The sequence below is a fragment of the Lissotriton helveticus genome, chromosome 8 (genome assembly GCF_964261635.1).
Source record: "Lissotriton helveticus chromosome 8, aLisHel1.1, whole genome shotgun sequence".
In the NCBI taxonomy this organism is placed as follows: Eukaryota; Metazoa; Chordata; class Amphibia; order Caudata; family Salamandridae; genus Lissotriton; species Lissotriton helveticus.
Genome location: NC_136069.1, coordinates 470,227,315 through 470,371,493, shown reverse-complemented (window position 1 = coordinate 470,371,493; position 144,179 = coordinate 470,227,315). Strand labels below are relative to the sequence as shown.

The 144,179-nt window shown below is 44.2% G+C and overlaps 1 protein-coding gene across 1 annotated transcript; it reads right to left on the bottom strand.

Moving 5' to 3' along the window:
* Nucleotides 1-29,625: 29,625 nt before the first annotated feature.
* Nucleotides 29,626-100,885, bottom strand: KCNRG (potassium channel regulator). The gene is made up of 2 exons (XM_078657373.1): nucleotides 100,064-100,885; nucleotides 29,626-33,186 (listed from the first exon to the last, which is right to left on the bottom strand). The coding sequence occupies exons 1-2, from the start codon at nucleotides 100,666-100,668 to the stop codon at nucleotides 32,934-32,936; spliced, it is 858 nt and encodes a 285-aa protein (XP_078513499.1). The 5' UTR covers nucleotides 100,669-100,885; the 3' UTR covers nucleotides 29,626-32,933.
* Between the last annotated feature and the right edge of the window lie 43,294 nt (nucleotides 100,886-144,179).

The window sequence follows — 144,179 nt, the reverse complement described above, 5'->3', positions numbered from 1 at the left end:
TAAACATTCCAAACAGTCCGTAGCGGCCGCCATCTTGTCTCTCGGTAGGATCGAGAGACAAGAGGAGGCCAAAGCGAAGGGGCAAATGACCATAAGGGGGCATAGTAGATCCTCCCTGACCCCCTAGGTTTGATGTGGAGGCTTTGAAAGGGTCTCGCAGGGCAAAAAAAAAAAATACCGTTTTTTTAGTTTTTTTGCGTGGAGTGCGCTCGGTTCGCGAACCGGGAAGCGGTCTGGGGAGCGTACTTTCTTGAAAATTAGTGAAAAAAGTTAGAGTAAAATAATAATTGTGAGTGATCAGATGTAGGGTAGCTCTGAGAAGAGCTTTTGGGTTTATGGTACATTTAGGTACTTATAAGTAGGTACCAATGCACAGTCTTAAATTCAGAGTGAAAACTCTGTTGCCCTCATCTGAGAAGTGAACTCCATCTGCTCTGTAGATATCTTGCATGTAGTAACGCAAGTTATTGTTGTACAGGGAGCCCATTCCATGGTCTCTCATGTAAGCTGAAACAGATTTGTTTACATGCTTCCTCGATTTCTCAATTTGTGGACAAAATTGGTTCGACCACCTCCATTTCTGTCTTTGGCATATATTTGAATATACCAAGGCAGTCTGAGGAAAAAGTGCCATCAATTGCTCAAAGGTGTCCTTTAAAAGCATTTCCAGACCTACCCCAGTCAAAGTGCCCAAATCATTACCTCCACAGTGCACAATTAACAGGTCAGGTTTTGGCAAATGCATAAAGGTTTTCACCAATGGTATCAATTGGTGACATTTTAATCCTCTGTGGCCAAACCACTTAATTTCCACATCTTGTAAATTGAGGTTAGGTAAATTCCTGTTTTCAGCGTACCTTTGAGCCCAATAGATGTAGCTATGTCCAACAATCCAGACAGAAAACATGGCGAGAGAAGGTTCTCCTGCAGTCAGATGAAGTGTGGCAATGAAATGGCAGTTGAAAAAATGAGAGTGTAAAATGAAAAAAACTGAGGAGTTTCTGTGTTAATGAAGCAGTAAGAGTGATTGGTGGATTTTGATTGCTGAAAACAGAAAGTTAGTGTGCATGGATGAGTTCGTTGAAAGATGTATTTTGAGTGGCGAAGAAAAAATCATTAAATGAAAGAATGCTTTTGTGGGGCGGGGTGCTTCAACCATTATTGATTTTAGCTTATGCACACTTAGCTCTGCAAACAGATTGATTAGAGCAAACATCATGGATTTACCATTGAGTGATCATCTGCCACAGGTATTAAAAATGGAAAATTTATTTACCGTAGCTGACATTAGAGAATGTCAGAACCAAATGGTCCAGGATGTAAGGGTGGGTGCTCAAAATGGTTACAACCTTAAATGGAGCAGACTGGTCCCAGATGATTTTCTGCAAAAAATACTGACTAACTGCATGAGTAGCTTTTCCATCTGTCTAGATGAACACGCAGAGAAATGTGAAATAATAACCCATTTTAGCATTATTTCTAGTAAAATTAAGGAAGCACTGTGGGTTAATAGGAAAAACTCCCTAAAGTCCAATAGGAAATGGTTTGATAGGAAGTGCACTAGAGCCTTAACAAAGCTTAGATATGCAATTCATAATAGACCAAAGGACGTAAACCAAATTAGAATTGCAAGAAAGGACTATAACCTAGCATTAAGGGAGAGGAAGACCGCGATAAAAAGGGAGGCATGGGATAACCTATGCGACGCATCAAAATCGAAGGATCCGGCTGCTTTTTGGAGGGCTATTAACACCCCCCTCCTATATGAACAAAAAGCACGCATGGAAATTGCCATCTCAGAAGATGAGTGGGTGGCCCATTTTTCCTCCCTTTATATGGCTGTGGAACTAACCTCGGAAGTAGGCCAGGAGATGGGGCTGCTAAATCTAGACATGTCTAGAACCCTGACTGTAACGCTTCCTGAAGTTACAGCAAGCTTAAAGGCGACCAAGGGGGGCAAAGCAGCAGGACCAGACGGTATACCAGCTGACCTCTATAAGGCTAACATCGAATTATGGGGGCCACTGTTAGTTCAGCTCTTTAATGCCGTCCTGGCAAACAGCCCAATACCCACCTGGTTTACATCAACAATAGTCCCAATATTTAAGAAAGGGGACAGGCTAAGTTGTACATGCTATAGGCCAATCTCCCTATTGGACTCTTCTATAAAAATTCTGGGAAGAGTGATTTTAGTTAAACTACAAAGCTGGGCCAATGAAACTGGGGTGTTAAGTGACTTTCAATTTGGGTTCCAAAAGGGCCTAGGGACTATAGAGCAAGGCTTGAATCTCTTCACCTTGCAGCAGAAGTATATAAAGGTCAAAAAACAACGTCTATACCTCACATTTGTTGACCTATCATCAGCTTTTGACTGTGTGTCACACATTAAGTTATGGTCAATTATGGCTGACTTGGGAGTAGACAATGCCATTATATGTTTTCTGAGAGAGCTGTATTCTGGGGCCACTGCCAGTGTCAGATTTGGGAAAAATGGTGAGTGCAGTAGACAATTTGGGATCGGTCGGGGTGTGCGCCAAGGGTGCGTCTTAGCCCCCTTCTTATTTCTGCTGTACATAAATGGAATGGAAAAGCATCTCGTGCATGAGGGCAGGGACATGCCTATGGTGAGAGGTAGGCCTGTCCCTGCACTGATGTACGCGGATGATGCTGTCCTAATGGCGCGCACCCCAATGGCTTTACAAAGTTTGGTTACAGCCTTTAACACCTTTATGCTTGACTTAGATTTGAGAATTAATTGTTCTAAAACTTTATCTATGTACTGCGGGTCCAGAACAAACAAGCATGTGAAGCAAATCTTTGTAAATTCCAATCCCTTAGAAAGGACCCCCACCTTCCCTTATCTAGGGATACTGTTTCATGAAAGCGGCTCATGGACCACAGCAATTCATGCTAGATCTCTGTTATTCTCTAAGACCATTATGGCCCTAAAATGTTTTATGAAAAAATTAGGTAAAAAACCCATAAAAGAGATTTTAACCGTTTATAATGCGACTTGTATATCTGTAGCCATCTACGGGGCAGGATTATGGGGTTATTCAAACATCACCCCAATTCAAATCCTGGAAAATAAGTTTTTATGTCACATATTGTCTGTACCCCAAAGTACTGCAACAATGATATGCCATGTTGAATTGGGAATATCTTACGTCACTGACATTATTAGAACTCAGCCAGTTCTTCTTTGGCATAGGGTCTGGACAAATGAAGAATGTGTTGTTAATCGGGCCATTTTTAAGGACATCATGGTATTGGACAACATCAGGGACTACAAATGGATAGGCTATGTCAGAGATTTTCTCGAAAAAATAAGTTGCCCCCAATACTTTGAGGATCCACAATCAATGGAATGTATATCCAGAAGAGATTTGAAAGATTTGTGTATGACCTACCTCAAGGAAAAGAGAAATATAATGGAGGCAAGAAAAAAGACTGTCTCTGCCCACCAGGATATTATATGTGGAGAGAATTTGCAGCCATATCTTTCACTGTATATGTCTAATCATGAACGGTACCTTTTGACCCGATTTAGATTGAATATAGTTTTCAGGACACTATCATTCCCCGTGATGAATTGTTGGCTGAAGGACTTATGTTTCTGTCCATGCGATGATGTTTCCCAACAATCGGATATACATATTTTATTTTTTTGTAAATTTTATACCTTTCCCCGAAAGAAACTTATCATCCCCATTCTTAAAGATCTAAATGTTTACAGGTGCCGCTTAGCGTTCACAGAGTGCCAGAAAATGGATACTGTTTTTATGGTCGCCTCTATTGCAGAATTTTTAAAATTGGCTTTTAAATGTCGTAAATCAATGCAAATGGATTGATCTCTTTTACTGTGTATATGAATTTAATATTGCTGATATGGATTTAATTTTGTTGTTTTGCTTATTTTGTGATTTTAAAGGAAAAATACTTACTCTACCTCTTGTAAATTGCACCTTACATGCTACTTTTATGGTTATCTTCCCTTTTTAACCGAATAAAGTACTTTTGAATCTTGAATCTTGAATCTTGAAAGAATGCTTTGGATATGCAGGTGCACTGAGAGTTCAGAGTTCAATTGCAACATTGTTGTGTGAGAGGTCTTGCAAGAGGTGGTTGCTATGCAGAAAAAGCAGAGAGGGGGCAGAGGGGGGAAGGGTTTTGCTTTGAAAAAAAGTGAGGGAAGAGTTTTGATTGGGTGACATGAGAGATCTGTGTGAGGAATTACAGCATTTCTGTGCTTTTGATAGCTGCAGACTCTGGAGTGCATACCTTTTGCTCTGCTGAAGACAAATTGGTGTGTTTCTGAGACTGTTTTGAAACTCAAAGTATTTGCTAAGGTGAGAAAAAATTTCTTTAATTTAGATAGAAAATAGTGTGCTTTAAGGAGAAAATTATGAAGAAAGTTGTGTTTTTCAAATGTTGCTTTGTCTCAAGTGTTTCACAAATAGATTTTGTTTCTTTGAGAAATTGTAATTGGAGAAAATGTGAAGTATTAGTACTGACAGGGCTTTTATGTGCATAGGAGCTGTGGAGTGTTTTCAAATTATGACTTGTAAATCGTTTTTGAGAAAAAGCAATGGTTTTAATATTGATGAGAAGGACATAATGGTGTCTGCTTCTTTATAAGGTAATTGAGAGTCTCTGATGTTATTTTTCCCATTTCAATGTAAGAAGTTTGTGTGTGGAGCAAATTGCTTGTAAATATGCTCCCACCTGTGCATGGCAAATTTAGATTTTGAATGTTTCCGTTACATAGGCATGTTAAAGGTGACTGAAACATGCTGCAAAGGCAATCAAAAAATGCTTTTATGTGTCTTAAGGACATTTTAAGTCATTTCCCCATGTGCAGTGTTTTCAAATTATGAGTTGAAAATCGTTTTTGAGGTAAAGGAATGTTTTCAAAATTTATGTGCGCCATATGACCCCAAATTTTTTTTTCAGGGGTGCAGCAGGGTGTTCTTGAGACACCCCTGCACCGTCGGAAAAATTCGTAATTTGCGATGAGGTAATTGCTAATCGCAAATTGCACCTTCATTCCTATGGGCCTCCTGCTGCATGGAAATGAATGGGTAATCTTGCTGAAATGCAAAGTCGAATCTGTATTTAAAAGGGTCTGCACCTCTGTACGGGTGTTCGCTATGTGAAGCACGAAAGTTTCACGGGCCGAACTCAAGGCCACCTCTCTCTGAGACAAAAGAGCTCTTATTCTTGCCATGCTGTTGAAATGTGCTCCCAAGGTTGGTATTTGTGGCCAGATTGAAAACTCCCTATGTTCATGTGTGGGAGGAAATAGAACATTTCTGCAGCAAATAACCCGTTCATTTACTGTTACGATAAAATGAATACTTTTAATTAACCCAGAACAATCTTCATTATTGAGCATCAAATAACTACCATTTTCCAAGAACTTGAACGTGGGGATGATAGCAGGAACTGGCGTGCCTTGCAACACGCAAGCCATATTTGGTCGGTGTTTGTTGCATGAACCGTGTAACTGTATGTGCCTACACATTAGTGAATGATCTGGCGTCTCAGTGCATTCCTCTCCATTCAGATAAAGGTCTTGATCATCTTTGAAAATCTGTATGTGTATGGAAGCGACCAGACCTCATGAAGAAAACCACTACCTAAAGGTTAATAACGACCTATTGGTATATATTTCATACAATTTGAAAACTTATATAAAGCAAAAGGCAGCGTTATTAAACCGTGGATAAGGCACGTTGCCAAAGCAGTGAACCTTTTGGATTTATACTGGAAATGTTAAAGGAAGAATTACGGAGTAGGGCCTGTAAATCTTTAATGGACAACGAGTAAAATTACTCCAACCATCATATTCCTCTAACTCCGGGATAGTAGGGGTGTTTAATTTTTTAGAAGTAGCCAATCCAAAGCATTTGGTCTGGGAAATTGTTTCATTCACAAACAACATATGATTTGGGATGAGACATGCACGGTGGAAAGCCTCAGTGCCTTGTACCTGCCAGGTTCGTGAACCCCAAACTGATGTAGATCCTGGATATTTTTACACTGTGTTACGTTAGCATGGGCTCATTACTGGTTTAAACGCCATTTTTCCTTTTTTGTAACTTCTGCACACGATACTTAGTTGTTGCTTTAGCTTTCAGCCTACCTGCGTCAAGATCTATGCCTGCTTCAAGCAGGCGCAGGGTTTTGATGTAGCTTTGTCCTATCTGATTGTAAATGCGGCACACCGTGGGTGGCAGAGCAGCGGTGCACGTTAACTGGTGCATCCCTGGGGATGTGCTAGTTAATATAAATCTGCCCCTTTACATTTAATTATGTGCAGGGGACACAGAGTAGGTGAGGTTTATCCAAGGTTAAGAAGAGATGAGTCCTGTTCAGTGAAAAATTGGAGATAGGCTTCAGTATATTATATACTTAAGTAGTGTGTTAAGTTTTTGATGACTGTTATTAATTTACTGTTGGGTAATAGTGGTTAATAACATTTTTTATTATATTTTACCACAGATTCAACTGCAGATTATTTCAAGATTTTAGGATGCCTAGCAAAGAAAGAGTAAGAAAGGCTGCAAAACGTGAAAGACAGCAGGACCATGGAAGAATGCAGCAGTCCTCTAACAAAAAGATTTGTCAAGTCACCAAGAAAGCACCGGGTAAGAGTCGAAAAACAGTCATAAGAAATATGTGTAGTAAAAAAAATATTACAACAGAAAATGTTTCACTCCAGAAAAGGAGACAGAATTCAAATGGTAAGGAAAGGCCAATGAGAAATGTTACTGCTAGAGTAAGAGATAACTCTATGCATGAAAGTAGAAGGAAACAAGAGTTTAGGGATATTCGTAAACGAATGATCCGCAACAGGATAATTGGGAATTTGTTAAAAAATATTAAGAAAGGTCAGCAGAAAGTGGTTTTTTATAAGAGAAAAAAAATTGTTGAGAAAGTTATTGATCAGGCATTTGAAATTAAACGTAAGTTATTTATTTTGACAATCAATAGAATTCGGAAGCTAAACAAGGTAATTTATGATTTCAAAAGAAATAGTAGATGGAAGAGAATAGTTAATCGTAGTAATTTTTGTGAAGTTTTTTCTGGAGAATGGATGCATAGTTCCAGCTCTGAGGCATTTTTTAATGAGGAGAGTTATTTCCAGGATAATGATTTGGTGCATGCAGTTGACACCAGTGGTCGAGCTTATGAAGTGAAAGATGGTTGTCCAGTTGAAAAAGAAAAACTTGTGACAACAGAGATAGAAGAGGTGTTAGGTAATGAGGTTTTAGGGAGACGTCCTAAGGGTCCTGTGTACACCTGGAAGTGTAGTAGTATTTGCAGTGTACGACAGGATTCCATCAATTTGCTTTGTGATTTTATACGGTCATTTAGTAAGAACAGTTTGAAGCAGAAAATGAAGTTGTTGCAAGAATTAGATCCTTGCAGAGTGAGAGAAGTGATAGGTTTGCATGGTCATTCACTGGCTTGTCTTTCCAGGAGAGTATGCCAGAGTGTTTTTCATCATTTCAGGATGCTAGCAGTGCATCATAATAAAGTGAGGAAATTAGTTAGAATGTTGTATTATGCTAAGAGTCCAGCAATTATGCTTAAACAATTATGCGCTGCTCTTTTGCATGGTTCTGAAATAGATGTGAAGAATATATGTGAAGAAATTGAGTTTTGTTACTTTGGAAGTAAAGAGGAGAATGTTGAAATTGACCAAGAAGAAGAGAGTAATGTGGAAGATAGTGTACAGGTTTCCAGTACAGATAATTTCCAGAGGGAAATTGCGACGTTTGAGGTGAAATCAAGTGAGAGGCCAAATTTCACTTGTGTGTGTTGTCGACGCACTTATTATAAGAATCAGACTAAGTTAGTGGATTTATATGGAAAAAGTGAAAGGGAAAATAATAGTGAATGGAAGGATTTTACAACATACTTGATGGTAGAAAATTGTTTTGATTTGGGATTGGATCAACGTGTGTGTACTTATTGTTGTAACAAATTAAATCAAAACCAGATGCCTGCTAGAGCAGTTCATAATAATCTGGAATTGGTTGAGATTCCTTCTGAATTGAAGGATTTAAATACTTATGAATCTATTTTGATTCAAAGTATCCATCCCTTTCAGGCTATTGTAGGAATGGAGCCAAAGACAGGGAAATTGCCTCCATCAGATTTACAGAGAGGATTAAAGGGAAGAGTTGTTTATTTGCCTCTAGATTTGAAGAAAAACATTAACACAATTGGAGTAGAAAAAGTGGAAGAGGAACCTCTTGTTATCTTAGTTAATGGGGTTCCGACAAAGAATAAGAAAATATGGCAAGATTTAGTAGATGTTAGGAAAGTCAAAAGGGCAACATTGTATTTGAAAAAATATAATAAGTACTATAAAAATGTATATGTTGCAGAAGAGGAAGTAAGTGAGGAAGAGGATAGCGATTTGTGTGCTGGTCAAATTGAGAAAGTAGAACCCTGTACTAGTGAAGAAATATATGAACATTATAGTGTTCATCCTTTGCATTCCAAGGAAGTCATGGGGAATGCTATTGAGTTGTTTCAAATGAAACAAGCGAAAGGGAGTCCCATTAGTGTTTGGGAGGAAAGTTTGGAAGCTCGGTGTTTCCCACAGCTTTTTCCAACAGGTCAGGGAGGAAGATATGATGAGCGACCTCATCAAATTCCTGCTTCTGAATACCGGACTTTGCGATTGTATGCAGGAGATCCTAGGTTTCGACAATGCATTCCTTATTTGTTTCATCTCCTGTTTGAAAGCGATCTGTCTGGACTGTCATATGCAGTGAACCACATCTTGAAAAGTGGTATACACATGCAAAACATCTCGGCAAGTGACTTTATGGATAAAGTCAATGTCCAAGACAGTATTTTGGATTCTCACCTGATTAATCTCATGGCGTGTCAGCGTGGTACTAATGAGTACTGGTACCGTCGTCATGGTGATTTAAAATGTATGCTAAGGAACTTAGGAACTCCCACATGGTTCCTCACTTTGAGCTGTGCTGAGTATGGCTGGGAAGACTTACTTGAATTTCTACGAGAGGCAAATGCTAACGTAGAAAACATCGAATTCAAGACACCCGGAGAACTGTGCTCTTTGGATCCAGTCAATGTATGTAGGTACTTCAATCATAGATTTGAAGGTATGATGTCTTTCATCATGAATAAGAAGAATCCACCTCTTGGAGAGGTGTTGGATTTCTTCTGGAGGAAGGAGTACCAAGCAAGAGGTGCTCCTCATATACATATGTTGCTGTGGATCAAGGATGCACCTAAATTTGGAACGGATGCAGAAGACTCAGTGATGAGTTTCATAGAACAGTATTCTACGTGTGCTGTTCCAAACGCAAAGGAGAAAAAAAGCCTACGAGAAAAAGTTCTACGTTTCCAAAGCCATCGATGTGGAAAGTACTGTCGTCGTAAATTCCGGAACAAAGACAAGTTCTACACCAAATGTCGTTTCGGCTTTCCACGACCGGTGATTTCTAAAGGAAGAGTGAACAGTTTGATGTCTTCGCTGCGACATAATGTGATGAAGAAATCACCTAAAAACACATACAATTTGAAGAGGAACGAAGAGTCTAAGTACATTAACGACTACAACCCGGTGATTTTGTCCATGTGGAATGCTAACATGGATATACAGTTTGTGGCTGATAACTGTATGGCTGTGGCTCGGTATGTGACATCTTACATCACCAAAAAAGAGAAGACAGAATTGAAGGATATGTGGGAGGACATTTCCCATGAAAAGAGCCTCAGCAAGAAGTTGTACAGTTTCAGTCTGAAGATGTTGTCGCATCGAGAAATCGGAGCTTACGAATGTTCTGACCGGTTGTCTTCAGCAAGTCTCTATGCCAAGTCCAGGAGTATCGTTTGGGCGAGTGTTGGTCTTGCTGCAACGCGTAATCGAGTTCTGAAACCTGTGCGGGAAATTGAGTATTTGGCGGAAAAGGAGCCAAACAGTACCGACATTTTGAAGAGCAACATGTTGGATACATATTATCCAAATCGAAGCAGTCACCTCGAGAATGTTTGTCTGTATGAGGTTCTGCAAAATTACATATTCAAGAGGAACATCAAAGAAGATACTGAGAAAGGAGTGTATGCTGTAATAGGAAGTGAGGGATGTCTGGTCAAGCAAAGAAAATGCCACTTGATAAACCATCGAAAATTGAGTGGCGAATCTCCTGAAAAAAAGGAGTTTTTCTATTTAGCACTTTTGCAACTTTTTAAGCCTTGGCGTGCAGAAGAGGAACTGCTTGGAGATTTCCTTTGTTACGAAGACTCATTCAATGCTGCCAAGGAGACCATAGAATGTCCTGCTTTTCCCAAATATGTAGAAATGTTGAATGTGGAAATTGAGCAGGAAGCAACGATTGCAGCCGAGATTGCCAGAGACAGTTCTCAGGACAGTCAGAGTTCTGCTTCATTGAGTCAGGATCCACTAGGAGGACCTCTTATCGAAAATGAAGCTGCCACTGCTATGAATGAAGTGGAAAGAGCCATGGCACATGCTCAGGAGGATGCGGTTAACTTAGAAGAGTTGGAAAGACAACTCAACGTTGAGCAGAGGAAAATATATGACGAACTTACCATGCAAATTGATCATGGATTAAGTCATGACAAGAAAGAGTGCTCATGTACGTCGTTGAAGCCTGTCCGACTGTACGTGAGTGGAGAAGCGGGAACTGGAAAAAGTTTCCTTATTAAAGCAATTTCATGTTATTTGCAGGAAAGGACAGAGTCATCGCTGTCTTGTGTTGTCACCGCTCCAACTGGACTGGCAGCACATAACATTAAAGGGATTACTTTACATCGTTTACTGATGCTGCCAGTGGAGCATGACAACAAATTAGAATATCACAAGCTATCTGGAGATGCTTGTTTTGAAGTTTCAAGAGTCTTGAGGAAAATGAAACTTCTTATCATTGACGAAGTAAGCATGGTTTCCAATGTCATGCTTGCCTTTGTGCATTTGAGAATGCAAGAAGTTCTCAAAACAGAGTATGATGTGTTATTTGGTGGCAAACACATCATTGTTTTCGGAGATCTTCTGCAGCTGACACCAGTGAAAGGGCAACCTGTGTTCAAAATGCTCACGCATGAAGATACCAGGAAGTGCTTAGGGAGTATTGGCAACGTCAATATATGGTTAAACTTCAATTATGCTGAACTGCATGAAAATATGCGTCAGGCAAAGGATGAAGTTTACAAGACTATTCTACAAGATGTTAGAATTGGAAAAGTGACCGAGCATGGGAAAGAAGCTTTACATGCACGATTACTGACAAATTTATATCCAGACGAAGATGTTGTGCCTGAGAATATTTTTCAGAAAGTTACTGAGAAAAAATCTGGAATATGTTTGATGCCAACTCTTGCAGAATGTGCCAAATTCAACAACAAAATGTTGCATTTAGAAAAGCAAGAGATTGTGAAATTGGAAGCTATTGACAGAGTAGAGCATATGGGATCAACAATTATTTTGTCTGAGAATCTGAAAACAAAATTGGATTCATTAGAGAAGAGTATATCTAAAACTGCGGGTTTTGAAAAGACTCTGAATGTGTGCTTGAACTGCCGTATAATTTTAAGAAGGAATTTACATGTTGAAAGAGGTCTGGTAAATGGATCAATGGGTAATGTTGTTGATTTTGTGAAATACAGAAATAGAGATGGAATTGAATTTTTAAAAATTAAATTTGATGGCATTGAGGAAGTACAGCTAATTGCTCGTTGTTCTGCTAGATTTTTGCTTGTAAAAGACTTATATGTTCGTCGTAAGCAGTTTCCTGTTTGCTTGGCATATGCGGTGACAATTCATAAATCGCAAGGTTTAAGTGTAGACTGTGCATTGGTGAATATTGGCAGTTCTGTGTTCAAGGAGGGTATGGCATATGTGGCATTGTCACGAGTTAGGACTTTATCGGGATTGTACTTGATTGAGTGTGATGTCACAAACATTTGTGCGGATCTAGATTGTGTTAAGGAATACAATAGGTTGAGAAGAGAGTATGCGCCACATTTGCCTCAGTATCCTTTGTTTGAGAAACGTGTGGTAGGCCGGAAACGAAGAAATGTGACCAATACTGGGGAGGTTGTAGCAAAAAGACGAAAAGTCGATGAACCTGAAATTACAAGCAGAAACAAAAAGGATTCTGTTGAAGATGTTGTTGGTTTTCAATTTGAAAACAGTTCTGGTGTCAACTGCTATGCTAATGTAGTAGTTAATGTTTTGTTTTCTCTAGAAAATGTAAAAGAAGAGATTGTGGTCAATTCTGATCAAAGATTTTGCAGTTTGTTAAATTCTGTGTTAGAGAAATGTAGCACTGATAGAACAAACATAGAAAGTGTGTCTGAAATTCGAAATCTGTTAGACAGATGTTCAGGCCAAACACAATTCTCTCAAAATAGTCAGCAAGATTGTCAGGAGTTTTTAATGTACATGCTTGATGTATTGCATGATGAAGGTGTAGATGTAGATCACCTGTTTGGGCTTTCTTATCAATGGCAGCATGACTGCGAGAACTGTAGGGTATCAAGTACTACTAGTGTAGACTCAGAAAGATTTATATATTTAACTTTGCCAGACAGTAAATCAGTCTCTTTTAATAAGCTAGTAAAAGCAGCTGATCACAACATGGAGTGTAGCCAATGTAAATCTGAAATGATGTCCACATTATTTATACGAACATATGACCAGTATGTCATTTTAATGTTCCAACGATGTAGGCCTGATGGAACAAAATTGACAACTTTAATTAAAAATGTTGTGGCTTCACAGTTGTCAATATCAGGAAGGACTTTTGTAACTGTAGCAATTATATATCATGATGGTCCTTCAATAACATCAGGACATTATACAGCTTATTTAAAGTGTAGAAATGGCTGGTCATTCTGCAATGATTCTGTTTTAATTTTCAAAAAAAATTGCCGTTTGACCTTAAAAACTCTTACCTGGTGTTTTTAAAACCAAAATTTTAGGGAAAGAATCTCGGGATGTGCTCTGAGGAATTTCAAGAAGTTCTCATGGCTCCTACACGATTTGGCCTTGAGGATAAGTGTAGTACAGAGACATAACTTCTTACCATAACACTGGACTTTATGGAGAAATACGTGCACTTTGAATGAGTTCAGAAAAACTGTTTCTTTTTATAAGCTAATTGAAGCAGCCAATCAAAACATGGAGTAGAGGGAATGTAAGTCTGCAATGCTGTCTACTGTTTTACATTGCTTTGTGATTAAAAGTGATGTAGAGAATTAAATAATTGTACTAGTCATAAAGGTAGTGTAAGTCTGCTTCATAGTAAGCAGTATCAGTGTGATAGGAAATGTAGAACATGATTGAGGAAGAAGGGGAAGATATTACTAGTCCAGGATTGTGTAAATGATCTTCAACATTTTAATTCTGAAAGTTGTGGAAATGCGAAAAGACGGGATTGGCTAACAAGAAATCCAAGAGTTATACATGGCTCTGACAAGATTTGGCCTTGTGGAATCTTGTGGTAGAGAGCAAGAAGTCATTTATTGTATGTAACATGTTTTTGAAAACGATGGAGGTTTTCTTTCAGAAAGTGGCGGGTTGAAAGTAATAACAGCACAACAGAGTGTAAGCTGTTCATAGGACATCCTTGGCCGTCATGGAAAGTAAGTTAACTTTAAGGAGTTCTGAATTCTGATTTTTAATGTTGTATGGGTTTTTTAAACACAATCATTTTGATTGTGTTTTTTTTTCCCCGCTGTTATATGATGAATACCTTCAAGTCACTGTTTTAGTGAAATTTGATACATTCTGAGAACAGCAAAAATAAACCATTTAACATGTATAATTAATTCTGTTCTGTTTGCATTTATGATGTACATGTAGAACTGTGTAGGAGGCATGGAGAAGGTGAGGCTTCTGTAAGTGTCAAAGTTGTTGCATACAGTCCTCATATTCTACGTAGTCTTTTATATTTCATTACTTTCACTGTTTCTGACTGATCTAAAAAAATTTTTTTAAAAAGAACAGTAAGTATAAGGGAAGGAAACAGACAGTTATGTTAAAAGAAACACAGCTATAGGGAATAAACTAGGGATACTGTTACCCGCAATCCTCTGCTGATGATGTCACTGAGCATGTCATGAATGATGTAATATGTGACATCATCAGCAGTGGATTACGGGTAATAGTATCTCTAGTTTACTCCCTTATAGCTGTCTTTCTTTTAACATAAGTGTCTGTTTCCTTCCCTTATACTTACTGTTCTTTTTTTAAAAAAAAATTTTTGGGTTCGCTTCCGGTTCGCGTACCGGGGAGCGAACTGGGAAGCGAACTAAGAGAAATAGAGGTTGGCACAGTTGCAAATATTGTACCAATTTTTTAATAACGGGGAGGTAGTTCTGAAAAGAACTTTTTTTTAAATTGTTTTTGTTGTTTTATATTTTTTTAATTATTTTTCTGAACATTTTTTTACTTTTTTTGAATTTTTCTGAACAGTTTTATAATTTTTTTGTTTTTTTTTCGGAGGGGGCAACGAAAACGATTCATTGTAAAGGGCTCAACAGGAGCAAGAAAACAAAAAAAAAGAATTTATTGTTTGGGGAGTTTCGGACAAACATGAGCATGATTGTCAATAGCTCTGTTGATCAGAGTGATGCTACTTTCTGCGTAGCAAATGAATCCACTGCAATGTAGGCAGACTTGTTTTACTTCACGAAATCTCGTTTGTATATTTGGCACCATCTCCCTGCCCTCTGGTCCCGTTACTTCCGGTACAACAGATCTTCTGGCCATAATAGGGAGATTATCTAGGTCGTCCTGTTCCTCTTCTTCGTCTTCTTGCTGAATTATAACTTTAGCAGGTGGTCCACTCTTCCTTGGATGTGGTGGAGGTGGTGGGGAAGCACCAGCTGAAGCTAGTAAAGAAGCCATTGCTCACTGGTAACAAAGGGTCTTTCTCTCACAATGATGAAAGTCAGAGTGAGGAAAGAAGGAGGGATTTTCACCATTTGGGAAAAAAAATAGTTCTCAACCAATGAAAAGTGTTCATTTTAGATCATATGACCTAGTCTTACATCATTAGGAAACCGAAAGTGAAATGAACCAATGAAAAGTGTTATTACCAAGTCACATGACCTGCTGTGTGTATGTTACGCGCTTTGCAGGGCCTCCCGGTTTGCTTCCAGAAACCTGTGCTTTGCGACTCGGTAAGCGTACGAGTTCGCTAACGTAGCACGTCATATGACGTATCACGCGACAACGCGAAACGTCATGCGGACGGGAGGCGTCACGATGTTGTTTTCTAACGCGGCAGTTGCGGTAAAGAAACGTTTACCGGCTCGTGGTCTATTTCGCGGCATCAAGGTCAGCTAACGGGAAGCTTCCCGATTCGCGAAGCGGGAACGAAGAAAAAAAAATATTTTAAAAAAAAGTTATTAATAAACATATAAAATATATTTTTGGATTTAAAGAAGAATACATTTTACAGCTACAGATATTAGCTGTTAAAAAACCAATGAAATTCACTGAAAAAACCATAGGTTATAGACCATATATAGTTAGGAATTTGCATTTACAAAACCTTGAAAATTCACTGAAAAAACCATAGGTTAGAGACCATATATAGTTAGCTGGACATTTTATTGACATAAAACCAATGAAATTCCATATATAGTTAGTTGCACTAACTATATATCGTGCACCCGCAATCCACTGCTGATGATGTCACATATTACATCATTCATGACATGGTCAGTGACATCACTGATGACATCACTGATGACATCTCAAATGACATCACTGATGACATCACTGATGACATCTCAAATGACATCAATGATGACATCATGACACACCAATACCAGTTACTACATACGCACTCACTGATTCCTACGTCTACACACACATTCACTCATTCACCCATACAATCACTCATACATACAGTCACTCATTATTACAACACTATCATATGCACTCATACACCTATGCAGACACTCACACACTGCCACTCATCCATGGAGTTACTCACACACATAGTCAGTCCTGTAAAGAATCAATCACACTTCCATTTCCTCATCTATACAGTTAAACACAGAACACCATACTTCAGTGACATCACTGATGACATCACTGATGACATCTCAAATGACATCACTGATGACATCTCAAATGACATCACTGATGACATCATGAAACACCAATACCAGTTACTACATACGCACTCACTGATTCCTACGTCTACACACACATTCACTCATTCACCCATACAATCACTCATACATACAGTCACTCATTATTACAACACTATCATATGCACTCATACACCTAGTCAGTCCTGTGAAGAATCAATCACACTTCGATTTCCTCATCTATACAGTTAAACACAGACCACCATACTTTTTCACACATATACTAACACATACTTACTCTCTTATACAATCACTGATACAAGTACACATTGATATGCACAGAGTCACACACCTCCCAGCCAGCCACACACACACTCAGTCTTCCATACATCCACTCATTCTTCAATATGTAAAACATATTTAAACTTTACAAAAACACAGACACTAGATGATGTCATCGGTGATGTCATTTGAGATGTCATCAGTGATGTCATCAGTGATGTCATTTGAGATGTCATCAGTGATGTCATCAGTGATGTCACTGACCATGTCATGAATGATGTAATATGTGACATCATCAGCAGTGGATTGCGGGTGCACGATATATAGTTAGTGCAACTAACTATATATGGAATTTCATTGGTTTTATGTCAATAAAATGTCCAGCTAACTATATATGGTCTCTAACCTATGGTTTTTTCAGTGAATTTTCAAGGTTTTGTAAATGCAAATTCCTAACTATATATGGTCTATAACCTATGGTTTTTTCAGTGAATATATATATATATATATATATATATATATATATATATATATATATATATATATTGAAATGTAAAGAAAGAAAAACAACTGGTAAGATCACGGGCCCCACAGGAGGGGAAGAATTGTGCACTACAACACCCAGCATGCTAAAGTAATTTCACTCACCTGCGAGTGATTGCGAAAAGCAGAAATACGTGTTGAGTGCTCCTGTGCCTGCCAGCTTTCCCTATCAATAAGAAGCAGAAGCTTTGAAACGTGTCAGGGTGAAGAGTTGAATTGCTTGAAATGCCAGCGCCGGTTTTGCCAAATAAAATTCAGTCTGAATTATCCTCTGTAGAGTGCCGTCTTCGCATCAGGGCATCCTGGGTTTCATATATAAACTGATTCCTCCGTTCCCAAACCCAATCCTAGTAACATTTGATTCACTTACCGCATTGTAAATACACGTTTTTTCACTCTTAAATTGGCACACACACACTTTATCCTAATACAAGGTAGTTAATTCTGCACATAACCTTCAGACCTTCACAAACACAGTAATAACAATGGAAAAAGTGTATACAAACCATATGGAACATGGAACTGACTATCTTCATACGATGAAACAAGGCACTTTAAACACCCACAGCAAGTAGGGCCCACTTGGGCAAAACACACATAAAACGGCATAAATAAACCTCATTATCCCATAACCAATCAAGTACACAGAGGTACACTCACCAAGCGTCTCCATCATCAAGTGCACTAGACACTGATACAAGGCGCAATGTACAGATGAAGGGGTTATACAATAGTCAGGAGGCAAAATTAGAGCCAATTTCCCATGAGAGATCAAAACGGACCCAGCCAAGCAGCACAATGCACATGCAACACGGCCAAACACACATGGTCAGCGACTAGCTGCCGCCTCCCCCCCAAACCGGCACCCAACACCCAGAAACGTGGACACGAGACTTCTTTACTTTTTGGAAGGCGGGCGCTAGTCGCCCGGCCGTATTTATTAAGATATGAAATTAAAAAAGGTTTTAATTGCATGATCAACAATTTATACAAAAATCAGCAGGACATTAGATACAAATTTTGTCAACAAGTTTGAGAGCCTGACCTTAACAAAAACTCTAATACATGTTGTTTCCTAACCGAGTCTAACATCCTCATCTTGATTTTTGTACATTTCTGGCCATATGGCAAGGTCACTACCGGTGTCAGGTCCTACAAGCTGCGCCTCCCCTAGAGACGTGCGCATGCGCAGTGTTACCCCGGGAATTGCCCGGTCTACGCCCTGAACTCCATTTACCCACTAAAGGAGGGCCCTTACTCTGCGCCATCCGGTGACGTCATGAGTATACGCGCGCGGGGTGGCTACCAGCCTAAGGAAAGCGTGAACTACTCCTACCCGCGCTCCTTTGCAGCATCAATTACCTTGCCCCTGGAGTTCTAGGAGTGGCCCGCAGGCCCCTCCCCATGGGCGGGAACCTCCATAGGATGATGCCCGCCCCCTCAGACCTCAAATATGTGCTCACCGATAATGACCTTACCGCATGCCCCATACCTAATAAATACGACGACCTATGGGAAAAAATTCTAAAGGACAGCTACACTGGCTAATAAATAACAGCATCACCGTACAGCTACAAAGGGAAAAAAGGCCTAAAGACACTTGGCATCAAAGAAAAAGTACTTCACACACAGTTTGCTAAAAAGGGGAAAAAATTCCTAAACAAAAAGCATCATCAAAATATACTGACAGATCCATTTCTATTACCATGTAAGACATGTGGACAGTACCTTCGCAAACTTACAATTAAACCAGACATAATGAATGCCACAAGACTTTTGTTCCAAGGGATGGTGGGTGGGAAAACAAAGAAGCCCCGAGCGCGGGGCACACCGTGCTGTGAGGGAGCGTCCAGGGACAAGGGGGTCTCCTGGGCGCTCCCCACCTCTTTATTCTCAAGGGGCCAGGCGGGGGGCACGCCCCCCCCGGCCCGCCCCTCCTGTAGCCCGCCCCCCCTGACCCGGACCTTCTACCTGGTATCCGGGTCAGGGAGGCCGCCGGCCAATCGGTGGTGGGTCGCGCCCACCAGGGCCCGCCCCCCACCGAGAGACACCAAAGGGGAAAGGGGGGGAGACGGTCGCCGCACCGCCATGCGTGCGGAGGGGCCGAGGGCCCCCCCCTTTTCACATGGTCATCGACTAGCTGCCGCCTCCCCCCCAAACCGGCACCCAACACCCAGAAACGTGGACACGAGACTTCTTTACTTTTTGGAAGGCGGGCGCTAGTCGCCCGGCCGTATTTATTAAGATATGAAATTAAAAAAGGTTTTAATTGCATGATCAACAATTTATACAAAAATCAGCAGGACATTAGATACAAATTTTGTCAACAAGTTTGAGAGCCTGACCTTAACAAAAACTCTAATACATGTTGTTTCCTAACCGAGTCTAACATCCTCATCTTGATTTTTGTACATTTCTGGCCATATGGCAAGGTCACTACCGGTGTCAGGTCCTACAAGCTGCGCCTCCCCTAGAGACGTGCGCATGCGCAGTGTTACCCCGGGAATTGCCCGGTCTACGCCCTGAACTCCATTTACCCACTAAAGGAGGGCCCTTACTCTGCGCCATCCGGTGACGTCATGAGTATACGCGCGCGGGGTGGCTACCAGCCTAAGGAAAGCGTGAACTACTCCTACCCGCGCTCCTTTGCAGCATCAATTACCTTGCCCCTGGAGTTCTAGGAGTGGCCCGCAGGCCCCTCCCCCTGGGCGGGAACCTCCATAGGATGATGCCCGCCCCCTCAGACCTCAAATATGTGCTCACCGATAATGACCTTACCGCCACAGGCCAGCATTGTTAACCGACGATCTGGCCTCCCCCTGCCTTGACCTACCCTAGAAAGTTCTCACTTTAGGAAAACCCTCCAACCAGGCCCTGACATTATCAGACCCCAGGACCTTCCCTTCCTCCGTCTAATGGACTCCCCTCACCAGGTAGAATTATGCACCCCAAATACACCCATGTTGGATCGTCTGCAACCGGTGGGGCTTGAAATAATTTGTCCCACTGTGTGTTGATCCTCTTTACCGAGTGATTCAACGCCCTGACCGAGTCCGTCCCACGCCCCTGCCACCGCGGGATAAGTTGAGACCCTACTACTGTGCCACCCGGGCAAGTCCTAGTGACCCACCCGCAGTGGAGATGAACTCATCAATGAGTATTCGCCTCCCAAGTTTGGCCAAGTCATTCCCCCCTAGGTGAAGTATCACCACTGACGGGGGGTCGGGCTGCTGAGCTAAGAGTCCCAGAAAGAAGTTCCTGAACTGACCAAGGCACAGACCCCCAAACCAAATCTTCCCTGTCCCGCGTCCAGCCCGTTGCTTGTGCTGGGACGTTGCAGCTCCTCCACTTCTAGTGATGAGTTCCTCCCCTGCGTCACAGGTTTGAGAAACTGCAAGAACCAGAAAAAGACCAGGAAACCTGGGTGACAATCCCACTTCCACCTTAGGGAATGGGTAGCACTTACACCTGCCAGCACTACTTGGGCCCTTGCCCTTGGCTGTCCTCTTTCGACGTACGCTTCCCTTTTGACGTCCACCCGCTGCTGATGTTGCGGTGTGGAGCACCCCTCAGATATCCGCCATGGACCCAGCCGTGACTGACGTAAGCATCCCGTGGGCTGTCCACCTGTTGCAGCTGTTGTGATGTGGAGCACTCCAGGTATCCACCATGGACCCGGTCATACATAAATGGAAAAGATAAACACAAAGCATTAGTGTTTCTGGCGATAACTGCTGTACACGTGCTAGTCTTACATTACCATCACTTGCTAAGTTTTAGATAACATTAGCGCCAGATGACTACTCGTTCGTGTGCAGTACAGTGACAGCTTGTGCAACTTGCGGACATTCACGTTAGGGCTACCTAAGGGTGCCTGGTAGTAAGCCCTTCATGAAAGCTTAGACCTGTGGTCCATAGTGAATGCAATAGCCCATCCATTGTTACTTCAGGACCATACACAGTGTGAAATGCCGTGGAATCGTACTGTATATTTAGGTAATGTTCCTGACTTCATACCTCACGTTGATCCACACCTGCCTGCCTTCCACGTACTCAGATGCTAGGCTTTATGACACTTGCTGACATTTACATTAGGGCTACCTAAGGGTGCCTGGTAGTATGACCTTCATGAAAGCTTAGACCTGTAGTCCACCGTGAATGCAATAGCCCATCCATTGTTACTTCAGGACAATACACATTGTGAAATGCCGTGCAATAATATTGTATATTCAGGTAATGTTTCTGGCTTCTTCACGAAAGCTGCCCCCCCCGTCCGCATTCAATGCCCTCCGATGCTAGGCTTTAGCTGAGATGAACCCCAGGTGCACTCCCCCCCTTACTCTCCGTTGGGAGCGGTCAGCAGCATCAGTTTGTGACACCCGTAGCGCATTTAACTCCATGCTACCGTGTGGTGCCTATTAATATAACCCTGGCTAAGAATAAGCCTGTAGGCTCCAGTGAATGCCATAGCTCCCCCCCCCCCATGGGTACCATCAGTTCTGCCCTGTAATTGGATGGGATACATATAAGCATTTCACAGAGGCCTATTCACACTTGCCCACCCCTAACCTTATTTACCATTTCTGTTTTCACTATCAAAGCCTTTAGGCCTATTATTCAGATCGAGAGGAGGGGGGGGGGGGCACCGTCTTTACCAGTTCCACAGCAAAGTCATAAAGCATAGGATTAGCACCTTGCTATCTGTGCTGAGCTGTAAAATTGGCCCTAAGCCCATTACCAGTCCAGTTATAGCTTTGGCTTTTGGTAAACCACTATCCAAACCAAGCTGACATGATGAAAAGCAACCCCTGACATGTGTTCCCCTCTTATTAAAGCCCTCAGAAAGGTATAGCTCTCCGTTACCCAAGGGAGCACCCAGTTCAACCCTAATCTAAACCCCTTCAAAAATCAAGTGCATGAATTATTAAATAAAGAAGCAGGAAACCCTGGGTAGTTCTCAAATTTAGGTAACAAACAGCTCCCGTATAGAGCACTGTGTGCCGCGCAACCTAGGAAACTGGCTTTCACACCATTGTCAAGCCCTACACTTAAACACACGTTACTCGCAAGGAGGAACCCAAGGAAGAGGGCATCAGCATGGAGAACTTACGTGGGCCCGCCACGCTCTGAACAGATCCACTCATTGAATAGTCTATACAATAAAGAGGTAGTTAGCTACGTCTGGTATTCCACTAATACCACACAGTGGAAACATAAAATGAGGTAACTCACAAGCCCACTAAAGGAAACCCTTCACTGTAGTTTTTGGAAGCAGCATCATTGAACATTCAGTTTTACCAAATCAGTGCTGCTCGTAATTCCCTGCAATGATTGCGAAGCCAGGCTTCTGGGAGCATCAATAGTTGATGCCACCAGTATATCCAGGATAAGGACAACGCTGACCTATTCTTACTGTTACAGGTGAAAAGACTGGCAAATTTCACCTAGCCCACATTGTTTTCATTTTGCTGAAAATATCAATGTAAATGTAAATGTGGGTACAAGACACAAATGATAGCTAGAGGAAGTTGGAGCACTACTACCTCCCCTATTTGTCCCCTAAGCGACATCTGGCGCTGCAATACATCTGGCCACATAGTACTGGCCCTTCTCCCAAGCTTGGCTGTTATCGGTGTTTAATGCTATATTTGATCGTAACCAGCAGACAAGAGAGGCGACCAATGGCCCCTTGTAGCAATATCAACTATGAGAAAATAAACAATGCTACACAACATTATTCCCATTAAGTAGCACCATTTGCTACTATGTCAGTGAATCAGGACAGACTATATTTGTCACCCAGACCCAATAGTTAAAAATGAAACGAACAGCCGAATGTGATTCCAGTATTTCCCTGCTGCGACCTTGTGGTTGAATTACCAACTGCGGGGATTAAAAGCATACACCGTTACTTGTGTTTGCAACGTTAAATACGTTGACATATCCTTTCCCCCGCACTTCTTTGGCCAGTATTCACATTACAAATTCAGGCACCGAGAGATTAAGTGAATTGCCCTAGAATCACAGGATGTATACGCGACCCCGAGTACCCTGGCCTCCAGCACCAGCGTCGGGCGTCTATGCCGACGGACCACATCCCTTCCCTCTGCATTAATGCATGCATTCGATAATTCACTTTTTAAAACTTTTGGCAGCTATGAGGACACCCTTTGAGCAAGAGAGCAACCGGCGCCTCTTGGTTGGTACCCTTATCCTTAGTTAGGGAATCTATCGCAACACTTACCCGTCATTTTCAACTTGTAACACCCTTTGCTGCCTCTTACAATTGGTTTCCTCACTGCAACTGCCAGTATTGCCTATGTAACGTTAGTTCCTGTTCTTAAAGCTGCCCTGTCTTGCCATACGCTACTTGCCCTTATCGCGGGCGTAAACCGTTGTATTACCTTACTTTTTTGACCGAATCATTCAAAATTGCTCGGTTGCAGTGGTGACTAGCGTTGCGCCGAAGGGTGCAAGTCTTCGTATGTAAAAGGAAGGGCCGTTGTTGCAGCAGTACCCTTCCGAATTTGTTTTGATTTAAATAGGGGCAATACACCGCTTCGAAATGGGTAGTTGTAGGCGAGGAAACTGGGACTGTCTGAATTATGCCGGAACTAAAACCAGTGTTGCCGCGTACTAGCATGCGTGCAGCAGTACACCTCCGAATTTGTTTTCATTTAAATAGCGTTTGTCCCGACACGTGCTGTTCGTTTTAGATTAGTGTCACTAATACCTTCTCCTACCTTTACTTAAATTACTTTTAGCGCATCATGATCACAAGCTTAAGTAAATTGAGCACTCGGTTAGTGCCCTCCATTTCTATTTGTTTGCATAAGTTTTAACATTTTCTTAAGAATTTCTTGTTGCTCAAATGGGTGTAATTTCTGATATTTATATCTTCCCTCATCTCCATAGCTTGATTTTGCGCACGTGAAAGTATCACTCCTAATCCTTGAATGTCACTCATAATTACACTGACATTATGAAAATGTCACACATAGCAATTTTGAAACCTTGGCAGCTATGAGAGACCTGTCAGTACTGCACTTGGAATCAAAAAGGGAAAGTTGGCGTGTTCCACTGCCTACCATTGCTGGACGGTGGCAGGAGGACATAGAAGTGTTCGCAAAGCAGGTATTCACGATGTTCAAGTGACCCAAAGTCACTGACTGTCTATGTTAATACCTCATATCCGCGAATGTAAACACCGTGTGAAACCCGCTCTACTGCGGTTACAATTCCGATGCAAAACGTGCCAAACCTGTGTAAGTAGAACATAACAAGGAAACATTTTTGTCTGCCTGTTTGCGTTTATAAGTACTTATATGCTGTGCTACGAAATGCAAAACCTTAAATTCAAAACTACAATGCTAGGTTGCTAAATGATGTTCTTAATAGCCAAGGAAGACTGAAAGCGTCTGTGGACATGGGTCCAACTTCTTGTGGTGCTGGCGTTTTTACAAACCGCAGTGATTGGTGTTCTTGAAAACGCTCATCGTGCAAAGATATAATATTGAATTATGTGTTTTCCAACTATGTTTCTTTTGAATAAGCACAGGTGGACGGGATTTTGATGCGTTCAAAGGACTGGGGACATTCCTTGCAGCTTTCGAATACATTTCAAAACTGTGCAAGGACTTTGAAAGTTGCTGTAATAGGCCTTTCTTTTCTGACAATATAACAGACTCTACTTCACCAGCGACATTCTGACTTCATTAAGGGCTGAGCCTATTCCAAATGCTCGGACCCTTGTGTTATCACAGACCACGTGAAAGTTGGCGGTGCTAATGGCCCCACGTGAAGCCACAGTTACAATCCGTGCATTGATCCGGTGATGCCGCTCTAATTATCTACGGCTGTGTCGGATCCTGTAGGGAGTGACCCGATCGTGAAACTGGGTGAATCGAGCAAGGGAAAGTGGAGATTGGCTTGATTCCACCGGAGGCAGGCCTGACAACACAGTTTGCAAAGTGGAGGAGGGGCGCCATGAACAAGCACGCTGACGGTGCATAGGATCGAGGGTGCCGATCACTCAGAAATATCGATCCACTCTGGGGGCCCCTGGAAACACGTCGTCAATGTGGTGCAATAGACGGTTTCCGCAGGTACGACAGCAGTACAGAAATGAGGTCTGGGGGACCAGCGACCCAGGGTACTAGCGACTGCAACAACTAACTACTGCCCCCAGATGCGTACCAGCTGAAGGACCCAGAGCGCTAAACCTTAGAGGTAGAACACTGCTTACTACATTTTAGAACGCAATTTTAACTTTAAGGCTTGGGGGCCTCGCCAACAGCAGCTATCAGCAAACCACTCTACGCATGGTACTTAACTTTTCACATGCTCCTGTATCTTCGAGCATGGCTCCCCCAAAGACGCCGCTTCTGCTCCAGGGCGCGACGCCTGTTCCATAAAGGGCAAAAAACCATCTGCCACAATGTCCACCTCGACGATCGCTGCTCCTTGTTGTCCGTTCTCCCAGGATCTAGCTTCTCCGGTATTCTCCGCACTGCAAGCACCCGTTGTTTGAAGGTACGATCCCGCAAACCTACAGGGGGAACAAAAGAGAAAATTACAAAAACAAAGAAGCCCCGAGCGCGGGGCACACCGTGCTGTGAGGGAGCGTCCAGGGACAAGGGGGTCTCCTGGGCGCTCCCCACCTCTTTATTCTCAAGGGGCCAGGCGGGGGGGCACGCCCCCCCCGGCCCGCCCCTCCTGTAGCCCGCCCCCCTGACCCGGACCTTCTACCTGGTATCCGGGTCAGGGAGGCCGCCGGCCAATCGGTGGTGGGTCGCGCCCACCAGGGCCCGCCCCCACCACCGAGAGACACCAAAGGGGAAAGGGGGGGAGACGGTCGCCGCGCCGCCATGCGTGCGGGGGGCCGAGGGCCCCCCCCTTTTCAAATGCGTCTAGTTGGGTGTTTCTTCCATTGCTGTTAATGCATGCAAGAACTGTTCCGCAATTTGTGATATTTAAAGAAATATGCTCGCCGTCATGCTCATTTATATTTAAAGATGGCATTACTATTTTGTTTTTGTAAATATATTTTTTACAGTCTGAAAGGTGTTCGCAGAAAATGTTGGATGAGTTGCACTTTATTCACCAACTCTTCTATGTCCCTCACGCCTCACACGGTTGCCATGGCAACCCACTCTGCCTGCGTGTCACGAGTGGAATATGTTAAAATGTGATCTTACCTCAGTAAATCAGATGTAGTGAGCAAGGCGGACCTGTCTGTCGAAACGCGTCTGTGGTGAATCACTTGGAATAAAGACTTTTCTTTGATCCTAACATCCCACGGAGTCGGTGCCTGTTTATCTATTTTCGTAACCAGGTTTGGAATTATATATGTATATATGTATATATATATATATATATATATATATATATATATATATATATAATAGTAATACTTTATTGCATGATTTGTTAAAAACCTTTGCAACCGTGTACAGAGACAAAAGGTCATTCATTAAATGCTGGCTTTAACAATAAAGTTATAAACGTGTCATAAAATCTAAAAATACATTAAATACTAGTTTTCAACAATTGGGAATTAAAAAGAAAAGCATTATAACATAAAAGCCTCTATTGCATGATGCTTAGTCCAAGATGCTATGTAGATTGTACGCATTTGGCATCTTCCAAAAAGAAAGTGGAGAAGTTGTGTGGAGAGAACAATTTGGACAGATAATCTCCTATTTTGCCATGCATTGACTGAAAGTCGAAAGCATATCTGTTGGTCAGTGGCCAGAAGTGATGGTCTCAGTGAGTGCTAGGGGACTAGTTGCTGGTCTGTTCATCCCGTTCACATCTCACCTCCTCTAGTTTCTTGGAGAAGCGATCCATAAATCTGACAAATGCACAATTCAGAGTAGTGTTCAAGGGGTCAAAGCAGGCCAGGACTGCTCCTCTGCAGGAGCATATGTCTTTTGCAATCCAATCCCTTTGTAGCAGAGCCCTTCTATCTTCTAAGAGGTTGGGGCACAGGCACACTACATGTGTTATGTCCTCTTTGTGTTGGCTGCCGAGCCAACACATTTCCTGAGCACAGTCTATTTTCCATATTGGAAGGCGACAGGATAGTGGGATGACCCCCCATTCTTAGCTGTAGAAACTGTAAATTAGTTTGTTCATTGAAAGTATTCATTAGGTAGCACTGAGGTTTCAGTTGAATATAAGTGCATAGGGTCATTCAACTATGAATCCGTACAGAGAGGCCCTAGCTTCTACTGAGGAAAGTCGGTTCGTACTGATTTTTACTAATCTCTTAAATTCCTGTTGGCTGACGTGTAGGTCCCAAAGGGGAGTCAGGGCGAGAGTACTGAGGGTTCGGGTCAGATAATGATGAACCGCCGACCTGCGATTTGTATTCAAACTGATCCTTAAGTTGTGGGCCAGAGTGCCTTCTTTTCAGGCCCTAAGCTTGTGGCAACTTATAAGAAAGGCCGCCATGCAGGCCTATGCCTGTCTGCAGATTCCTAATTCCAGTCTGATTAGTGCTGGAGATGTATAGGAAGGAAGCAGGAAGATCGTTCGGTAGATTTTTGTGACTAGTATGTCCAATTGCCCGTTGTCCCGCCCATTCAGAGCTTCACTCCCATATGTTAGGGTTGGGTTAACCATCACCTGAGCCACCTGGAGAATTGGGGCAAAGGAGGGGCCATTAAATTTTTTGTAAATGGATCTAAGTGCGAATGACAGCACAGTACCTCTCTTTTTTAGTTCCGCCAGCTGGCTTGCGTACTTGCCGTTGTTGTTGAAGAGGACGCCTAGATACTTGTGGAAACTGATAGCTTCTATTCTTTCCTGGTGTAGAGACCATACCGGCTTTTTGGTCCCAGTTGTTCGGACCGCAAGAATTTTGGTTTTCTTTTTGTTTATCTGTAGGTTGTTCATATTGGAGTATATGGCAGTCGCGTCCAGGAGACGTTGTAAGCCGATATTTGTGTGGCTGAGAAGAACCAGATCGTCAGCAGAGTAAGTTGGATAGACAGAGGCCGCCTAATTTGGATGGTTGCGAATTAAAGGAGTCAAGAACTGGAGCCAAGTCGGACAGGAATAGGTTAAAAAGCATAGGTGCAAGAACACAACCTTGCTTAAGGTCTTGCATGGTAGTTATAGGCCGTGACATGCGCGATCTGTCCCCGATCTTGATCCTGACCCATGTGTCACGATGCAGAAGCAGCAAGGCCCTGAGCAAGGTGTTGGGAATGTTAAACAGGGCAAGTTTCTGCCACAGCTTCCTTCTGTCTACCCTACTGAATGCAGATTTGTAGTCTATGAAGTCCATTCACATGGGACTAATTTTGATTTCGGCATGGTCGATCAAGAAAGAAAGTGTGATGAGATTCACTGATGTCCCGATGTTGCTTGTGAATCCTGTATATACATATGTGATCAAGGCCGTTGTACCGGTCGAAACGCCTTATGGCAGGCAGAAGAGTGAAATAAAAATATTCCTTTTTGCCACTAAGAGGAGTTCGCTCGTTCCTTTTTGCCGCATCAGGAGGTTCAGGAATGTTTGGAATCAATATATATATATATATATATATATATGGTGTTGTCACCATTAAACGCAAAATCAACAAGAGAGGACCCACTTACGCTAGTTCCTTGTCTTTTTTATGTCCACATTGTAAAGCAGGCCAAGGGTTTCTTAGGACTCTCACCCACTAGGGTTACTAGTGGCATGCTTCATCAAAGAGTCTACATCCAGATACCTAGAGTATCTGGATGAACTTAACCGTGAGAATTAAAGGAGCTCTTTGATATTGAGAGGGATCCTAAAGTTAAAATTGTCTAAGGTGCCCTGACCTTAGTTAAACGGAATAACACATTGACACCATTAAAAACAGGAGCTGACACTCTATGTCTAGTGTCTCTGGGTCAACATGTTTCAGCCAATACACCTATGCTTCAACAGGTTGCTTAACTTTCATTAGGAGGTAGAATTGTGATCGCTGTGTGTGGAAACCTAGATCAAGCTAATGTATTCACTGAAAATATACCTTTTAATAGTCTTTAATGTTAAGAGTTCAATCAAATGAAGGGGCACCGTTTATAATCAGACAAAAGTCCTGCACAGTGTACAGTGATCACAGAGTGACACACAACAGTACATTCCTTGAAAAATCCACTCACCCACTCGCAATGTGGAGTGAGATTTTATCAGGTCCAGCTATTTTTAGCATTATTTGGAACTTGCTGGCCAGTTAATTCAACCCGTTTACTGCGGCCGTTATTTCGGCGCAGTGCTGGGCGTTCTATAGAGTGGGCGGGGCCGCGTCGGACGTTGAACGTTCGCAGCACCAGCCAGGTAGTGCTCCGAATGTTCAGCGGCCGACGGCAGCATCATGGGGTTAAACTAGAAGGAACATGTGTTCAGTTCATTCAGAAAGTGAATGAGCAATAAAGAGGTCTTTAAATCTTGTTTTTGTCTTGACACATTTCCTGTCTGTTCAAGGACAGAGGTCAAATGTCAGTTTCTCTTTTTACTAATTGTTGCTTATCTGTTCCTGGAGCATGTATTTTACTTTTCTTTCTCTTATAATTGTTGATGCTTTTTGTCAAGTGTTATCTGAAAATAATTGTGAAGCAAAAGGCTGTAAAATGGCAGGCTTTTTCTCTAACACAATATTTAAACAGCTTGTAAATGAACAGTACAGTTACTTCAAAATATAACAGGAATTATGAAAGAACTTTATTTGTAATTCAGAAGTGTGAGGCAAATAAAGATTTACATAGGAGCAAAACAAATCACAACACTTTACTTGGTGATGTGAAAAAGATAAATATGTGTAGAAACCTGATTTCCATACATTGTACACTATATAGTTTTAAAACCCTGTCAGTGGGGAATTCTGTATGCATTTCAATGTAAAATCTGCTGATTGCAAATTACAGTGTGCTGCCACCTCATTCTTTACTTATACATTTATTAAAAGTGACAATTTTTAAACATGAGTTCAGAAACGTTCCTGACCCTGCACTGATGACAAGTCAACGGTCATGTGTATCATATATGTGGCTAGATTTGTATTATGTATGGGGCAAACGTTTAGTCTATTAAACCAAGCAAGAGTTTTCTGTACAACTGACATGCGGGACTCACATATTTGAAGGTGCTCGCATTTGTGATAAAGAAGAAAATGGATTCTCAGTGAACTAAAATACTTGCCCAGGATCACATAATTTGAAACCAGTTTATGGGTCAAGAGCATTAGAATTAGGTCCAGTAGATTTTTTAAGTCACTAGCCCTGCAGGTCTACTAACATTTTTAGGATTTTTCGAGGCCTGCAGTATGTTACCAACCGGCCAACCGAATGCAGATTATTCAGAATGCGGCGGTCCGACTTCTTTTCCATCTTCCAAGAAGAACTAGTGCATCTGTCCATCTCCGAAAACTCCACTGGCTTCCAGTGGCCCATCGTATTGTGTTCAAATCTTTGGTCCTGGCCTTTCGTGCCCTGCACCAACAGGGACCACAATATTTGCACAAAAGGTTCATTTTCTATACCCCTCGCCGTGCACTTCGATCAGCTAATCTCCTTCTGATGGACATGCTGAAATTCAGATATGTGAGATTGGGTGGTCAGTCCATTTCTGTCCAAACAGCCCGATCTTGGAACACCCTGCCGCTCTCTTTGCGAGCGTCAGTGACACTGACAGAATTTAAGAAAGGGTTAAAAACCCACCTTTTTAAACTCAGTATTTAGTTGCTCTTCTTCTCCCTCTGGTCAGCCTCTGTTCTAGCTCACATATCGCGCCAGGATACTCTGTAGTAGCAGAGCGCGTAATAAAATATTTTATACATACATACATACATACAGTTACTTGCTCCACTAATCATGTGTCTCTATCATACCAACAGATGGGCCTAGTAGAAAATAACAAAACAAGTCTATATGTATGGCAGGCTTGAATGGTTGTGTGACAAGTTCAAACTATACCCACAACAAGTGGATAATTTACTCAAATAGAGAAATCACTGTGGGATCCTCTAGGGGTCCTGATGAAAGCCAAGAGACCAGTTGAGGCATAGGTGTACTGGCTGAAACACTTTGACCCAAGGACACTAGAGATAATATTTCTATAGAGTGTCCACTTGGTTTTTAAGTTGTCCATGTGTTCCTCTAATTAACCTAGATCAGGACACCTTACACAATTTTAAATTTAGAATCCCTCTGAATATCAAAGAGCTCATTTGATGCTCAAGGTTGAGCCCATCCAGATACTCTAGCTACCTGGATATGGGCTCAATGATGAAGCATACCACTAGTAACTCTAATGTGTGAGAGGCCTAAGAAAACACATGGGCTGCTTTACCTAGTGGATGTAAAAGAGACTGGGGACTAGCATAAGATTTTGAAGTTTTTGTCTGATTTTGGGAAGGTGAGCAGTCTCCCTAAACAACGTCGCAGTCCCTCATTGTGATTAAAGTAATTGTGGTCACCCTTAAGCCAAATGAAGCCAGGGTTAGGCTAAGGATTAATTAATTAATTAATTATGTGCTTATATAGCGCTGGAATCACTCCCGAAGGGGTACCTCCGCGCTTCGATATGTATGTGCACAATACATCAAGGATGCCCATCATTATGCCAGTGGTAGCCAAGGAAGCCCAAAGATACCCACAATACGTCAAGACAATCACTACTATGGCTGGAATAGGTAGCATTGTGCCACCGGCTCAGCGTCCAAGAGCTACTTACTGACACACAACCTACAACTAGTTCACAAGCTATCCATTGAAGGCCCCTGTTGTACAGGCTCCTTTTTTGTGAAGTAAATTAAATGCAAAAGATTCATGGATATTTCTTGGAACATAAATAATAATTAACATTTTCAGGTGACTTAAACTAGTAAACTTGTCATTATTTAGAATGGAAGCCCTTTGTGAAAAGAATCATTCCCAGTGGTGAAAATGTAAACACAATCAGTGAACGGCATTCTCTTCTTATTAAAAAAAATATGAATGATACAAAAGTGGTGGGCTTGGTAAAACTAAAGAATAAATTAGTGTGGTGTATTTCTTTGAAACTGTATGATTTCCAGAGTAAATGTAGTATAGTGCCTCTAGATATGTCATGACAGAAAGCATTACATCCTTGATCTGACAGGCATTATAAAAGTATTGGACTGAACACCATTAATCCTTCAAAATAATCAAGATAAAACAGATTAGAAAAGGAGCTTGCTTTGTACAATGAAAATATATTCAATAATTAGGGATAGAGGATGGAGTATGAGGGGGCAGATGTTTTTATATGTTCAGATTTAAAGAAAACAAGTCTCTGATGTACAAGACGAGTTATTGGTCTACTGCTTTTATAAACATCTCAAATGGGACCTGTCACATTTGAATTGAATAGATGTATCTCATTCACTTAAAACATACCTTAACTGATCATAAAGTCTACACAATTTCTCAAGTAGAACATTTAATTACAAATATATTTTATAAATGAACTTTAAAATTTTTGCGACCACATTCGTCTTTCCTAACATGCACACATTCATTGTCATCAACATTTTTTGCTAGTCCAGAAGTTATTACCCTTAGGAGTAATGGCATAATTTACTGGTAGGAGTAAGTAAAAATAAGAACCATATTTTATGGTAAAATAAGAGACAGTAACAGTTAAAGGAAAACAATACTCAATTCTCCAGTTTTGCTTCAGGTGTGGAACAATCAACCACTTAGGGGCTTCTGCATTTCTAGCAGGTGGTCCTAAATCTGAAATGGTGTGAAGGAGTTGTGGTCCAGCAGTGTTCATGCAGTAACCTCTGTTGGTTGACAGTGTGGAATTTAGTTGGAAGTAGGTTAAACAAATATCCCCTTGCCCAAGAAGATAGTGGTTCATAGGCTCTGTGGTCCAAATGTTGAACAAAACTTGAACCTCAACGGGAGGCAGCACGGATCCAAGAGAATAGTCTGAGATGCTGTGGTCCTTACACAATTCTAGAAACTTTTGGATAAATCTTCTCTTATCTCCTTCTGGTGGCCCGTGTTTGTTTGAACTGTGTCACAACATTTTTCTCAATTTTGTCATTTTCTGTGACAATAAAAAAGTCAGGGCTTTTCATCCTTTCAAACATGTAGCATTCAACTTTCTCTTCCGACGATACAGTCCTGGTACTTACCAAATGGAATCCTTCTTTTAGTAGAATATCAATTATAAGTCCTAGTACATTTGTCCCATTAATCAGTTTTCTCTCATCCGGTTTTATCGAAACATACCTAGAGCAAAACAAAGTTATTATTGTAGTTTTGTAGTATGTTATATTTATTTTAACCAAAATCTCTCTCCTATTACCTCATAAAATACTGTAGCCAAACAAGTCGATAGCATAAAAACTTGAAAGATTAAGAGAGTTCCAACACACCCAGTCAGAGGGAGTAGGTTCTTCCAGTCATCACTTGTATGCAAAAAACATACACAACTTAGAAGTGCTAACCTCGGGGAGAAACTGTACTGGTGTAGAGTGTTCAAAGAGGCTGATGTCTTGAAGTTTATATGTGTTCAAATAACAATAGCTAAACTGATCCCTGTAAATGCCTAAGGGGGACATTAGGATGAGGGGCGGACTTTGTCCGTCCGCCATCCTATCGGATAACGGGACCGCCCGCCATAAGGGCGGGGGTCCCGTGGGGGGAATTAGGATGCGCTCGCCACAGTGGCGGGCGCATCCTGAATTTTTAACATTGTGGCGGGCGGTGCTGAATGCACCGCCCGCCGCAATGTCAAAAATACATGTGCATTTCAAAGCACAACATGACAGGCACCGCGCGGAGCCTGCCACTTTGTCCTTTGAAATGCAGGGGGTACCTATGTGCACCCCCCCACACCCCCGGAGTCCTTGGAGGCCCGCAACGGGCCCCCAAAGTAGACTCTGCATGCCTTTCCGTGGCGGCATTGTCCCATGGTAATAGACACCGCCACATATAAACCCTTTTGCGACTGGGGCAGAAAAGCGGTGGGCGGTATTTCCGTCCGCTGCGAACCCCCCCGCCATACTAATATGACGGGTGGTCATTCCAGCAAGAATGGCGGGCGAATCGCCCCCGCGAGGCCAGCAGTGGCTACCGCAATGTTGAAGAGTTCCTTGCTGTTGTGTGCGTTGTTGTCCAGTCGTTCCTTGAATGCGGTTCTCTTGGTGGCATGGATCAGTTGGTGGTGTTTTCGGGTTGCGAGCTTGAGGGTGGTCATGTTGTCAGGTGTAGGGTCTCTGCGCCAGGCTCGCTCGAGGGCACGGCAGTTCTTCTTGGAGCTCTTGAGTTCGACGGTGAACCAGGGTGCTTTCTTGCTGCCGGGTCTGCTGGGCGGGGTCCTCAATGGGGCGAGGTCGTCTGCGCAGTTGCTGATCCACTTCGTGAGGTTGTTGGCGGCCTGGCTGGGGTTCGCAGAGCTGGCGGGGGGATCTTGGCTCAGGGCTGCGGCAAGGTGGTCGGCTGTGATCTTGTTCCATTTTCTGCGTGCGACCTGCTGCTGGTGGTGGTGGATCGTGTTCTTTCTGAAGCTGAAGTGGACGCAGCTGTGGTCCGTCCAGTAGAGTCCGGTGGCGTGGCTGAAGGCGATGTGCTTTCTGGATGAGAAGATGGGGTCGAGTGTGTGTCCGGCGTAGTGGGTGGGGGAGGTCACCAGCTGCTTGAGACCGAGGTTGTCGAGGTTGTCCAGCAGGGTGCTGGTGTTGCGGTCGTTGTTGTTCTCCAGGTGAAAGTTAAGGTCCCCGAGGAGGATGTAGTCAGCGGAGGGGAGGGCGTGCGGGCTGATGAAGTCGGCGATGTCTTCGCTGAATTGTGTGCGTGGTCCCGGGGTCTGTAGATGAGGGTGCCTCTGAGGGTGGTCTTGGGGTCGGTGTGGATCTGGAAGTGCAGGTGTTCGGCAGTTGTGAGGGTGTCGTCGGTGTTGGTCGTGACGCGGATGGTGTTCTTGTGTACGATGGCGATGCCTCCTCCGGTCAGGTTGACTCGGTCCCTCCGGGTGATCTTGTATCCGCCCGGGATGGCGATGACGATAACTATTGTGATTGTACATTGATGAATTTGGATACAGTGCATTTTTCTTTTGTTTTGGCTGACAGATGTTTCCCTGAAGAAGGGCACATTTAAATATGCCCGAAATGCATCAGGATTTTTTTGGGTTCTCTCCCATCATGACCTATGATGAATGATTAACATTTATTTACCAATGATTGGATTACTGACAATATTCAAAACGTTTTTTTGAAAACTTTAATAATAAAATACAAACAGTTTGAAAAATTCTGTTTGGTTGAACAACTTCGTTGAACATTTTTTTCTTTTGGATAAAAAAACATTCAGCCGCTGCTCGGCATTACAGCTGTGACTTAAGGGACAGGCCCTAAGAAGGGTCTGCTACTTACCTGATTCTATATTTATACTCCACTGGCCCGGAGAGGGATACCTTAGGAGCACGCTATCAGAATTTTGTTCAACTTTTTTTTATCTCGTCACTTTAGCTGTGCGTATCTTTCCATTTTTGTGATACTAGACTGTTTTCTGGCCTCCTATAGATACAGCACGCAACTTGATTTTTTTTTGACAATTTGTGAATTCACGCTAACAAATCATGTCTTATGGGAACATTTCCAAACTCACCGAACAAAAAGCGGATACTTTCGCCTTTTCAGAATCAGACGCCACAAAAATCTATGCACTGATCCAAGAAGACATTAGACCTCTAACATCCAACAAAAACAAAGAAAGTCAAATCAAACAATTACTTTACCTCACCAAAAAAGAAACAAACCAGAGATTACATGCAAGTACCCTCATTAGGTACCACCGTGTCCAACGGATCCCACGTGGCCTACACATTCCACTCAAACCATTACTCTGTAGAAACAATTCCAAATTCGTAGAAAAATGGTATGCCATATTGAACAAGTGCTCCCTGGATCTTATTTTATTAATTATTGAAGAATTATCATCAGTACTGGATGAATTAAACTCAGAAATTAACCAAATTAAAGCTGAGCTTAACACCATGCTTGACGAGGATGAACTTACTAAAACACTAGAGGATATAAAATCACAATTAGAAAAATATTCGCAGGACATTCATGCCCGGAAAATTCGGAAATTCAAACATGATACAATTGACTATAAAATGGGGGAAGTTTACTCCTGGGCTGAGATATATGCACGCAGATGTCAGGCCAAACCCCACAACCCCAACTCTGAGACGGAAACATCATCTTCCGATGGAGACACTCGCCCACGTTCTACCACCTCACAACATCTGGTTACAAACATTCATGAAGATTCCCAAACCGCCACAACATCTGCGGTTAATTTTTTAGAGACAGGCCAAAAAGACTCCAGCGACCCCGGAGGAGCAAAAAGCCCAGAAACCGAAACTCCAACGGAAAAAACATCTCAACCGATCACAAAGAAAGGTCGCAAGAAACAATGAACAAGGATAATCTAGTGATCAATATTTCATCCTACCAACTCACGGAGTTTGAGAAACGCACTTTACAGAAAGGTCAATCGTTTGTGCCGACCACCATTTCCAATACTCTTGAACTTGAAATTAGTTTTTTTAAGTGCATGAGGAACCTGCGACTCAGAAATTATTTTGAAAATGTGGTCACTATAAACAATCCCAATGATGATTCTCTTCTTAAAGGCCTGAGACCTAAAAGCACCTTTTTTGGCTCCCATCAGTCATAAAATTCTCGACCTCTTTGAAAATCTAGTAAAAAAAGATCTTGCCAAACTGCCATTCAGACGATCGTCTAAACACACAAACATGTCTATGAAGGAGAAAGCAGTCATTCGCAGATTGGCCAACAACACTCAAATCACCTGTCAAAATGCTGATAAGGGTGGCGCACTAGTCATTATGGACAGCCAATTCTACGTAGAACAAGTCAACCTACATGTTTATGATACCAACACCTACATGTCTCTAGGTTACAATCCTACCAATCAATTTATGGATGAGCTCAAAAACATCATTTCCAAAGCTGTTACCAATGGCATCATCACCAAAAAAGTTGAGAAATTCTTGTTACCCACTAACCAAAGGTCTCCTTCTATCTATATGTTACCCAAAATACACAAAAATCTGGAACATCCGCCATTCAGACCCATTGTTTCAACTCGTGGCAGCATACATGAATCTGTTGGCAAATTCTTAGACAGACACCTCCAACAATTTGTCAAGAATATGAGAACATATGTACGTGACACAGCCGACTTCATCCTGAAAATCAACCAATTGAAATTTCTCCCACAAGAAGAAATTTGGCTATGCACAGCCGACGTCAGATCGTTATACACATCAATACCCCATGACTTGGGCATTCAAGCAGTCGAACACGTATTACTCAGATACACCATTCCACCGGATTTACAGTTGTTATTGATGGAATTACTCCACTTTACTCTCTACCAGAGTTATTTCACTTGGAACAATGATTGGTTTTTGCAACTCTCTGGTACGTCCATGGGAAATTGTGCGGCTCCGGCCTATGCCAATATTTTCATGCACTGTTTTGAAGAAAATCATATTTTACAGGATCCTATTTGGGTGACGCATTGCAGAATCTTTTTGCGATACATTGATGATCTATTCTTTGTCTGGTCAGGCAAAGAAGAAGACTTACTCAAAGCTTTGAAAGAACTCAATTGTCATGATGATCGCATACAACTGACTCATGAAATTAATCAACTCAACATTCAATTTCTTGATGTACAGATCACTCGGCAAGGTGACCATCTAGCCACGAACATCTTTCGAAAAACTACGGACAGAAATAGCATTTTACATTTCAACAGCTTTCATATATTAAACTTAAAATGTAATTTACCATACTCGCAGTTTCTCAGAGTCAAAAAAATTCTTTCAGATCCCTCAGAATACAATCTACAAATCAAGGAAATGGAAAATAGATTTGTGAAACGAGGTTACCCCAAACAAATACTTAACAAAGCCATAGACAGATGTAAACCTTTGAATCGGATGGATCTATTAACTCCCAAACATAAACCACCCCAAACCAGGATGGTGATTACGTCCAAGTATTCAACTCTCAGTGATCAGTACAAAAGGATCATTCTCAGACATTGGACTATTTTAACTGCAGAGCCTGATTTTCAAAACATCTATTCAGAGAAACCCATGTTTGCATACACCAGGGGCCCCAACCTGAAAGAGATCTTACTAATCCAGATTTGAGTCCCATAAACAGGAACTTCAAAGGCCTAAAACCCTGCTTGAACTGCAGTAATTGCAATAATGTGATAAAGAGTGCTACCATCAACCACCCCATGAAGGGGACACCTATCCAACTCAAGGTCAATGCGACCTGCAATTCAGCTAGAGTTATTTACTTGATCAAATGCCCATGTGGCTTATGCTACGTGGGAAAAACATCTCGCAAGATCCGTACCAGAATACTGGAACATAAATCTAACATCCGGTTAAAGAATATCAAATCAGCTTTGGCCTCTCATTTCACCAGCTTCAAACACAATGTGTCGCAATTGAAATATTGATTCTTGAAAACATTGAACTTGCTGAGGGAATGGATTTGAACAACACCCTACTGCGAAGAGAAAACTTTTGGATTTGTTATCTGAACACGATGCAGCCTAATGGGCCTAATGACCGTATGGAGTTTCTTTGTTACCTATAACACTGGTTTTCAGACATTGTGATTATTGACTTTCATGTTTTTTATATAATTGCGAGCTTTTTTCTTTAAATATGATTGAGATATTATTGCATGGATTAGAAGTCATATTTCATTCGTTCTATTGACCTTGAACTGTTCATTTTTCTACATGGATGTTATGATTTTTTGCCGTACATTTTGATATATCTGTTTTCATCCCCATTCTCTTCATATTCTGCTTTCTTAGGTTCACTCGTCTTTCACCTGTTTTTCACCCATTGGCTAGCACTACTTTATCCGTACACTTTTGCGCTTAAGCTTACACAACCACCATCTTTGTTGAGTTTCTGTCAGTCACCCAGTCCATCATTTTTGTTTGTTACCTTTTTGATCACGTGATCCAGTCCTACCCGGAAGTTTAAATTGAGCTTGGTTCACCATTGGACTCGCTGACTTCACTGGTTTGCTCACTTTTCGTGCCGGTATTGCCACACTCGCTCACACCGGAACCATACTGGTGATTCGACTGCGCTATCTGTGTAAGGACCGAGTTAGGATTTTTTATTAGTTCGTTTTTTCGATCGTTCACATTATTTAACCATTTACTCTATCTCGCTTGCAGTGTTGAGATAGCTATACCGCCGCCCATGGTGGGCGTTTCACCATCCTACGTTCGTTTGATTGAACCCGTCCAGTAAGAGATTTTCTCATTTTTTCTGCATGCTCGTTGGGGGCACCGGGTACACGCTACATTCCATTTCCTTACTTTTTATTTCACTTTTCACCGTGGTTTGATGCTTAATCTGATTACTCACACTTCAGAGCACCGTTTGCATTACCTATTTTGCCTTCTAAATCCGCAGTACTCTGTTGCATTTTCTTTACACTGGGGTTGTCACGATAACTATTGCGATTGTACATTGATGAATTTGGATACAGTGCATTTTTCTTTTGTTTTGGTTTACAGATGTTCCCCTGAAGAAGGGCATATTTAATGCCCGAAATGCATCGGGATTTTTTTGGGTTCTCTCCCATCATGACCTATGATGAATGATTAACATTTATTTACCAATGATTGGATTACTGACAATATTCAAAACGTTTTTTTGAAAACTTTAATAATAAAATACAAACAGTTTGAAAAATTCTGTTTGGTTGAACAACTTCGTTGAACATTTTTTTCTTTTGGATAAAAAAACATTCAGCCGCTGCTCGGCATTACAGCTGTGACTTAAGGGACAGGCCCTAAGAAGGGTCTGCTACTTACCTGATTCTATAGTTATACTCCACTGGCCCGGAGAGGGATACCTTAGGAGCACGCTATCAGAATTTTGTTCAACTTTTTTTTAATCTCTTCACTTTAGCTGTGCGTATCTTTCCATTTTTGTGATACTAGACTGTTTTCTGGCCTCCTATAGATACAGCACGCAACTTGAAATTTTTTTCGGACGATTTGTGAATTCACGCTAACAAATCATGTCTTATGAGAACATTTCCAAACTCACCGAACAAAAAGCGGATACTTTCGCCTTTTCAGAATCAGATGCCACAAAAATCTATGCACTGATCCAAGAAGACATTAGACCTCTAACATCCAACAAAAACAAAGAAAGTCAAATCAAACAATTACTTTACCTCACCAAAAAAGAAACAAACCAGAGATTACATGCAAGAACCCTCATTAGGTACCACCGTGTCCAACGGATCCCACGTGGCCTACGCATTCCACTCAAACCATTACTCTGTAGAAACAATTCCAAATTCGTAGAATAATGGTATGCCATATTGAACAAGTGCTCCCTGGATCTTATTTTATTAATTATTGAAGAATTATCATCAGTACTGGATGAATTAAACTCAGAAATTAACCAAATTAAAGCTGAGCTTAACACCATGCTTGACGAGGATGAACTTACTAAAACACTAGAGGATATAAAATCACAATTAGAAAAATATTGGCAGGACATACACGCCCGGAAAATTCGGAAATTCAAACGTGATACAATTGACTATGAAATAGGGGAAGTTTACTCGTGGGCTGAGATATATGCACGCAGATGTCAGGCCAAACCCCACAACCCCAACTCTGAGACGGAAACATCATCTTCCGATGGAGACACTCGCCCACGTTCTACCACCTCACAACATCTGGTTACAAACATTCATGAAGATTCCCAAACCGCCACAACATCTGCGGTTAATTTTTTAGAGACAGGCCAAAAAGACTCCAGCGACCCCGGAGGAGCAAAAAGCCCAGAAACCGAAACTCCAACGGAAAAAACATCTCAACCGATCACAAAGAAAGGTCGCAAGAAACAATGAACAAGGATAATCTAGTGATCAATATTTCATCCTACCAACTCACGGAGTTTGAGAAACGCACTTTACAGAAAGGTCAATCGTTTGTGCCGACCACCATTTCCAATACTCTTGAACTTGAAATTAGTTTTTTTAAGTGCATGAGGAACCTGCGACTCAGAAATTATTTTGAAAATGTGGTCACTATAAACAATCCCAATGATGATTCTCTTCTTAAAGGCCTGAGACCTAAAAGCACCTTTTTTGGCTCCCATCAGTCATAAAATTCTCGACCTCTTTGAAAATCTAGTAAAAAAAGATCTTGCCAAACTGCCATTCAGACGATCGTCTAAACACACAAACATGTCTATGAAGGAGAAAGCAGTCATTCGCAGATTGGCCAACAACACTCAAATCACCTGTCAAAATGCTGATAAGGGTGGCGCACTAGTCATTATGGACAGCCAATTCTACGTAGAACAAGTCAACCTACATGTTTATGATACCAACACCTACATGTCTCTAGGTTACAATCCTACCAATCAATTTATGGATGAGCTCAAAAACATCATTTCCAAAGCTGTTACCAATGGCATCATCACCAAAAAAGTTGAGAAATTCTTGTTACCCACTAACCAAAGGTCTCCTTCTATCTATATGTTACCCAAAATACACAAAAATCTGGAACATCCGCCATTCAGACCCATTGTTTCAACTCGTGGCAGCATACATGAATCTGTTGGCAAATTCTTAGACAGACACCTCCAACAATTTGTCAAGAATATGAGAACATATGTACGTGACACAGCCGACTTCATCCTGAAAATCAACCAATTGAAATTTCTCCCACAAGAAGAAATTTGGCTATGCACAGCCGACGTCAGATCGTTATACACATCAATACCCCATGACTTGGGCATTCAAGCAGTCGAACACGTATTACTCAGATACACCATTCCACCGGATTTACAGTTGTTATTGATGGAATTACTCCACTTTACTCTCTACCAGAGTTATTTCACTTGGAACAATGATTGGTTTTTGCAACTCTCTGGTACGTCCATGGGAAATTGTGCGGCTCCGGCCTATGCCAATATTTTCATGCACTGTTTTGAAGAAAATCATATTTTACAGGATCCTATTTGGGTGACGCATTGCAGAATCTTTTTGCGATACATTGATGATCTATTCTTTGTCTGGTCAGGCAAAGAAGAAGACTTACTCAAAGCTTTGAAAGAACTCAATTGTCATGATGATCGCATACAACTGACTCATGAAATTAATCAACTCAACATTCAATTTCTTGATGTACAGATCACTCGGCAAGGTGACCATCTAGCCACGAACATCTTTCGAAAAACTACGGACAGAAATAGCATTTTACATTTCAACAGCTTTCATATATTAAACTTAAAATGTAATTTACCATACTCGCAGTTTCTCAGAGTCAAAAAAATTCTTTCAGATCCCTCAGAATACAATCTACAAATCAAGGAAATGGAAAATAGATTTGTGAAACGAGGTTACCCCAAACAAATACTTAACAAAGCCATAGACAGATGTAAACCTTTGAATCGGATGGATCTATTAACTCCCAAACATAAACCACCCCAAACCAGGATGGTGATTACGTCCAAGTATTCAACTCTCAGTGATCAGTACAAAAGGATCATTCTCAGACATTGGACTATTTTAACTGCAGAGCCTGATTTTCAAAACATCTATTCAGAGAAACCCATGTTTGCATACACCAGGGGCCCCAACCTGAAAGAGATCTTACTAATCCAGATTTGAGTCCCATAAACAGGAACTTCAAAGGCCTAAAACCCTGCTTGAACTGCAGTAATTGCAATAATGTGATAAAGAGTGCTACCATCAACCACCCCATGAAGGGGACACCTATCCAACTCAAGGTCAATGCGACCTGCAATTCAGCTAGAGTTATTTACTTGATCAAATGCCCATGTGGCTTATGCTACGTGGGAAAAACATCTCGCAAGATCCGTACCAGAATACTGGAACATAAATCTAACATCCGGTTAAAGAATATCAAATCAGCTTTGGCCTCTCATTTCACCAGCTTCAAACACAATGTGTCGCAATTGAAATATTTGATTCTTGAAAACATTGAACTTGCTGAGGGAATGGATTTGAACAACACCCTACTGCGAAGAGAAAACTTTTGGATTTGTTATCTGAACACGATGCAGCCTAATGGGCCTAATGACCGTATGGAGTTTCTTTGTTACCTATAACACTGGTTTTCAGACATTGTGATTATTGACTTTCATGTTTTTTATATAATTGCGAGCTTTTTTCTTTAAATATGATTGAGATATTATTGCATGGATTAGAAGTCATATTTCATTCGTTCTATTGACCTTGAACTGTTCATTTTTCTACATGGATGTTATGATTTTTTGCCGTACATTTTGATATATCTGTTTTCATCCCCATTCTCTTCATATTCTGCTTTCTTAGGTTCACTCGTCTTTCACCTGTTTTTCACCCATTGGCTAGCACTACTTTATCCGTACACTTTTGCGCTTAAGCTTACACAACCACCATCTTTGTTGAGTTTCTGTCAGTCACCCAGTCCATCATTTTTGTTTGTTACCTTTTTGATCACGTGATCCAGTCCTACCCGGAAGTTTAAATTGAGCTTGGTTCACCATTGGACTCGCTGACTTCACTGGTTTGCTCACTTTTCGTGCCGGTATTGCCACACTCGCTCACACCGGAACCATACTGGTGATTCGACTGCGCTATCTGTGTAAGGACCGAGTTAGGATTTTTTATTAGTTCGTTTTTTCGATCGTTCACATTATTTAACCATTTACTCTATCTCGCTTGCAGTGTTGAGATAGCTATACCGCCGCCCATGGTGGGCGTTTCACCATCCTACGTTCGTTTGATTGAACCCGTCCAGTAAGAGATTTTCTCATTTTTTCTGCATGCTCGTTGGGGGCACCGGGTACACGCTACATTCCATTTCCTTACTTTTTATTTCACTTTTCACCGTGGTTTGATGCTTAATCTGATTACTCACACTTCAGAGCACCGTTTGCATTACCTATTTTGCCTTCTAAATCCGCAGTACTCTGTTGCATTTTCTTTACACTGGGGTTGTCACGATAACTATTGCGATTGTACATTGATGAATTTGGATACAGTGCATTTTTCTTTTGTTTTGGTTTACAGATGTTCCCCTGAAGAAGGGCATATTTAATGCCCGAAATGCATCGGGATTTTTTTGGGTTCTCTCCCATCATGACCTATGATGAATGATTAACATTTATTTACCAATGATTGGATTACTGACAATATTCAAAACGTTTTTTTGAAAACTTTAATAATAAAATACAAACAGTTTGAAAAATTCTGTTTGGTTGAACAACTTCGTTGAACATTTTTTTCTTTTGGATAAAAAAACATTCAGCCGCTGCTCGGCATTACAGCTGTGACTTAAGGGACAGGCCCTAAGAAGGGTCTGCTACTTACCTGATTCTATAGTTATACTCCACTGGCCCGGAGAGGGATACCTTAGGAGCACGCTATCAGAATTTTGTTCAACTTTTTTTTAATCTCTTCACTTTAGCTGTGCGTATCTTTCCATTTTTGTGATACTAGACTGTTTTCTGGCCTCCTATAGATACAGCACGCAACTTGAAATTTTTTTCGGACGATTTGTGAATTCACGCTAACAAATCATGTCTTATGAGAACATTTCCAAACTCACCGAACAAAAAGCGGATACTTTCGCCTTTTCAGAATCAGATGCCACAAAAATCTATGCACTGATCCAAGAAGACATTAGACCTCTAACATCCAACAAAAACAAAGAAAGTCAAATCAAACAATTACTTTACCTCACCAAAAAAGAAACAAACCAGAGATTACATGCAAGAACCCTCATTAGGTACCACCGTGTCCAACGGATCCCACGTGGCCTACGCATTCCACTCAAACCATTACTCTGTAGAAACAATTCCAAATTCGTAGAATAATGGTATGCCATATTGAACAAGTGCTCCCTGGATCTTATTTTATTAATTATTGAAGAATTATCATCAGTACTGGATGAATTAAACTCAGAAATTAACCAAATTAAAGCTGAGCTTAACACCATGCTTGACGAGGATGAACTTACTAAAACACTAGAGGATATAAAATCACAATTAGAAAAATATTGGCAGGACATACACGCCCGGAAAATTCGGAAATTCAAACGTGATACAATTGACTATGAAATAGGGGAAGTTTACTCGTGGGCTGAGATATATGCACGCAGATGTCAGGCCAAACCCCACAACCCCAACTCTGAGACGGAAACATCATCTTCCGATGGAGACACTCGCCCACGTTCTACCACCTCACAACATCTGGTTACAAACATTCATGAAGATTCCCAAACCGCCACAACATCTGCGGTTCATTTTTTAGAGACAGGCCAAAAAGACTCCAGCGACCCCGGAGGAGCAAAAAGCCCAGAAACCGAAACTCCAACGGAAAAAACATCTCAACCGATCACAAACAAAGGTCGCAAGAAACAATGAACAAGGATAATCTAGTGATCAATATTTCATCCTACCAACTCACGGAGTTTGAGAAACGCACTTTACAGAAAGGTCAATCGTTTGTGCCGACCACCATTTCCAATACTCTTGAACTTGAAATTAGTTTTTTTAAGTGCATGAGGAACCTGCGACTCAGAAATTATTTTGAAAATGTGGTCACTATAAACAATCCCAATGATGATTCTCTTCTTAAAGGCCTGAGACCTAAAGGCACCTTTTTTGGCTCCCATCAGTCATAAAATTCTCGACCTCTTTGAAAATCTAGTAAAAAAAGATCTTGCCAAACTGCCATTCAGACGATCGTCTAAACACACACACATGTCTATGAAGGAGAAAGCAGTCATTCGCAGATTGGCCAACAACACTCAAATCACCTGTCAAAATGCTGATAAGGGTGGCGCACTAGTCATTATGGACAGCCAATTCTACGTAGAACAAGTCAACCTACATGTTTATGATACCAACACCTACATGTCTCTAGGTTACAATCCTACCAATCAATTTATGGATGAGCTCAAAAACATCATTTCCAAAGCTGTTACCAATGGCATCATCACCCAAAAAGTTGAGAAATTCTTGTTACCCACTAACCAAAGGTCTCCTTCTATCTATATGTTACCCAAAATACACAAAAATCTGGAACATCCGCCATTCAGACCCATTGTTTCAACTCGTGGCAGCATACATGAATCTGTTGGCAAATTCTTAGACAGACACCTCCAACAATTTGTCAAGAATATGAGAACATATGTACGTGACACAGCCGACTTCATACTGAAAATCAACCAATTGAAATTTCTCCCACAAGAAGAAATTTGGCTATGCACAGCCGACGTCAGATCGTTATACACATCAATACCCCATGACTTGGGCATTCAAGCCGTCGAACACGTATTACTCAGATACACCATTCCACCGGATTTACAGTTGTTATTGATGGAATTACTCCACTTTACTCTCTACCAGAGTTATTTCACTTGGAACAATGATTGGTTTTTGCAACTCTCTGGTACATCCATGGGAAATTGTGCGGCTCCGGCCTATGCCAATATTTTCATGCACTGTTTTGAAGAAAATCATATTTTACAGGATCCTATTTGGGTGACGCATTGCAGAATCTTTTTGCGATACATTGATGATCTATTCTTTGTCTGGTCAGGCAAAGAAGGGGACTTACTCAAAGCTTTGAAACAACTCAATTGTCATGATGATCGCATACAACTGACTCATGAAATTAATCAACTCAACATTCAATTTCTTGATGTACAGATCACTCGGCAAGGTGACCATCTAGCCACGAACATCTTTCGAAAAACTACGGACAGAAATAGCATTTTACATTTCAACAGCTTTCACAGATTAAATTTAAAATGTAATTTACCATACTCGCAGTTTCTCAGAGTCAAAAAAATTCTTTCAGATCCCTCAGAATACAATCTTCAAATCAAGGAAATGGAAAATAGATTTGTGAAACGAGGTTACCCCAAACAAATACTTAACAAAGCCATAGACAGATGTAAACCTTTGAATCGGATGGATCTATTAACTCCCAAACATAAACCACCCCAAACCAGGATGGTGATTACGTCCAAGTATTCAACTCTCAGTGATCAGTACAAAAGGATCATTCTCAGACATTAGCCTATTTTAACTGCAGAGCCTGATTTTCAAAACATCTATTCAGAGAAACCCATGTTTGCATACACCAGGGGCCCCAACCTCAAAGAGATTCTTACTAATCCAGATTTGAGTCCCATAAACAGGAACTTCAAAGGCCTAAAACCCTGCTTGAACTGCAGTAATTGCAGTAATGTGATAAAGGGTGCTACCATCAACCACCCCATGAAGGGGACACCTATCAAACTCAAGGTCAATGCGACCTGCAATTCAGCTAGAGTTATTTACTTGATCAAATGCCCATGTGGCTTATGCTACGTGGGAAAAACATCTCGCAAGATCCGTACCAGAATACTGGAACATAAATCTAACATCCGGTTAAAGAATACCAAATCAGCTTTGGCCTCTCATTTCACCAGCTTCAAACACAATGTGTCGCAATTGAAATATTTGATTCTTGAAAACATTGAACTTGCTGAGGGAATGAATTTGAACAACACCCTACTGCGAAGAGAAAACTTTTGGATTTGTTATCTGAACACGATGCAGCCTAATGGGCTTAATGACCGTATGGAGTTTCTTTGTTACCTATAACATTGGTTTTCAGACATTGTGATTATTGACTTTCATGTTTTTGTATAATTGCGAGCTTTTTTCTTTAAATATGATTGAGATATTATTGCATGGATTAGAAGTCATATTTCATTCGTTCTATTGACCTTGAACTGTTCATTTTTCTACATGGATGTTATGATTATTTGCCGTACATTTTGATATATCTGTTTTCATCCCCATTCTCTTCCTATTCTGCTTTCTTAGGTTCACTCGTCTTTCACCTGTTTTTCACCCATTGGCTAGCACTACTTTATCCGTACACTTTTGCGCTTAAGCTCACACAACCACCATCTTTGTTGAGTTTCTGTCAGTCACCCAGTCCATCATTTTTGTTTGTTACCTTTTTGATCACGTGATCCAGTCCTACCCGGAAGTTTAAATTGAGCTTGGTTCACCATTGAACTCGCTGACTTCACTGGTTTGCTCACTTTTCGTGCCGGTATTGCCACACTCGCTCACACCGGAACCATACTGGTGATTCGACTGCGCTATCTGTGTAAGGACCGAAGTAGGATTTTTTATTAGTTCGATTTTTCGATCGTTCACATTATTTAACCATTTACTCTATCTCGCTTGCAGTGTTGAGATAGCTATACCGCCGCCCATGGTGGGCGTTTCACCATCCTACATTCGTTTGATTGAACCCGTCCAGTAAGAGATTTTCTCATTTTTTCTGCATGCTCGTTGGGGGCACCGGGTACACACTACATTCCATTTCCTTACTTTTTATTTCACTTTTCACCGTGGTTTGATGCTTAATCTGATTACTCACACTTCAGAGCACCGTTTGCATTACCTATTTTGCCTTCTAAATCCGCAGTACTCTGTTCCATTTTCTTTACACTGGGGTTGTCACGATAACTATTGTGATTGTACATTGAATTTGGATACAGTGCATTTTTCTTTTGTTTTGGTTTACAGATGTTCCCCTGAAGAAGGGCATATTTGCCCGAAATGCATCGGGATTTTTTTGGGTTCTCTCCCATCATGACCTATGATGAATGATTAACATTTATTTACCAATGATTGGATTACTGACAATATTCAATACGTTTTTTTGAAAACTTTAATAATAAAATACAAACAGTTTGAAAAATTCTGTTTGGTTGAACAACTTCGTTGAACATTTTTTTCTTTTGGATAAAAAAACATTCAGCCGCTGCTCGGCATTACAGCTGTGACCTAAGGGATTTAATATGATTTAATGTAATCTACATGAATTAAGAGTTGTGGTTAGGATTACAGTTAGGTTAGCTTTTACTTAATAATACTAAAATGGAATAAATCATTGAAAAACAGGAATAGTATTAGGGCTAGGTTAAGGATAATCAGTTAATGTAATTTAATATAAATTAATTAAGGGCTAGGATTGGTATAAGATTTATGTTAAACTTAGTAAATGCAATTCATTTTATTTTATTTAGAACTAAAGTTACAATAGGACTTAAGATATGGTTAATTAAATAATATAATGAAACTTAAATAATCGCAATAATTGTAGTTGAATTAGAAAAGACTGCTGTAGATGTAGGGTGGAAATAGGGGGTTTAAAGTGTTTGTAAATTACATTTAAAATGTATCGTAAATATTTAGTGGCTGAGGGGGTGGTGTGTTTGATGCTGAAACCTAGGGGGGCCTGTTGGACCCTTCCTCATATAGACCCCTCATTATGCTCAATACAGATGTTAAGGTGTTATGTAAAATAATGGTGACAAGGCTCAGGGGAGAGGCCTGCGACCTGGCCCTGGAGGACAAATGAGGCTCTATGCCGGCACATAGCAACCCGTACAATCTCCATAGGTTGGGCCATGTGCTGCATGACGCGTTGGAGGGGGACAAGGCCTTGGTTTCACTAGAACTCGAAAAGGCATTTGTTACAGTGGAGTGGGCCTTTTTTAATGGCGGTACTGCAGGGCATGGGGTTTGGACCCAACTTCTGTGCTTGGATATATAACTACTGTACACTGACCCGTCTACACGCATCAGAGTGGTGGTGAACTTTCTGAAGCCTGGCTGGTGGGGCGGGATACTCGCCAGGGATGCCCCCTCATAGCCCTACTGTTTGCCTTTCGCAATTGAGCCTCTTGAGCTGCTATTGCACGCCGAGCTAGGACCCAGAGGTATCAAGGTGGGGGATGTCATCCACATTGTTTAGTTATATGCGGATGATGCATTGCTGTATGTGTGCTCGCCCAGGGAGTGTGTTCCGATCCCGATGGGGGTCCTGTATGACTTTGTTGAGGTCTCGGGTCTTCAGATTAATGTCCGCAACTCATTATTGTTCCCTTTGGGAGCTTTGATTGGGAAGCAGATGAACCAGTTGCCAGCTGTGGGACTCTGGTGGGAATTGGATGGATTTCGATTCTTGGGGATTTGGGTCACACATACTGAAACCCAGCACCAGTTCCAAAATGTAGATAGGGTATTGTCAGTCCTGAAGAACTCCATTAAGTTCAGGAATAGGTTTCCACTATCAGTGATGGGTAGGGCAGCTGTGGCAAAAATGTTCTACCTCCCCCGCTGCCTCTATCTCGTGCAGAACTCTCAGTTCTTCCGCAGGCTGGATAGCCGGTAGGTGACTCTTCTTTGGGAGAGTAAGTGCAGCAGGGTAGCAATTGTGACACTTAAGAAGGACTTGGAGGATAGGGGATTGGTGGTCCCTGATGTGCAGTTATACTATTTCACTGCACACTTGCAGCATGCAGCTCAGTGGCTCACAGAGTCAGATAATTGGAAGAAACGACTTCTGGGGACCGAGTTCGGGGTTGATACTCTGCCCCAGTTGTTGATGCGAGGAGACAGGTCGGAGTTCTCAGTTCCGTACTTGGCTACACAAACAGCGGAAATATTGGAAAAAGTGGTCCAGAAAGTAATCCGTAGAGCCCATTTCTACGAGAGTTAAAAATGTGGGATCTGGAGCCTTTTAGGAACATTGAAACCACTATGTCTATGGAGCATAGGCGGGGGAATGTCTGGAAACAGGGGATATTTATCCGGTGGGCAGCTTCATATCATTTCAGGAGGCACCGGACAGATTTGGGATAGGACCAGCCCATTTTTTACATTACACTAAATTGGATAGTGTGGCGAAGGGGCTCTAGGTGGATTTCCCCAGGGCTCCTCGTTTATCCGGGGTCCTAGATGGTCTTATCAGATGGGGAGAGGGTCGCCACTTAATCACCCACTTTTACAGAGGGCTAAGGAATGATAAGCAAACGCGACAATTTACTCCGCGTGGAGTCTGGGAGAGAGAGTTAAGTACACCCATCTCGGATTCAGACTCGGAGAGTGTGTTGGGCTGTGTCCATAACATGTCCTGTAACAACAGGTTTAAACTACTGCACTTTAATTTCCTGCATCATACATATATCACTTCATATAGCCTCAATAAAATAGACCCTACTAGGTGAGCTGCTTGTGCACGGTGTGGGGAGGTTGGGGCCACCTTCTTACATTTGGTGTGGGTCTGCGCTCCCGTCCAACCCTACTGGGCGCAGGTGGTGCCACGTGTAGAGCTGGCCACCGGGATTCATGTTCCACTTTCGCCGCTCTACTGTCTCCTGGGTGTGGTGGTATGCCCCACGGGATTCAAGATCCCTTATAAACTGGCCCAGCTAGCCTTATTACTGGCAAAGAGATGGGTGGCCATTGGGTGGATGGGCGTGATGGTCCAGCTGTTGTCACACTGGTTACGAGACCTGTTGGAATGGGGGGTGGCGGAAGAACAACACGTGAGAATATCACGCACTGATGAGGGGGCGAATGAGGCTATGATGTGAGCTAAATTGCTGGGTTTGTTTCAGGAAGCCGACGATTGGTCCTCTGAGGATGAGTCTGAGTTGGAGGATTGAGTAAAAATAAAAGTTTTGCATCTGTTCTTCTCCTGATGACTAAGTGTGTAATGATGCTCCCTTGTACGATGTTTTGCTCATTGTCTTAGTTCTCAGTATAGTTGCCTCGAAGAGACCTTGGATGTAAACAATCCCACTCAAGGATATTGTGTACTCTTTGATTATAGCTGCCTCTGTTATATACTCGACTCTAGTTTGTGACTGGCACTGTCAACACGCACTGTATGTTTTGTTGTTTGATTAAAATCAATAAAATACAGTTTAAAAAATATATATATGTAAATATATTTAGTGGCTGTCAAGGCAGTGACAATGATGGAACTGTACCTCAAACTAGAGAACTTTGAGTCAGTAACATAGGTTATGTTATGTTATGGATATATATTGAGCACAGCGGTTACCCACGGGTGTCCTGACGCTAGTTACCTATCCTTTCAGTAAAAGCAGCCAAAACACAGTTACTTGTCAAAAAGCCAAGTTTTCAAAACCCTCCTGAAGGCTAAAAGATCTGTGACATTTCTAAGGTGGACAGGAAGGGCAGTCCAGGCTTTGGCTACCCCGAAGACAAAGCTTCGGCCTCCCCACGTTGCTTTTTTTGTGGCTGGGACTGTAACCAGCTTGGCTCCTAGCGAACGAAGATTTCTTTTAGGTATGTACCATTTAAACTGTTTTTGTAGGTAGTCGGGTCCTGTTCCTTGGAGTGCTTTAAATACGGTGCAAAGAGATTTAAAGCGCACTCGATTCCTCACCGGGAGCCAGTGTTGTTTTTTTATTCCTTTGGAGATTGAATCAAACTTGGGTGTGCCAGTAAGTCACCTGGCAGAAGCATTTTGCAGCCTTTGGAGTTTGTTCATAAAACGTTCCTGAATATTTAAATAGAGAATGTTGCAATAATCCTGCCTAGATAAGACTAGTGCAGTAACCACTGTTTGCCGACTGTCAGATGGTAAAAACTGTAGTATTTTTTTCACTGTTTTAAGAACATACGCTGTCGAACAGGAGACTGCATTTACCTGGTCACCAAAATTCAGTCTATCATCTACTATTACTCCTAGGTTTTTCACTTTTTTCATGGGTATAGGGAGAGAGCCCATGGAAGACGGCCACCAGTTTGGGTTCCAAAAATGGGCGTAATTCCCAAATAGTATAACTTCTGTTTTGCGTGAATTCAACTTTAGGCAATTTTCCGCTATCCAGCTGCCAACAGATTCCATACAATCCTGGAAACGTTTATCTATGCCCACCTCCTTTCCTGGAAGAAGAGACACCACAATTTGGGTGTCATCCACATAGGAGGTGAGACCAAAGCCAAACGCGCTAATGATTGGAGCCAAAGATGTGGTACATGGTGTTGACCTTAGATACTCAATTGCAGTAGTAAATACTCAATAAACCTAATGGACAGTTAGCGCTATATCTTTTCCCTATGGATGGACGCACTGAAAATTCTTGACGGAGTCCAGGATTCTTCCAGTAATGATTCTTTTACTATTACAGTGTTTGCAAGCCGAGTGACTTGGGTGAAGTGCCAGAAAGAATGCTACGATATGTAAAGTACTCCATCATGCATCTGTGCTTGACCCTAGTTCCTTGGTGCCCTTGGCTTCAAGGAATGACAGCCCTCTGTGTTTGAGTCCAAGCAGCTAATAATTGGCCAAAAATTAGGAACTTTAATATTACCTAAAATACCACCACCCGAGATTAAGAGGGGATCCCACAAAGTCAAAAAGAGGAACTTAGGGTGCCAAGAGACGTCTCCAAAAAGTGCTAGGCCGGCATGAGGGGCGTGCAAATTCAAAAACGAGCATAAGTTCCCATATGTGCCCAAATCAAGATTACAACTTGTATGCAAACTGCACAAAGAAATTTTTTCCTGAAGAACTACATCGCAAACTCTTAACAGAGTATCTTAAGGCAGATATTAGCCCCCTAGGCCTACCTAGTAGGAACAAACAAGCTAACCCTAAATTTAGAAGAAACTTGAACTTTATCGTCAACAACTGTTACAGCTACTAAAAGGTACTTCAAATTGATATAACTACCTAAAATAAGGAAGGACACAGATGCCGCTGAAGAAAAGAGCAAATATAGCAATACAATTAGCAACACTAAAGCAGCCTTGACAATTTACAACATATAATAGAGGAGTTCCATTACATTAACTTAAACTACTGCTATATATTAATTTTTAAGGGAAGACTATTGAACACATGAGAAAACACAACCATGAAACTTGAGCCCTGGAACAGAGACAAAAGCAAAAAAAACAGTGACCTTTTTGATTCTCTATAGATCAGGCGAACCAAGAACAACCAAGGACAATCTCCTCCCTACAAACCAGCCTAAACACTACTTCTATTCTGCTTAATCCTTCACCAGCTCAGCCGTTTTAGGACAGGTAAGACAGAGTGGAAGAGGCAGAAAGAGGGGTGAGATATGTAAGCGAATGGTATACAGATCAATACCAGACCTGGAAAATGACCGGTGGGGAACCAACACTACAATTGGTACCTAACACCAACAAGAGCATCAAAACTTCTATATTCAACATCTGTTCATACTCATCCATGATAGGGGATTGGACTTTGGAATTACAGAAAAGCCAGACTTCTTTCTATTAAAGCAGAATGTCATATTTATTTTCTCCATAAAATAAGACTCCAACCTCAAAGGATTGACACAGGTACTACTGAATTAAGGCTAACGTTCAACTTCAATTCCCCAGCTCATATAATGCCTGCAGAAATTCTGGCATTTTGAGAACATTGTTCTCAACCAAATTTACCTACTTCAGAATCAGAACCAATATATGCAATAATATCTCCAAAATTAGCAAGACAGATACTACAACTGCATGATTACTATAAAAGTTGCAGACGGTTGGGAACCCAATTGCCATTCAAGACACTTTGAAATATGAGCTGGAGATACTACACCAACAAGACCTTCCTGACCATTATCTGATCTGAAACCGAGTAAGAACCCACTACATGACATACAGGAGCTGATACAGGCCTGTAGTAATGTGGCACTTACGCATCACTGGATTAGTGTTAAAGAACACCAGTTCGTGAATATACCCCATTCCACAACACAAGTAATATATACTTTACCAAAGATCCACAAAGATTCTGTGAATGCATCAGGATGCCTAACAGTATTAGGCCGTGGGTTAATAGGTGAACAAATCTGTTTATACATTGATTTTTTTAATTAAAACACTGGTATCATCAATCCCCTACATTTTCCAAGATAGTTTGGACTTCATTAGCTAGTCTGAAGATCTTGAGTTTGAAATCAAACAAGGCATCTTGTTAACACTGGATGTGAATGGAAACATTTCCCTGGATTCTGCATTACAATGTGTACTTAAAGTCCTTCAGACCAACAGTGTGCCTACTGAAATCATAGTTCAAATGGCAGAAACTGCCCTCAAGAACAAATATTTCTTGTTTTAAAAAAATATTAATAATAAAGAGGGTGCCCCAAACACTTAATAAAATACAGGCTGGGTTGTAGGATTGTTTTTATTCCACAACTGTAATGTTGTAATATCAAAATGTGGTACCAGTAGACAATATATGTATTCAACTGTTTGAGATTATTTCTTCTTTCGTAATTGGAATATCAAAAAATTTTGCTGGCCTACAACAGCCAAGGCAGAAGAATGTTGGGGGATATTTGTGTTCTGGTTGACTGTCTGTTCTATAAAATGACAAAGTGAATAAATAGAAATTTAAAAATAAAAAGTCTACAAGCTGCTGCAAAAATATATATTGCTATGTGTCCATGCTTAGTCCCAGGAATACCAATCTCACTGATGTTAAGTCATACCGCCAGAGTATCCGTACATGCAACTCTCTTGCTATCAGAGAATGTTGTTGGATTTAGCATTAAAAGACTAATGAAACCACTCACGCGTAGATTTGATACTGATGCCTGCCACGGACTGCCAGTTGGTGTCAGGGGCAGAGATTCTCCCCAGGGGAATCTCTGATTATTCCCCCATCTTGATCCACATTGGGTCCCCGTCCACTGGCCCCAAGACAACCTGGCGTCTAAACGCATGGGTTCTGCAGGATCCCGAACTGGTGGATTCCTTCGGCCAGGAGCTCCGACATTACTTCTCCGCCAATGTAGGGTCGGTCCCCTCGCAGGGAACGCTCTGGGAGGCAGGCAAGGCTGTCCTCCGCGGAGTCGCCAAGGGCCTCGTACATTCCAAGCGCGCAGCCCAAACCGCCCACCTGGTGCAGCTGGAGTCGGGAGCCGTTCATTTAGAACATGCTCAACTGGCTGATGACGATGCCGACTCCTCTAGACAGCTTGCGGTGGTACGGGACGAGATTCGACGGCTCTCCATGGAATCGGCCAAAATGCTCTGGCGCTCCTCAGTGGCGCGCATTTACGGCTGGGGCGACAAGAACGGCAAACTGCTCCACAATCTGGTATCCTACCCTAGATCCCACCACATCATCCCTGAGATCCGAACGGCCCATGGGACACGCCATGTAACGTCTCTGGCCATTGCGCAAACCTTCGCGCAATATTATGAGGCCCTCTACATCGCACGACCTCCCGGAGCCTCCCTTGCTGACGGACTGCGGAAAATGCCTTCCATGTCTTCCCTGGGAAACGGCGGATACCCTAGTCGGCCCTCTTTCCCCTGAAGAAATTCACGGGGCCATTTCCCTGCTACTTTCCGACAAGACGCCAGGGCCTGACGGCTTTCCCCAGGAATACTACTCTGCGTTCCACGACGATCTGGTCTCCCATCTGACGGAGCTTTTCCGTCAAGTGGTCGAAGACGGGTCCTTCCCCTCTGAATCTGATGTGGCGACTATCGTGGTCATCCCGAAGACACACCCGCCTTCCCTGGACTGCTCCGATTATCGCCTTATTTCCCTGATAAACACCGAGATTAAAATCTTCGCCACTGCATTGGCTCAGAGACTCCGGCCACTCCTGCTGGATCTGGTCCACCCTGACCAATGCGGGTTCATGCCGGCCAGGGGTACCCGTCACTGTATCCGTCGCCTTCACCTCGCGCTGGCCCATCGGCATCGGCTCTCCCCATATCTGGCCCTTCTCCTTGTGGACTTTGAGAAGGCCTATGATACAGTGGATTGGGGTTACCTGAGTGATGTGCTTGAGAGGATGGGTTTCGGCCTTCCCTTCTGCCATCTGGTCCAAGTTCTTTACTACCGCCCCAGAGCCTGGGTGCTCGTCAATGGTGCGTCCTCCGCCCCATTCTCGATTCGGAGAGGCACCGACCAGGGCTGCCCCCTCTCACCACTCCTTTTCGCATTGGCGATGGAGCCCCTGGTGGCGCTCATACGGCAAGACCCCCTCATCCAGGGCTGGCGATGGGACCAGAGCCAGGTGGACAAAATTGCTCTTTATCCGGACGATGTTCTGCTTTATTTGGCTGACCCGGAGCACTCTGGCCCCAGGTCTCTGAGAGCCCTTTCTGCTTTCGAGCAGGTCTCGGGACTCCGCCTTAACCCGGCGAAATCCACACTGGTCCCCCTCCACCCCTCACGGGCATGCTTCGACTGGCAGGCAGTGATCTCCCTTCGGAGGCAGTCGTTCAAGTACCTGGGTGCATGGGTGACCCTCCTGCCTGAGCTAGCGTGGGCCCTTAACGTTGCCCCCCTAGTCACCCGGATGAAAACTGATCTTAAGAATTGGCAATCCCTTCCCCTTAATCCATTAGGCCGGAGCGCCCTTTTCAAAATGATCATCCTTCCCCGCTTTCTTTATATTTTACAGAATATTTCAATTCCCCTCTCGAATAGCTGGTTCAAGGAACTGGATAGCGCACTTATCCGGTTTCTGTGGGGGAGTGGGCGTTCCCGAATGTCCCTGTCCCATTGTCGAGTTCCTCCCTTTGACGGTGGTATGGGAGTCACCAACCTTTACTTCTACTATCTAGCCACCAAACTCATTGTGATGCATGATTGGTTTGCGGGCGGCTGGTCCGACCCAGCCTACCGGGTGGAGCTTACAGTTCTGGACTTTGCGCAGGTCCAGGGATTCTTGTACGGCTCCCCGGTGCCACATTCACTGCCCTCCATCACCAGATCGGTGCTTACGGCCTGGCGCGCCGCCCTCCGCGCGGTACACTGGGACCGGAAGCTGACTAGACAGACGCCCCTATGGTGTGGTACCTGGTTGGGGGAGACCTCCTCCCTGGAGGGTTTCCGCCGTTGGGATCTGGTGGGGATATCCACACTGGGAGATGTGTGTGTAGGGGACCATGTAAGTGCCTTCTCTGACCTGCAGCAGACACACGCCCTCCAGCGATCCCAGTTCTATAAATACCTGCAGCTCCGCCATGCCCTCCACAAACACCTCCCAACACCTCCCTCTCTTCTGGAGTTTAGTCCTTTGGAGGCTCAAGTCATGTTGGGTAACCTGGGGAGAGGGGGGGTAAGCGTATATACCGGGCCCTGATTAACAACTGCCCCACATCACTATATCGCCTTAGAGAGCGATGGGAGGGTTGGGTGGGCCCCTTGGAAGAAGCAGATTGGCGGGATGCCCTTATGGCACCTAAACCCTTAACCACATCTTCGAAATTACGCCTGGTGCAGCTCTATTTCCTACACACGGCGTATCTCATGCCTGCCCGCCTCTTTCTTGCTGGTGTTCGACCCTCCCCGGCCTGTTCCCGGTGTGCTGATACCCCAGCCGACTTATATCACATGGTGTGGCTCTGCCCAGCCTTAGCTCCATTCTGGAGAGGGGTGGAATCGGAGCTTACGCGGGCCTTGGGCTGGGAGGTCCTCCATGACCCGAGACACTTGTTGTTGGGAGTGTTTGATGGCCTGGACAGCTCCCGGGCTGATAAGCGCTTCTTGTGGACAGCATTGGTGGTAGTGAAACGAGATATTGCAGCTCAATGGTCCCAGGCAGCGGCACCGACACTACGAAAGTGGAGAAGGGGGGTGGACTGGTGCGGGGTGCAGGAGGAGGCCCTCTTTGAGGCCCGGGGATGCCCAGAGATGTTTGGTAGAGTATGGGGTTAATGGTTTGGTTTGTTACCTTCTTGACCTAACTCATCATTTCAATATACTGATGGGGTACTAGTTGCTTACTTTGAATTGTCTGCAATGATATGTACTGTCGGGTGGGAGGGGCAGGGGTATTTGACTGAACTGTGTGATCTACTACTAATGAATTTGTGTTGAAAACTTCAATAACTTTGATTATCAAAAAAAAGACTAATGAAAATTGTTTAATTGAGGCTTCTGAAATGAGTAGCATTGCAACCATGAGTAAACAGTTTCTCGTTTATAGACCTACAGAAGATGTGCTATATAAGACTTTCAATATGTACAACATGACGCTCATTTATTAAGCTGCTTGTCCTTGTTACTGCCTTGTGTTATATACTCCTTGATACATGATAATAAGATATCTATTTTGACTACTACCATGTCTGTTGTAACATTATTATTATTGCATGCATTGTTTATGAGGTTAAGTCAATTTATCAACTTGTTGTGAAAGTCTGATTGACAATTTCATTGTGATTATTCGGTTGCACTGAGCCTATTTCAGTATTTAATTCTAGCTCTACTTCTACTGTTTTGGTGCTAATATGTACACATAGAAGACAGCCCTTGTGTCCACACATATGCTGCTATCTTTCATAAAGAGCTACCAAAGGGGAGGATGGGCGGAGCGTTTGAGCAAATCAAACACTCACCCCCAGTCAACTGATCTGAATTTAATCCATCATCATTCTTTAGCTCACTCCACCACCCCAGTTCAGACATGGCCATATGCAAATCAGTCTGACCCTGTGCCTCATGGGAACAGACCAGCCCAAACTGCCAAGCTGGCAGGGTATGCCCAGGCGTGGGTCCCTTGCTCACTTTGCCACTGGATTCAAGCTAGCCTGGCGGATGATGGCTGATTAGCCAGAAACCGGTCCCAGGATGCTTTGTTTCCGGTCCAGGGAAGATATAGCTTGGCAGTTCAGGCTGGACTGTTCCCATGAGGCACAGGGTCAGACTGATTTGCATATGGACATGTCTGAACTGGGGTGGTGGAGTGAGCTAAAGAATGATGATGGATTAAACCCAGATCAGTTGACTGGGGTGAGTGCTTGCAATGTTCAACACTCCGTCCATCATCCCCTTTGGTTTTGCTTTGTTCACTCTAAGTTGGCAGGGTATGCCCAGACGTGGGTCCCTTGCTCACTTTGGAACTGGATTCAAGCTAGCCTGGCTGATGATGGCTCATTAGCCAGAAACCGGTGCTAGGATGCTTGTTTCCGTCCAGGGAAGATATGGCTTGGCAGTTCGGGTTGGACTGTTCCCACGAGGCACAGGGTCAGACTGATTTGCATATGACCATGTCTGAACTGAGGTGGCGGAGTGAGCTAAAGAATGATGATGGATTAAACCCAGATCAGTAAACTGGGGGTGAGTGCTTGCAATGTTCAACACTCCGTCCATCATCCCCTTTGGTTTTGCTTTGTTCGCCCTAAGTTGACAGGGTATGCCCAGACATGGGTCCCTAGCTCACTTTGCCACTGGATTCAAGCTAGCCCGACTGATGATGGCTGATTAGCCAGAAACTGGTCCCAGGCTGCTTGTTTCCGGTCCAGGGAAGATATGGCTTGGCAGTTCGGGCTGGACTGTTCCCATGAGGCACAGGTTCAGATTGATTTGCATATGGCCCTGTCTGAACTGGGGTGGCGGAGTGAGCTAAAGAATGATGATGGATTAAACCCAGATCAGTTGATTTGGGGTGAGTGCTTGCAATGTTCAACACTCCGTCCATCATCCCCTTTGGTTTTGCTAAGGCATGCTTTGTCTCCCGATACGCCATTTTGGCTGAGCGCTCTAGTCTCCGCAGAAAATCACATCGCTGATTATTCAGTGTGCATTTTATAGCAAGCCGGTCCTTGCTCTCTATCTTTTAGCCGTGGAGGACTGATGTCTTACTTCTGCTATGAAGTCACCTTGCTTTTAGTATTTCTTTTGGCCACTTACCTAGCAAATAATCCAGGACGCTCCATTCCATGAATAATTTGTTATCTTTTTCACTTTATGAGTAAAGCACAGATGTTCCCTTCACCTGTGGATCCTATATACTGGACTTTCCAATTACAGGTGGCTGCACTCTTGTTCTGTTTAATTGTTTACACAGCATGTTCTATTTTAGGTTTCCCAAACATCTGAATAGTACTTTTTGTTCTCTCTCTTTCATATCTGCTGCCTTTGTTCACCGACCATGGTCTCATTGGACTTTCTCCATTTTTGTAGGTTATGACTGACTGAAATCTCCTTCTGTCCTGAAGACACCCTTCGACATATTGCCTGCTTAGGGTCGAAACATCAACATTCAGAACCAATATGGATACTGGTAATTACTGTTCCACTAGAACACAGAGTTACCCACTCACCAGCCACTGTGCAATACACCATCAGCACTGTCTAGCTTGATGTTACACCTACTTTGGAAATTCTGATATATTCTCGAATTTAATGACGACTTTTTGATGCTTTGATTTTATGATTTTGTTTTATTGCGCTTTAGGTGTCTGTATATTGGTTTTCCTGATACATGTCCTTATATAGGCAGAATTCGCATTGCCCTTATATAGGCATAAGATCCCAGTCCTTATTTAGGCATTAGCCATGCTAACCAAATACAGGCATGGTCACCTACATCCGTCCACCCTAATGTCACAAGGAGTTCTTAGAAACCAGACCCTTAAGCTGTTGGGAGATTCCTCAGCCTAGGATTATTGATTTCTCGTAGAACTCATTTATTATGCATGAACGGCTAATCCTTGAGAGTTACCAGGGGTGGGGTATTTATATTGCCCGACGCCCGTACCAAGTGGATTTACATAGGGGACAAGAAGATCAAATGTCTATTTTGTCCCACGGACAACTAGACATTAAAATCACGCAGCAAAGGGATGAGCTGAGACACTTTAGTATTCACAGCCAATCAAGGTTACTTAAACAAATCTCATAACCTTTGGACATCTGCAAAGGCCTGTGATTGGAGGACTGGCCCAAGGCCCGTGTTGGCTGGGGAAAACCTGAGCCCGCCTCCATGACACACATTTTGATTTCCATTGGTAAATAAAGCATGAGGGTGGCTCTCTGTGCTGCTATTGGCCATAGGTAGCAGCATGATTCCGGGACAACACTTTCTTTCTGTGTGTCTCCAGAGACATGCTTTGGGGCCTGGGAGACCATATAGTGGCTGGAAGTTTCTTTCCCTCCCTCCCTCCCTCGAGTTGAACTTCTTTGAAGGGGGGAAGCCCCACGGACGCTTGCACCCATTGTGAGTACTTACTACGGTGGTCCTGCAAGTAGTATCAGTGGCGAGGTGGCTTCTGTGCAGGCCCGCCACTGCTGTGAACAAAAGTGCCTTTCGGGAGGGGCTGTTACTATGCCTGATGCTTTACTCTTCCAGTTGTGCTGAGCCGCTGTGTAAAGTAAATAATTTAATGCGATCCTGGAACGTGGATATTTTATTTTCGCAGCATAAGCCAGGACAATATATCACTGAAATTCCGATACATTATTTGTTTTCGAATGCAAATGCAAGGGGAAAAGATGTGGCCCGTCGGCTCGACTGCAGACTCTGGTGCTGGAAACCAGGGTTCGAGCCTCGGGGCAAAATCACTTAATCTCCCCGTGCCTGAATCTGTAATGTAAACGGTGTTCATGAAAAAAGCTCCAATCAATACCTTCGGGTCGAGTTCGTGCTATATATGTATGCCCAAAAAAATGCATTCCCACAAATATTACTTTTCATGCCTTTTTCCAAAGTAGACTGTAGTCGCCAATTAGAGTGTTCAGAATCAGAAGAACGTGAAATACATTAATAACCTGTCTACAATATCGGACAAAACCAGCAAGTGAATAATAAAAGCATGGCCTATTCTTTTTAGACGTGTCACTTAGTTAAACCACATATTAATATTTTATATACACAAACACAACAGTGCGATGCTTTTTGTAACACTGGGAACTTGCGATGACAGATTTTATTCTTTACTTTTTAGGTTTCGCCTCGTCGAAAGCTGCGCACCGTGCAGCTTTTCGGCGCAGGCGAAATCTTATGTTTACAGTATGTGTGGCTTGGTCACCGCCCCTCTGTTCCATTGGCTAGCTCCATAAATGGAGGCTAGCCATTGGAAGAGAGATCTGCTCGTCATTCTGCGAGCAGATTCGTGGGCGTTCCTGCAATTTTTAGGCTTTCCGCCACGTCATGCGGCGGTGGGCGGATGTAAATTTTTTTTTTCAGGCCGGCATCCTTCGTCACACCAGCCTGCCTGCTCTCCATGTGAGGACGCAGACCCGACCCGCTCCCTACTCCGAGCAGGGGTGGGCTGCGCCATTTCACTTTTCTTGGAGGTAAGCGGCATTTTTTAGTTTTTTTTCTTATCCCGTTCCCGCCCCCCCTCCCGCTGTCCGTGTGCCCGTTAACCGGGCTGCATTAGAGGGCTCCGGAGAGGCCTTAGAGCACCGGCAGCGGCATTAGACGCCCTTGTAGCCCTCTTCAATATTTAATGCAATATTACTTTGGAAAGGGGGGCTGTTATTAAGCCGTGTCATCAAATGAGCAGAAGAGGCCATACATTGGAGACGCCATGGCCCGCTGGGACGAGCAAGTAGCCAGTCGGCCTCCTGTCAGGGGACCCCTCACCTCAGAGCAAACCTTCCCGGCAAGGCCACAACCCGCAAGCACCCCAATTCTCTACTTATATTCAGCAACCTGTCTTAGGGGAGAGACACAGAAACTGGCGCGCAATGTAATGAGGCTCGCGCTGTGCACTGGAGGCGCAACCGTGCTTTTATTGCCGCTATTAATATTTGTTAGCAGACTTTGCCCGGGGTTATTGATAAAAGAGTCTTCCCTTTCTCGCCCTCTCTCCTCCGATTGATTTCACTTGCCTCTTTGGAGGGCTCCGGAGCGCTGCGGTTAGCCGCGATTAGGGTCCCGCTGGGGCCGCCTTGCCTGGCGCTCGTGTGTAAAGATGACGGGAGGGAGGCCCGGCTCCGGTGGAGGCCTGGCGGACGGCGGGCGGAGTGAGGCTCGGGCACGAGCAGGAGCCGAAGATCCCGAGCGAACCCTGCATTGGAGACTGCAGTGCTCGGAGATAACTAACCTCGATGCTCACTTTCCATGGTCAATGAATTCAGTCTGTGGTCCCATTCCATACAAGTCTTGTTAACCAAGCCGCTCATGAATGCATTGATCCAATTATATCTTTCCTGATAAGTTCTGTGGGACAAGATCCTCATCCAAACGATGCTTAATGTGGACAGAGGGGAAGTGAATTCGGGCAAATTGAATTCCAACTCACTAGTCACTACTGCCTCCTATGCAGGGAAACTGCCAGGCACTTCTTACTGATTTTGACTTTATTTAGTGCCCACTTTTACTGTTTTACATGACTTTTTTCTTGTTGACCTCAAGCTCGGTGATTTTTAAGCCATCCCACTCGCACATTGTCCACTGACATCGAAAGGAATGGCCTGGGAATGCTGTAACTAAAATATAACTCTTAACCTGCCGATCAGGTATGGAACCCTGCAATGACTGTGGTCACGTGGCAGCTCAACACCTTGAGCAAAAATATTTTTTAGTGAGGCAGAAATGTCCTTTGTCAGATGCCCCAACCCTTGCCATTTGGAAGTGCTAATAGTCACAGGATCTGTCCATTTCCCTGCAATCCACCACGAACAGCTTCTCATGTGTCATACTCAGCGCCACAAGTTCTTAAATTGTTTTTACAAAAAAGTGCAGGGACCTACATTTTTAGGTTTCGCCTGTCGAAAGCTGCGCACCGTGGCTGGTTCTGGGTGTGTGTGTGTGGCTCTGGGTGTGTGTGTGGTAGTAATTGCTGTCTGCTGAACTCGTCCGTAGGATACAATAGGTCTCACATTTGCGAGAGATTATGCTAATGGCAATGTAAATGACAATGCCATTTATTTATCTGTTTTCAAAACCAACACATAAATACAAATTTTGTCATTTACAAAGCCAATAGCTCTAACTTTTCCAAAGGCGAAACCATTGCATTGTAAATGCTTGTTTTGAGAAATGTTCAGAAGAGAAAGAAAAATGCACATCTATCCACTTTGTTGAGCACCTAATTTAGTTCCCAGACAAAAATGGGACCTTTTTTAATCCCAAGCAGTGTGACTTCTCTAAGGTAGACAGAAGTGTGAAGGCAGCGGGGAGCCTTGGCACGGGGAACTTACTGGGGTAATAAAGTTCAGCTTGAAAGCCATTGTAGGTCAATATGGAAAAAGACAAATACCCAAGGCATCCCCTATGCGCCAAATGTGCGGTCGTTTCTGCTTTAACTATCTGCTGTCTGTGAGCGTGTGTTCTATCTATCTGTCAGAGTGTGTGCAAATCTGTCTGTCACTGGTGGTCGTTGTTTGTTTCTGTGCGTGTTTCATTCTCTCTCACACACACTTTTCTCTCTCTTTCTGTCTCTCTATCTGTCTCTCTCTCTCTCACTCTCACACACTTCTGCCAGACTGCCAATTAGAAGAGATGCAGCAGCTCCGAGTCAGGTCACTATTTTCAGTCCACGGGCTGCTGTGAGCAAGGTTGTATTTCCAATAAATAAGTTTGTAACCAGAATCTTGTCTCTCTCTTCTTAGTATACCTCAGGAAATCTATCAGCCACACCATAACATGTTTGCCATTTACCTCCTCCGTCTGCTTTGTGCTGAGGGCCTTCAGAGTATTCTCTGTCAGTTAGTGTATTGATACCGGGATTAATGCACCTACTGCTTGGATCTTTGTGAACTTTTGCACCACAGGTTGCAAAATTAAGGAAGTACATCCAAAGTAGTAGTACACTGACAATATAATTTTCTATACCAGCAAAGTTCTGGGGTTAACATTTACGAAAAAATACAGATTGAAATGTTTATTTTCGAAATATACAAATAGCACACGTGTTCATGCCAGCTAACTGAAATTGGTATTATGTTGGACAGGTGGATTTCTTTTCAGGACAAGTAGATTTCAGTAACATTTTGCCCATTGGACAAGTACATTTATTCAAAAATTCCACACCCCTGGAGTTCATTTCTGACGTCTTCCTCTGCCCGACTTTACGTCAATGCTAACATTCCAAGGCACCTACCAGCTTCCCATGCCCAAGCAAGTAGGAGGAGACCTCAACCTTAGAGGAGCATGTGTCCCAGTCTGACGCACTGACAAGACGCTGGCATCCCTGCTTGCAGAGAATCCAGCTTCCAGTGTTCTGACTCCCTTCGTGGGGTGTTAGAGTTCGAGACCCGGAAATAGATTCCCGCCTCTCTCATTCTCAAGGTATGGAGCTGACTAGAACCTAGAGGGACTCTTGGCATACAAACTTAGCATACAAACTATAGCCTACCTTACTACAGCCTACAACACCGACTTCTTATCTTGTACTACACTTAGGTACACTGGGGTAGAACTAGTTAGAGAAGCATCTTATGAGTATTTTTACTTTTTATCGTATGTTATTTATGTATATGAATAGATGTGTCATAGCTAAAAGATAATGCTAGCGCAGTATTATTTCTTCCTACTGCTTACGCTGTACATAATATATCTCGCATACTGTCTTATGATTGTAACAGCTCATATCTCTTACACGAGAAATAATACTGTTCAATAAATCCTTTTTATTGAAACGCCCCTCTATTCTTTCCGTGTAACTCTGAAGAAACTAAGCATGCACAATTAGCTGAGTGTAACTGTTATCTATTGTTTCCACGATTCTGAGAGTGTTCCGATTCTAAAGGGAAACAAAGTTGTCATGTTTATGCAGTTGCCAGAAACTACTCCCTTCTTGTTTACGAGGAGTTTCTAATGGCCTCTGAGTTAGCTGGCACACAAAGTAATTAAGTTTAATATACTCAAAAGGGGCATACTGACCTTAGTCCTATGCCAAACCTATAATGTATATTATTCCAATGCGCAGAGCCTATTAGGGAAATAGGAACTACACTACAATTTGACTTTGTCAGATGATATATCCAATGAATGCCTGAATTTTATGTTAACAAATCGAAGATTCTTAAAGGTATAGTCCTTTTCTGGGGGCGTGACTACGCAAGAAGGTCAACCAGACCCAATCCATATCGGTGTCGGCCTCGTCACCGTAAAGCTGTCTAGGGCATCTCTACAGCTCCAACGTAGCCCTTAAACTGCACAAATGCAAGAATAAAGAATCAGAGTCCTGAGGAGGCGTAGTGGGAACAGCGAGAGAGCGCCCACCATCAAGAAAAAGCTTGGAGATGAGGACTTACGGCTTTTTGACGTTTGGAGATTTCTCAAATCAACTGCAATAGACTACACATATTTTTCACATGCCCACCAAACGTACTCCAGACTAGATTACATTTTCATGTCCCAGAAGTTACAGGGAGCCCTCAAGGGGGCTTAGATCCTTCCCATTGTGCTATCAGATCATAGTCCAGTAACAGTGGGCCTACACTGGGGGCGGGGGGGGGGAGCTCCGGGGTTCGCAAGATAGTGTTTCCCCGCCACATTGACGCAGGACAAGTTACTTAGGGATGAATTGCGGATAGCGATTAAAGAATATTTCAGATAAATGACCCGAGTGACACTTCCCTCCAGAATAATTGGGATGCTTTCAAGGCGGTAATTTGGGTGCAAATGTATAGTGTTGTTCTCGGCGCTAAACAAGGGAAGGGCAAAGGAAAGTGTGGAACATGTGGCAGCCCTGTCCCAGGTAGAAAGTGAATATAAAAAGAATCTGAAAATGGGCAAAATTGATTAAATGGGGAATACCGAGGAAACTCCTAGCGGCCATTTTAGCACTCTACACTGGCACCTGGGTGCGTGTAAAGCTCACAAGCACATGTGCTACAGCCAAGATCTTCACAAACAGGAGGCTAAAACAGGGATGTGTGATCGCCCCCACCCTGTTCAACCTATACAACGCAGACCTGGGAGAGGCACTCTTAAACACTAACATCTTCCCTCCAAAATTGGGTCCCCTAAGACTGCCGATTATGCAATACGCGGACGATCTGGTTTTATTGGATCAAACAAAAATAGGTATGAAAAGGGCATTAGAGACTCTACACCACTATAACATGGAAAATAAACCTATACCTAATGCATCAAAGACAAAAGTGTTGATCTTTGGCCACAAGCTAAAAGCTAAAAAAAATATCATTGGCATGGCTGCTGGGCCCTCTAAGGATAGCCACGACCAAGAGCTACACCTACCTGGGAGTTCAATTTGCAGATACCAGCAGACCAGTACTGCAGGTTAAAGCACTGGAGGCAAAAGCAGCCAAACTCAAATATGGCTTATGTAAATGACATCACAAGCTTGTAAGCCACTCGACGGAGGGGATCCGACGAGTGAAGCAAGCCAAGCTAATGTCTACGCTCAGCTACGGCCATCTTGCCTTCCTGGGTTTGCTGACCAAAAAACTGGAGGGCCTATATATAATGGTTTATAGAAACCTTTTCAAGCTTCCATACTCGACTAGGCGTTCACAGATCCGACTAGAGCTTAACATCACAGTAATGGACATTGAATGCAAAAAAGATAATATCAAATTCCACCATAACGTGATTAATGCACAATCAGGGCAGCGCTACAGGTGGGCTTCACAGACATTAACAGTCGCTGGGCGAGGTATTACTTGAGAGCCAATAAAACATTGGGATTACCAGCCGATCTTTTAACAGACATACCACTAACAAAGTTTAGTCTAAAGAATCTGCTAAAAAAGTGTGGCAAGACCACTTCGCGGCAACAAGACATTGAACGGACCAGATCTGTTCAGGGTGCAGAGGGTCTCATCAATTTATATGAAACAACTGCATGCCAGCCCTACCTAAAAGCAGGATTTGGAAGGCTAACTCTACAAAATGTTATGATGACAAGGCACCTAACTTTGCCAGTTCAAGACTATAGAGCTCACTGGAAAAATTGGTTGTCAAGTGGTTCTGGTTGCTGTTTATGCCAATCACCACATAGAATCTGCGGAGCATGTCATTTGCTGTAGTCCAGCTCTGCAGACATCAAGGCGTTTGTATTTAAGAACCATGTTCATTCAACACGGCATAAGAACATAAAAGGAGGCCTTAAGGCATTTATTCACCACCATAGTCCCAATGGAGCTCGCATGAATTGGGAAGTTTTACGCGGCGGCCGGATTGTCTTTACGATCAGCCCGAGAATTGACAACAAAATAACTTATGATTCACAGAACACCAGCACTCGCTCTTGCTCAGTATCGCCCTCTTAATACTACTACTGACCAGATTAACTTTTACCAGTTACAGGATATTTAATAGACCTTGGTGATGTAGCTTTGCACACTCTTTGCATGTAAAACCAAACACCGGTTTTAATTCTAAATGTACCTTTTCCTCGCACAAAGTTACTTGTTTTCCAGTGACTACGATTGCATTTTTGCTTCTTAAACCCTCTTCAGATTTTATTCATTTTATTATTACCTTTTTTTTTTACTTGTATTTATCTGCTCTGCTTTTGTAAAGGATTTTAAGTAATCATACAATAAAGGATAACTGCCCCCCCCCAAAAAAAAGAATATCACAGGTAGCCTAAAACGCCAGAAGGGTACATTAAAAATTAAACTGGGGGCAATTTACACTAACAGAGCTGAATTCACACTGTTGCAACTGCTATGTAGTGCATACGCACAGGGAAATAAAGTAGGCACACACTTGGCGAGACAACTTAGGGAAACAAGCATTTGCAATGCATAAGGTCTCGCATTAGGAAAGTTTGAGCTATTGGTATTGTAAATGACACATTTTTTAATATATGTGTTGGTTTTGAAAATAGCAAAAATAATAGCTTTGTCATTTACAATGCCAATAGTTATAACTTGTGACACCTATAGCATTTGTAATGCAATATGTGTTGTATTCACGTGACTTAGATGTATTGATATTACAAATAACAATGGCTTTGAATTTTTTTAATATTTAATACTTAAATAAAAGTTATTGTAATTTATAATAGCAATAGCTTAAACTTTTGTAAATAACTTTTGTGAAGAATATGTTCAGTGTATTTTATTGTGGCGAAAATCCAAGAACAGAAGTGAAATACTAACCTCTTTTTGTGACATTTGTAATAAAGCTTGAAACATTGAGAGATCATATTTGACCCAGTTAATGTTGAATGGTTGCACAGATTGATGCTGTGGTGGCGCTGAGTGATGTTGTGGTGGCGACTAGTGATGCTGTGGCATTCAATGATCCTGTGGTAGCGCATAGTGATGTTGTTGTGCCCCTTAGTGATGCTGTGGTGGTGCTGAGTGATGCTGTGGTGATGCAATAGATAGAGTGAGTGGGCAAGATAGATAGAGTGAGGGCGATAGATAGAGGGAGGGCGATAGATAGAGGGAGGGCGATAGATAGCTAGACAGATAGATAGAGTGATGGCGATCAGTATCTAAATAAATAGATAGAATGAGGGCGATAGATAGATAGATAGAGTGAGGGCGATAGGTAGATAGATAGATAGAGTGAGGGCGATAGATAGAGTGAGGGCGATAGATAGAGTGAGGGCGTTAGATAGAGTGAGGGCGTTAGATAGAGTGAGGGCGTTAGATAGATAGATAGATCGATAGATAGATAGAGTGAGGGCGATAGATAGAGTGAGGGCGATAGATAGAGTGAGGGCGATAGATAGAGTGAGGGCGATAGATAGTGAGGGCGATAGATAGCGTGAGGGCGATAGATAGCGTGAGGGCGATAGATAGAGTGAGGGTGTTAGATAGATAGATCGATAGATAGAGTGAGGGCGATAGATAGATAGAGTGAGGGCGATAGATAGATAGAGTGAGGGCGATAGATAGATAGAGTGAGGGCGATAGATAGATAGAGTGAGAGCGATAGATAGATAGAGTGAGGGCGATAGATAGATAGAGTGAGGGCGATAGATAGAGTGAGGGCGATAGATAGAGTGAGGGCGATAGATAGAGTGAGGGCGATAGATTGATAGATTGATAGAGTGAGGGCGATAGATAGAGTGAGGGCGATAGATAGAGTGAGGGCGATAGATAGAGTGAGGGCGATAGATTGATAGATTGATAGAGTGAGGGCGATAGATAGAGTGAGGGCGATAGATAGAGTGAGGGCGATAGATTGATAGATTGATAGAGTGAGGGCGATAGATAGAGTGAGGGCGATAGATAGAGTGAGGGCGATAGATAAGAGTGAGGGCGATAGATAAGAGTGAGGGCGATAGATTGATAGATTGATAGAGTGAGGGCGATAGATAGAGTGAGGGCGATAGATAGAGTGAGGGCGATAGATAGAGTGAGGGCGATAGATAGAGTGAGGGCGATAGATAGAGTGAGGGCGATAGATAGAGTGAGGGCGATAGATAGAGTGAGGGCGATAGATAGAGTGAGGGCGATAGATTGATAGATTGATAGAGTGAGGGCGATAGATAGAGTGAGGGCGATAGATAGAGTGAGGGCGATAGATTGATAGATTGATAGAGTGAGGGCGATAGATAGAGTGAGGGCGATAGATAAGAGTGAGGGCGATAGATAAGAGTGAGGGCGATAGATAAGAGTGAGGGCGATAGAGTGAGGGCGATAGATTGATAGATTGATAGAGTGAGGGCGATATATAGAGTGAGGGCGATAGATAAGAGTGAGGGCGATAGATAAGAGTGAGGGCGATAGATAAGAGTGAGGGCGATAGATAAGAGTGAGGGCGATAGATAGAGCGAGGGCGATAGATTGATAGATTGATAGAGTGAGGGCGATAGATAGAGTGAGGGCGATAGATAGAGTGAGGGCGATAGATTGATAGATTGATAGAGTGAGGGCGATAGATAGAGTGAGGGCGATAGATAAGAGTGAGGGCGATAGATAAGAGTGAGGGCGATAGATAAGAGTGAGGGCGATAGAGTGAGGGCGATAGATTGATAGATTGATAGAGTGAGGGCGATATATAGAGTGAGGGCGATAGATAAGAGTGAGGGCGATAGATAAGAGTGAGGGCGATAGATAAGAGTGAGGGCGATAGATAGAGCGAGGGCGATAGATTGATAGATTGATAGAGTGAGGGCGATAGATAGAGTGAGGGCGATAGATAGAGTGAGGGCGATAGATAGAGTGAGGGCGATAGATAGAGTGAGGGCGATAGATAGAGTGAGGGCGATAGATAGAGTGAGGGCGATAGATAGAGTGAGGGCGATAGATAGAGTGAGGCCGATAGATAGAGTGAGGCCGATAGATAGAGGGCAATAGATAGACAGAGTGAGGGCGATAGATAGACAGAGTGAGGGCGATAGATAGATAGACAGACAGATAGAGTGAGGGCGATAGACAGATAGAGTGAGGGCGATAGATAGATAGTTGTGTGTGGTTGTGGTTGTGTGTGTGTGGTGTGTGTTATGCTTTGTTTTGCTATGTTTTGTTATGCTATGCTTTGTTTTGCTATGTTTTGTTATGCTATGCTATGTTTTGTTGTGTTTGGTATGCTATGCTATGTTTTGCTAGGCTATGATATGTTTTGTTTTGTTATGCTATGTTTTGTTGTGTTTGGTTAGGCTATGCTATGCTTGGTTAGGCTATGTTCTATGCTTGGTTAGGCTATGCTCTATGCTTGGTTAGGGTATGCTCTATGCTTGGTTAGGCTATGCTCTATGCTTGGTTAGGCTATGCTCTATGCTTGGTTAGGCTATGCTCTATGCTTGGTTAGGCTATGCTCTATGCTTGGTTAGGCTATGCTCCATGCTTGGTTAGGTTATGCTCCATGCTTGGTTAGGTTAGGTTATGCTCCATGCTTGGTTAGGTTAGGTTATGCTCCATGCTTGGTTAGGTTATGCGCTATGCTTGGTTAGGTTAGGTTATGCTCCATGCTTGGTTAGGTTATGCGCTATGCTTGGTTAGGTTAGGTTATGCGCTATGCTTGGTTAGGTTAGGTTATGCGCTATGCTTGGTTAGGTTAGGTTATGCGCTATGTTATGCGCTATGGTATGCGCTATGTTATGCGCTATGCAATGCGCTATGCGCTATGCTATGCGCTGTTATGCGCTATGTTATGCGCTATGTTATGCGCTATGCGCTGTTATGCGCTATGTGTTGCGCTATGTGTTGCGCTATGTGTTGCGCTATGTTATGCGCTATGTTATGCGCTATGTTATGCGCTATGCTATGCGCTATGTTATGCGCTATGTTATGCGCTATGCAATGCGCTATGCGCTATGCTATGCGCTGTTATGCGCTATGTTATGCGCTATGTGTTGCGCTGTTATGCGCTATGCTATGCGCTATGTTATGCGCTATGTAATGCGCTATGTAATGTGCTATGTAATGCGCTATGTAATGCGCTATGCGCTATGCGCTATGTTATGCGATATGCGCTATGTTATGCGCTATGTTATGCGCTATGTTATGCGCTATGCCCTATGTGTTGCGCTATGCTATGCGCTATGTGCTGTGTGTTGCGCTATGTTATGCGCTATGTTATGCGCTATGTTATGCGCTATGCGATGCGCTGCACTATGTTATGCGCTGCGCTATGTTATGCGCTATGTTATGTGCTATGCGCTATGTTATGCGCTATGTTATGCGCTATGCCCTATGTTATGCGCTATGTTATGCGCTATGTTATGCGCTATGTTATGCGCTATGCGCTATGTTATGCGCTATGTTATGCGCTATGCTATGGGCTATGTTATGCGCTGCGCTATGTTATGCGCTATGTAATGCGCTATGTAATGCGCTATGCTATGCGCTATGCGCTATGCTATGCGCTGTTATGCGCTATGTTATGCGCTATGTTATGCGCTATGCGCTATGTTATGCACTATGTTATGCGCTGCGCTATGCGCTATGTTATGCGCTATGCGCTATGTTATGCGCTATGCTATGCGCTGTTATGCGCTATGCTATGCGCTATGCGCTATGTTATGTGCTATGTGTTGCGCTATGTTATGCGCTATGCGCTGTTATGCGCTATGCTATGCGCTATGCGCTATGTTATGTGCTATGTGTTGCGCTATGTTATGCGCTATGCGCTATGTTATGCGCTATGTTATGCGCTATGTTATGCGCTATGCGCTATGTTATGCGCTATGTTATGCGCTATGCGCTGCGCTATGCGCTATGTTATGCGCTATGCGCTGTGCTATGCGCTATGTTATGCGCTATGCGCTATGCGCTATGCGCTGCGCTATGCGCTATGTTATGCGCTATGCGCTATGTTATGCGCTGTTATGCGCTATGCTATGCGTTGCACTATGCGTTGCGCTATGCGTTGCGCTATGCGTTGCGCTATGCTTTGCGCTATGCGTTGCGCTATGCTTTGCGCTATGCGTTGCGCTATGTGTTGCGCTATGTGTTGCGCTATGTGTTGCGCTATGTGTTGCGCTATTTTATGCGCTATGCGCTATGTTATGCGCTATGTTATGCGCTATGTTATGCGCTATGCTATGCGTTGCGCTATGCGTTGCGCTATGCGTTGCGCTATGCGTTGCGCTATGCGTTGCGCTATGCGCTGCGCTATGTGTTGCGCTATGTGTTGCGCTATGCGCTATGTTATGCGCTATGTTATGCGCTATGCGCTATGTTATGCGCTATGTTATGCGCTGTTATGCGCTATGTTATGCGCTGTCATGCGCTATGCGCTATGTTATGCGCTATGCGCTATGTGTTGCGCTATGCGCTATGTGTTGCGCTATGTGTTGCGCTATGTGTTGCGCTATGTGTTGCGCTATGTGTTGCGCTATGTGTTGCGCTATGTGTTGCGCTATGTGCTGCGCTATGTGCTATGTTATGCGCTATGCGCTATGTTATGCGCTATGCGCTACGCTATGCGCTATGCTATGCGCTATGTTATGCGCTATGTTATGCGCTATGTTATGCGCTATGCAATGCGCTATGCTATGCGCTGTTATGCGCTATGTTATGCGCTATGTGTTGCGCTGTTATGCGCTATGCTATGCGCTATGTTATGCGCTATGCTATGCGCTATGCTATGCGCTATGCTATGCGCTATGTTATGCGCTATGCGCTATGTTATGCGCTATGTTATGCGCTATGTTATGCGCTATGTTATGCGCTATGTTATGCGCTATGTTATGCGCTATGCTATGCGATGCGCTATGTTATGCGCTATGTTATGCGCTATGCTATGCGCTATGTTATGCGCTATGCTATGCGCTATGTTATGCGCTATGCGCTATGTAATGCGCTATGTTATGCGCTATGCCCTATGTGTTGCGCTATGCTATGCGCTATGTTATGCTCTATGCGCTGTGTGTTGCGCTATGTTATGCGCTATGCGCTATGCTATGCGCTATGTTATGCGCTATGTTATGCGCTATGCGCTATGTTATGCGCTATGTTATGCGCTATGCGCTATGTTATGCGCTATGCTATGCGCTATGTTATGCGCTATGTTATGCGCTATGCGCTATGTTATGCGCTATGCACTGCGCTGTTATGCGCTGCGCTATGTTATGCGCTATGTTATGCGCTATGTTATGCGCTATGCGCTGCGCTATGTTATGCGCTATGTAATGCGCTATGTAATGCGCTATGTAATGCGCTATGCTATGCGCTATGTAATGCGCTATGCTATGCGCTATGGGCTATGCTATGCGCTATGCTATGCGCTATGCTATGCGCTATGCTATGCGCTATGCGCTATGCTATGCGCTATGTGCTGCGCTATGTTATGCGCTATGCTATGCGCTATGCTATGCGCTATGCTATGCGCTATGTTATGCGCTATGCGCTATGTTATGCGCTATGCTATGCGCTATGCTATGCGCTATGCTATGCGCTATGTTATGCGCTATGCTATGCGCTATGTTATGCGCTATGTTATGTGCTATGTGTTGCGCTATGTTATGCGCTATGCGCTATGTTATGCGCTGTTATGCGCTATGCCCTATGTTATGCGCTATGCGCTGCGCTATGTTATGCGCTATGTTATGCGCTATGTTATGCGCTATGCGCTATGTTATGCGCTATGCGATGCGCTGCGCTATGCGCTATGTTATGCGCTATGTTATGCGCTATGCTCTATGTTATGCGCTATGCTATGCGCTATGTTATGCGCTATGCTATGCGCTATGTTATGCGCTATGTTATGCGCTATGCTATGCGCTATGTTATGCGCTATGCTATGCGCTATGATATGCGCTATGTTATGCGCTATGTTATGCGCTATGTAATGCGCTATGTTATGCGCTATGTAATGCGCTATGTAATGCGCTATGTAATGCGCTATGTAATGCGCTATGTTATGCGCTATGTTATGCGATATGTTATGCGCTATGTTATGCGCTATGCGCTATGTTATGCGCTATGTTATGCGCTATGTTATGCGCTATGCTATGCGCTATGCTATTCGCTATGTTATGCGCTATGCTATGCGCTATGCTATGCGCTATGTTATGCGCTATGTTATGCGCTATGTTATGCGCTATGTTATGCGCTATGTTATGCGCTATGTTATGCGCTATGCGCTATGTTATGCGCTATGTTATGCGCTATGCGCTATGTTATGCGCTATGTTATGCGCTATGTTTCGCTATGTTATGCGCTATGTTGCGCTATGTTATGCTGTGTTTTGCTATCCTATGCTTTGCTGTGTTTTGCTATCCTATGCTTTGCTGTGTTATGCTATGTTTTGTTGTTTTACTATGATATGCTATGTTTTGCTATGCTATGTTTTGCTATCCTATGCTTTGTTTTGCTATGTTTTGTTATGTTCTGCTGTTTTGTTCTGCTGTTTTGTTATGTTATGTTTTGCTATGCTATTCTATGTTTTGCTATGCTATACTATTCTATGTTTTGCTATTCTATGTTTTGTTTTAAGTTATGTTATGCTATGTTTTGCTATGCTATCCTATGCTTTGTTTTGTTATGTTCTGCTGTTTTGTTCTGCTGTTTTGTTGTGTTATGTTATGTTATGCTATGTAAATGTAAATTGATACTTGTATAGCGCACTACTCACCCGCAAGGGTCTCAAGGCGCTTGTACGAATACCGCTGTGGAACCCATCCTGGCTTTCCCTGTGAGGTGTCCACTCCTGGGCACCCCCAAGGTGGAGGCCAGGCATCCTTAGCGTTGTGTGGGCCGTTGTGGAGATTAAGCAAGCTATTGCCCAGAGTTGCAGAGTGGGACTACATGATTGGAATCGGCTCCGAGGCGAGAATTATCAGGTCCGTGGAATTATTTAGCCCAAGACCCGCCGAGGCGGGGAATTGAACCCTGGTCCCGGGCTAGACCTCTGCATCAGGGTCTGCCGCGCTAACCATTGAGCCACACTTCTCCATGGTTTGTTTTGTTATGCTATTCTATGTTTTGCTGTGTTATGCTATGTTTTGTTATGTTCTGCTGTTTTGTTATGCTATGTTTTGTTATGCTATGTTTTGTTATGCTATGTTTTGTTATGCTATGTTTTGTTATGCTGTTTTGTTATGCTATGTTTTGTTATGCTATGTTTTGCTATGTTTTGTTGTTTTACTATGATATGCTATGTTTTGCTATGCTATGTTTTGTTTTGCTATCCTATGCTTTGTTTTGCTATGTTTTGTTATGTTCTGCTGTTTTGTTATGTTATGCTATGCTATGTTTTGTTTTACTATGCTATGTTTTGTTTTGCTATTCTTTGTTATGTTATGCTATGGTTTGTTTTGTTTTACTATGCTATGTTTTGCTATTCTTTGTTATGTTATGCTATGGTTTGTTTTGTTATGCTATTCTATGTTTTGCTGTGTTATGCTATGTTTTGTTATGCTATGTTTTGTTATGCTATGTTTTGTTCTGCTATGTTATGCTATGTTTTGTTGTTTTACTATGATATGCTTTGTTTTGCTATGCTTTGTTTTGTTATGCTATGGTGTTTTGTTGTGTTTTGTTATGCTATGCTTTGTTGTGTTTTGCTATGCTATGTTTTGTTGTGTTTTGCTATCCTATGCTTTGTTTTGTTATGCTGTGCTTTTGCTATCCTATGATTTTGTTTGTTATGCTATGCTATGCTGTGTTTCGTTATGCTATGTTATGCTATGCTATGCTGGTAAGGGTATGTGAGGGTGTGTGTGTGAGGGTGTGTGTGTGAGGGTGAGTGAGGGGGGTGAGGGTGTGTGAGGGTGGGTGAGGGTGAGGGGGTGTGAGGGTGAGAGGGTGAGGGGGTGTGAGGGTGAGGGGGTGTGAGGGTGAGGGGGTGTGAGGGTGAGAGGGTGTGAGGGTGAGGGGGTGTGGGGGTGAGGGGGTGTGAGGGTGAGGGGGTGTGAAGGTGAGGGGGTGTGAGGGTGAGGGGGTGTGAGGGTGAGGGGGTGTGAGGGTGAGGGTGTGAGGGTGAGGGGGTGTGAGGGTGAGGGGGTGAGTGAGGGTGTGAGGGTGAGTGAGGGTGTGTGAGGGTGGGTGAGGGTGTGTGAGGGTATGTGAGGGGTGTGAGGGGGGTGAGAGTGTGAGGGTGAGTGTGAGAGTGTGTGAGGGTGAGGGGGTGTGAGGATGAGGGGTGTGAGGGATGTGAGGGGATGTGAGGCGGTGTGAGGGTGAGGCAGTGTGAGGGTGAGGGGGTGTGAGGGTGAGGGGGTGGGTGAGGGGGTGAGTGAGGGTGAGGGGGTGTGAAGGTGAGGGGGTGTGAGGGTGAGAGGGTGTGAGGGTGAGAGGGTGTGAGGGTGAGAGGGTGTGTGAGGGTGAGAGGGTGTGTGAGGGTGAGAGGGTGAGTGAGGGTGAGGGTGTGTGAGGGTGAGGGTGTGTGAGGGTGAGGGTGTGTGAGTGAGGGGGTGTGTGAGTGAGGGGGTGTGAGGGTGAGGTGTGTGAGGGGTCAGGGGGTGTGAGGGGGTGAGGGCAAGTGAGGGGGGGTGAGGGCATGAGGGTGAGTGTCTCCAATGAATGTCGCTGCTTCGCCTTCTTTGAAAATGTTCGGTGCTGCAAATAGAGCATGCCGCCCTAATTATCACAGCATGAGGCCCCAAAGTGATAATAATCACAGCATGCAGAGAGGCGCCGCACGCTGCTGGAGCACTCAACTGTGTATTAATTATAGTTGAGTGCTCCAGCAGCCTGAGGCACCTGTTGACATGCTGTGATAAGTGGGTCTCATGCTGTGATAATTGTTGCGGCGCCTGAGGAAGTGGAGACTCCTGCTGGGATAATTGGTCTTGTGGGCCTCGGGAAGTAGAGTTTCATGCTGGGATAATTGGTCTGGCGGCGCTTGCGGTGCCTGACTTCCAACAAACGTGCACAAGCTGCTCAACCTTGAAGTGCGTTCACAGACCTGGGTCGGCTCGTGCCCAGGTCTGTATCGGGCTCGTTCACAGCTGTTACTCCCTTGACAGGGATGAAGGCGGCTATAAGTCTCGTTGGCGGCAGCGCTTCGCGCTGCAACGCCAGCGAGACCTAAAAAGGCAAGGGAATACATTGGAGGAATAAACAAAGGCGAGCGGAAGATAGAACTAGATGGCTTGGGTAAAGCTAATTTATTTGGCGCTTTCTATCAGGACCTCTATAAAGCAGTTCCCCCTGATGCTACGGCCCAGAAGACTATTTAGATTCGCTTGCACTCCCCAAACTCCCAGACTCACGGAAAGACCAACTGGAGGCCCCAATTTCTGAAGACGAGGTGAGACAATAAATCAGGGCTCTTAGACCGTATAAGTCTCCAGGGACGGACGGTCTGATGGCTGTATTTTATAAGACCTATGCACCGGAATTGCTGCCCTTTCTGCCAACCTTATTTAATAACATAGAGATGGGACAGGCGGTAACCCCTTCTATGGTGGAGGCGCTTATTACGGTCATTCCAAAGCCGGGGAAGAACCCTCAACAATGCGCCTCATATAGGCTGATTGCCCTCTTGAATCTCGGTGCCAAGCTCTTCTCTGCTATCTTGGGGTCACGCTTAGAAGACTTAATACCCGACATTATTCACCCGGACCAGTCCTGTTTCATAAAAGGGAGACAGACACATGACAATATCCGCAGGACTCTGCATCTTATAGAAAAAGTAAACAAGTTCAAAATACCAGCAATAGTAATGGGCTTAGATGCAGAGAAAGCCTTCAACAGAGTGGATTGGCATTTCTTGTTTCTCACTCTGGAAGGTTTCGGCTTTAGGGATAAGTTCATACAAATTATTAAAGCCAACTATATGGGTTCGCGCTCCAGGGTACAGGTTAACGGGGTAAGTTTGGCGTTCTTTGAGTTTGGTCAAAGCACAAGACAGGGGTGCCCTTTGTCCCCATTGCTATTTGCTCTGAGCATTGAGCTGCTGGTGGCCAGACTCAGAGCAAATCCAGACATTCGGGGGATTAGGTTTGGTTGAGACGAGCATAAGGTGCCGCTATTTGCAGACAACATTCTGTTGACACGCACAACTACTAGATCGTCACTTTGAGCATTACAGTCAGAGGTGAAGGCGTTTGAGGGGATGGCGGGCTTCCGAGTTAATTTATCTAAGTCATCGATACTAAACCTCACGCTGTCAGAGGGAGAGAAACTACAAATACAGGGGGAATCCTCAGTCACATGGGATTCAGATCACCCCACACACAGAGGGATTATTTCAGGCAAACTTCCCACCCTTACTCACACAGATACAACAGGAGCTAGAGCGTTGGAAACCTTTGTTTATATCATGGCTCGGTCGGATACATGCAGTCAAAATGACCCTTCTTCCTAAGTTGTTATACCTGTTCCAGGCACTCCAAATAGAGCTTGATAAAGCTTTTTTAAAGGGGGTTCGCTCCATGATACTACGCTACATTTGGCAAGATGGAGGAGCAAGGTTACCCTTTCATGTGTTACGGAGACCTAGATCGGAGGGGGGGTGGCGCTCCCAGACATTGGGCTTTATTATAAGGCAGCACAATTAAGGGTGGTGACAGAATGATCCATGCGGAAGTTGGACAAACACTGGCTACACATGGACCGGGCCATCGTGGGAAGGACAATTTGGGATGTGCTTTGGAAACCCAAAAAGGATAGACCCTCCAACGCATACTTAAGCACCTCTACAAGAACTACTCTTAAGACTTGGGACGAGGAGATTAGGAACTTGGGGTGGACCTCCTTTCCTTCCCCATATACACCCATACACTTTAATCCAGACTTTTCTCCTGCATTGAAGGAGGAACCGTTTGATGCATGGCGAGAGGAAGGGTGTCGAGTACTCTCAGATCTATTCCATAATTATGACATTCTTACTTTTGAAAACTGTCAGCATGACTTTGGGGTTCCACCCACTGAACACTTTCATTACCTGCAACTTAAGCATTGGGCTCTACACCCACAGGTAAGGGAGGCGGCAACTTGAGACCTGACCCCAATAGAAACTTTTGTGCGGAAGGCAAGTACTTCAAAGGGCACTATCTCTTTTTTATACAAGCTATTGGTCTCCACTTTGATTGAATCGCAGCCTAGATACAGATGTACATGGGAACAGACCCTAGAAAGGGAGGTAACAGAGGGGGAATGGAAACACCTGTGGTCAAACATCACCAAACTTAACAACTCACTTGACTTGAGGGAGGCACACTACAAAATATTATTCGATTGGTACCTATTCCCCTACAAACTCAAAAAGATCGTTCTCACCACGGACCTCTGCTGGAGAGGATGTGGTCTCTTGGGAGACTTTCGCCATATTTGGTGTGACTGCCCAACTATTAAGCCATTCTGGGAGGAGATTCTGGCCCAAATGAAAGACATGCTGGGGTACCTAGTGCCGAGTTCAATAGACGTGATCCTCCTGGGTCTTAGGGACATCTCATTAGAGCACCAAACTAAGGCGGACCAAGCAATTATGTAGGCATGTTTGGGAGCAGCTAAGAAGGCTATAGCGGCTAATTGGAAGAAGAAAGAAGCGCCAATGCTGGCACTCACGTTTATGGAAAATACTCATGATGGAGCGTATGTCTGACATTTTCAGAGACGAATATAACAATTTTGAGTATAAGTGGGGCCCTTTGGTGTCATATCTCACAAAGGGGCTCCCGCTGGCAGTATGTCCACCTACATTACGAGGGCAACACTTGTTTCAGTTTTAAGTCCCAAAACAGGGATAGCACAGATGACACTCAGCAACGGATGGAACGGCACTAATCTGAAACTGCACAAGAGGACTTCACTCCACCAGCCGGAGTAGAGTAGCAAGCAGGGAACAGGCGGTTATTGCTTCACCACCACAGGGGGCGGAGTTTTTCTTTTTAGTTATTTGTATTTTGGATGTCCCAATAAATCAATGGCTTGTTATGATCTTCAAAAGACGAACATTGCAAACACTGTGGGAAACTGTGATTGATTTAGTGGAGGGTGGCATGTGGGAATGTTGATATGGCTATTAGCCATGACTGTTCGAATTGTTTTATAAAAATTCTGCCAATAAACAGAAATTTGACCCAAAAAAAGGTATAGTCCTTTTCTAACACCACAGATGTCTACACTTGGCATTGCTTGTATAGATGATCAGTTCTCATTCTGAAATAATTCCTTGAGAACAACTGTTGCAATTTGCAAACTGTGGTCAGTAGGGCATTTTGACTATGAGCTTTCTCTGGGTAAAACCTAACATAAATTGTGCAGGTAAACGGTGCTCATGCCCTATTTACACACCGCTCCTTCAGGGTACATAAACTAGAATGCGGTGCAAATGACACACCTGGTCAATACTATACCCGCAATCAGAGCTTACCAAAAGTACACTTTGTCCCCAGGAGGATGTGGAATTTGAAGCCTGCTCAGAATGAGTCACTGGGGCTGTGCTAGTCTGAATTTTACATTCTTGGGAATTATGGCACCTACTACTCCACCATTTGGTTGTATGTAACTGTGCTTTAGGATTAATCTCAAACTATGACTTCAACCCAATTTAGATCGGTATTTGTAAGGGAAACAAATAAACCATCTTTGCCAATGGGAGATACTACCCTAAAGTCTGGGGTGTAGAAAGAAAATCTTTGTGTCACTCCTAACTTGGGATTGGGGTGATAATGGCTTCCACAAAGTCAAGGACGGCTCGGATCAGTCAGGGACAATGCCAACTCATCACAGTTTAAGCCCTGAAACGCGCTCTTCGGGGACTAAAACCATACTGAGATTGCATAGGTCCTTGGCTCCATTCTGGCTATGTGGACTGCACGGTCGTCTTGGCTTTTGCCAGCTTACTTCAAGCAGACTTCAGTGCTATGAGCCTTTCTCTTTATCCTCCTTGGCAGGGGCAAGTTCTTTCCACAACAGAAGTATTCTTCTTCCAAGTCAGATCATAACAGCTTAACTTGTGACAGGTCCTACGCTTATGCCCACTCTGGGCAAAAGAGCAACAGGCAGATTTTTGTGGTAATCCAATGCCTCTCTCTGATAGTGCTACAGAGCTTCTACATGAAATCCAGATGGAATACAAGTTACAGGCTTACTTTGGGAAAACTGGAGAAAAACAAGACCACGCTAAATTTGAAATCCCAACTAACCCAATCTTTTGAGGTTTTATTCCCAGGCTTTTGCATGGAATGGACAGGCACTAAATGGTCAGTCTGAAAATAAGGAAGGACACTCTTGTCACATTGTAGCGCTTGTGTTATTGCTGGCGGGAGTGAGGGCGAGCAGGAGCCAATACAGAAGCAGGGAGGGTGTGTGGGGGGCAACACGGACAACGCAGGGTGTGGTGAAAAGGCGCTATGGTGTAGCAACCGATGTTCAAGTCGTATCGCTTTTTTTAATTGTAGGGTGGGAGGCAACACAAAGGGCGGATGGGAGTTCAGCTCAGATAACAGAGGGTTGAGGTAAACAGGTAAACAAGCACTATGACAGTGCGACGACATATTGCTTTTTTTTGTTAAGGTGGGTAGGGGGCCAACACGTTAAGGAAGGTCGGGCAACATGAACAATAAAGGGAGGGCGTATGGGTGGACAATATGGACAAAGGAAGAAGGGAGGGAGGGAGGATGGGGGACAAGACAAATAGGTGGTGAGCAACATGGACAACAGTGTAAGGGCGAGTGTTGAGGCAACAGACAATGGAGGCTGCTCTGGATGTGCAAAAGGTAAACAGACGGACAACAGAGGTTTGGATCGAGGGGCTAGGAGCAAACAGACAGTAAATTGGGGGTTGAAGGGAGGGGACGCACGCACACGAACAATGGAGGGTGTGAGGGAGGTGCTGGGGGCAAGCAGACAAACAACAGGTGTGGATGGGAGGTGCACGGGCAAACAGATCAACAGCGGAAGGTTGACAGGCAGGAGAAACAGGAAGGGTGTTAAGTAAATGAGGGAGCTATCTGAAAAACACGCACTCCAGTAGAGTACTTAAATACAAAGAAACAAGTAGCCTGTAAAAAAAAAAAGCAGTGAAGGACACAAGTAGCAGTCCATGCTCCATGGAAGGGACAAACACAGAAGAGACAGGAAACCTCAGCAGCTGACCAATAAGAAGCAAGCAAACGAGAGTGACAATGAAGCCAAATAATGGTAAGCACTGGTCAGGCTCTCAGCCGACTGTTAAAAAAACAAAATGTCTCAGAAGAGAGCGTATGTGCTGGCTTACGCGATACCTAAAAATATTTGCTAAGTTGTCTGGCATGGCACTCCAAGAGAAAGTTCAGTCAGATGTTTAAAGCAAAGCAGACACGTTTATCTACAACATTAACAGTATTTTATGCCACCACTTAGAAACTATGAAATGAGTCCAGACACTTTGTAGGTTACTAGATATGGGATATATGGTAGAGTATAATAGGTATATATGTAGAATTAAATGTTTGATGGAAAAAGCTAAAGTATGCCTGAATGCGGTGCATCAAGCAGAACACATGATCTGAAACCTGATTATTCACTCTCTAGCATAACTGAATTGAAAAAGAAGCTTTGTTTTTCATTTACTCATAGGTCAGCAGGGCGAAAAAGCTCAGTTTGGAATCCGGTGCTTGGGCAGCTGGATACAGAACCACCAACTCCTCTGCGTCTCCAATAACCTGAAGGAGGTTGAGGGATAGCAGAAACAGTCCTCCATCACCCATGCAGAAATGGGCAGTGCTTCATTTGTAAAGAGATAATTGCAGCCGGCACTACTGAATGTTGGTAGGCCAAATACCAAGGCTGTGATGGCTTGATTCCACCTCATGCCTCTTTAATCCATAGTGAGACACACACCCCTATATTTCACTCTTGTCGGGTCCTGCTTTCTCCCATTGTCACTTTTTTTCGTTCTTTATCTTCCTCCTTTTTTCCTCCATGTGCGTTTTCTCTTTTTTGCTTGGAGTCAAAATCTAATAAAGGAAAAATGATTGCGGGTCCCCAAAAATGAGTGCCGGTGGGCCCCAACTGCAACCAGTAGCTCAAATTAAGCACTGAAAATGGATACTTTTTTTGCATTCCACTGCAAAATGGATGCAAATTTCGGTATATAATCACCTTTTTCGCAGGATTTGCATCTTCCTACCAAGGTTTCAGAAAAAGCAAACTGCAGTTGAAATGGCTGGGCTGCACATACAGTTCTCACAGAGAGAATGGTGAACTATGGGCCTCATTATGATGTTGGGCGGAAAGCCATCCGACAGCTCATCGGAGGCTTTCCGCTGTATTACGATACTGGTGGTCGGAGGAAACCCGCAGGGAATACTGCTCCGCTTCCGACGTGCTCACGGAGCCTGTCGGGCAGTGGTTGGAAATGTAATCCTCAAATGGCACCGGAACCAGCCTCAGCTCCGCTGTCGGGATTACGATTTTCTTTCCGCCTGCCCTTTCATTGCGCTCTGCTCGCCATGAAAAGGCAGGCGCAAAGTGACTTTGGGGGCCCCTAGCAGGGACCCACCTGTGGTACCCCTAAACATCCATGCACCATGTGGTAGGCAGTGTATACTGCCTGCCACACATTGCAGAGATGTTTAAACTCTGATTTTTTTCCATTGCGCCCTGTGCTGCGAGCAGCAGCACAAGCTGCAATGGAAAAAATACAGGATCCGACTCCCAACATGGCAGTCAGATCGTAATCTGGGAAGCATGACCTCCAACTCCTTATTGGGCGGTCCCGCTTCCGCTACGATGCCGGTCGGAGGCACAGCCGACCGGCTTCGTAATTGGCCCCTAAGTGTGCATTACTCAATTGTTGGAGTGAGAACTGAGAACTGCTTGTGCAGACTATTGCCCAGCAGCCACAACTCTACCTTTAATTCATAATTCAAAGCAAGGATTTTTAATTCAGGACTCAGAGAGGCAATGTTATTACATTTAAAGGTAATTGCATTGTCCAGTCCCAGGCTGCGGTCCTCAAGGAACTTCCCTACCTTGAAGGAGACCCAAGGTACTGGACAAATAAGGGGAGAGGCTGAAGAAGGAGAGGTATGAACAACAAGGAGTTGGCTCTACACAGTTAGGCTGAGCATCTATTACCAAGAACAAAAGAACGTGCCTAAACTGGTACGTGAATTAAACCCCGACTTTAGCTCTATAAGGTAGAAAAACTCATTTCAACCTGAGATATCGCTACTCAATAGCAATTTATTCATTCAATTTAAAGCGATTTTTTACAAAAAATTTTCATTTTTATATACAAATACTACACCATTATTCCATATACAAAGACTCATTCAACTAGTCAGACATATCACACTCATTCAATATCAGACATCCATATGTACACAAAACTAAAGAATTACTGGAGATTACCAGGAAAAAACTTAGTGGTGGGGAAAAAAAGGAACAAAAAAGGAGACAAAGGTTGCTCAAAAGATAGACATTTGTGATATACCATACATATATATATACACTTGGAGATTAATCACAATCAGCTAGATTGATGGAACACACTGTATATACATAAATTAAAGCATTCAAGTAATCAATTTTTGAATTTAGTATGAGCAACCCTTTGTGCAGAGGCCTCTGACTAGTTGAATGAGTCTTTGTATATGGAATAATGGTGTAGTATTTGTATATAAAAATGAAACATTTTTGTAAAAAATCGCTTTAAATTGAATGAATAAATTGCTATTGAGTAGCGATATCTCAGGTTGAAATGAGTTTTTCTACCTTATAGAGCTAAAGTCGGGGTTTAATTCACGTACCAGTTTAGGCACGTTCTTTTGTTCTTGGGAAGAAGGAGAGGAGCATGTGTGGAGTGAGCCTGCATGCTGGGGCTGGTGCCTTGAGAATGCTGTGTACCGCCAGGACAACTATCCATTTGGGAAGTGGTGCGGGAGTGTGGAACAGGAGAGTGTGATTAGATAGGCCTGGGGGAGTGGGGAGGGGAGGACATGAGCGTTTTTAGGCGATTTCGGTTTCCTATTTCAACAAACCATAACTGAAAAACTAAAAAAGTTGAATTTAATCCATTCTGAATTTCGAAAGTTACTACTACGCTTCTTTGGGGACTAAACAGACTTGGGGAACGTGGGGGGAAATGGGCGACACTCTGACTTCACTGACCACCACATCCCCTGCCTGCTGCAGATCTATGGAGGCAGGTGAAAGACAAGTGAATTCTATATCTGTTATCAGCTTCTCTGCCAGAGCTGATGTTCGCATGGCCTTCTGGCAGGAAGGCTCGGAAGGGAGGATGGGGTATGTGTCAGGATGCCTCACGATTGTCAGTTTTGTGGGGCTGCTGACATGATAAGGTGGCATGATGCCAGCTAATCATTTTTTTCCAACAAAAAAAAGTGAGGTGTAGAAGGTTGGTACGACCAGTGTGAGATACAGGATGTCGTGTCTTCAATGCAATGATGACCGACACGACAGATACTTTTAATGTACAGCTTTATTAGCTACCTCTTGGTCGGTCCCTGTCCCTACTCTGACTACCCTTATCCTGTCTATCCTCCTCCTCTTCCCCTCATCCCCAGCTAGCTCCACCCACTCAACTACTAGACTGCTGACCACATAACATCTCCCCCTTTCTTAACAAAATGAAATTAACTTCGACCACGTTCGCACTTGTCCGTTCAGCCCCATGAATCGGCAGACAGTCTGTTTGGGCCACAGGAAGGTGTCTCCATGCATGAGTCCAGGTTCAATCCGGTCTTCAAGCATCAGTAGAGTCGAATCAGTGATGGGCCTGTCTTTGGTTGATCCTTCTGTTGTCTCAACACAGACGTCTTTGACCACAGGAGCGCTTTCTTGAAGATGTGGGACATTGTGTGTGAACCGCTCGTTCTCAGAGTCCACAGTTGTCACGATTTCTTTTTGCTGTGTGACTACTGATATCTCGGCGTGGCAGTGGCGGTCTGTTCTCCATTGTGGCACTTGTTTTTCTAAGCATCCGTTTGTGAGTTCACTTCTTTTGTCCATTAGTTCAAGGGCATCAATGCTCTCGTGCTCACGACCCTGGGACTCATATGCAGGATCTATCGGTCCTGTCTGCTCCCACTCGCGTTTGTCAGTGTTGAACTCCTTGAGCATTGGGGCATGGGCACATTCCGTTCTCGTCCCCTCTTGTCTTCGTGATGCTGATCCATCTTTGCCACCACACCTTGTCTTTTTGACGGAGTGATGGGACGGTCCTTTTTCCCGCCAATGTACAGTGTCCCATATGGTTGTCTTTCTTCCGAAATCCCTTGGAGTCAACCTCGCAAACCCCTTCAGGGGTGACGGTATCCTCCTCAGGTCCGGGTAAGACTGCAACGGACCGGACAAGTTGCTTGACGAGGTGATCGATTGTTCCGAGCCATCGGCGTGGGATGTGTCGCTTTGTATGGGTGGACCAGTCTCTGAGTCCACTGTCCGCTCAGGTGATCGATACCACGGGGTTTTTCGTGAGCTTGAGTCCGTTGATCCGAGTGATCGTACCGACATGTCTTTTGACTCAGAGAAGTCTCTCGCTGATTTCCTTCGGGACCCTTCTTTCAAGTGTGGTTTGACTGATACACTTCTTGAGCTGGTAGACTGTGACAAACTGCTTTTAGAGTCAGAAGTGTCTTTGGGACATTTCTTGACATATGTCTCTCGACATGTCTCCCACGCTGTGTCCGTGGAGAGACTGTCTGACAACCAGGCGTTTATTTCTTTTGTTCGATCCCAGGGCCTTTTGTCGCTGCCCCTCTCGTATGATGTCATTTGTCCCTTCCCAGTTTCCTCATTTTCACTGGTATCATGAGTGTGCTTGCCTATCATTTTCTGGTGCCGGAGTGAATCACCCAGCTTCGTGAGGTCTCTTTCTTCTTCTCGCTTGTTGAGGGCCCTGGTGTCTGTGTCCTGGGAGTGTTGTTTTCTTCGGCTACATGGTTCTTCTGTTGACCCGCGCGTTGCTCGGGCGTGCTTGTGTAGCGGCTCCCAGAGTTGACATGACTGGTCCGGCGTTCTGTGGCTTGTCTTTCCTTCATACTTGTTGAGCAGGCTGACCTCGGTTCTATCCATGTGATCCATCCCACTTGACACCTTTTTAGAATAGTTTGTATCATTTGTTGAGTGGCTCCTTGAAGTTGAATAACTCCCTGAGGTTATGTCGGTGGGGATGTCATAATCCTGGATCATCTCAGTCTTTTGTCTTCGCTTTGTTGACTCAGAGTACTTCATGTCACTTTGTCTTTCCCGCTGTCTTGTCGCTGGTCTACCTTCATCCTCCCTCTTTCGGGTTTCAGTTGCCTCTTGGATTTGATGCTCTGACACGAGGGATGTCTCCTTATACTTATCTTCTTTTCTTGCATTGACATGCAATTCTCTTGACAGCTCTCTTGTTTCGGCTCGCTCTCCAGCTTTAGCCCTCCTGATGATTTCCTTTAACGGGAATTGCCTTCGAAGTATCTTGCGCTGTGCGTCTGGTTTTAAACAGCTCTCAATCGCCCGGAGACGGACCGCTTCCTCATTTGTGAATGTATTGAATTGACAGTACCGTACTAATTTTTGTAATCTCGTTATGAAGTCTGATAGTGATTCCCTTGGTTCCCGCCGTGCTGCGTTGAAAACGATGCGTTCATGATCGACATCTTCCTTTGTGGTGAAATGAGCACGTATCGTTCTTTTGAGTTTTCTATATGTTCCTGTATCCTTTGCTGAAAAGGTTCTGATCAGGCGTCGGCCTTCGTGACCCACCAATTGGAGCAGTAGTAGTAGACGTTTGCTATCTCTTCGCTCTCCGGTAACGTCAAGAAATGCATCCAGTGATTCCAGCCACCGGTTCCATTCTGGAGCCAGACTCTGGTTGCCGGTCTGCGTCACTGGGGGTGGCACTCCAATGCAGGGGCTCGATGTATGTGTTTCTTCTCTCACCGACATGATGGTGGAATGTGCTGGCATGACAATGTCGCAGGACTGTTCCCTTATTCTTCTTCTCGCGCTTCCACTTCGTTGATGAGAGAAGGCTTCTTTGATATTTGTCCACTCACGCTTCTGGAACGTTTGTTTTATTAATCTCTGTTGCTCTTGAATTGTTGGTCTTCACATGGTGCTGAACATGCACCTTGGTACTTGCCTTTGCCTATGTTTGTTGCATTCTCAGTGCATGCATTTTCAGTCTATGTCTTCAGTGCATCCTTTGCACTTACCAGTGTCTGCAGTGTTCATTTACAATCGGGTTTACATTAAGTGCAATCTTCGCGATCTTCACTTGTTTCTGGCACTGCCTTCTGCTCTCTTCAGCTTGTGCCACTGTTGTATTTTGCATTTGCTTAGGCTTGCTCGTCACCTTGCGCTTGCCGGTGCTTGTTCTTCCACTCACTTGCATTTGCCAATGCTCGTTTTCATGTCGCGCCTCTTGCGTTTATTTGGGTTTGTTCTCTCGTTTCCTTTCTGCCTTTACGCGTGTTTGTTTGCTGTGCAGTTGTCAATGGTTGTTTGGCTATTGTCACTACTTCAATCTTGCATGTACCAATACTTGTTTCTGCAATTGTCAGTGCCTGTTTTGCAGTTTCCAATGTTGCCTGACTTCAAAATGGCCGCCCATTCACTTCACAGGGATGTCCTTGACTTCTGCCTGACTTCAAGATGGCCGCCACCAGTCATCCACGAGGGTTGAGCTCCTCTTCAGCTTCAGTCACACTCGGGCTCTTTCTACACTCACCGAGGGTCCCCTCTTCCATCAGCAGGGATTTGGCAGCTCCACATCCACTTCTGGGCCATTTTCCACCCTTCAGGTAGGCCAGGGCAGGCTCTAGCGTCTTCCGCTCGCCGCGTGCCGTTTCTCACGCATCGGGGGTGAGACCCGATGTCGGTGAAATCGGCGCTTTCATTCTGGCGCCTCCGCAGGCTTCACTTGCCTTTCACTGCGCTCCTCACTTGAACAAGACGTCTCATGAAGGCTGGGGTGGGCTCCCAGTGGGCTCCTCTGGGTCCCGCGCTCACTCGGCAATACCTTGCCAACTCCCACGCATCGGGGGTGAGTCGCGTTTTGGCGCGATTGACCTCACCTCTCCTCAGCGCTCCAGCGCTTCTTATTTTCCTCTCCTTCTGGGCTCTACACAGTGGCTTGACTGTGGAGCAGGGGCATGTGCTGCTGGCCTCTCAATCTAGGCGGCAGCCTCGCTTCCCACGGCAGCGTTTCTTCTCTTTCTCACGCTGCTCAGGACAGGGCACTCCTTCAGGGTCCTGTGGGTGGCAGATGCACCCATCCCACCCTCGTCGCCAGTTGTCGTGTCTTCAATGCAATGATGACAGACACGACAGATACTTTTAATGTACAGCTTTATTAGCTACCTCTTGGTCGGTCCCTGTCCCTACTCTGACTACCCTTATCCTGTCTATCCTCCTCCTCTTCCCCTCATCCCCAGCTAGCTCCACCCACTCAACTACTAGACTGCTGACCACATAACACAGGAGTGTAGCCAAATGCCTGGGTCTTAGTCCTCTTGTTGGTGGGTGTGATGTCATTATTCCTTTCTTTAGAAAAATAGTTTATGTAAGGGACGATTGCAGGAGGAAATAAGTCTCAGGACATTCGGTATATATTTTTTTAAGTTGGGGTGATGTTGAGGAATGTGGAAGAGGGTACGCAAGGTCATGATTTGCAGGGCTGCACCATGACTCCCCTTGCCTAGCTGATCCTGCTCACATCAGGGTTTTGATGGGGGGCATACACAACATAAAATTGTAGATGGTTAGCTATATATGAAAAGGGTTTTTACAAATCGGGGTTCCAAGTGACATTGTAGACAAATGGAGCCTTGCTTTCATGTTACTTCAAAAACGTAAATGGAAAAAAGGCACATGAACAGCTATCCATCTATAATGCTATATGTTAAGCATGGCTTCCTTTGAAAACTATTAGCATGAACAGTGACTATGAAACATGTTTGTTCACTACTCAGACGTCACCAAGAAAATCGCTCACATCCCCGATGTTCTCCCTGGTCTACAGAGCATTTTGCAAAACAGTCCTATTACTGATATATATACATATCTCCAAAGACGAATGCCCCTTCCGGGACCCAGAGACCCGTGGGAGGTGGCACGTTAGCCAGCAGAACATCCTGTAATCCAATATTGCGAACCAAAAAGTAAACGCACTCTCAGGAATTGCAACCAGGGAATTTTTGATACACAAAAAGATTTATTCCATCATAAATCTGTAACGTTAAGAAACTAAGATCATGGCTGCAGCCTTACATAGAGCTCTTCCGTCAGACCTTAGCAGCGTCTTGGAAACAGATCCCCCTTATCTGTCTGGGGATACTGAAGTAGACGCCATGCATATGGATTGGATTCTTAGCAGCATAAATGGCCTAGCTCCACTCTCTGCGCTACAATCCCTCAGAACTAAACAGTGGGCCCTTGGTTTATTGAGAATCTCCGGACATGCAAAAAATATTGTAAACGCCTGGAAAGGAAATGGCGGAAAAACTATAATCTAGAGGACAAATGCACCTAAAGGGCAGCACTAAAATACTATTACTCTAAGGTCAGTCTAGAGAAAAAATATTTGTTTGAAAAGAAAATTGACAAATCAGAAACCAAATCTAAAGACATTTTCAAAATTGTTAAAACGTTTCTGAACTCAGATGCAGTTACTAGACGCCAACAACCCTCCGCCAACTGGGTCGACCACCTGGATGTGTACTTTCATGATAAAATAACCACTATTCAAGCTAGCCTGTTGAGTGTGTCTCAGGCGGCTGACTGTGCTAGTGAGGTGCCCCACTCCAGCAGGTCCTTCTTTGAGGACCCAACCTTCCTCAATTTTCCTCCTATTTCTATGGACAAATCTTTATTGGCCATCAAGTGTTTGAAGGCTGGGTCCCTATCAAATCCATGTCTGCCCAGCCTACTTGCCAAAGTGGCCCAGGCTAGTAACCCTGCTGTAAACAGAGTCTTGAATGCGTCTCTGGCTTCTAGAAGGGTGCCTTCCAAATGGAAATATGCCAAAATCCTGCCGCTATTCAAAAAGCCATCGGGTGATCCATAGGTCCATTCCAACTATAGGCCGATCTCTCTTCTTCCGGCTTTATCAAAAGTATTAAAAAAACTTAATTCTCTAATTTTAGGTTACCTTGAAAGTAACAATCTTCTACATCCAAGTCAATCGGGTTTTAGAGTCAACTGCAGTGCAGAAACAGCTATGCTTGAAGTAATTGACTACATTAATGACAATCTAGATAATAGGGGCAAGGCCGTTCTGATTATGTTGCCTTTATCGGCGGCCTTCGATAACGTCCCCCATAAAAGACTTGGCTCAGCTACATTTGATTGGGATTGGAGATCGGCCTTGAAGTGGATGACTTCTTTTTTGGACAATAGAAGCCAAGAAGTGTGGATCCCCCCGCTTGTATTCCCAATTCGGGACTTAAAAGTTAGAGTACCTCAGGGCTCGACATTGAGTCCTACTTTATTCAACGCCTATTTAACCCCTGTTCTTGCTGTGGCATTGGGTGATAAAGTAATATCATACGCAGACGATACTCAGCTTCTCTTTACTGCGATACAGAGCCAGAATTTGATGGACGAGTTATTAAATCCTGTCTTACTAAAGTGTTCAATTGGCGGTCCATTAACTAACTAAAATTCAATCCCGATAAAACGGAGATTGTGTTTTTTTGGCTCTACCTTATTTGAGGTTTGGAGGTCTCGGTGGCCTCAGGTTGTCTCTCCTCCTGCCACTCATCAGAGCTTGGTAAAAAATGTCAAAATTGACAGTGCCCTATCCTTTCAACCCCAAATCCCGGCTCTGGCGGGCACTTATTTTAGGCTGTTACACACTTTGAAAGAATGTCTACCTATTCTGACTGACGAAACTAGAAAAACCGTGTTCCAGGCCCTGATTACTTCCAGGCTCGACTATGGAAATGTAGTTTATTTTGGTCTTTCTATCTTCTGAGTCTTCTGCAAGTGGTCTAGAATACGGTGGCCAGAATAGTCCTCATTCTTGCTCCTAGAACCCATATGACCCTGCAACAGATAAAGCAATTTTTTTGCATAAACAAATCGGAAGACTTCGCTCTTCCACACGCATTTGTCCACAGCGCTGGGACGCCTCAGGGTATCTATCGGGCTATACAAATGTTCTTTTGATTTCATTTCATTTCATGTATGCTTCATCCATCACACAGTGCGTCCTATTACACGATAACCGCACCAACGGCGTAGCTGGGGGGGGAGGTGGTGGGGGGGGGCGGTCCGCCCCAGGCAGCACTATTGTGAGGGCGGCGGCTGCGCAGCACTGGCCCGTTGCGGCGGCCTTTAAAATTTATTTGGGGACACTCAGAGTGTCCCCAAATACATTATAAAGGCAGGCCGCCGCAATGGGCCAGTGCTGCACGGCCGCGGTTTGAACTGCAAGCGCTGCGCACCGTCGCACGTGACCTGCTGCTTGCTAAAAAGCTCCACCGTGTGACGTCTGAGCAGCCACTACTTCCGAATCCGAGGCGTGCAGCCAGGGAGAGGCTGTGTAGGCCACAACTGTGAGCCTGCTGCTGCCCTGTAGCTAAGATAGGTGCTGCTTGCCACTTTCGGTCCGCCCGGTGCCTGCTCTGTGCAGTGCAGTGTGCGGAGTAGTAGAGTCATGATTCCGTGGTCTGGACAAGGGGTCCAGAACTCGGGCCCGACCGGAGCCTGCACTACAGCTCTGAGAGCATGTACCAGCCCGGGGGGGGGGAGGCACCTGTTGCTCTCTTCACCTGCCTCAAATTCAAGTAAGTGAATTTATAACTATAACTGTGAACTCCTAAAACTATGCTCTTAAATAAAAGTGATGTCCCTTTGCTCATTTTATGGCGGCCGAGCCGTCAAGAAAGCGATTAGGTAAAGTTTCTTATTTTACATTTGTCAGAGCAAAACAAGAAATGAAAGAGTTCCTGGTGAACATTTCGATAGTGGAGTCAGCACCGTGGCTACTTTCCGTACGCCAGCAAACGATGATGTGAGGAGACCAAATAAATCTGGAAACAGTCCTCATCCGCCTCTTTCTCTTTTTATCCCCCACTATGGAAGTCATTATGTTATCCTCTGTACTCGAGATGAGGAAGTGGCAAGCCTACTGCGCCGGTTTTTGCAATAATCTGACCGTATTACAATAACTGACTTAGCTAAAATTTACAGAAACATTCTTTTGTTTGTACTGGCGCAGCGCACGCTGACAATGAGTGGTGCAGATCTGAGTCTTCATTTTGTTTAACAGTACGCTCAGCGTAGAAGAGAACAAAGGTGCTTCAGTTTCTGGGGCTTTCCATCAGTTTTAACATCTTCTTAGAATGTCTTGATGCTCAAATGGGTGAAACAGCTGATATTTATATGTTTTCCTGGTTTTCATTGCTGGATTTTGGTTGCGAGAAAGTGTCACTCATAGTTGTTGAAATGTCACACATAATTAAACTGAATTTATGAAAATGTCACTCATGGCAATCAGAAACTTTGGCACTTATGTGCTGAGCTTGCACCTGCCCATTTTGCTTGTTAGCACCGCCGAAAACGGAACAAACTACTACCATGAAAGTGTGGAGAGGATGAGGCGTAATGACCAGAGCTGCCGACTTGGGCGCTGGGGAACCCGGTTCTAGTCTCTGGATCAGGCCAACATCCTGTGATTCTGGACAAAGCAAGTAATCTCCTGGTAAATGAATGTATCCAATCCTTAACTAGTCCTCATTAAAAACACCAGTGTTCATGATTAAGTTCCTCCAAATTTGATCCATATGTTTTGTATCACAAAAGATGTATTAAATCTTTTGTGATACCCACGGGGCACGCAGAGGGGCTCCCAGTCATTGGACAGGCTGATCATGTCAATGAGGCTGGCCCAGGCGCAGTGATTGACACAGTCTGAGTCTCAGACTGGCCCGGCAGTTGCGTCGCAGGAGGACACCTGACGTCACGTCCTGCTTCCAGAGAGCGCAAATGAAATGTTGCGAGGAGGACTTACTCTGGTGCGGACTGGCCAGGCTGCTCACTGGTTTATAGGCGGACGGAAAATCATGGTGCTCGCCCAGCAGCACACTGCTATTCGTACCTCACTAAGACCTGCCCAGCTGGGCTATATCGCGCTGTGGGACCAGGCCATGAACTAAATGGTCATGACGCCGCCCGCCAGCGAATTATTTCCGGGAGCCCGGGAGGGCCAACTCAAGGTAACATGCAGTCAGTCAACTGAGCGCGGTGAGAGGATGAGGGCCGGTCGTCACCGGTGCAGAGTTAGAGTCACGCTTCCTCAGCATGGGGGCAGAAGATTAAGGCCAGTACGATTGTTGTAAGTTTACTAGCCACTAGTCAAATTAACACAATGACTCAAATAGTAATGTTAGCAGAGCGTGTGACGTATTATTCTAGTACTGCTGCTGCAGCAAGCGTGGTGCATTTAAAGTGAGTGCGTGACGCCTTGTCTGCCTGTGACCATGCTGGGTCTGATTTGCCAATGGCAGACATAGGCCGGCGGCAGTAGTTTTTCCGAGCCGCGCACGCAGGTGTCAAAGCAGCGCCTTTCTTCTAGCTGTCATCTTCTGTGAGCCGGGGCCTGTCCCGTCCCTTTCTGAAGCAAGAGCTTGCCCGACCTCCTACTCCCACGTACTGGTCACCAGGTAGGTAGGCATCAAAAGATCCATGCCCTGTGTGTTGCTAACACGGCCCTCCTATCCCTGACCCCAGGCAGTATTTAATCACGGGGTGTGCTGTGTGTCTGGCGAGTACAGTACAGCTGCTCATATCACACAAAACAATTGAGTGATTGAGTCAGGTGTGTGCATGTTGTTTGTGGTAGTATAGGCACCAAAATGTAAAACAAGTGTACTGCTATTGGAAAAAGAAAAAGTTCCTGTGCTGATAAAAGGAGCACACGTACGAGTCCATTTTTGTTCGAATCAAACTGCTGAAGTGTATTTGCAAGCAGTACTGTCTATGTGAACAAGCACCTCTTTTGGAAGCACTAACTTGTTTGTTTCAGTTTATTACGAAAAACTTAAACAATGCTTCTCCCAAATGAACCTGAATTGTGTAGTCTACCTAAACTTTTTTCAAGCCAAATGTACCAGTTATGCAGAGTTTGTGTAGTTCCTTTTAATATGCCCACAGATGGAATCTATACTAAAAAAAACACAATTTTATTCCATATGGTGTCAAGATACAGTTTGGGTCTGTGATATTTTCTTCCAGTTAGTAGCGTATTCTACATGCAAATCTGTTTATAACAGTGGTACTCCTGATCCTATAAAGGTTCACTTATCTACAAATATATTTAGTATTGAGGTGCATTCCGAGAGTCTGTGTGACCTCCCGACCCCATGAGTTGGTCCCCTGCAAGACTGTGGAGTACTAACAAAATATGACTGTGGAAGAAACGTTAATAAAGTTCTTGGAATGAGTTCTGCTGTGAACCATAACTGAATGTGTTTACTTTATGAAATATAGTTTTTTCCATAAAGTTTATATTACTTTCAGATTAGTAAATGTAGTTGGTGTCGATAGCCTGTGCAGCTGGATTGCAAGGAGTCATCTCCAGTTAGTGCCTTTCCATTTCTGGTGCTTTGAAGCAATATTCGAGATCTCCTTAGAGTTTTGCATTGCTCATATGGGTGTCATTTCTGATATTTGTATGTTTCCCTTGTATTCATTGCAAAAATTTGATCGCAAGAAAGTGTCACTCATGGTCATTGAAATTTTACTCATAATTACACTTAAATTATGAAAAAGTCACACAGGGCAATCTGAAACCTTTGCAGCTTTGCAACACCAATATTGTTCTAACCTCTCAAACTATGCTCCTCGGGATACAGGCGGCAGGAATGGCTAGTGGGGGTGATTCCTTGATATATGTGACCATGGCTGTTTTTGTATGTGCATCGCATCAGCAATCCACAGCCTCACACGTTTCAGCAATGGCAGGGGGTTGGTTTTGTCTATCCTGAATTTAGAAATCGCATTGTATGAGCACAAAGGAAGAAGGTCCAGGCAGAAGGGAAAAAGAATATGGGGCCTCTGTCGAGTTGGGTTTATGCTCTCTGGCTGGCCCCGGATCCTTGGGTAGGATGACCTGCTTTTGAGCCTAAATGCAGGCATGGTTTTTACACTGTATGGCTTTTTCTGCTTACACATGTACGAGTACAGCACTTTATGATCAGATTACTTTTGATATTGGTTATATTATACGGGCAGGCTGCTCGAATCCTTTGCAGAGGTATATATTAGACTCTAATGGGGATTGTACTGACGTCTTTTTTTACATATTTTATTCATGTATGTAGTCTCAAAAGTCCATGGTTTGATAAATGAGTTCTAATGCCCCCTACAGTTTTTTTAATACAGTATCAATTTCGCTCAGATGCTTTTTGTAGTCCTATTTTTGCTTAGTAAGTCTTTTGTGTGCTGTTTGATAATTGATTACTTACTGATTATGATTCGATTCTTGCTGAATGTGCACACTCTGTCTCCATTTACTTATTGTATTGATAAAGTAAATGTTGAAAAGCTTTAATAAAAATAAAAATTATTAGAAAAATATTAAAGGGGTATTCAATTGAAAAAACAAGAGACCTACAAAGTCGAGTGTGGAGGCAAATCGGACAAGAAATCAATTAAAGTTTTAAGGCATACTCTACCAACCACACATTTTACTTCAGCTTGTTCAAATGTTTTAAACTGTTGATGTTGACGTCTGCATGGTGTGACTTGCTTGATGTAAGGTTTACCATTGGATCGATATGTAAAGGATCGTGAGTGGGCCAGTTGGACAATTTGTGCGGATTTGAATGAATTGAACTCTGGGTGTTAGTATGCTGGTGAAAATGTGATTGAAGGCCTATGGCTGATTGTGTGGTCTTAAATATGTCCTTGACCCTAAATTTCGCAGTGGACTGAGCATGGTAAAATTATCTAGATGGCATGATGACACTGTCAGTAGTGATAGTTTATGGTACATTTCAGTTCTCTTGGATGCATGCCAGCAACTTTAATGTATGATTTGGGATTTTTTATGTAACATGCTTTGGTTCATACTGGTTTAGTCACCCCTCATAGCCAACTACACAGCGTATCTTTATGAGGGATGCTCTCTGTAATGTACTTTATGTGTTGTCTTTTGTTGACAAGTATGACGTGATGTGATAGCCAGTTGTAAGGTATGTAGTTATGTGTCTGTCTCTGCACGTACTTGGTTGGCATGCTGCAGAATGTGATGAAAATGCATGGATTGTTGGCACCCCTACTACCACTCCCCGATGACGGTGGGTGAATCAGCTATGGTGCCGGCCACCCCCCGGATAGGACCCGTTTCCTTGAAGTGTCCTACTGTGCTGCAGGTGGGGTGGTGGGTAGTGGGAGGGGCATGTGGGATGGCTTCTACTGAGCTCTCATGGGGGGCGTGGGTGGAGCGAGCAGGCTTACACTGCAGGGCTGCTACTGCCCCAATTGCATTACTCAAGTTAGTCTAGTGATCAGGTGCATTGGACTCACCTGTAGTATCCTGAAGGTGCCTCCAGGGGAATCGTGGTCAAACCCAGTGTGGTGGACCAGTCTGCAGACATTGCTGAGGTCATGGACGGGGCAGATAGGGGACAGGGAACAAGGGTCCTGCACAAGCTGTGTTGTTACGAGTGAGATGTCACAAACAGGGTAGGTAGAACTGATGTAAGTTTTGGGTTTCCTTCTACTTTTCCTTCAGCGGTGTAGCTAGGTGGGGGCGGTCCGCCCCAGGTGGCAATATTTTGGGGACGGGGGCTGTCTTGCCCTGGACCGTGTCATGTATGTGCATGTAACTTGCATGATCAAGGTAACTATTAGCGGCGATACTACGTGTCTCTCAGACCTCTTTCAGGTGCTCGGAGTCCTTTTTCCCCAGCACCCCCCCAGGGGGGGCGGCAATCTGAAGGATAGACCCGGGCGCCACAAGCTGTAGCTACGCCTCTGCCTCGGTGGTCATCATGCCCACCTGACATGTAAGCTCTTCCCACAAATCTATTAATGTTGAATAATCTTGCACCCGAGACTAATGGTGTAGTGTTCTGAAAAAGCAAAAAGCATATGTTAAAAAGAGCCGATTCAAAACAGTTTACAAATAAATATTTTCAAAAAATAAAGGTTGTCTATGTTTAGTACTTGACCCCAAATGTATTTTAACCGCTCTTTGTTCAGTTTCAGCAGTACAGAGAGGGAATATACTTTTCCACTGGCCCTACCTTGTCCCAAACTGATCCCCCGGCGAGGAAAAGTCGGTGCCGCATTGGAAGATCAGGTCGTGGTGTGAGGGCCTCTGCAGCGGCATGGGCACCAACGGTCGCTGGGGGGCGCCCCAGGTCACTCCTCCTGTCTGTGTGGGCTGCTCTGAAATGAAAAGGGAGACTCGGGCTGCCAACGACTCTACAGTACCACCGTTAGAGCAGAAAATTCGAAAGAAGCCGCGACCTTCCTGCAGCACGAAGCGGAGCTCCAGCAGCTCTGGCCTCGGGCGCAGCGCGCCCTCTGGCGCCAGCAGCTCGGCCAGCGCGGGAAGACCGTAGAAGTCGGCTTCTCTCCTCAGCCTCTCGAAGTCTCGAAAGCCGGCGGGGAGGCAGAGCTGGCTGCCAGCGCGCAGGTAGTCCAGCACCAGGGCGAAGAGCGCTCCGTCGCGGTCCACGAAGAACTGGCCGCCGTTCAGGGGCTTCAGGTCGCTGTCGGCTGCGCCATCCAGCATGCGGGCCAAGCGGGAGTCCGGGACCCGGCGCAGAGTGGAGGGCAGGGTGCTGAAGCGCTGGCCGCCCACGTTCAGGGTGACAGGCTGCTCCGACCCGCCGCTGTTGCTCATCGTTCTGCCGGGAACCGACCCCACTCTGGGCGCGCAGGAGCGACACCACAGCAAATGCCAAGCCCTTCCAGGCAACGGCCGAAGGCAAATACAACACGAGCTGTTTATAAGCAGCCACGCTGTTGCTTGGGAACTTTTCAACTCTTTATTGAATGCCAGAAAAGATTCTTCCTGATCGACCGGTTTGGAAGTATATTAAGAGTGCAATCTCCTTGTTGTTCCCAAAAAACGTTCACTAAAAATGTAAACTTGATTTCTCAATGAATTTAAGAGCGTTGCAGTATTTAAAGTGAGTGTGTTTATCTGCTCTCTTCACTTTCAGCTGGTATAAAAGCGCCGTTTATTTAGTCCTTCATTACAACTGGCCCCGGTAAATCCCCTACGGAGCCTTCACTCCCCCAGGATTTACCAATACATGGGGCAATTGTAATTGTGTGGGGGGGGGGGGGGGTGTAGGTCTAGTCTATTTTCAATTGGGAATAACAATGCGGAAATCAGATTTACTGGTCCGATTGTTGTATGATTTCCTTCGGTTTTCCATAGAATCTACACATGGTGGAAGGAAGTGTAAAAATTTCAGTATACAAGGGCACTTACCAGTGTCTCCACCCATCAGACTGGCCACTCCTATTGAGGGCCTTAATCTAGCAACTTTTACAAAAGGTACTATCAGGTTTGCATTTTAACAAAGGTAGTGTACTCCCTCTTCTTATGAGAGTTGGGTTTATAAATGTATAATGTATGCATTGTCACACCCATTTTCACTGTCACCTTCTCTTCCTTGCATTATTACCAGAAGAACATAAAGAGGCAGCCCCTGAGGGGCTGCCTCTTTATGTTCTTACTCCCAACACTGCTTGGTCTAGACAGTGAAGCCCCGATTGCACTCAACATCTAATCAACGGCTCATCTTACACGAACACAGGCTGTGCGTGTCCACCTTCCTTTGTTCTATTATTACCAGAAGACCAGACCTTTCAAGCTCCATAGAAACAGACCATGTCCCAATTCTCGATCAATTTCTAGCACTGACAGTGGCTGCTCCTCCCTGAGGTGGAGGAGCGTCGCCCCACTGGTTTGTGCAGCAGTGAAATAAAGGAAACATAAAATGATATATCGAGGTTAATATCATTTTATGTTTTCCTGCTACGGCTGGTTTGCGGGGAGGACGGGGCTGCTCAGATGACAGGAGCAGGGGAGGAGTGGTTTGCCCACTCCAAGTGCTTATGAATGTTTGGCGAGCCCTCTTGGGCACTTTGCATGTTTTCCACACAGGCTGCGTGGAGAACATGCCCGGCCCCAATTCTCTGGCTGACCGTCGAACCACGGGGCTCAACGTTGTGATTGGCTCAGGAGACTCAAATACTCCACATACATTCACATGCATAAAACCAATCCTGACGGGAGCAAAAAATGGCGGGATATTGAAGTACTTATGAATTCAGTTTAATAAATCATTCAATAAAATATACATCAAATTACACATTAAAAGCAACAATCTCAAAAGCACAATTCTAAAACTATAATGATTTGATAATTGGACAAGACACTTAAAAGGCAATCACATTTGCCCTAAAATAGTTAATTCGTGGAAATGCATAGAAACAACACTTAGCAAAAATACAGATTCTTTGTTAGAATGTGGTTTTATGTTGCACAAACTTAACAACACAAAGGGTCAACGCATTTCGGTGGGTTAGAGCGAATGGAACCACCTTCAGAACAACAATCATATGTCTTCTCCTCTTCTAAATATTTTCATTAAAACCGGTAAATAATACTCAATGAGATGCCGTTCTGATTAGAATACAAAACCGGTGAAATAAACAGAGACCTGTAATAAAACCCATTGGCTCAGGAGAGCCTGGGTACCTCCTGTTTTGGCCCCGGGAAGAGACAGTGGAGGAGAGACGTAGCAATCAGGTATGCTTTTTTTCTTTTTTAAACCCCCTTACCCACCCCTCAGATCTGTGCCGGCCACAACTGAATCAGCCCAACTCATTCAAAGCCACACAGCAGCATTCTGATCCAGGGCAGACCAAAAATCAATAAGGCAAACTCGATAAAAAAAGTAAAACTGGGATCAGAAAAAAAGATAATAAAGGATATATAATTTTTGCCTCTGTGTCTAATAGAACCTAAATCCCTGCTCACTCTTGCAAGGGGTATTTTTCATTTTGATGCAAAATGCGGCAATTATTACAAAACTTTACAGTAGGTCAATAAAGGACTACGCCACTTGAAGAATTGGCTTTTGTAAGAAAGTACAAAGCATTGATTAATAAACCCATTTCACTGCTTTTCTGAACCCTAGCCTTCCAGGAAAAACAAGAGCACAGGAAGTGAAGGCCCCTCAAAAAGAATGCTACATATGGGAATGCCTTTTTCCGGCCTCCTTTATTGCCCAACTAAGCAAGCAAGTTTGCGTGAGAGCTGAAACTGGAAGGAACACACTTTTGAAAGAAAGAAGTTATACGATTGTAAGAGGTCTGAAAGGAAGAAGCAGCGATCATTTGTGACATTTCAGTTATTTTGCAAAATGTGATTGAAAGTTATGTGGGAAGCAAGAATACAAAATAGTTGACATAGTTTCAGTATGCTTGGAGACAAAAAATATCATTACACTTGTAGTGAAAATCCTGCTATCCACTTCAAATGCCCTGAGATCAGACATTCTACGAAAAATTTAGAGACATTAACATAGTAACTTAGTAGTTAACTATTTAAAAAAGAACTTGATATTACCGCTTTTAGGTTAAGAACGAAAGTAACATCCCACACCTTTGTGTGCTTGTGTCCCGGAGGAATTTTCATCCTAATAGATTTAAAGGCTTTACAAAACAAGAAATGTGGATCAAGTAGTTCTTCGAGAACCAGTTCATGGCCAGTTGTGAATGCCAATCTGTAAGCATTAATAGTCATATATGCCGTACTTTCTCGTAAAAGATCAATCAGAGCATTGATCCCCTCAACTAAAGCTGCACATATGAAAAAAGTAGTCATTGAGGACACTAGTAAATCTGTGATACCCAAGCATATCTATATCCTGATTGAAAGGATTGAGTTGAGGAATCTTTGATCTCTGACAGCCTACATCAAAAGGCCTGCAACTCTCCAGGCTGCCCTGGAATCATCCCTGCCATCAATCGCAGGTTCCCCAGAAGTACCAACTTGCGCATATTGCCTATGGACCTAAAAGAATTTGTAAAAACTCCAGTATCCACCTAAAGACAAACACAGGCAATTCCAGAAGCTGTGGGAACCACCCCATGTGCTCGCCAGAAAAGATTTATCACTCCTCAAACACAGGGCCTTAATGGCTGGCCTTGTCAATTACTTTTGGTTCACTTCTCACCAGGAGTGTTCTGAGCTCAGAGGAAAGAGTCACATTAGCAATGCCCAGCAGGCATACAGTTTGCTTGCTCCACCCCGGAGCATGGGGAGATTACCTGGTTGCCCTGTAACAGCAACATTCTCAGTAAGCTAAAGAATTTAAGCAAGGGGACCAAGAATATCTTAACAGCTTGTCCTAGTGGAGACTTTGGCACTTCGTCTTCCCTCTTTTTGCTAAGAAGACAATCATCAAAGGGTCAATCTCATGACAAATTGATGTTGGACACCAAAGATGCATTGACTAAATATCAAAAGCTGTGATTTTGGAACATACATTGAGTGTGTAAGCTTTTGTGTGAGGAGTTAACTTTTCCAAAAACCAAAATATTGTATTTAATAGAAATTTTGCATATTTTCATAAACTAACAAGGGGATATTTGAGGATAGAATTATTGCATTTGCAGATACATATCCATGTGTTTATTTTTTAGTTTAATAACACATTTTAAATAACCCATATAAACATTGTAAAAAGAAAAAAACATACTTTAAACTACTCTTTCCGAAACTGGGGGTTTTGCTGCACTGGTGGGTCAGAAGCCTTATCAATATTAATTATAGCTGCTAAAGCTCAGTCTCAATTATTTTACCAATTTTTTACAAAAAAGATTTGATCAGATCTATCGGGAGAATGATTTATAGGGCCAACAAGACAAGTAAGATTACATGCACACATAACTTATGTGGTTGAAAGGGTCATGTTACACTAGGTTCAGGAGACAGAAAGATTCACACACTGTCATTTTTTGCAAGTCATGGAAGGTTTGTTTAGCCTTAAATATGATAGACTACGGTGAACGGAGACAGAAAGTAGTATCACTGAAAGTGTCCCAGCTGAAACACTCTTTGAACTGGATTCCTCCACGGGGACATCGAGGACCTCATGTCACGCAGGAAAACGGATATAGCAAAAGACAGACACTTGAGAAGGGGCTGCGATACCAGGTGTGCATACTTTTAGCCAGGACTTGTTCGCTTGTATGGTTGCCTACCAGAATCTAGTTGATTTGCAACTTGAAATTCACTATTTGGAATCGACCTGAATAACTCTACCCAGAGGATCAGTTTCTTCCAGTACTCAAGTGTAGAAAAATACTTTTTTAATCCTGGACTTACCGTGACGTAACTTTGGGGACAATGATTAACTGGTACCAATTCCCATGAAAGACTTGTCTTTTAGAGAGTGTCCTTTAAAATACATTTGTTGATTACTATTGTATCATAATTGAAATTATCATATTTTCAAAAGGCTGAAACAAAGGCCAGCCAGCAAATATTCTAGAGAATAGTAATGACTGAGCATGTGAAATTAAAAGCTTGTATTTATTTCTTAAGTGTATATTATTTACGATAGTAATTCGTTATTATTTCATTCGGTTTACTCACAGGACTAATTGTTGGAAGGAATGGATAATAGAATCACCCAGCTGCCATGAATTCAGATAGTTCAGTTGATGAATTTTAGAACTATTTTTATGAATTGTATTTTTGACTGATGTTACCTTTTCTTACGCCAGGGACAAGATTGGATTGTGGGAAAACACTTTATTCAAGTCCCTTCACTAATCCAACCGGATGAATAGTTGATCATAGAGAAAATTATAAAAAGTGGGAATTATTACTGAAAACTTCATAGCTGATTTTTTCTTTATCTAGCAGATGCAATATCATTTCAGAAGGTCCTTGAGAGCCAGAATCCGGTCTGGTTGACGAAATTTAGAAGACTCCTGTATCCAGAGTCTCTCTATTTCATCCAAATCCCATTTCCCTGCTGGTCGGTTCACAAGTGCAATAAAACTAGCCGAGGACATGAATAGGCAGCAATGAGTGAGAGGAATCCATGGCGTTTTTGGGAATAACTATGATTTCCCCGTGACTAAGTACCTTTATGGTTAGTACTCAAAGCATTCTTTGACACATACATTCATCTCAAGGGCAAAAACAAAGCTTCATGAAATGGAATCAGGAAGGGAAGATTTTCTGGCTTATTTGGCAGACAGATCTGCTTTCAGAGAGGATGGCTCGAACAAGTATTTCCAGGCCGCTTTGATTAATTTCCTGGTTCATCAGTATAGTATCATACAGTATGACTCCTAGCAATGCGGCTTTGTCCTAAGGTGGCTCATTACCATACAAGTTCCCACCCTGCACATCTGTTTTGTTTTTCCTTTGCGTCTCGTGTGATATCTCCTGCACTTCTTTGCTTGGCTTACCATACAGTTTCAGTTGTTCTTCCATTGCCTGGAGATCTCCCTCTTCCGTTCTCCAAGCAGCCACCCACTCCAGTGTATCCCGGTCTGCATTTGCCAGCAGAATAAGTCTCGCTTTTCACTTATGTCTGGCTATAAATATTGCCACCCATGATTGAGGCAACTCACTTTATATATACAAAAGGATTTCTTTACCATAATGGAACCTCTAAGCTAAGCCACTGCCCTGTGGTGGACAATTAGGGATGCATGCCTCAACTGTGCCAACACCCTCGCCCCGCTGAAGAAACCCCCCCCACAGAGACACCAGCAAGAGGGCCAGCTGGTTCACCCCAGAACTTCTAGCCTCCAAGCAAGCCTGCTGGAAACTAGAGAAGAAATGGCACAGTGAACAAACACCGGACAGCCACGCAGCACACAAGGACGCCATCCGCAACCACCACCACCTCATCAGGGCGGCCAAGAGGACCTCCTTTAAGGTCCGCCTCAACAACCCACACAATAGCAAGGAGCTCTGCAACATTGTGAAGGAACTCTCCAACCCCAGCTCCAACACCAACCACATCCCGCCGTCGCAAGCCCTGTGCGCCTCCCTCGCCACTTTCTTCCACTGCAAGATAGCAGACATCCACAACACCTTCAATACCCAGACAGCCCCAACAGACCGCACCACAGCAGACCCTCCGCACACCATCGACCACGACCCCCTGCTAGCCTGGGCCAGCGTGAGTATCAATGATACCATCAAAACCATGCGTACAATCCACTCCGGCTCTCCGACAGACCCATTCCTGCACCACGTCTTCAACAGAGCAAGTAGCTCCATCGCACCTGCGCAACGTCATCAATCTCCCCCTCGAGACCTCGACCCTCCCAGAAATCTGGAAACGCCCTACTCAAACAAGCATTTGCAATTCAATAGGTCTCGCATTACTTAAAGTTTGACCTATTGGCGTTGCAAATAATAAGGCATGTTAGATTATGTAGCGTAAGTAAGGGTTTAGTACATTATAGGGCTAATAGAGGTCCCTTTAAAACTCCACAGGGACACCTAGTAACAGCCTGTGGTACTGCACCTTGTTCTTGCTTCGTGGATTTTATTTGACTACTTAGGCTAATGCTGGGACATTTTTTAACAACAAAAAATAGCAAACATTATCATTTGCAACGCCAATAGCTCAAACTTTCAGAAATGCGAGACCTATTGCATTGCAAATGCTTTTTAAAATCTATTTACTTTTGTAGCAATGGCGGCTTTAGCTTAAGATGTTTAAAGCTAAAGCGTGGTGTGTCGCAATAGTAACAAAAGTAAATTTGCAATGCAATCAGTCTCACATTAGTGAAAGTTACAGCTATGAGCATTGCAAATGACAATTTTTATTAGTTATGTTTTTTGGAGCAGTCTGGCTTCACTTTTGAGTTTGTTGATAAAACATACATTAGCATATACCCATACACCATCATCCAAGGCCCATGAAGTGGAAAAATGCAGGAATTGAACAACAGGCCATATGGATAAATCAATACAGTCGGCATAAGATAAAAATAGAGAGCGTTCTTTCAAGCTAGTGTCAAATGAAGACAGGGTGGAACCCCTGTGCTTACAAAAGCTAATTGACAGAGTGCAGCTACATATGTTAAAGGGGAATTAGTCTCAGACATCACAGTGGAAGGGAACTTATTCTGTCACTTACCGGTTGCTAGTGAAGATGCAACAATTGGCAAATCTCTATGGGTAATACTAAATAAAGAATGCGCCCTATACAAAAGATGGAAAAGCTGTTTAGATCTGGTGTACAAATTAGCAGAAGCCCAAGTGCGTAACAATGGCAAAACAGAAGCTTACGTATATGCTACAGCGAGGTTAAATCATCCCTGGTTTGGTGTTGGCCCCGCAGAAAAACAGCAAATGTGACCGGGTGGCACACAGACCGTATAAACAGACCTGAATGTGGCAGCCTGTGAGTAAAGAAACCATAACAGTATCACAGCAACCGTAAGGCAGACCAAAACTGCAAATCATCAAATTACTGCTCGAACTTATTTTGTCTGATCAGCTGGGAAAGAAGACACCGCATGAGCAAGGGTTTGGGTCGCAAACCGATCCTCAAAACCAGCGTGATACGGAACAATTACCCGCAACTTGTTAGATATGTTTTGAATAAACGTCCGCAAACAGGAAGTGGACTGGGCTATGTCTCGAAGGCTAGTCTGGTGTAGAATAGCCTAGAGCGTAAATGTTAGTCGAAGGAAACGCTAAAAACCGAAAGCCATTAAATAATCGGCTTCAGTTAACCCAAACGGCAATGATGGGTTGAAAAAAGTATTTTACAAAACACTTGTCAATGTGAGTATAATAGGGCGAGCGTAGTGAAACATTTAAAAAAGTAACACGCCTGTCACGGTGAATGCAATATTGCAAGCACTACGACTGGGCAGGATTTTTTGTCCTATATGTTGCAAGCAGATTCTTAAGACCGGTACAAAAAAACCAAGAAATCCCCTTCTATGGAGACAAAGAGAAACTGGGCGAGGAATTCTTTCCTGTGGTGCCGAACCTTAAGAGTTTCCAACAACGTGGCCGCTTTCACCCGGCCTATCGAGGAGTGTCACATAGTTATTTGATCGTGTCGGAGGAGAATCTCCCTGCCTGCATGTCTAACGAGAAGGAAGAACCAAACGGCAGAGAAAGCGATCGCTTTCACTTTCGCGATCGCTTCAAAAACAAAGAAGCCCGCGAGTGGTGCGCGCGCGACACTGCGACACATGTGACCACATGGCCTATTGGTGTCTATTACGCGCACCAAGGGCGTAATAGACACCAATAGGCCATGGGCGGAGCAATGCGCCGGCCTGTGGCCTATTGCGTGCAGTCTTTCATTAAAAGACGCACGCAAAGGCCAATAGCTGCCCACATAAGGAAAAGCACACGCACGAGTGTGTGCAATTCCTAGGGCAGCTTACAAACCCCGTTTTTTCACCTACTAAAGGACTCAAGCTGCGAGCACTGCTGCGCAGTGCAACGCAGGGTGCGAGCCCTAAAAACCTAAGGCCGACCTAAGAGACCTCAAGAACTTCCGGCCCATCTCTCTGCTCCCCTTCCCGGCCAAGGTCATTGAGAAAACCGTGAACAGACAGCTTACCCGATACCTCGAAGAAAACAGAATCCTGGACCCTTCCCAGTCAGGGTTCCGCAGCAAGCACAGCACCGAGACTGCCCTCATCGCCGCCACCGATGACATCAGGACCCTGCTGGACAACGGTGAGACCTCAGCACTCATCCTCCTAGACCTCTCTGCCGCCTTCGACACCGTCTGCCACCGCACACTACGCGCACGCCTCCACGCCGCAGAGATCCGAGACAATGCTCTGGATTGGACCACATCCTTCCTCTCTGGCAGAACCCAGAGCGTCTGCCTCCCCCATTCCGTTCCAAAGCCTCCGAGATCTGCGGCGTACCCCAGGGATCCTTTACTTCAAGCAATTAGATCACTGTACTCACAAACTTGGGTTACAGTCAAACTCTCGAATGAGTTCGCCACAGAGAAAATCTCCACAGATCGGGGGCTAAAACAGGGCTGTGTCCTGGCCCCGATGCTATTCAATTTATATACAGCCGACATGGGTCAAACCCTGTATGGAGCCACTTTAGCCACCCCCAAGATCGGGCACACAAAGATCCAACTGTTGCAATACGCAGACGACCTGGTTCTTTTGGATCATACCAAAATTGGATTACAAAAAGCACTAACAGCCCTTGCAGTCTATAATGTCAAAAACAAGTTGGTTGCTAACCCAACCAAATCTAAAACAGTGATTTTTGGCCACTATCCGAAAAAAAAGGGGCCATGTGGACGCTGGGTCCGTTGACCTTGAACCGTGTACAACATTATAACTATCTAGGGGTATGACTTAGCCAAACGGCCCGCCCACGGATTCATCTTAACAAACTACAGGAGAAATGGATAAGGGTCACCTACGCGCTCTGCAAATTACACACCACCCTAGATAGCCCAACAACAACTGCCATTCATAGAGTACTAAGGGAGAAACTACTACCATCTATTAATTACACCCAGCAGGTCTTTCCAGGAAAATTTGGGAATGACCTAGAAAAAATACACTGTACTGCCTACAAAAAGCTATTTCACCTACCAGCTTGCACCAGGAACAACTTAATTCATCTAGAGTTTAACCTCAACCAACAAAAACTGGAAGAGTTGGCAGCTCTGACTAAATACTTCTACCTAACAACGGCAGCCCCGGAGAACTCAATGAAAGCCGTCTTAAAGTACTTCTTTCAACAACCTGGTAACCCTTGGTCCGCTTGTCTCGCCTCTGCTAAAGATCTGCTGCAATTTGCAACAGAGAATTGGGACCCAAGCATAATCAAATACTCCAGTATTAAAAAAACAATAAAAATGCAAGTACGTCTACGATCTCGGGCCTTGGATATGGAATCCTTAGTAGCAAGAGGTTTTCACGAGACCCAAAGTCTCCCCCACACATTGCCCAGTCTCAAACTCCATCCATCGTACGCAGGCTGTGGGGAGAGAAGCCCTAAATAGAATTCTAGCTGCAAGACTACATCCCCTCCCTCTCAAAGATCTATATCCAACTGGAAAAGTAGTAACCCAAAAAGCAATCAGCAATTATCAAACCTCTAGGGCGAAACTCTATGAAACCGGGGAGCAAGCGGGGAGAGCACTGGCGCTACAAATTAGACAGGATAAGATCAAGAATGTGATTTCCAGTATACAGGAGGGGGGGATGGGATATACGGAACCAAAAGATATCTCACGAGTATTTAAAAACTTTTATCAATCACTGTATAATGAAGAGAAGGATTCTAGCAGTACTTGTGAGGAGCCTTGGGATGGAGGGCCTGCGCTGACTGAGCAGGAGAGAATAGAGCTGGATAAGGATCTGACAATGAGTGAGTTAAGGGCGGCATTACAGGATCTAGCTGCAGGCAAAGCCGTTGGCCCGGATGGTATTCCTTTGGAGGTTTACAAGAGTATTGAAATTGAGATCGCCCCACTGCTGTTGGATCTTTTCAATGGGATATTGAATTCAGGTATAACACCAGACTCATGGAAAGAAACAAATATAATTGTGTTCCACAAGAAGGGGAAACCAAAGGAAAACCCGGGGTCATACCGCCCAATCTCGCTCATTAATGCAGATACGAAGCTGTATTCAAAGGTGTGGGCTAGAAGGTTGGGTGGGATTATTGGCGGTCTCGTCTCTCTGTGGCAGCATGGGTTTGTTCCGGGGCGAGGTACCACCGACCACATTAGGCGAGCTATAGCGCTGTTTGATGCCCTTGCTGTCACGGGGAGGGGGATGGCCATGATCCTCCTCGATGCTGAAAAAGCCTTTGACCGTGTGGTATGGAATCATCTGTGGGGGATACTGGTTGGCAGAGGTATCGGCCCTAAGATTATGAGAGCGCTCATTGCAATGTTATGTTATGTTATGTTAAAATTTGGTAGAGCGCAAACAGCTGCCCCAGCAAAGGGGCGTCCCGGCGCTAAAGAACCACATAACTCCACGAGGGACAGAAGCAAGGGCAAGGGACCTAGAGGGGAGGAAATAGGTGGGTTTTAACGGCTCTCCGGAAGGCAGACAGATTTTCCAGTGAGCGAATGCTCATGGGCAGGTTGTTCCAAAGTTTGGCTCCTAGCACTCTAAAGGAGCGTCCGCCAGTGCGAGCCAACTTTGTGAGAGGGACCGTCAGTAGTTGTTGACCTAGTGAGCGCAGATTGCGCGGTGGCACATAAGGTGTAAGGAGTGGCCGGAGAAGTTCTGGGCATCCAGTCTTAAGGATTTTAAAGATCATGACGAGGGCTTTAAACTGGATTCGGGACTCGATAGGTAGCCAAAGCAGTTTTCGGATTGTAGCTTTGGCCGAGCACCTGCGGGGAAGTCCGACCAAGGTTCTTGCCGCGGTGTTCTGCACGCGTTGCAGACGAGCTATCTCTGCTTTGTTGGCGCCCAGGAGTAAGACGTTAGCATAGTTTAGGCGGGACAGGATTGTGGCTTGAATGATCGTTTGACGGACCTTGGAATCAAAGAAGTCGAGTATGGGATTGAGGCTCCTCATCAAGCCCACACAAGTGGCCGCTACTCTTTTTGTGTGGGTCTGGAAGTGGAGTGATGAGTCCATCCAGATGCCCAGATTTTTGACCAAGGATTTGGGGGGTGGGATGGAGCCCAGTGACGATGGCCACCAGTATTGGTTCCAGTGACTGGTGTTCTTTCCGAGGAGGAGCACCTCCGTCTTGCCTGCATTAAGCTGCAGGCAATTATCTGTCATCCATTGGGCTACAGCAGCCAGCCCATCCCTGAACCTTGCTGCAGAGATAGAGGGACCCTCGGTAAGAGTGATAGCCAGCTGTGTGTCATCAGCGTATGACACCAGCGAGAGGTCCCATTCTCTGGCTACAGCCGCAAGCGGTTGTACATATAGGTTAAAGAGGGATGGGCTGAGTGCAGAGCCTTGGGGGACTCCCTGTCCGATGGAGTGGGACTGGGAGAGGAATGGAGCGGCCGAGACCCGGAAAGACCTGTCCTCCAGAAAAGAACGGAACCATTCCAGAGCACGGTCCGCGATACCTGCGGTAGCCAGACGATTCAGCAGAATGTTATGGGATACCGTGTCAAAGGCCGCGCTGAGATCCAATAGGATCAGCGCAGCACTTTGGCCGGCATCAAGTATCGTCCGGAGATGTTCTGACGTAGCTAGGAGGGCAGACTCAGTGCTATGGCCTGGCCTAAAACCGTTTTGAGATGGATCTAAGGTGTTATTTAGATCCATGTGTTTGGACAGGGTGATGTTTACGTGGGCCTCTGCGAGTTTGGATATCCAAGGAAGCAATGAAATGGGTCTGAAGTTCTCCAGTTTGGAGGGATCGAGAGTCGGTTTTTTAATGATGGGAGAGACCCATGCTTGCTTCCAGGCAGTCGCGACAGTGGCCGAGGAAAAGGATAGGTTCAATATGTATGCTAGGGAGGGAAGCAAAAAATCCAGAGATTCCATGAAGTGGGCCGGTCTCATAGGGTCTGCTGGGGAACCAGACTTGACTTTCTTGCAAAGTACAGTCAAGTCTTCATGAGAAATTTCAGGTATGTGCTCCAACTTGGTGTCTTCATTGACGGGTAGAGGGGAGTTGAGAGATGTAGCAGAGTGGTGTGGGAAGGATCTATAGATGTTTTGTACTTTGTCAACAAAAAAAGATGAAAGATCTTCACATTGCTGTGCTGACATGGTATGGGAAGAAGAAGATCTCTTACTCTGCAGCTCATCCACAAGTTTGAACACAACTTTGGAGGGGTTAGGACTAGCGTTAATTTCTTCGGCGTAGAAGGCGGCCCTAGCAGAACAAATAGCTTTGTGATAAAGCTTTTGTTTGAGACGATAGACAGATTTATCTTTGTCACTGTATTCTCGTCTCCATGCTCTTTCGGCTGTCTTGCAGTCCCTCCGCGTGGCTTTCAGGGTGTTATTATACCAAGGGTTGGAGGGGGAGCCGCGTCCCTTAGTCCATTTGAGAGGTATAAGGGTGTCTAATCCTTGAGTGATCCAGTTATGAAAAGCAGCATATGTGGTGTTTATGTTTATATGCGCTTCTTGGTGGAATACTCCTAAGGTGGTGTGCAGGTCACTGATTGAGAGTTTGTGCCATGCTCTTTTGAGGTGACGGGAAGGTTCAGCTCCGCTAAACGCTTCCTTAATCAGTATAGTGAATTTGATTAAGTGGTGGTCCGTCCAATCCATGGGTTTCGGCACCTCTGTTAAAGTCTTCGGGAGGTTAGTAAAAACAGGGTCTAGGATGTGACCCGCCGAGTGGGTGGCGTCCTGAATCAGGGGGCAGAGTTGTAGGGCTGACAGGTCGGCCGGAAGATTTTTAATAATGGGATCTAGATTCCGGTCGAAATGGAGGTTTAAGTCTCCAAGTATAGTGAAGTTAGGCGAGTTCACCACCAGGGAATTTGCTACTTCGAGGAGAGCTTCTATGAACTTAGATGAAGGACCGGGGGGCCGATAAATATAGAGGCCAGATAGAGAGAAATGAGGGCCCGCTGTGATCTTAAAGCGAGCGCTTTCACAGTTCGAGATAAGTTCTTTAGTGAAGGAGCACAGAAATTGCTTTCTGTATATGACAGCGATGCCGCCACCTCTAGTGTCTCTGTTTATCGATTTCATGTGATAGCTCTCTGGAAGCGCGAGATTGGTAATGCTGGTCATGTCGTCATGTAACCAAGTTTCGCAGATGAAGAGGATGTCAGGATTTTCTTCCGATAGGAGGGAGTTAACCTCTTGGTGGTGCTTACAGAGTGACCTCACATTGAGCTGTAAGATAGTGAGAGGGGTAGGTTTGTGCGCAGCTGAAAGGCTCTTAGGAAGACAAGGGTTGGGTGTGGAAAAATGACAAGACTTACAGTGGAGGTGTGTCTGTCCGAGTTATCCTGATATCCTCTTGCAGTTCCTCCTAGGGTTCAATGTATCAAGATCCTACAGCCCGAGTCCAAGTAATGGGGGAACGTTCTGATAAAATTATAATTAGTAGGGGAACGCGCAAAGGGTGCCCCTGCTCCCCGATTCTTTTCTCATTATATATTCATCCCTTGATTCAGAGGATTCTTGGTTGTGCGCAGATTAGCCCAGTGGTGCTCAATGGCTATGAAAACAAACTCTTGGCCTATGCCGATGAATTGACAGTTATAACCTCTGATCCCGAGCAGGCACTGCCAATTTTGGCCCAATTAGCAAAAGAGTTTGGTACTCGGTCTGGGTACCTATTGAATGAGGGAAAAACACAAATAATTTGTGCCAAAAACATCATTAAGGCGGATGCTAGATTTGTTGATTCGGCAGTATACCTCGGGGTGAGAATGAATGCCTCTGTTGATAGGGTTATTGCAGACAACTACGTGCCTCTTATGAAGAATATAGAGGCTGAACTGAAAAGAATCGATGTGTTACATTTATCCCTGATAGGCAGGGTGACTGTATTAAAAATGACAATGTTCCCTAAAGTACTATACCTGTTCCGGGCTATACCTCTTCTTGTCGAGGAGAGAGTGATAACAAATTTGGAATCAATTTTCATAAGGTTTATATGGCAATACTGTAAGATCAGGCGTTCCATAAAATATATGTCACTGCCCCGGGAAAGGAGTGGGTTGGCTATGCCGCATCTCAGGCTCTACCACTGGACATGCTTGTTGACTCAAATGACCATACTCTTTCATTCAGGTGTACACACGGATAATGTAAATGGAGGCAATATGTGTCCGCCATCCATTTTTGAGCTGTTATTGGGGAGGAAGGCTCTAGGTCTATTGATGTCGGAAGTTGAACGCCGGTATTAGAAAAGATTGCGGTATAGGGGCTTGGGGGACATGGAACGCGGCCCAACATTTTTTGAATATTCCAAAGATAAATGCCTACCTCCATCTGTGGAGCTTTAGCCTGTTTCCTCAACTTGGCATAGACAGGAATTGCCTGATTTGGATGGAGAAGGGAGTGAACACTTTGGGGTACATCATGGTAGTGGAATCCATCCTGGGGTTCGAAACTATCCAGCAGAAGTATGGTATTCCCTCCAATCATTGGTTTCTATATGCCCAGATAGTGCGTACCCTGTCGACGGTTAGACCCCGAATCTCTTTGGGAACAGGGAATACCATGATCGATTATTTGTCAAAGGGGGGCAAAAGGATTAAAATAGTATACAACTACCTGCTGCTAGGAACACAGGATGATATGGAGAAAACTGAGGTTTCTCTAGCATTGATATTAGGCAATCCTGATGTCGACCTTCATAAAGCTTTACTTCTAAACAAGAAGTTATTTCGTTCTTCTAATTTAAGGGCACAGCATTACAAGACACTGTTTAATTTATACTATACCCCAGCAAAGTTGTGTGCTTGGGGGGGTAAGGGAATATGATAAATGCCCCAAGTGTAATATAGGCCCTGCGGACCTATCGCATATGTTTTATCACTGCGACACGTTAGTCCCAATACGCAGGGAAATCATGAAATTCTGGGGGAGGTTGTTAGATTTTAAATCAATCTATCACCGACCCTGATGTTGTTAGGTACGGATGGCAAGCTGGAGTTGGCAAAAGATGCAGAAGCTCTGGTTTTTATTTCAGTTGCGATACTTAGGATTCTTATCTCTGCTGGTTGGAAGGATGCGGTAGCTCCATCTTTCCAAATGTGATTTGCCAGACTGTTGGGAATGCATAATATACAATCGTGCTTGTGTGATCATAAGTGTAAAAAAAACAGGAAATGGGTAGGAATATCTGGGCACCTCTTAAAAGGTGGAGAGATTTAAGACTCTAAAAATTTGAATGGTGCCACTGTTTATTTAGTATTGAATTGTATGCTCATAACAATGCTTGTGCCTAATTTTTTAAATATTGTAATAATCAAATACTGCATCCCCCCAGAAGCCTGCAGTGAAGTATTGATGTTATACTAGTTTGTCTTTTTACTAGAAGATCCGGACTTTTATAAATCATATACTTTTATGAATTTGGAAGATAATGTCGGTGTGATGAATATTGAAATGTATATTTATTTTTTGTACCAGAAACTCTCAATAAAATATATTACAAAAAAAAAGAGAATTGGGACTCAAGCATAATCAAATACTCCAGTATTAAAAAAACAATAAAAATGCAAGTACGCCTACGATCTCGGGCCTTGGATATGGAATCCTTAGTAGCAAGAGGTTTTCACGAGACCCAAAGTCTCCCCCACACATTGCCCAGCCTCAAACTCCATCTTACGCAGGCTGTGGGGAGAGAAGCCCTAAATAGAATTCTAGCTGCAAGACTACATCCCCTCCCTCTCAAAGATCTATATCCAATTGGAAAAGTAAGGTCAGCCATTACGGAGTGCCGCCTTTGCAACTACAAACGCGAGTCTTTGGGCCATATTTTACTCTGCTGCCCGGCCCTGCGTCTAACCCGCAGACTCTACCTTAGACCAATTCTGCTCCAACTGGGCACTCGCACTGCACAGAAGGCCGTCCTTCGCCTTTACACGTTGGACACAGTGAAGCACATGGCCAAATTTGGCAAATTTGTCCACCTCACCCGCCTAAAACTGATGGGCACTTCGCCCTAGGCTGCTAGGCAGGCACTGCTGGGACTGCCGTTCGGCCCCCTTCTTAAAATAGACTGACTTAACACAAAAGACTAATGTAGTATAAAAGACTGATCAACACTTGGCTGTTTTTACCCAATTAAGTAAAGAGAATCTTAACACTGTATTGTACATACACGTGCTTTTAAAGATTTTTTTAGACTTTATACTGTTTTTATATAAACTGTATTTTTGTAATGGTTTTAAGTAACCACACAAATAAAGAATTCATTCATTCATACCCCGGGGATCCTCCCTCAGCCCGACGCTGTTTAACATTTACATGGCCCCGCTCGCACACGTAGCCCGACAGCACGACCTCAACATAATCTCCTACACCGACGACACTCAGCTAATCCTCTCCCTCCTCAAGGACCCCATCACCGCCAAAGCCAACCTCCGCGAAGGAATGAAGGCCGTCACCGACTGGATGAAGACTAGCCGTCTGAAGCTGAACTCGGACAAGACGGAGGTCCTCATCCTCGGCTCCAACCCTTCAGCCTGGGACGACTCCAGGTGGCCGACGGCACTGGGGGCAGCCCTGACAACCACCGACCATGCACGCAACCTGGGAATCATCCTCGAATCAATGCTCTCAATGACCAAGCAAGTCAACGCCGTCTCCTCCTCCTGCTTCAACACCCTCCGCATACTCCGCAAGATCTACAGATGGATCCCGACAGATACAAGAAAGACAGTCACCCAGGCCCTCGTCAACCGCAGACTCGACTACGGAAACGCCCTCTACGCGGGAGCCCCGACCAAGCTCATCAAACGACTACAACGCATCCAAAACGCCTCGGCACAACTGATCCTCGACGTACCACGCCACGGCCACATCACCCCTCACCTGAGAAACCTGCACTGGCTCCCTGTCAACAAGAGGATATCCTTCAAGCTCCTCACCCATGCACACAAAGCACTCCACAAGACCGGCCCAGCGTACCTCAACAGATGACTCTCCTTCTATATCCCCAACCGCCAATTACGCTCCGCCGATCTCTCAGTCACCACCGTCCTGTGCATCCGAAGAACAACCACCGGTGGTAAATCCTTCTCCCACCTCACCGCCAAGACATGGAAATACCCTCCCACTGAGCCTACAACAGACCCAAGACCTGCTGACCTTCAGGAGGATACTCAAGACCTGGCTGTTCGATCAGTAGCGCCCCTCCCTCCCCCAGCGCCTTGAGACCCTCGCTGGTATGTAGTGCACTTTACAAATGATTGATTGATTGATTGATTGAACTGTTAAGATTAGAGATTGAGGTTGCTGATTGGCCTGACCTTTTCATCAGCGTTCTCTGAAGAAGCAGAACTAATCGGTACACGGTGGAGCAACAAATAGTGTTCAGGAAATGTTACAGACCAGACAATTCTATTAGTAATACTATTTAGGTGTAATGTAAATGTGGTGCACTGTTTTGAAATGTGTCTGGAGTTTAAGCACTTTATATATGAGCATGTACATTTTCCTGTTCTTAAATAACGTTTTTCCTCATATTTCTCAGACCAACATATACATTCAGTTCATATATTGGGAATATTTTTCTCATTTTGTTGTAAACGATTCTCTGCCGTCAAAAGTTGTTCAAACATATCGGCACATGCGAATCTAGGAGATTTACAAAATGCTTGAAGCAGGGATTCCTGCTTGAATATTTATAGCAAAGAAACTGAACAGTGTATTTATTAATTTCCATTTTACTTTTCCTCTGCCCAACCTAGATGTGGGTTAAATCGGTTTTTCTTTATGCCAAAATGTTAACATTTTTTTGGGGGGACAATATATAATTTGAATGATGCAACGTTGTACAGCTGATGGAAGAAAATTGGACACTTTAATATAGCATTTTGTAGCTACTCAACTATCAATATCAGGAAGGACTTTTGTAGCTGTAGCAATAATTTTCCATGATGGTCCTTCCACAACATCTGGACATTACACTGCCTATCTAAAAAGTGACAAAGGCTGGACACTTTGTAATGATGCTCAGTTGGTTTTCAAAATATATATATTTTTATAAATCTTTTTATTGGTAAAAGCAATTAAATTGGGTGGTCATCACATACAGGGATTGCAGGTTACACAAAGATATCATTGTAAAAACATAATACAAGTAGATCATGGCTGGAAGAGAATTTCATTGGATGTTATCAATGCTGGAATCTTTACATTGTGATTAAGTCGTCAATGGGTGTAATAAGGGGGGGTTCACACAGATTGCCACGATACTCATTCCAGTTGGACCATACGCCTACCCACTTCCGGGGGCCCGCCCAGGCCACATAAACCGTCTTTTCTTGGATCATGCACCAGTCCATATCTTTCTTCCAGGAGCTGAGAGTTGGAGGTGCTACCGCTCCCCACAGTCGTGCTATATTCTTTTTTGCGATTGCCAATCCTAATGTTACCCATATTTTGCCTTTTGACAAGAGGTCTGTAGGCTCCCAAATGTTCAGAAGGCACCTCTTCACCTCTGGACGCAGTTCTACCCCCCATACCTCCCGCATACACTTGTGTACCCGCTTCCAGTAAGCTTGCAGCACAGGGCACTCCCATAGTATGTGAAAGAAAGTTCCCGTCTCCCCACATCTCCTCCTACAGAGCCCATCCTCACTACGGCCCATCAACATCAGCCTGGTGCCGGAAATATAAACCCGGTGGAGTATTTTCAGCTGAATCAACCTCAATTTAGCCGATATTGAAATTTTTGGGTGGATGCGAGTGCCTCTCTCCATTCTTCCTCGTCAATTTTGAGTCTGTCTGCCTCCCACTTTCCCCTAAGTGCCAGCAGGGGTCCGAGGTGTGGTTGATAAGCTTTTTGTATGTGAGGGAGGTAGCCCTTTCTGAGAAGTGGCCCATCTAGCAGCCTGTCCTCAAGGGGGGAAGATTCCGGGAGCTGTGTCCCTGGTGGGATGTTCATCTGGAGGGAATGCCTTACCTGCAAGTAACGAAAGTGCTCCGTGTGCGCCAAATCATAAGTGTGTTGAAGCGAAGCGTATATAACCACCCCATCAGGACCCCATAAGTCTTTTATGCAAGAGATCCCTATCAGGTCTCAATTGTGAAAGCCTTTGGTGCGGCTCAGTGTACCCAACTTTTCAGAGGCCCACAGCGGGGTGGCCAGTGTTAGTTTGTCGGCCCATCCCAATTTTCTGTTTACAGTGTGTCAGAGTTGGACCGAATGCTTTGTTGGTCCTGTGAGAGGGTATCTGTTGGGCCTAGAGTAGAGTGCAGCCTCGAAGTTTCCACCCGGGAGGAGCCATCTGTCCAACATTTTTTTTTAAATATTTTTTTTATTGTAACAGAAGGCATTGCATTCAATATGATGGCATTTAGGCACACAACAAACAGAACTTTTTAGAAAAATACTGGTAAGAACAGCAGTGCCTCCAAGAGGCTGTGTACACAATGTTTGTCAGCCTCTAACCACCTCACCAGAAGCAAGAGCATATAGCAGGAGGCCACAACTGCCACAAATAACCCTTGGATTGACTATAGCCAAAGAGCAACTGAGTGGTGTCTGAACCTCCACAGGCCAGCAAAATGAGACAGATGGCAGCTGTCAGGAAGCCTGGCTTCCCTTAAGACAAAAAGTCTCATGGGAATCTGCTCTATTATTCAGGCCACAATCAGAGATCCCGCTAGAAACCACGAGATACAATTGACTAGAGATGTTATGCCCAGCACAAAACAGTTGCACAGTGATATTGCTGAAGCTCATCACCCCAAATAAGCATGTCTGTCAAGAACTGCCTAATAGAGAGGCATACTCTGATGATGTCTTGAGTATACATTCACAAATAATTGTATAAGTCTGGCGGTAATTCCGACGCAAAATTTTATTTAGAACTGGGTTGCTTTTAGGCTCTTAGTCATACTGACTGACGCATTAGTGAGACACAATTTGAGCAAGATTAGTTTATTCACTTCAAATGTGAGATCTCCAAGGCATTGTGAAAGTCAAAAGAATAATGACAAAAAAAACTCCATGTATTTTCTTCAATTATGGTATCACTATTCCCATCTACCTACTATTTACCCACGTTAAAAAGGTCAGTCCAGGAAACAGTGACAGATCATGATGGTTAGTACTACATTCGTGGATGGAGCAAGAAGCGCAGTGTAGGTCAGAAAATGGTCTAAAGGTTTACGTTCACTCTGCAATAGGCATTTTTTCTCACACAAAATATGAATGATTTGTTGTGTATCATGAGTCCTGACTGAACACTCACTCACAATCAATTATGGATTCACTTGGTCTCTCAAGGTTATCTCATCCTATGCGAAGATGGGTATCTCAAAGAAGGAAACGGTATTACCATTGTTTTCAAGGACTCTCTGAAGTGTAAAACAGTCCCCATTTTCTAATTGTCGACTTTTGAGAGCCTTAAAATTTCCATCTTACTTTTAAAATCTAACACTATTTACCATTGCAGCATTTACCATCCCATCAAGCTTAACTGCAACTCCATTCAGCACTTTACTGAATGTAAATCTTAATCAAATTATTTTACCCAATAAAATATGGTAAAGGGATTTCAATTAACCCTGGGCGAATCTACGCTACGCTCACGTAGTTTGCGAAGTTTGTGCTACTTCGCACTACACGAATTGCACGTATCACAGTGCAAACACACGTAGCGTAGTGCAGCATAATTTTTTGCTTGCTCGTGGTCCTCAATGGCAAGTTGGCGACTGCGAGCGTGCAAAATGATTCGCGGCGAGGACAGCTCAACACTGGAAAGGCACCTGGGCCAAGTGGCTTCCCGAGTGAATTTTATAGGAAATTCCAGCTCCAACTGGGGTCCCATTACCGGAATGCATTGGAAGCGGCGCGTACACGAGGTAGGCTGCCCCCTGACTGGCGCCATGCAGAAGTTGTAGTTTTTCAGAAGCCGGGCAGTCCTCCGGATCGACACGACTCCTATCGTCCGATCTCTTTGCTCAACATAGAGGCCAAAATACTAGCCAAGGCGTTGGCGAACCGACTACTCCCGTATGTGATGGATCTGGTTCACCCCGACCAGGCCGGCTTCATGCCACATAGGGCGACGCGGCATAACATCCGACGGGCGCAAGCAGTGGTTGATGCTATGGGTGCCACGGGTGAACGGGCGGCTTTGCTGCTAGCGGACATTGATAGAGCGTTTGACTCAGTTAGTTGGAAGTACTTATTTGCGCTCCTGCCCCGTCTCAATCTGGGCCCGGTGTTTATTTCCTACATCAAATTACTATATACGGATATCACTGCTGCGGTGCGGGTCTCCAGGCGGTCTCGAAAGAGTTTCCGATTGGCCGGGGGACCCGACAGGGGTGTCCACTCTCCCCATACCTATTTGCACTAGCTATGGAGCCTCTGGCCTCTTGGGTGCGCATCGACGCACAGATGCGAGGCTTCGAGTGGGGTGGGAACCTCACCGATAGAATTGCGTTATACGCGGATGACGTCCTATTCTTTCTTACGGATTTACACAGGTCGGGGCCCCGAGTCTTGGACATTATGCGTATTTTTGGGGAGGTATCGGGCCTTCGTTTGAACCCACGCAAGTCCACTCTGTGGGTGTTGGGTGGTGGGGCTGCAGCGGGTCCCTGGGCGTCAGCCTTGCAGGTGGCGGTCGGAGGTTTAAAATACCTGGGGGGTGTTCCTCTCAGAATCCGCAGATATTGCTTGGGAACGGAACATAGTGCCAGTATGGGAAAGGGTCCAGACGGATGTGAAAACGTGGTCCCGGATGCCCCTAACCATTTTCGGTAGGTCTGCGATATTCAAAATGGTTGCGCTCCCGCGCCTCCTATATCAGCTGCAAAGCTACCCTCATCCAATTAACCCCCGGTGGTTTCGACAGGTCAACTCTGTTCTGGGCCGCTTCCTGTGGGCTGGAGGTGCGGCCAGGGTAGCGCTGCGAACATGCTTCCTGTCTATGTACTGTGGTGGTTTAGCCACGTCAGACCTCTTATCCTATTATCAGGCCTCCCAGTTGCTGGTACTCAATGAATGGTGGTATGGGGACAGGGGAGACCCGGCATATGCCCTGGAGCGCTTGCTGATGGGGAATAACACCCTCCATACGATTCTGTACTCGGCTAGGCTAAGGCGGGCACTACCGTGTGCTACGCGAGTTGTCTTTGTGGTGTGGAGACAGGCACTGCGTCGCATGGGCTGGTGGGGTAGATTAACGGCGGAGACTCCGCTATGGCACAATGGACGATTACCCGCACTGGCTACATTGACAGGATTTGATGGCTGGGATGCAATTGGGATCTCGTCGTTGGGCCATGTAATGACCGGGGTCACCCTCAAATCTTTCCAGGAGCTCAGTACGGAGTTCCGCATGCCCAAGACCCAATTCTTCCGATACCTTCAATTTCGCCATGCGTTAGCACCTAGCCTCACGAACCTGGAGTCACTCCCGGAATTTAGCCCAATTGAAGCGAAGGTATTCATGGGAGACCTGGGAGATAAGAAAGTGTCCCGAATTTATCAAACACTGGTTACTCACTGCTCAACCACCCTACTTTCACTTAAGGAGGCCTGGGAGGAGGATGTTGGTCCCCTAGATGACGATGATTGGAGGGAGGCCCTGGAGTCCCCGCGAGGGGCCGCCATCGCCATACGGCTCAGGCTCATTCAATTCAGGTACTTACACAGAGCATATTACACCCGAGAGAGGCTGTGGAAGGCGGGACTGATTGGGTCTCCGGAGTGTCTGCGCTGCGGGGCCGAGATGGGTACGCTGCCGCATACAGTGTGGTCGTGTGCTGGATTGGTCAGATTTTGGAGGGGTGTTTGGAGTTGCTTGTCAGAGTTATTGGGATGGGATCTTCCCCGCACTCCTCGATTAGGGCTGCTCCATGTATTGGAGGGAGTCAGTGGAAATATATATAAACGCCATCTATTGATGTTGGGGCTTGTGGTTGTCAAAAGGGACCTGGCGGGAGCGTGGAAGGGAGAGCGAGCCCCCCCCCTGTGTGCGTGGAAGGCAGGATTAGATTACTTCATGGGACTGGAACGCCGGGTGTTCGAGGTGAGAGGGTGCCCCCGGAAGCACTTTAAGATCTGGAAGCGATGGGCGGAGTATAGGGGATTGATACTGGACCCCCCAAGGGAACAAGAGGAAGAAATACAGGTAGAAGATGTGGTACAGGCCTAGGCGGTGCGTCATACCTACCACAAAACGACTAAGTACAGACTGTCTGGTATACTCACGTGTAAGGGGTTAGGGAGGGATAAGGGGTGGGTAGCAGGGGGGTTGGGTGGTTGAGGTTGGTGGGTGGAAGAGGGGGGGCGGGTTCTGCTATTCGTCTTTCTTGTATGGAATATGCATTACGGATAAAAACGTGTCATGATGCTTGGTGGCGATCCCCTGACTGTGGGGAGCCACGTATTTCTTTTTGCTTACATGCTCAATAAAAAATTTTGTTGTGAAAAAAAAATGATTCGCGGCGAGACATTTTCCTCGTTCGCGGTCAGCAACATCAAGTTGCCGATCACAAGCGTGGAAAATAAACCTCCCGGCTAGATTCTCAACGCGGGGAGGTCAGGTTTCTCATTGAGAGTGGTTGCGTATGCTCGTGATGAGAAACTACCAGTCTGCGTTGAGAAAGCTGCTGCTCGAGTAGAAATCTACTCGAGCGGCAGAAAACGACCGCTTGCACTGTGCAAGATGCGGTTTGCACTGATTGCACAGTGCGGACAAGCATCCGGCACTGTGTAATAAGAGCGAACAGAATTTTGCACAGTGCACTACGCAGTGCACTACACAGTAGCTGCGCGAAGTGCTACTACGCGAACTACGCCCAGGGTTAATTTCAACACGGATTGGGGTAATTTCATAGGCAAACATTGCCTCCTCCATTTACACAACGTGCATCACTTCTCCACACTCTCCACATTTGTAGAACTCTATATCTTATGAAGATATTAGGACAAATGCTTAACTTCATTTTAAATTGATTGGGCCAACCACTTTCCTGTTCCCTTTCACATTACTTTCACCAAACACTGCATAAAAACACTGATGCAAACCTAAATACTTTCAATGACCTGTGGTGTGGCAGACTCTTCTCGAAGTGCTCATTCCATTAGAACTCAGTCATTTTGGCCCTCATGCAGATCAGCATTATTCTAAAAAAATAAAAGATCATCAAATTAGCTGTATTCAACATATCTGTCTAACTGCAACATAAAATTCTACACACAAAGCCTAGCCAGCCCCGGTTCAAAGAATTTCTTACAAAAAAGAATAGTAATCCATGACAGTGAAAATGCTTGGCTGAATTCCATTTCACCTATAATCCTCAGCAGGTTTACAGCTTAATGTAAAGACTACAACCATGCCACACTCTATGCCAAAGGTATACACATACAAGAGCAAATGGCCAACTACTCGGATCCTGCAATATCCCAATTCCAATTTATCCAAAGCATCCCAACTCCATACTTCAGTATTCCACAAATTACCTCGCTGAAAAAACAAACTTTCATCGTAACTATAGACCGGTTACAAATCTGTCATGACTGAGCAAGGAAATTCAGAGATAGATAGCCAATCTAATTGATCTCTTACATCATTGATAACCATCTGCTTACATACTACCAACCTCACTATTGGATTTCTATTAAGTGTTTAACATAGGTAAGTTCAGAAATTGGCTTTACACAAAAGTCTCCTAATAAATACAGAAATTCATTAAAATACATTCTACCGAATCATCATTAGAATTTAAAACCCTTTTAAGCCATTAAAAATCTTGCCAATGCAGTTTAAAACAAGAAATTGCATTGAGAGTAAAAAATCTACTACTTGCATCCTTGATGTTATGTAATACTTTATTTACAAAGATTGGCTTTAAAAACATGTGTCAAGCACATTATTAGCTAAGAGAGACCTAGCCAAATACTGGAAGTCAAAGAAGGCTCCACCATTGAGGGAGCGGAGGTCAGGCATGGGCCGTTCAGCAAAATTTGAGGAACCTATTTTTGTTGCCTGTGGATGCCCCAAGAAACACCAGAATACATGGGGAAAGGGTGGTCGTATTACAGATTGTGCATTTCAACTATACTTATTTAAGGGTGTGGGGGCATGGAGCTACAGCTGCAACTACTGGAACCCCTTACATGGGGCAAAACTGTTTGATATTAATCTGTGCCTTATAAACTTAATAGTGTTGCTATAAAAAAAAACGCATCAAAGATAAAAAATGTAGGAAATCTGTGACAATATGAACACTAGTGCATCGCATTCCCAAACCACAACAACAGTTCCTAAAAGATTTTAAGTCTAACGGATGGGCATACAGTGGATGTAGCCCTAATCCCAATTTTAATATTACACCACAAATGGTTTGGTAGAGAGTATAAATATAGAAATTTTGTAAAACCCTCCCATGACTCTCTCAAATATATTGTTGAATCCTTCGAGGCAAAATACAGAAAATGTCTTTCTTTTGCGGCCTCAAGCCCTAGCACTTCAGTTCTCCTTTTGGATAATCCAGTTGGAAGATGTATTTTAAAATTGTGCTTTAGCCCAACAATGCTCACTGTGGTTATTAAATCTTTATAAATACAGGCAACTTTTGGCTGGTCGAAGGTATCAATTTATTCCAAAATTGCAAGGTTTGGAAGTGAGGTGTGGAAGTCCATGACAGCATGTCAGTTTGAACTCTGACTGCTTGTGCCATAGAGCACTTCTGCAGTGATGAACATTTCTTTTTAATAAACATACTTTATTGAGGATTGTTTGCCAACAACATGCTCCAAGAGCCACAATATACATTCATCGACCAGAATTAATGTTTACATGTATAAGCAAGGATTGCACTTGCATAGTTAAACAATGTAAACAAAATCAAAAAGAAAACACAACCAGCTGCGATCAAGGTAGTGTTGAATAACATTTTAGGACCCTATTGTAATTTTCCAGATTCATGCACTTATACAGGTATAAATCACCATATCCTTATATAGGCATAAGAATCATAACCATATTTAGACATAGCTCTTGCAGTCCAAATACGGCAGGGCTACTTCCACTAGTTCAGAAAATCTACAACGATTTCCTGGAACACTCGGCTTCAGCAGCTAGGGACTTCCCCTTGCCCGAAAACTGACTTGTCCAAGAACTCATGGAGTTTTCAAAGAACTGAGACTCTTTGATGGCAATATTATGTCCACGTTTACGTCAAACTCGGTACCTTCAATGTATAAATATACCCACACTTGCCATAGCAAACACACAGTGGTTTGGAGCAGTTCCACTATCTACTTGCCCAACGCGCCCTGCTACTGCAAGTGCCGAAGGAAGCCGACCCTCCAGCAGACGCACTAAGAGAGACGCTGTCTTTTCTCCTGCCGAGAAATCCAGCTCCAGTGTTTCCAAGCTACACTTGTGGGTTGTTGGGAAATCGAGTCCTGAGCCTGACCTTCTTCATTCCAAATCAAGGTACGGAGCTGATTAGACCCTAAGAGAAATCTTGAACAGATTCTTAGCAAAGAATACAAAATTTATGCTACACCTCACTTCTTCCCTCGTACTCAGCTTAGGTACATCAGGGTAGGCGTATTTTAGAAGCACCAGTTGAGTACTTTTTAGCCTTTATTATTTATGTATGTATTGATCTATGGTTTAGGAACCATACAATGCTCTTACAGTATTATTTTATTCTACTCTTTTTACTGTATGCATTATATTTTTCAAACAGTTTTATGATTTTAGCAGTTCATTTCTTATGCGTGAGAATCTACCTATTTTTTCCACGATTCTGAAGATCAGTTTTATCTTGGGGAAACAAAGTTGTCATGTTTATGCGGTTGTCAGAAACTAAATCCCTTCTTGTGAACTTGAGAAAGTTTCTAGTGACCTCTGAGCTAGCTGGCACTCACAATTAAGTCTAATATATTCGATAGAGACCTAGTAGACATAATTCCAACGTCAAATCTATAGGGTATATTATTCCAATGCGCAGAGCCTATTGGGAACATAGGAACTACACTACATGGCGCCCAACGTTTGGTAAGGCACTAATTTAATGCTAGATACTAGAGTAACTCAGTCGTGCTTTTCACAGAGACCCCTTTATCCCGTAAAATACTCCAATAGATGTCTGGAGTGGGTCAAAGGATAAAAATATCCGCCTTAAACTGAGTAGGACAAAAAATTCTATGTATTAGTTTTTGGTTTGATCAACGTTGAAGGATACAGTGTTCCAAAATATTGTGCCCTTAATCTTTGTTTCCTCGAAATTTGTTCTGCAAACTTTCTTTAAACAATGTTGCATAACGACAACACCGAAGCCTGTGGAGCTGGAACTGCTCGACCAGGTTTTGACACCACAGGGTTTAATGAAGAGGACGTGGATGCTATAATCATCCTGGAATATGTAAGAAAAACAATAGCTATAAAGTTTATAGAAAATGGCCTATCACCGAGAGGTGGTAGGGTAATTTTCGTCATAGAGGCACACAAATATCGGCAGACAGAGGTATTCTATTCATGGATTGTCTTCCCGCAAGCAAATCCAACAACACATGTGTTCCACTTCTACAAGATAGAGGAACCTCCAGCGGAATACGCTCCTTTCGAGGATGTTGAAATTCCACTAACTTACCAAGAGCATCAGCTCTGGTTTAAAGGCACCCTATAACATCAAAATCACATTACCAGGCTCGGTCCACTAGGTAGACCAGGAGCAACATGGCCGGTACTAGCCAGCTATACACCACATCCTGCCATTGAACAAATGACAGGTCCAGCACTATTGGCTCAGCTAAAACAATCAATTAAAATCCATAGACAATTGGTACAATATGTCATGCGGACTCTGACAGTCCAACCTGCTATAAGAATTCCACAGCACACCCCTCATCAGGGGAACACAAATAAAATCACACCACAGACTATTCAATCAGTCATCGGTAAATTACCCTCAAAAAGGGAACAAATTCCATTCTGGTTAGCTAAAAAAATACTCAGATAGAGGCAGTATTTCCCGATAGTACACCTCATGAGAAACACAGGATTCTAACAATCTGTTTGCCAATGGGTATCGCACCACACCTGGAGGACTGTGACACTTGGGGTATAGTCTTTGCTGCAATCTACACAAAAACACATGGTATTCCGTCCATGGCGGTAATACCAGATGTCCTAAAACAAATTCAAAAGGAATACGGGGCGCTGAGAGGTCGCCTACGGTTCGAAGCGTGATCAGATGTTTGAAAGCAGAATACAATAAGGATTTATGTCACGAGTTAGGTAAGCTTATTGTAATATATGAATATGTACATTATGATTGTCTTGCCGATGCTATGAACGAAAATAATAAAAACAGTTTAAATCTGCTTTAAATCTGGGTATGAAATTGCTGAAAGATTTCAAACAGGTCTCAGTTATAATATTAGCTAATATTAAAGGTGAAGCAGCATCCGTGGCAATCCGCCAAAAACTAAAAGAACTTGATGTAACTGAGCAACCATATGAACTTGCCAGAATAATAGAAAAATCCTATGGAGGGAAACCAGTAAAACCCGAACTAACAGAAAATCCTGAAAAAGTTTTTATTAAAAACACTCTCACCACTCCTAAAAAGAAGTGGGAATATACTAGACAAACACTTCCTAAAGAGAAGCGTTCTCAATCCAGAGGTAGGTCTCCTCAAAAGGAGCCCTCTGAAAAGAGGTATAACCTCAGAAACAGGGATAATTTGAGAAAACCTGCAAGATATCAAGATACTGATACATGTTCCTCTCGTACCTTTCAGACTTCCTCGCAGAAATCCGACAGAAGAGGACAATCAGAACACAAGGAAGAACGCGTGAAGTCCAAAGACGATCAACACGTTCCGAAAAATAAGAAAACTCAATTCACCAAAAAGAAGGTAGCAAGTCTTAAAATCAGACATGCCGAGGATCTTGAGGAACCAACTCAAGAACGAGGAATGGGCCCAGACAATGCTGGACAGCGCAGCAGAGGTTACCATAGCTCGCAAGATCCTGAAGGATCATCTGGAGACAGTGGACCTGAATTAATGCATTCAGGTTGAAACTGCAGATACCAAGGTTAGTGTACCACATAAGTTATATGAAGTCACACTCCGAAAAGAGGGGGACATAACTAGGAAAATAAAAGCACTCTTTTGGGAAAAACTATCTAAGGGTTATGACATCCTTCTGGCTGAAAAAGACTGGCCACCTGAATTTGTCAGGGAGTGCCCACATGGTGAAGAAATCATTATGCCAGCCGTCTCAATTCATATTCCAATTCATACAAAATACACCTATGCCAGAAAATGGGCTGTGGCCCAGGCTCCAGCATTATATAAAAATCATGTGGGATGGGATGAGGATTCTCCTCACCGCAAAATCCAGTTAAAAAATCAACCAACTGCTCAGAAGCAGTATCCAGTTAAACAAGAATCAAAGAAACAAGTCAGGGAGATCATAGATCAACTTGAATACCAAAGGGTGATTGACACATGCACCTCGTCCATGAACAATCCTTTGTTTCCAGTCTCCAAACCAGACAATACATATCGTCTAGTTTTGGACTACAGACATTTAAATTCCTGTTGTAAAACTTTTGCAGTACAAAATTCACACAGTGCAGCACTGATGAATAACCTCGTGCGCAAAAAATATAAAACCACATTAGATATTTCAAATGGTTTCTTCTGTCAAAACATTGCACCTGAAAGCAGGTATTTGACTGCTTTCTCAATAATGGGGACACAACAACACTTTTGTTGTCTCCCCCAGGGATTCAAGAACAGTCCTGGGTTATTTTTCAGCTAGAGTAACAGAGTTACTACAAACATACGATGATGAGGCATTATCTTATGTCGATGACATCTATTTTACAGATGATAACTTGGACAGGCACTTGACCAGTGGGAATCAATCAATCAATCAATCATGCCATTTGTATAGCGCACTACTCACCCGGGAGGGTCTCAAGGCGCTTGGGGGGGAGGGGTATGCTACTGCTCGAACAGCCAGGTCTTGAGTTGTTTCCTGAAGGCGAGATGGTCCTGGGTCAGCCGAAGGTGGATGGGGAGGGAGTTCCAAGTCTTGGCAGCCAGGTAAGAGAAGGATCTTCCTCCGGCGGTGGCTCTTCGGATGTGTGGTACGGCTGCGAGGGCGAGGCTGGTGGACCGTAGCTGGCGGGTGGGCGTGTAGAAGGTCAGGCGGTCGTTGAGGTACTTGGGGCCCAGGTCGTGGAGAGACTTGTTTGTGTGCGTGGGTGAGGAGCCGGAACGTGATCCTCTTGTCGACGGGGAGCCAGTGCAGGTTCCTCAGGTGGCTGGAGATGTGGCTGCGTCGGGGGACATCCAGGATGAGTCGGGCGGAGGCGTTCTGGATGCGCTGGAGTCTTTTCTGTAGCTTGGCTGTGGTTCCGGCGTAGAGGGCGTTTCCGTAGTCCAGTCGGCTGGTGACGAGTGCCTGGGTGACAGTCTTCCTGGTCTCGGTCGGGATCCAGCGGAAGATCTTGCGAAGCATACGCAGGGTGTTGAAGCACGATGAGGAGACGGCGTTGACTTGTCTGGTCATCGAGAGGGAGGGGTCCAGGATGAAGCCCAGGTTGCGTGCGTGGTCAGTTGGTTAGGGTGCGGTGCCCAGGGCTGGGGGCCACCAGGAGTCGTCCCAGGCGGAGGGCGAAGATCCCAGGATGAGGACTTCCGTCTTGTCCGAGTTCAGTTTCAGGCGGCTGTCCTTCATCCACTCGGCGACGTCTTTCATCCCTTCGTGTAGGCAGGTTCTGGCGGTGTCGGGGTCTCTGGTGAGGGAGAGGATCAGCTGGGTGTTATCGGTGTAAGAGATGATGTTGAGGTTGTGCTGGCGTGCGATGGCTGCGAGAGGTTTCATGTAGATGTTGAAGAGGGTGGGGCTGAGTGAAGAGCCTTGCGGGACGCCGCAGATGACTTCGGTGGCCTCGGAGCGAAACGGGGGGAGGCGGACTCTTTGTGTTCTTCCGGCGAGGAACGAGATGATCACCATAATACTTGGATTCGCATCTGAAGGGTATAAATACAACTTTAAAAAATCAAGAATTGCCCACCTCAAAGTCCTATTCTTAGGATATGAACTTTCAAGTGAAGACAAAAGCCTGGCAGCAAACTTTTTAGAAAAATGTGCGCTGCTCCAACCTCCAAAAACACTGAAAAACTTGCAGTCAGTTCCAGGATTCATGAATTTCGGAAGAACATACATTCTAAATTATGCAGAAAGGGTTAAACCTCTCTACGAATTAATCAAACCTGATTTCAAACCTACTAATTGGACTCAAAAACACACAGAAATTTTGCGTTCAGTGCAAACAGACATGTTGGCAACAACACATTTACGGACACGCGTAAATGAACGCAACCTTGTAATCCGAATCATCCCAGGGAGATGCGGATTCACATACCTAACCTTTAATGAAGGTGAAAGGGTACCAAGAGCATACAAATCACACTTGTACACACAAGCTGAAATGAAATTCACTTCAACAGAAAAAGTTCTAATAGCGGTTCAAACTGCGGTAGCAAAAGAGAGAGCCCTCGCGCAGGGAAAACGCATAAAAGTCGTTACTCATGTACCTGCCTTAGAGGCAGTGACGAAAGCAAGCATTCCAAATGCAAAAGCTCTACATCCGAGATGGATACAATAGGTTAATTCTCTTGCTGCAACAGACGTTGAATACGTTTTGACCCTTACTTGAAGACACAAGAATTTCTCCAATATGAACAAGAATGTCCTCTGCCCACTGAGATTCTGCCTCTAGAACATTACAGCTGTATAATATATACAGACGGATTAGCACAGCCACGCAATTGGGGGTAAACTAGCTTATAGTGCTGCGTGCGCGATTGTTAAAGGTTGCTGGCGCGATGGTAAATTCAGACCTATGGTAACAACAACTCAATACCTAGGAGACTGTACAGCTCAGCGAGCTGAACTACAGGCTTTCAAGATGGCTCTTGAAAATACGGATTGTGAATTCCCCACACTCATAGTGTGCAATTCGTATTACTGCGTCCAGTCTTACAATGAATATCTGCAGAACTGTGTTCAAAATGGATTTAAAGACGCAAAAGGTGGTACAATCAAGCATAAAATGCTTTGGGAACAAGTAGTTCTTTTGCAGAAAGAACTACAAAAAACTCATGTGATCCATACACTGAATCATCAGCGTGATGGCGTTCACGTTGAAGAGAATTCATTGGCTGATGAATCCGCGAAGGCAGCTGTGCAAACGGCTTCCGTAGCTGCAATCACTCGTTCAAAAACAAAAATAGATAGCAAAATAATGCAAGCTGTCACTGCTTCAATAAAAGACAGTGGTAAACCACTACCAAAAGGCTTTCCACTCATGTACTCATACATAACTGATGCAAATAATGTTCCGTTTGCTCGAATTCCTGGAGTGGGGGATAGAGTAATCCCAAACATGGAACACAGGTTAGGATTAATTTTAGCAGCACATGAAGGGCTTGCCTCTGCACATGCAAGTGTTTCTGCTACAGTATCATTATTAAAACAAAGATACTGGTGGCCATGCATAAGGAAACAAACCAGAAACTATGTTTTGGAATGTGAAATCTGCCAGAAAATGAAATTTCAACAGTGAAACGTCCTGCACAGACGCCCTTGTTAATTTCTGATAAACCATTAGCATGTGTTTATCTGGATCACTGTGGTCCCCTACAAAGGGATGGTAACTATAAATACATCATGGTTGCAGTGGATTCATGCTCAAGATTCATTTGGATGTGGCCTCAGCGCTCGGCTGACGCCCAAACTGTTATAAAAGATTTGCGAGTCTTTATCAGTACATACGCAATCGGCACGCTACATTCTGACCAGGGTCCTGCTTTTAGCTCTCTGGCTTATAAGGAGGCGATGGCCAGTTTGGGCGTTGCATTGCAGTTTTCGAGTCCATTCCATCCTGAGGGAAATTCGGTTGTGGAGAGAAAAAAACGTGACATAAAGCAATCTATAACAGTTAGGGTATTAGGTTCGGGTGACGAGTGGGTCAAACATCTAATAAGTGTCCAACGTAGCCTTAATAACCTGCCAAGAAATTCTCTGGGTGGAAACACTCCATATGAAATCCTTTTTGGTACTAGAGTGATGGTTGAAGACCTTGATCGTCATACTTCAGTGGTAGAACAAAAACACTTTCATATCAAAGATCGTTTGGCTGTTTTACAGGATTTAAATGAAACAAGAAGTCTAAGCAACACCATACAAAAGCCAGCGACCACTGAAGAAAAAACACCTGTCCCAGCAAGACCTCTCTGGATTCCAAAGATTGGGGATCTGGTCAGAGAGAAAATAGCAAATAAGAAGGAATTTGGGCCTTCTTACAGAAAACCAGTACTTGTACTAGCAGTCCACGGATCAAGAACAGTGTTACTGCCGCCCCTTGCTGGAAGAAAGGAGAACCGGTCTGTATCAATTAACCTGGTAAAACCACATCATGTGGCCGATAATAAGTAGTAGGCCCAGTGGACTCCCAAGATGTAGCAGATGACCAAATCTTGCTACTATCCAAGAGGTTCAAACTGAAAGACTCATCACCTTTGAAGATTCTGCAGTGAGAAAAGAAGGACTTTGCAATAAAGCCATGTAACTTGTGCCTCTTGAAACCCAAATAACAGTTCGTCAAGAAACTCCCGTCTACAATGATGTAGCATCTGACTATACAAACATGTCAAGGGAACAAGCAGCTCCAGCGATTTCAAATAATCTGGATGCAATACCAACTATTGCCAGAACTGCCTCTGGCTATTTCATCAACTTCGATACCTTTTCTGAGGATCCCAGTGAGCCTGAAACAAAGCCAACAAACAAAACTTTCAAGGAAAAATTAACGGAACTTGGTCACCAGCTTGCAAAAACATATCTGGTTTCACCATGGGTTGAATACACCAGGTAATTGCAGAAACATCACCTGGAAATCTACACCCTTCTACAAGACGAGACTATTGATATCCTGACACTCACCGAAACCTGGTTGAGTGATGCCTCTTCTCCGGATATCATCGCCGCCCTCCCTAGTGGGTATGATATGATCTGGCACAACCGACCAGAGGGGGCCCGAGGTGGGGGTGTAGCAACGATCTTTAAAAGGCAGCTTACGGTAATTAAAATCTTATCGGAGACCATAAATACCGTCGACATATTAGGGATAAAAATTACTATGAACAACTCCTGTTTTACTATCCTAACAGTGTATTGCCTACCCCAAAGTACCTCAAAATTCAACGATCTCTTTTTTCCTATATTATCAGACTTATGCACACGTTACAAAAGCATCCTGGTAACTGGTGATTTTAATGTCCACTGGGATAAAAGCGATCATGATCCGCTAGCCCAGAAATTACAGACTACTATGACCGCTCTTGGTTTAGTACAACTTGTGGAAGCTCCAACCCACAAAAAAGGCCATATTTTAGATCTTATATGGTCCTCCATGCCAAAGGCGGTCATTACTAGTATTACACCCTGTATCTGGTCGGATCACCACCTAATCCTGTACGACATACCGCTAAACAATTCCCAGGCTAAACTCCCTTTAAAAACTAAAAAAGTGAGCCAATGGAAAAAAGTCAACTCTGACACCCTGGCCAAAACTCTGCCCAAATACAAACAGAATTCCATAGTCTCCCAAGGTGATACTGACCTTGACTCAATGTATGATGCGATAACAACTACCCTCAGGCAATCAATCGATGAGCTAGCCCGCGAAAAGGTACAAAGAGTAAAGGGTGCAGAGAAAGGAGCCCCCTGGTTCACCCAAAGTTTACGCGAACAAAAAAGAAAACTCCGCTATCTCGAAAGATGTTGGAGGAAATCCAAAAAGGATACTGATAGGGAATTATATAGAACATCGTTTCAAACATACAAAAAGCTTATCGTTTCAGCTAAGAAGGATTACTACGAGACACGCATAAACAACGCTACAAACATCCAGAGAGAAACCTTCCAAATCCTGAAAGAGCTAAGTATGAAGGTGGAAAAGATTGACATATCAATCAACTGTGATACCTTTCAAGGATATTTCCTCGAAAAAGTTGCGATTATCTTGTCTGATATTAAGAAGGATAATCCAGTCTCACACATCGAACAACTGCCTCCTTTAAATTCCTCAACCCCTATCCTTATCAGATTCCCCGAAATCGACCCTACCACCCTGAGACAACTTGTAGCATCCACCAAGTCAGGCTCCCCCGCCGACCCATGCCCACCCGACATCCTCCGACTAGCAATCCCGATCCTAGAGGATCAGATCTTAGACCTCTTAAACACTTCACTAGCTACTGGCGCATTACCAACCTCCTTTAAAGAGGCACGCGTCAGACCCCTGTTAAAAAAGCCTGGGGCAGATCCATCCAGCCTGAAGAACTACAGGCCTATCTCCCAGTTGCCATTTCTGTCAAAAGTGCTGGAGCAGCACGTGCTAAAATCTTTGTCATCCCTCCTGGAATCTCACCATCTTCTCCAGGAGCGGCAAGCTGGTTTTCGTGCCCACCATAGCACAGAGCTGGTAATGCTGTCTGTGCTGGACGAGCTTAGATGCATGGCTGACAGTAAAAAGCCAAGCGCCCTGATATTATTAGACCTCTCAGCGGCGTTTGATACTGTCAGCCATGCATTGCTCCTGGGCAGATTGGCTCGGTTTGGGATAAGAGAGCAAGCCCTCGAATGGTTAACAGCCTTCTTATCTGGGAGGACGCAGAGAATCCAGGTAGCAGATCAGGTCTCCGATGGGGGTGCCTTATCCTGTGGAGTCCCGCAGGGCTCTGCGCTCTCTCCACTCCTATTTAATTTGTACTTACAGCCATTGATAGAGTCCCTGGCAAATATGAACTGTAAAGTCTTCAACTATGCCGATGATACTCAGCTGCTGCTGAGTATCGACAATACACCATCGGCTCAGTCCATGGCCCAAGACATATTACGATTTACAGTGAACTGGATGTCGTCCAATTTATTGAAAATCAACCCAGATAAAACGGAGGTTCTCGTAGTTTCAACCTCGACCTCCCCCTGGAATGATTTGTTTTGGCCACAAGAACTCGGACCTACTCCAAAACCGTGCCCTAGCGTTAAGAGCCTCGATATGAAAATTGATCAGGAACTCTCGATGGCTAACCAAGTGTCCGCTGTAGTTGGTTCTTGTACCAATTTAATCAGGCAACTGCGGAAGCTCGTCCCCATACTCTCAAGGAATATGCTTCGAACCATTGTCTCAGCCACAATCGTGTCTAGAATTGACTATGGCAATGCGTTATACCTTGGCCTCCCAAAAAACGTATCCAACCGTCTTCAGGTCACTCTGAATGACGCAGCGCGCCTGATATTTGGAGTGCCAAGGCGGACTCATGCTTCCCCCTTGCTCTATAGGCTTCACTGGTTGCCTATAGTACAAAGAGTCGAATTTAAGAGTATGTGCATCTGCCACAAAGCAATCCATGGACAGGCGCCAGCCTATATAAAAGAGAGGCTTGAAATATACGAACCCAAGCGCGCCCTGCGATCATCCGGTTCTTTCCTGCTGTCCTGCCCACGCTTTAAGCTGGCAACTAAAGGAGGCAGATCCTTTTCAGTTCAGGCTCCAATCATCTGGAATAAGCTACCGGAGGCGCTTCGCAGAGAGTCCAATCTTCTCCACTTCAGGAAGTCCTTGAAGACTCTACTCTTCAAAGACGCATTTACTTCCTAGTATTTGGTTATTGGCCCCAGAATCCCCCATATACTCTTCTTGTTTCTTGTTGCTGCACTTGGTTAGTAGCCCTTTGAGACCTGTCGGTGAGTTGGCGCGATACAAAACCCAGTTACAAATTACAAATTACAAATTACAATTTTGGATTGGGTTAGGTGTATTTTATCTCCTACTATGGCTCATTCTTGTTTTAAGTTTGGGAAAGCTGATAGATGGAAAACATATTAAAATGGACACAGCAAGTAAGAACATCAACTTGCTCCTGAAACCACACAAATCATCTCATTGTGAACAAAGAGACCTGTCATCAGTAAACATCACAGCCGTTCCTCTACCTGGTGGTATAGCTTGGGATAGAACTGATTATGACATTTATGGCCCTGTTGAGCTGCTGAAGATTCCAGACCAATTTAAGGTTTCCTTGAGTGATTTTGTTTCTCCCAGTATATTTTCTGATGATTGGGACTTTGAGACTGTTAATAACATGGTGGCCGACTTAGAAATGTCTAACAACAAGGGGTGGTGATGGACAGAGTTTCTGAATTAAGCAGAATACTCTCACCCAGTCAAGAGATCAGGGCTAGATCCAACACCGTTTTTTAGCTCACTGCACCATCCCAGTTCAGAACCTGGCTATATTCAAATTAGTCTGTTCCTGTCCCAGTGCATGATGGGAACAGGGCAAACCAAACTACCAAGCCAATTCTTACACTGGGAAGGAAACAAGCTTCCGGGGACCGGTTTCTGGCATTTCAGCCGTCGTCGGCCCGGCTTGCTTGAATCCTGATGGTGCAATGAGCAAGGGACTCACATCTGAGTATACCCTTCCACGCTTAGGGTGGACAAAATATTTAACAACAAGGGGTGGTGATGGACAGAGTTTCTGAATTAAGCAGAATACTCTCACCCAGTCAAGAGATCAGGGCTAGATCCAACACCGTTTTTTAGCTCACTGCACCATCCCAGTTCAGAACCTGGCTATATGCAAATTAGTCTGTTCCTGTCCCAGTGCATGATGGGAACAGGGCAAACCAAACTACCAAGCCAATTCTTACACTGGGAAGGAAACAAGCTTCCGGGGACCAGTTTCTGGCATTTCAGCCGTCGTCGGCCCGGCTTGCTTGAATCCTGATGGTGCAATGAGCAAGGGACTCACATCTGAGTATACCCTTCCACGCTTAGGGTGGACAAAATATTTAACAACAAGGGGTGGTGATGGACAGAGTTTCTGAATTAAGCAGAATACTCTCACCCAGTCAAGAGATCAGGGCTAGATCCAACACAGTTTTTTAGCTCACTGCACCATCCCAGTTCAGAACCTGGCTATATGCAAATTAGTCTGTTCCTGTCCCAGTGCATGATGGGAACAGGGCAAACCAAACTACCAAGCCAATTCTTACACTGGGAAGGAAACAAGCTTCCGGGGACCGGTTTCTGGCATTTCATCCATCGTCGGCCCGGCTTGCTTGAATCCTGATGGTGCAATGAGCAAGGGACTCACATCTGAGTATACCCTTCCATGCTTAGGGTGGACAAAATATTTAACAACAAGGGGTGGTGATGGACAGAGTTTCTGAATTAAGCAGAATACTCTCACCCAGTCAAGAGATCAGGGCTAGATCCAACAACGTTTTTTAGCTCACTGCACCATCCCAGTTCAGAACCTGGCTATATGCAAATTAGTCTGTTCCTGTCCCAGTGCATGATGGGAACAGGGCAAACCAAACTACCAAGCCAATTCTTACACTGGGAAGGAAACAAGCTTCCGGGGACCGGTTTCTGGCATTTCAGCCGTCGTCGGCCCGGCTTGCTTGAATCCTGATGGTGCAATGAGCAAGGGACTCACATCTGAGTATACCCTTCCACGCTTAGGGTGGACAAAATATTTAACAACAAGGGGTGGTGATGGACAGAGTTTCTGAATTAAGCAGAATACTCTCACCCAGTCAAGAGATCAGGGCTAGATCCAACACCGTTTTTTTGCTCACTGCACCATCCCAGTTCAGAACCTGGCTATATGCAAATTAGTCTGTTCCTGTCCCAGTGCATGATGGGAACAGGGCAAACCAAACTACCAAGCCAATTCTTACACTGGGAAGGAAACAAGCTTCCGGGGACCGGTTTCTGGCATTTCAGCCGTCGTCGGCCCGGCTTGCTTGAATCCTGATGGTGCAATGAGCAAGGGACTCACATCTGAGTATACCCTTCCACGCTTAGGGTGGACAAAATATTTAACAACAAGGGGTGGTGATGGACAGAGTTTCTGAATTAAGCAGAATACTCTCACCCAGTCAAGAGATCAGGGCTAGATCCAACACCGTTTTTTAGCTCACTGCACCATCCCAGTTCAGAACCTGGCTATATGCAAATTAGTCTGTTCCTGAACCAGTGCATGATGGGAACAGGGCAAACCAAACTACCAAGCCAATTCTTACACTGGGAAGGAAACAAGCTTCCGGGGACCGGCTTCTGGCATTTCAGCCGTCTTCGGCCCGGCTTGCTTGAATCCTGATGGTGCAATGAGCAAGGGACTCACATCTGAGTATACCCTTCCACGCTTAGGGTGGACAAAATATTTAACAACAAGGGGTGGTGATGGACAGAGTTTCTGAATTAAGCAGAATACTCTCACCCAGTCAAGAGATCAGGGCTAGATCCAACACCGTTTTTTAGCTCACTGCACCATCCCAGTTCAGAACCTGGCTATATGCAAATTAGTCTGTTCCTGTCCCAGTGCATGATGGGAACAGGGCAAACCAAACTACCAAGCCATTTCTTACACTGGGAAGGAAACAAGCTTCCGGGGACCGGTTTCTGGCATTTCAGCCATCGTCGGCCCGGCTTGCTTGAATCCTGATGGTGCAATGAGCAAGGGACTGACATCTGAGTATACCCTTCCACGCTTAGGGTGGACAAAATATTTAATAACAAGGGGTGGTGATGGGCAGAGTTTCTGAATTAAGCAGAATACTCTCACCCAGTCAAGAGATCAGGGCTAGATCCAACACCGTTTTTTAGCTCACTGCACCATCCCAGTTCAGAACCTGGCTATATGCAAATTAGTCTGTTCCTGTCCCAGTGCATGATGGGAACAGGGCAAACCAAACTACCAAGCCAATTCTTACACTGGGAAGGAAACAAGCTTCCGGGGACTGGTTTCTGGCATTTCAGCCGTCGTCGGCCCGGCTTGCTTGAATCCTGATGGTGCAATGAGCAAGGGACTCACATCTGAGTATACCCTTCCACGCTTAGGGTGGACAAAATATTTAACAACAAGGGGTGGTGATGGACAGAGTTTCTGAATTAAGCAGAATACTCTCACCCAGTCAAGAGATCAGGGCTAGATCCAACACCGTTTTTTAGCTCACTGCACCATCCCAGTTCAGAACCTGGCTATATGCAAATTAGTCTGTTCCTGTCCCAGTGCATGATGGGAACAGGGCAAACCAAACTACCAAGCCAATTCTTACACTGGGAAGGAAACAAGCTTCCGGGGACCGGTTTCTGGCATTTCAGCCGTCGTCGGCCCGGCTTGCTTGAATCCTGATGGTGCAATGAGCAAGGGACTCACATCTGAGTATACCCTTCCACGCTTAGGGTGGACAAAATATTTAACAACAAGGGGTGGTGATGGACAGAGTTTCTGAATTAAGCAGAATACTCTCACCCAGTCAAGAGATCAGGGCTAGATCCAACACCGTTTTTTAGCTCACTGCACCATCCCAGTTCAGAACCTGGCTATATGCAAATTAGTCTGTTCCTGTCCCAGTGCATGATGGGAACAGGGCAAACCAAACTACCAAGCCAATTCTTACACTGGGAAGGAAACATCACCACCCCCTTTTCTGAATCATTTTGTCCACCATAAGCGTGGAAGGGTATACTCAGACATGAGTCCCTTGCTCACTGCTCCATCAGGATTCAAGCAAGCCGGGCCGACGACGCCTGAAATGGCAGAAACCGGTCCCCGGAAGCTTGTCTCCTTTCTGGTGAAGAATTGGCTTGGTAGTTTGGTCTGCCCTGTTCCCATGATGCACTGGGCCAGGGACAGACTTATTTGCATATAGCCAGGTTCTGAGCTGGGATGGGGCAGTGAGCTAAATAACGGTGATGGATCAAGCCCTGATCTTTGGACTGGGTAAGAGTGGTCTGCTTAATTCAGACACTCTGTTCATCACCACCCCCTTTTCTGAATCATTTTGTCCACCATAAGCGTGGAAGGGTATACTCAGACATGAGTCCCTTGCTCACTGCTCCATCAGGATTCAAGCAAGCCGGGCCGACGACGCCTGAAATGGCAGAAACCGGTCCCCGGAAGCTTGTCTCCTTTCTGGTGAAGAATTGGCTTGGTAGTTTGGTCTGCCCTGTTCCCATGATGCACTGGGCCAGGGACAGACTAATTTGCATATAGCCAGGTTCTGAGCTGGGATGGGGCAGTGAGCTAAATAACGGTGATGGATCAAGCCCTGATCTTTGGACTGGGTAAGAGTGGTCTGCTTAATTCAGACACTCTGTTCATCACCACCCCCTTTTCTGAATCATTTTGTCCACCATAAGCGTGGAAGGGTATACTCAGACATGAGTCCCTTGCTCACTGCTCCATCAGGATTCAAGCAAGCCGGGCCGACGACGCCTGAAATGGCAGAAACCGGTCCCCGGAAGCTTGTCTCCTTTCTGGTGAAGAATTGGCTTGGTAGTTTGGTCTGCCCTGTTCCCATGATGCACTGGGCCAGGGACAGACTAATTTGCATATAGCCAGGTTCTGAGCTGGGATGGGGCAGTGAGCTTAAATAACGGTGATGGATCAAGCCCTGATCTTTGGACTGGGTAAGAGTGGTCTGCTTAATTCAGACACTCTGTTCATCACCACCCCCTTTTCTGAATCATTTTGTCCACCATAAGCGTGGAAGGGTATACTCAGACATGAGTCCCTTGCTCACTGCTCCATCAGGATTCAAGCAAGCCGGGCCGGCGACGCCTGAAATGGCAGAAACCGGTCCCCGGAAGCTTGTCTCCTTTCTGGTGAAGAATTGGCTTGGTAGTTTGGTCTGCCCTGTTCCCATGATGCACTGGGCCAGGGACAGACTAATTTGCATATAGCCAGGTTCTGAGCTGGGATGGGGCAGTGAGCTAAATAACGGTGATGGATCAAGCCCTGATCTTTGGACTGGGTAAGAGTGGTCTGCTTAATTCAGACACTCTGTTCATCACCACCCCCTTTTCTGAATCATTTTGTCCACCATAAGCGTGGAAGGGTATACTCAGACATGAGTCCCTTGCTCACTGCTCCATCAGGATTCAAGCAAGCCGGGCCGGCGACGCCTGAAATGGCAGAAACCGGTCCCCGGAAGCTTGTCTCCTTTCTGGTGAAGAATTGGCTTGGTAGTTTGGTCTGCCCTGTTCCCATGATGCACTGGGCCAGGGACAGACTAATTTGCATATAGCCAGGTTCTGAGCTGGGATGGGGCAGTGAGCTAAATAACGGTGATGGATCAAGCCCTGATCTTTGGACTGGGTAAGAGTGGTCTGCTTAATTCAGACACTCTGTTCATCACCACCCCCTTTTCTGAATCATTTTGGTCCACCATAAGCGTGGAAGGGTATACTCAGACATGAGTCCCTTGCTCACTGCTCCATCAGGATTCAAGCAAGCCGGGCCGACGACGCCTGAAATGGCAGAAATCGGTCCCCGGAAGCTTGTCTCCTTTCTGGTGAAGAATTGGCTTAGTAGTTTGGTCTGCCCTGTTCCCATGATGCACTGGGCCAGGGACAGACTAATTTGCATATAGCCAGGTTCTGAGCTGGGATGGGGCAGTGAGCTAAATATTGGTGATGGATCAAGCCCTGATCTTTGGACTGGGTAAGAGTGGTCTGCTTAATTCAGACACTCTGTTCATCACCACCCCCTTTTCTGAATCATTTTGTCCACCATAAGTGTGGAAGGGTATACTCAGACATGAGTCCCTTGCTCACTGCTCCATCAGGATTCAAGCAAGCCGGGCCGACGACGCCTGAAATGGCAGAAAC

Coding starts and splice junctions, on each gene's coding strand:
- KCNRG (XM_078657373.1), bottom strand. CDS start 100,668: ATGAGCAACAGCGGCGGGTCGGAGCAGCCTGTCACCCTGAACGTGGGC. Junction 33,187..100,063: donor GGGGATCAGTTTGGGACAAG/GTAGGGCCAGTG, acceptor GTTTTGCTCTAG/GTATGTTTCGATAAAACCGG.